Genomic DNA, 126,595 nt, shown 5'->3' with positions numbered 1-126,595 from the left:
GGCGGATAATGCATTCGACAGGGGAGTTCATGAAGGAACCGAAGTAGAGGGCGCCCCAGTTGCAGATCAGGTGGTAAGACTTACTGATTGTCTCCTTTGCACTTACGACTTTTTTGTGTTACCTACATTAGAAGTTTCATGTGAATTTGGAAATAGGCACACGAGCTGCTTAGGACTGTCAATGAGGTCGGGTTTGCATTAGGGACACCCATTGGAGCTCCCAACGAGTCAACTACTCTTAGGCATTTCGTTGAGCTACAAAAATTTACACGTGTTTTTGACCATGTGTTATGTGATCATTATTTGTAGTTCTCACACCATACTTTTCGTGAATGCAACATTTGCATTCCAGGTGCCACAAGATGGTTGCCCGTCTTGGATGTTGTGGCCCTATTGATGATGTTTTCCTTCCCCCACAACCAGCAATTAGTGGGTCGAGGTCACGAGGTCCTTCGTCTGTAGCACCTTCCCGTCCAGCAAGTGCTACCACCTCAGGAGGGTCACGCCACAAGGGACCCGCAGCGAGTGAGTACGAGGAGGAGGAGGAGGGAGACGACAACGTGGACGAGGATGATGAGGATGAGGAGGAACAAGACATGGAAGGCCCTAAGGAGATAGGACCATCTCAGCTTTTAGATGCACCATCGGGCTCTCAGGTGTCGCAGGCACGTCCTCGCAAAAAGCCTCATGATTGTTACGTTGATCCGTCTCTAGTAATTCAAGGGGAGCATCGTCATAAGCAGCCCTAGAAGTACACTCCTAGCACACATGGTCTCGACCGCTGTCGTAGGCAATAGGTGAAATGTATGTGCTATGTGTATGACTCTGTCACTATGGCTCTATACAAACTCTATGCGTATGACTCTGTCCACTATGGCTCTATGTGCTATGTGTATGACTCTGTATGAACTCTATATATGACTATGTATGAACTATGTTAAAACTCTGTATGGTTGATGTTGGTTGTGAAGGCTTTTTTTTTTTTGCTACAGGAACTATGCAATGTTTTTGGCTTGATGAACTATGTTAGTGACTATGCTGCTATTGCTAGGATTCTGTATGAAACTGCCAGGAATGTGGCTTTGCCAGGAATGCAGAGAGTATGTGGCTTTGCCAAGAATGCAGCATTTTCGCACCAAAGAAATTGGCGTGGTGCTATGCAGGTACCGCGCCAAGGAGTTCAGCGTGGGTACTTGACCCACCAGCTCCCTTGGCGCGGAAGCATGGAATTTCCTCGCTAAATTCTATGGCATGGAGAGCTCGCCCAGCCAGCCCCCCACCAAAGGGTTTGGCGTAGAAGTCTATGCCCAATCAGGAGTGTGCCATGAGGTTCCGCGCCAAGGACTTCTACCCGGGCACCCGAGTTTCCTCGGCGCGGTAGCATGGAAGGACTACGTCAAACCCTTTGGCACGGGTACTGCACAGTCCAACGCTAACGATATAGAGAGTTTGGTGGGGGGGCTGGCTGGCGCGCACTCCACGCCAAAGAAATTGGCACAGAACTTCCATGCTTCTACGCTAAGGGAGCTGATGGGTTAGGTACCCACGCTGAACTCCTTGGCGTGGAACCTCCATGGCACCGCGGCAAATTCTTTGGCATGGAATTGCTACATTTCTGGAGAAGGACTTACAAAATTACAAACGGTCAACTTTATCCTCAATAGTTGGCGCAGGTACACCTTCTGATTCTAAATAAGAAGTTTCCACTCTCCTATTATACAAATGTTGCGTAATTTTTGCTCTCATCATGATGCTTTCAAATTTCTCAAATAATCATACCAAATATATAAATAAAACAATCCATATGGTTCACATAGTACAATCATTGACAATTACACATTAAGCTCACAAATAGTTCACAACATAGTACGCCAAACAAATAAAAGGCCCAACACAACCACATACCCATCCAACTGACCCATAATGCTAATCATCCGGCCCATCATAGATCAACTCCTCCTCCTCCTCCTCCTCATCATCATCATCGTTCGGGAGAAGCACATGCAAATTAGCAATAAGTGTCTTCATTGTCTCCATTTGTACCGCCTTAGCCACTGTCTCTTGACCCTCCATAGCTCTCCTTGGACGACGTGATTGTATCACCCTATTCCCCTTTAATTTATCCTCTTCCTCCTCTATCCATTCACCATCAGGACCGTACAACAAATTCTGAAAGTTACAAGTAGCACCATGGTGCTGCATTCAAATTCATAATACTAGGTGCATGACATCTAATTCTACCTCATTCAAATTATAAATAAGCAATCATACCCGGTTTTTACCTTTGTCATCCCTTCACAACGGAAGTACGGAGATCCCCTAGAAGGTTCACAAAATACGCTTCGCTTCCCATAGTTGCACAACGGAAGATCCACTATACGTCCTTTGCCCACTTCTCACTTCTCTTTATCCGTCAATTTTGGTAGATTTAGTAGAGCAGGAACCCAACGAACAAACTTGTCGTATGACTTTGGATACTGAATAAACCATTTAACCCTCATAATCCTACGATCATACATCTCAGGCCTATTAATCTATTGGAAGAAGTAGCACATCTCTTACTCCTGCAAATTATTAAAACATCATGTCAGCAAAAGTAATATCATATACTCACTCACACGATAATCTTTGCACAGGTAGTACGAGCGGCCAACAGTATTTTCATATAGCGATTGAAGGACCATGAAGGCTTACCACAGTCACAAGTCGGGACGGGGAGAGCGGGAGGAACGGGGGCATCCTTGCAACTAACATCGGGATACTTCTTGCCGATGTGTGCTCACTTTTGCTTATGCTACAAATGGTTCATCATACCATACAACTGCATAAACATCAATCCATTCCGAATTTGACATGCACCAACCATTTTACATTCAACACTACCAAATCCTACGTACTAAACTTAGTTATCATCTTCTAAAAAATCATTGCACACAACTTCAACACACAAATTCACTGTCCACTGCTTCAACGAGCAAATTCATTTGCACAAATTCATCAATTTGTTCTATGCCAACACTGTAACCCATCACAACATCATACTACAGGGCACCTAATATGCAAACAAATTTTGTTCCAGAACAAATGTTTAATCATATGCAACCTACATTGCATTTCTAACTATTCTAAACCATAAATCATCAACTAGAACAGGTAATTTCGCACCACAAATTACATCTAGGTTTTCCACTCAAACACACCTGAATATAGCAAAAGCAAAAGAGAAAATAAGACGCGATGGACAAATTTACCTAGACAAGATGATTCCGATGACAAATCACGATCAAAACCAAACTAAAAAACGGATTTCAGAGGAGTGATGAAGAGAGAGAGGGGAAGTCGTCGCCTGTTCGCTCTCTATGCGAATAGATAAGAAGAGAGAAGGAGAAGAGAATTTAAACTGGCCCCATACGGAGCTTAGCGTAGGGGTCCACGTCAGAGCTCCTGACACAGGACACGAAACATACTCATCATAGTCCTTGGCGTGAAATATGTGTCACGTTGGATCCCTGTCTACAACGCGGATCTGAGTCAGTATCGCTCCTCGCAGCGAGTCATACTGGCAGTAACATTCGCGACAACCATGATAGCACAAACATAGTTAACATCCGCGCTATAGCCTATGCCGTGGAGAAATAGTTTTCGAAATAGGGAAAAATAGGGAAAAACACGGTAATGGATGTGTACCGGACAGGATAGTGGCAAAAAGGGTAGGCTCAGCCTGGACTCAGATTCAAGCTGGGTCACATACCGCGGCTGTAGTCAGCAGTAAGATGAATTCCTGCTATTCCAAACACTGGGTTGCTGATGCTTTTGCTCCTCTGTTGCAATTGCATTAGGAAACAATTTCAGGGGAGAAGGACCGGTGGGTGGATCGGCCTTGGTCAATGTATAGACTGCTCCACTTTTGACACTAATCGGCATGCGGCGACCCATCATCTCGTCACTCCATTGATCCCATTATCGACAGTGCCTCTTTCCTTCATCCCTTTTGGAACGACAGTGCCTTCCAGTCAGTTGCTAGTTGCGACGCCATTGCATGCCCTGCTCGCGGCGCGCCCAGATCTTTGCTCATCCTACCACATGCACATTAATTTGAAATGAGCACTGTTCTTGGAGAGTAAAAGAAAACTAGCAATCAGCAGGCTTTCTAGGGTGATGGATCTCCAAAATTCACAGCAGCCGCATCCTCGCCGCAGGATTGATAGGGCTGTATGTACTTGACACAGGGGATTGTCGAGCTTGCTTACTCGGGATGGAGAGGAGGGTTGGAGTTGAACCAGTCGGCATCGAGGAGGAGGGGCGATGGTCGAGGTCGGCGAGAGGACTTCAACGGGTAATTGCTTGAATTGAAAATTTTATCTTTTTTTATTATTGCACAAGTAGTTATTTAAGTTGAATTTTTTTTAGAGTTAGATAATAGCATTATCTACGTCACATAATTTTTTAAATTTTTTATGACTATTTCGATAGTGTTTTGAATTTTAAGAGTATATTTTTTATTTTTAAATCTTTCATCAGTCAGAAGGACGAGAGGAGTCTAAATTTATAATTTTTCAAATCAGATGCATATATTTGTAATTTCTTATTAAAAATAAAAAATCCTCAGTGAGTCCTACGATGTAGGGCCCGGTACGCTTTGACAGCTCGGCCCATGTAAAGGCACAGTGTGCTTCGACTGCCAGTTCGGGCCTAGTGTGCTTCGTCTGCCTGTTCGGGCCTAGTTTGCTTCGAAAGACTGGCTCATTTGGAGGCCCAGTCTACAAGAAAATACTGTCCCAATTCTGTATTTCTCCATTTCCACTGGTATAGCCAAAAAAAAAATAAGGTGGTGCCAAATTTCTCAGAGCATGATCAAACTGTGGCCGAAATCCTATTTCAGCTTGGCACATGAGAACATCAAACCAAACAGACCCAATTTGGCAAACATGACAACGAAGGCTAGGGCGAATAGTTATGGAAATAATTTGAGTACATTTGTACTAACAATATTATAATTTCACTAGACCTTACAATAACAACAGAATTTTGGAATGCTTTAGAAAATAGCATGAGAAAGTCAAAACAACATCAATTTGTAATTCAAATAACATTATTTATATGCAACTGACCAGAATGTTTTTGTATATACATGTCAATTTTTAAACCTTACATTTTATTTTATTAGACAAAAAATGGTCGATCTTACTCACCAATTATCCTTTTAAACAAAAAAATGTTTGTGACTATTTACCAACTCGCTTCAGAAAATAGAACAAATGTTTTTACCATACAACAGTCGTGGACAAAATTGTATTCCTCTTCCTGGGTGTACAGTTTCACATGATCACATGGTAGATTCACAAGTCGTAACGCATGTCCAACGTATTAAATTTAGAAGCAAGAGCTGGCCTAGCTAGCTAAGCTCTCGCCTCAAGTATCTACAGCCTGAAGTAACACCATATACTCTAATGTCTTGTGCTCAATTTGCTTACTATCTCATCCTTTGCCAGCCGTATCAAAAACACAATTGCAAGTGATAAAGAAACTATCAGCATGAAAAATACACTATTCCATCCTCTAGTGGAAATGTACCCTGTAAGCAAGGGGCCCAGTGCTGCACCAACAGAACCAGTGCCGTCGATTATCGCAGAAACTGTAGCCAATGCTCGTGAGTTTCCCTTGATTGCGTCTTGGGTGCCAAGATCAGTTGCTACAGCTGTGGTGATGAGGGAGTACGGACCATTCACAAAGTAGCCAGAGAGGAACATGAGACCAATGTTGTGGTGCATGGATATGCTTCCATATGTCCGGTACACAATGAGCGCAGGGATTGAGAGCAAGAGGAACAGAACTGATGTTACTGCACGGGCGCCTATGGCATCCGAGAGAAAACCAGCCGAGATCCCTCCTAAAACTCCTCCAATGTCGAATACAACTGATAGAATTCCTGAAGCCTTGTGTGACAAGAACTGGCCTGCTACGGCTGCAACATTGAACATAGATTGTTATAGGATAAAGCAAGTACTCCCTGATGTTTCATCTACAATTAAAAATGATACTCTGCACATGGAAATTTTACAGAAATAATGCTTCCAAGAGTAAAATCGGTTAATGAGCTAGAAAATTACTTGTGTCCAATCCCACCATCTCTAGCAGGAAAATAGGTAGGTCAATGACACATGCACATTGGTAGTATTCATTTCTCATTTGAATCAACAATTAAGACGGTCCAACATAAGCAGTTTTAGGCTTTTAGCATATTGTCATAGCTTACGAGGAAGCTAATACTGGTGCACATTATCGATTGCGAGAAATGTGAAGCGCGCTTCCTAAGGAATAGTTGAAGGTGCGTGCATCTGTTCCAATTATCATACAGTATAAAACAAGGTTTCATAAATCTAATTTTTTCTTATTGTTTGGTAATGTCATACTGCTATCTACTCATTCAACTATTCAACTGATATAAAACATATTGTACTCAAAAGCAACCAACTATCTGGCCCAAAAGCACAAGACTGGAACTGCTGACATGAAGTTCTACAGAGTTACAAGTTAACAACGCAACTAGAGCTCACATCTCACAGCATAACAAAACGAAAAACAGTAGAAGTTCACAGTAGCCTTGGGTTGACATACTATCAGATTTCACGCATTGTGAAAATTATCAGCAAGTAACAAGATTGATACTCTACTGTTGTTAATGCAGGATCAAGTAACAGAATGTATAAGCACGCTGCACACACCGTTGTTTCGGATATAGAACGGCAACCAGTAGAGGAAGGTATAAGCAACCAGCTTGGAGAAGAAGAGGCAGAACGCATATGGCGCAACTCCAGGCAGTCTCCACGCCTCCAAGAACCCTATGGCTCTTGGCAATTGCGATCCCAACTCCAACTCATCCTCATCTCGTTCCAATTCCACCTCTTTCTTCTCCTCCCCAAGCAGCTCCACCTCCTCCCCACCATCTCCATTCATCTCAACCTCCATCGCCTCCAGCTCCAGCCCGGCATCGCTGGGGTGTGCGACCAGGAACACCAGCACCACGACCCCGAGCGCGGCGATGACGAACGCGGGCACCAAGAACGACCACCCCCACCCGAACTCGAGCACGGCGGCGGCGAGGACCGAGCCGGCGATGTTGCCAACGGAGGTGTGAGAGTTCCACACCCCCATGATGGTGCCGCGGCGCGAGGCGTGGCCGAACCAGTTCCCCACGACGGCGACGACGCAGGGCCACCCGGCGGACTGGACGACGCCGCTGACGACCTGGGACGCGAGGAAGAAGGAGAGGGCGTGGACGTCGAGGAAGTATGCCGCGCCGAGCGCCGCCGACGCGGCGCCCGAGGCGAGCATGGCGGCGCCGAGGAGGCGGCGGAGGTCGGCGCGGTCGGCGAGGTGGCCCGCGGCGAACATGGCGAGCGCGTAGGCGGAGAGGAAGGCGACGTCGAGCTCCCCGAGTCGGTGCGGGCCCCGGGGCCCCGAGAATGGGGCCCAGTCCGCGGAAAGCACGGCCTTGACGATGCTTGGCGGCTTGCGGGAGGCGTGGAACGCCGCGTAAGACGCGAAGGTGAGCGCCAGCACCGTGTACTGGTGCCGCCGGAGGCCCCGCGCGCCCGCGGCAGAGCGAGGGTCCGCGTGGGGCGGCGCGGCCGCCGCGGCGTCCATGGAAGGGGACGGATGCTAGTGAGGAGGAGAGAGGTTCGGGGGTTGAGAGCCGGGAGGCGAAGGGGAGGAGCGGGGAGATCTGGCAGGCAGGGAGACGACGACTGGGACAGGGAGGAGCGACAAGAGGGGGATTGACTTCCTTTTTCACTTCTTTGAAACCTGAATTTTCCTCCTTTTTAAAAAATCAAGTTGAAAAATTAGGTACAAATTAGTGAACCTAAGAGTATTTATTGACCCTCTTTACTTCAACTAATAATATTATTCTTCTCAAATTAAGCAATTTTTTGAAAAACTAATGTTATTGTTTGAACAAAATAGTATCGCTGGATATTCTTAGGTTAATTATTTGCAACCCTCCAAAAACTTTTCTAGTCACCTTTAGGGGGAAATCTTCGATATAAACTAGCAAATGCGTGCAACTATGCAAATAATGAATACCATCCATACTCCGATGGATAGGGTTGATTCTAAGAATTTTCCCTAATTACTCCCTCCTTTTCATAATACTTGGCAACTTTGACTTTTTAGTTAAAGCTTTGACTAGAAATAAGTTTTTAAAATATTAAGTTAAGTAAAGTGAAAATAGTATTGTTAGATTTTCATCAAAGGTACTCTAAAAACGTTATATACTTGTAAGTGTATGCATATGTATTGGTTTAAAATTAATGGTCAAAGTTGGAACTTGAAAGTCAAAAGTGTTGTATTTTGAAAGGGAGGTAGCATTTTTTTTTGAGAGAGAGTAATGACGGTAAAAATACTTTTTTGAAAAATTATCGCTTTACAATTTGCGATTACTTTTACCTGTTGTACAAGATGGAATACCGACGAACAGGAGGCATGTTTGTTCAGGCTTCAGCGCTCCCATCCACTGAATTTTGCAGGAAAACAGGTGGCTTTGTTTATGTCAACCAAATAGACAAACGCAGTAACCAACAAAGAATAGTCTCACAAAAAGACTTTGTTTGAAGGGAAAGCAGCTTATATTGCTCATTGAGTTTGATTTACGCAAGTTCATGACGCGCTGCATATTTAAGAAGAAAAAAATTACGTAACTTCTACAGCTTCATTCCAAATGGAGAACCGTGTAAACATTGTATTAATCAAAACCGCTACATAGCTGGTTCCTACTAGTAACTTTGTAAGGGCAATGCCCGGCTTTTGTAACGCAGGAAAAAAAAGAGAATGAAGTCGTGAACCAGGATCAGTCAGAACCGGAAGAGATCAACACACCTCTCACTCATTTACATAGCAACTTCTCATTTACAGAACCAGGCCATAGTGCGTGCGTTTGACAAACCAAACGAATTGGTAACTTTGCACGCAGACGGTGTTCGTCAAGACAAAAATGCTCAAGAGCAGAAATGGGAGGAGCTGGTGGACTTGGATAAACCTGTGGGCTGTGGGCATCCCACTGTGTCATCCACCATCTTCCATATGCTGGGAAATGATCATGTATCAAGTTTGCCGGAAACATCTGGCAAACAAAATTGGAGAGCCTGATACCAGAATGTAATAAGGTCAATCAGCTGCATAAGATTCCCAGTTGGGTATGTTGATTGTTGCTTCATTGACCATCTTCACAAGTGTCACCTGTGGGCAACACAAAACCCATCACATGGGTTAACGACTGTTCCAAGAGTAAAAAGGATATAGCAAAAACAAGGACTGTGGGCGGAAGTAAGAATCATCGCCATGTCTTTTGTTAGCTCAAGGACTGGACAAAATTGATTAAGCAAGGCATTTCTAATGCAGTTATCACAAACCGCGAGAGACTGAAAGCTATTTTGGATGATAAATAAAGGAGAAATGTCCTCTTGACCATAACGAATGCCTTATGTCATTCTGTGATGAAACTGACGAAATGCATAATGCATATAACATTGTATTGACTTGTCTACTAGTGACTTTCAGCGCATCAATGATGCTTCCCATTGCAACACCAATGTCTATAGCAATCCACACGTTTTCCCTTTAGTTTTCTATGTAGTGTGTATTCCCTAACATATCCAAGACTTTTCATTGCAGAACTAGATAGCAAAGCAAACATGGCTTACCATCCCCCAAAAAATGAAACAGTACAAAAACATCAAAATAATGTCCACTAGAAAAACAAAGGTCCTCAAACTGCAGAATTAAGATTAGATACATGCACATCATTCAAAAAAAAGATTAGGTATCTTCAAGCAAAGCCAGACCATACCACACTTTCAGGTACACCATTTGGAGGTAACGGCAAATTTCTAGGAGGAGGTTTATGCTCATAGGATCTCTTGTCAAACCTCCACTCTCCAATTTTGCCGTAAGTCAGTTTACCCTAGTGCAAAGAATAATATGGTTAAAGCACAATGTCGTAAGGTGAATCTTCTGAAGTTCCACATCAAAAGACGAATCAAATACCTTCACATCATAATCACACCCATAGGTATAATGTATGATAAATGCATCACCAACTTCCAAGTCCCACGGTGGCTGACATAACAGGATTAAATTATCAGCTAAGAACAGAACTGCACAAGATCCCTAATATGCACGTTTATATGCTAATTAACCAAACTTCAAACCTGTATCATAAAATCCTTGCGTAAGATGTTGCCTACTCCATGGAGAGCAGATGCTACAGCATAGGCATACCTATTTTCCAGAAATAAATATACCAGATAGTTACATACGCACTTCCTTGCTCATTAACTAGCATGAAAATCCAGAAAAGCAGAAGTAAATTTGGAATAAAAAATTATTAAAAGACAAATTGGGAAAATACGAATTGATTGGTAGGATTTTACATTTCAAGAACCCAGCCAAATGCTTTATCAGCTTCAGGATCTTTCTTCATTGCTATTGATATATTCATCCATGTCGGTGCAATCCTTGCAAGAGATTCCTAGCATATCGGGGAAGCATAATAGAATTAATTCCTTAGTTCTGAGTAGATGCTCCGAATATACTCCAGAGGGAATGAAATTACCTTCTCAATGATGACGGGAGAATTTCCTATAGGATCGATTTTAGTGATTAGCCCCTCATATTCAGGGAAGAATTTACGCAATACATTTTCATACTTTTTAGGATCAATATAGAAGAAAGGGAAAGCTGCCGCGCGACCATCTCTTGACAAGTTTGGGATAGGCTTAACAATAATATGATCTGGCTCTGCCATCAAAATATATCTGCACAAGGTATGAAATTAACTAACATATTTGAATCTGGAAGCTGATTGCTGCTTCTCCCATGAACTTACTGCAAACTTACTCTTCCTGTATGTCTGCCCTCTGGAGCCACTGAACAAATGCCCAGGGCCTATTGAGAACAATGTATCCCTGCCATGTCAGGATAAACTCTGTTAGGAGAAAAATTCAACCAGCATCTAGCGAACACTTTACCTCATAAAATCAAATAAGCCATTATACACACACAAAAAAATCTGCTATTAGTAACAAGGTTTAGTCACGAACATTTTGAGCTCCCTAATTATTAACTCATCCGTAATACTATTGTAAAAAAAGCAAAACTGAACAATGGGTAATACTATTGTAAAAAGCAAAACTGAACAACGGATATGATAGATAAACAGTGACTGTTGCAGTCACCACAGGGCGCTATGATGAGACGCCACAGAGTTGTTAGCAGCTGTTATCCTACACCAATGGTTTTTAACTTGCTTCAGACGCAATATGATGAAAAAGCTGGTATCAGCAGGGTCCAATCCAGTTTACCCGGCTGACACAGCAAACCTTTTCACCATATGAGATCCCAGCTGCCAGTCTGTTTTCTCCACCAACTTGGCCCTCACCACTTCCTCATTTCCCTGATCCCACATGCTTGTACAAGGCAAATTAGAACAGCTGTTATTTGTCCAGAAGTTCTTTTCCAGTGGAACAGAATCGAATTAGAACCTTGGGTTTATACATGCTACTTGCTAGTGATATGGAGCTCAACTTGTCCAGCCTGACATGCCATAGAAAACAAACCAATTGGTAGATACTCATACTTCAAGAACTACTGGGAGACTCATGTTTTTCTGCTACCCAGATACCAACTGAAATTAAAGTAATACTGAAATGTTTTACAACTGCATTAGATATGGGGGTAGCATGCTTGGAATGAAGCATTAACCAATTCACACAACTCCACCTTGACTCCTTGAGAACCACAGACATTTCTCGATTTTACTAAACGTTCACACGCAGCCTACATTTCTCCAGAATTCCAACTAAACAGCAACAAACCAGAGAACCAACGAAGAAAGCATCGCACAACTTGAAGAAATTTTCGAGTTAGCTAGCACAGCAACGGAACGCCATACCTGATCCCCTTCGGGGAGTGGGTCGGCTACGAAGGTGGGGATCTCGTCGACGAACTCGTCGGGCTTCCCGGAGTGCAGTATCCTGGTGAACCCGCCCATCTCGGCGCCGCTGCGCGCCCGCCGCGCCTCCTTGAACCAGTGGTACATGATGCGGCACTGCCACGTATTGTACACGGACCCAGACGCGGTCACCGCGGTGTGGAACGCCCTCCGCCCGCCGCTGGACCCTGCGGCGAGGCGGCGGGAGGAGGCGGTGGCGGTAGGGAAGGAGGAGGAGTCGGGGAGGGGCAGGAAGGAGCGGGAGGAGAGGAGCGCGTTGTAGGTGAGGAACGCCGCGGAGAGCGCGATGAGGACCAGCGGCGGCGCGCTGCGGCCGCACGGCGCGGCCATGGCGTGGCGGCCCGCGCGGGGAGTAGGTAGGAACGGGTGCTGTTGCGAGCTCGGGAGTCTGGAGTGGGATGGAGGAGGGAGGAGGGAGGAAGTCGAGACGTGCCGCGTGTGTGTCAGTGAGGAAATTAAGTTTTTGCCACTCATTTCGTGTCACTCTTCCAATATCACCTACTTCAGTGACTTTACATATTTATCATTAGAGAGAGAAAAAATTTTACTGGTATGTCACTGTTATCTCTTTTCCCTGTTACTGGACACTCCAACATGGCAAGACAAGAGAAATGATGAAGCTGTTCCTTCCCTTCTATTTCAGTTTAGCTGGTTCTGTTCGAGTCGTGTGCTGCTCTAGCCGGTGCCGTTGCCCCTGCCCCCCGCGCTGCCACCGCCTTTGCCCCTGCCTACTCCTCTCGCATTGTCATCATCGGAGTCGTCTGACATTGCTGCTGCCACCGCTGGTGCCTTCGCCTCTGGAGGTAGTAGTGTCCTCCTCCCCCGTGACGACGACGGAGACGACGAGGTGACGAGGATGGAATTGGACGCAGGCGACCGTATCCACCCCTTGTCCACCTCCACGATGTCGAGCTCCACATCCATCTTGCTCTGCCTAGGCGCGTCGTCCACGACTGCGACATCATCCATCTCCTGCACTACCGAGAGCAGCAACACGGTGGACGCCTCGGCAACCTCGCCGTACTAGAGCCATACCACCATCACCACAGGGCGCGGGTTGGGGTCATCCTCGGCATCCTCCACCGCCTCCTCGGTGGCCTTCTTCTTGGCCCGCTCCATCTTGAGCTTCACCCGCGCCCTGGCCACCTCGATCTCGACCACTTGCAGCGCACGCTTGAGCTCCGCGATTTGGTCCTCAACGTCGAGGGCCTCCCGCGACTGGCGGAACCGCACGTAAGCAAGGCAACCGGCGGGGGATGCCCCCATGAAGGCCTCCCAGCCGTCGTCCCCATGGCGGTGCGGGAAGTCCTTCATCGAGCATGCTAGGTCCCGCACGCCCATGGGGTCGAGCCAGTTGTCGATTACGTGCTTGGCGGTGTCAGCGCGCTGGCAGACGTTGATGAACCGCAGCACTGTAGTGGTCGAAGAAGGGGACGAGGTTGGCCAGGAATGCCTTCTCATCGAGGAGCGAGTCATGGACCAGTGCCACCATGAGGAGGCAGTTCTGCTCGACGCCGAAGATCCATGTGGCCTCCTCGATGGACAACGGCATGAACCTGTCCCAAGTGACTGCGGAGATGAGGGACGCGTACTCATGCCACTGGCCCATGCGGTCCTAGAGGACCTCGATCCGCTGGCTGAGGTCGAGGTTGCGGTAGTTGGCCGGCAACGGTGATAGCGGTGGGTGGAAGGGCTGGTAGAGGTGGCTTGGCGGCGCCATTGGGGGCGGGGTGAAGAGGAGCTTCTGGTCACGAGGTGTGCGGTGGCGCGGCGCGGTGGAGGACGCGTTGGGGTGCGGATGCAGGTGGGAGAGGGAGAGCATGGAGGACCTAGGGCCTAAGGTATCAAAGGTGGATGGAGAGGAGCGCGTCATGGCGAGCAGGGAGGTCGGAGAAGTGGTCGGCGATGTACTTGGCGATGGCACGGTGGCTGGACCCAACATGCTCTCGCAGCTTCGTCAACGCCTCCCACTCACAAGCATGGGCAAAGAGAAGTCATTTTTCATGCCTTGCACGTCGGATCGCCCAGGTGGCAACAAAAATAGACCAAAATAGCACACGAGTAAGAGTTTTTCTCTCTCCAATGACAAATATGTAAAGACAATGAAGTAGATGATATTTGAAGAGTGGCCAACGAAGAGAGTGGCAAAAAATTAATTTCCCTGTGTCAGTGCGTCTCGTGGGTCGAGCATGTGCGGCAGCGATTAAGGTGTGTTTGGTTGGATGAATTAACCAACCTGAGTATGTTTTGTTGTTTGGTTTGTTGAATCGTATCATTTCATTTAAGATGAGATGGTTCATATTTTTCAAATATATTGAGAAGATGATGTATTGAGCTATGCGGTAAAATCGGTCGAACAACCCTGTACATGTTCTATCAACTCTGCTAATCACTCATGATTAGTGATGATCAATGACTATCAGTGGTTATTAAGGATGTTTAATTAAAAACTAGTTACAAGTAGATGTTATTCACCCTAAATAATTATTATTGTAGGTATTCAGTGATGATTATTAAAAACTTAAGTTATGATTAACTAGAATTAGGAATGATTAGTACTAATTAGCATAGTTAGTTGATAATAATAAATATAAAAAATATTATGTTTATAAAATAATTAAGTTATACATTTATATAATACATGGTCTTTAAGCAACTAAATGTGTTATCGTATCATCCAATACATACAACCAAACACATTCTTGTACTATTTCATATATCTAACCAAACAATATACTTATATCACCTCATCCAGGATCATCCCGTCTATCTAGGATCATTCCATTCCATTCAATTCGTTCAAACAACCAAACACACCCCAAATTTCGTTGATTTTCGTGAATTTAAGAATTTCGGGAGGGAACAAAATATTTAGTCCTAGAATTTTCTTTCACTAATGTGTAGGCTTATAAAGCAGAGGAAAAAAATAACCAAAATTTGGATAAAATTTCATAAATTTCAATGTTTTCATCGTTGAATGAAAAAAATGTAAAATGAAATTGAAATCCCTAGTATTTGGGTTGTGTGACAACAAGCCTGGCTTGTTCGTTGCAGGACTTTGCCACGCCCCCTTAGGCGCCTAACATTTTCTTTGCCTAGTGTCCGATCCAATGCCATAGTCCTGGCTCGTCAAACTTTCTTTGCCATGTACCTCCTGGGATTGGCTTGTGCAATACAAAATAGCGTAGGAAGTATTAGAATTATTCGGGTCGATTCATATAATAATTTTTAATAAATTTTAAAGACTTATATTGTGGAGAGGTGGTTCGTGTTAAGACTCACTGTATATTAGCACTATATTGTTAATGGAGGGAGAGGTGTGGGGTTTTTCCTATATATATATATAGAAGGACTCCCACCTTATTGGTTACACGTATAACATAGACTGCTAATTAAGAGTTGTCCTAAAATTTAAAACGCTCTCATTACGTGAGTCTATATAAGAGTTAGAGTTTTACCTCTTTCTCTCTTAGTTGTGTTGCCGTTGTAGTCTATGCCATCCCAGTATCAGCGTGCACCCACGAACGGGAGAGCGGGTTTTCGAAACCATTGCTCTTGAGATCTTGCACCGAAAGAGGACGAATAAGATTTTTGAGAAGCGCCCTACGCGACTGCTCAAATTCTTCACCATGGCTCATCTTCCTAGTCGCTTGGGCACTATCCGCTGTCATCGTCAACAAATTTGGCGCGTCATCAACAGGATCAATCGTGTCATCAAGACAATGCAACCAGTATCTTCAGCAACCTCCACAACGCATAACCAATACGTAAAAACCATATTACTCGTACTTTATTTCCTGTAATCCTAATTTTGAGTATTAGATCTAGTCATATGTTATGCTTTCGTACACATACCTAGATTATGCTATGATGATATAATCATATCAGTTTACTCATGAATTATTTATGGATTAAATTAAACCTAAATGTGCCTTATTTTCTAACATTCTAAAAACTTTATTGTAGGCACTTAGATTTATCAATGGTTGGTTTTGTCGATGCATTGAGGCCAGACAAGTTTTCTGGTGTGCACTTTAAAAGATGACAAGTCAAGGTCAATCTGTGGCTGACGGCTATGAATATCTACTGAGTGGCTAATGGCAAGCCGGAAGGAATCCTTACTGCTGAGTAGTAAAATGTGTTCACGGATGCCAACACACTATTTATAGGATGCATTCTTAGCATTCTCAGTGACCATCTTTGTGATGTGTGCATGCACATACAAAGCCCGAAGGAGCTGTGGGATACACTTGTCGGAGGATGAACTCCCCAAGCGGGGATCTTGGGGGACCCCCTTTGAGATTCGGCCGGGAGGATGATTCTGAATCTACCTCCTACGTAAATTAAATGCGAGTATATGAGATGTAGGCGGGGCGGATGATCGACTGCTAGTGGGAGTAAATGCTTGAGGGATTTTAGACAGGTTCGGGCCGCACGGAGTGTAATACCCTACTCCTGTGTTTATGCTATTAATGCTCTGAGAATGTCTCTCTGTGGATCTCTTGTGTTACAAGTTTTTCTGTCTAAGTCTAAAGCTTCGGTCTTGGTGAACCCCTGCTCAGCTTCTCAGACTCGTGCTTGAGCTTCGGTGATCTTCTAAGATTTGTTAGCTTTGGTTCGATTATTGGGCCTGTCGGACCTGTTCTTCTCCGGGGTGCACCTCCCGTTTTATACTGTTGGGGAGGCTTGGCGTGCCCAGAAAGTAGGGCACGAGTTCCCATGAGCCATAAATGGAGAGCAACCATTATGGGGCTACAGCTTGATGTTACAGGGGTGGAAAATCCGTACTCGACCGGTATTGTCGCCCATTACGCCTACTTTTAGCCGGTGCAGTGGGGGGGCCCATCGGGCAGCCGCCAAACAACCCTGCGTGCCAGCTCAGTCAGAGCTGGTCTGACACAGCAGGGGGGCAGGCAATATGCCTCGAGCCCAGTGATGACATCTCCCAGCCGTTTCCTTCATGGGCCCCGCAGGGTGACGTGCGATGGGACACGTCGCATTAAATGACCCCACACACCTGCCAGATGGTGGTAGGGGCTGGCGTACTCAGTACGACAGGTGTGGGGGGAGTGGTTGGAAGTGACAGGCCACACTCCCTCTTAAATGCAGCATCAGGCCTTCCACCGATTGACACCTCGCCGTTGAGCTCTTGTGGGGTCCAGCGGCAAGAGGCTTCTTAGATCCTCGGGGAACTGTGGGTGCTCGGGGACAACTGTTCATGGCCCCGAGCGCACTCTCCCAGATATGTATCTGCTCGGATCCTCGGGGAACTGCGGGTGCTCGGGGACCACTGTTCATGGCCCCGAGCGCCCTCTTCCGGAACTTGTACTTCTTGGGTCCTCGGGGAACTACGGGTACTCGGGGACCACTGTTCATGGCCCCGAGCACCCCCTCCCGGAACTGGGTCTTCTCAGGGCTCGGGGAGATAGTCCCCGAGGGATGGCGCCACGTGGTATTCTGCTGTCCTGGCCTCGGGACTCGGGGACCCCTGGTTCCCATGTCACCAACAACACTGAATGCTAAATTTGGTACATCAGATGCAGAAAATGAACTATATATCATGGAGTAGTATCATGACTATAAGATGGTTGAAAATTGCTCTGTAGTCGAGTAGGCTCATGAGGTGAAGCGCCATGTGTTACCCCCGATGCTTAAAACCTTTATTTAACCAGTCCCTGAATCAATCGCTGATAAATAAGAGTCTTACAACAGATGTTACCACGGACATACAACATGAGGGGTGGTGAACATTCTCCACCAGCCTAATAAAACATACAACACTAGATAGCAGTGTAGGAACAACAAGGTCCACGACATCAGAGTGCACAACAGGGACAGCATAAAGATCACGTCACTCCACAGGCAACTTGGGTGCAGACGCAGCCGAGACCTATTCGTCAGCCTCACCGTCTGCTTCAGTGAAGTCCGGATCATCCTCTGGAAGCATAAACAAGGGTGAGTACAAAAGTACTCAGCAAGTCCCAACCTACGGCAGGGGTGGAAAATACATGCATATGATATCGTCAAGGAATAAGCTGTAAAGTTAACTTTGTGGAAATGCTAAGTATACACATGCAAGGGATCATTTTCATAAGGCAAGTTTGTGAAAACAACATATCATCATTAGTAAATGAATGGGGTTTCAGCCATGGTGGAAGGTCACCAGGGCCCAAATTTTAGGGTTGTCGGACACCCCGTCCACGACAACTCACGGCACATTACCGGTCCTATTTCAAAAAAGGGCACACCATGCCCACTCATTTTCCAATGAAACGCACACAACCCATGCTAGTTGCTATGACTGAACCATAGTTTATCTATGACCGTAGACACAGCTATTCAAATAGTTTAACCTCTGCAGAGTACCCACAAGTTGAGTTTGGAAACATACCACCGCCATGGCAGTGCGACTCAACAAAGCCATTACCCATCACAACATCATCTCACTAGCCGCCTACGGGAGCTGATCAGGGGTTCCTGACCTTTAACTAGGCCTCCAACTGGGTTGCCAAGCCTGCACCGTTTGCACCTGCTCCGTCGTTTTCCGTTGCACACCTGCCTCGGGACGACAGTAGGCTAGCTGGAAGGTTTAGGCTAAGTCCTGCCCATACAGGTTCATGTGGTTGTACTATGAAGACTAGGTAGGATGTCACATCAACTCGGTCCTTATGCGAACTAGGGCAAACATCTCCACATGGAGCATGCCACACAGGCAGCACTGCTCACGAAGCCTGCCACACAGGCAGCACTTCAACTCCCAAGGCGTCCCCAAAGGAACCCTGATTTGCCCCAGCTCTTACCGGTTCTCATTTGTTATCATCATCCGACAAGTTATCCCATCCTACAATTCATGCAACCCAATCACCAAGTTTTACACGGTTTACAAAACTATACTTGTTTAAGCATGAAATAACAGTAGTGATTACCATCCTAAGCATACTAGTAACAAGGTAATCGTCTTAGCATAATTATCATAGCCAAGACGAAAATCCTAAGGATACCAAGATTGTATCCAGGGTATTCACAAGCAGGTCGGCTAATCTGTAATAGACATAACTAACTTCAACAGTTTAAATTATGCCTTTAAGTAATATATCATGCAATTGAATTTGTGGGAAACGGCGGCTACGGGAGGTGGTGATAAAACTGGGTTCAACATGATCAAAGGGAAACGAATTGATACTTGCCTCCGCTGAAGTTCTCGATAGGGTCCTGCTTGAAGCCTTGCGTTCTCGGCTCCTCCTCCTCGTCCTTGAACGCTTTGGGCTCTAACGCGCATCACACAAACAACACAAATAAATACAAAAAATATAAATAAATTTGAAATAAATATGAAACTGGTATGAATAGATAGAGTTTGAATTTAGATGAAGATTGGTGGAAGAATCGTTAAAATCGGAGTTGAAACAGAGGAGAAACGGGCTTCAGAATTTGATCAGGAGTTTATTCAAGAAAAAGGAAAATGGGGAATATTCCCTAGAATATTCTCCAAAATTTGTTATTCTGGAAAATTCGGAAGAGTTATTGTGCATCACTATTCATTGGGCTTGTTTTGTGCGAATGGGTCAACTCGGTTGGCAGGCTGACTCGGGCTGGCCTTGCGGGCCACTGGGCTGGGGCAGTCCAGAGCGGCCCAGGGGAAATGTTGCCCAGGTCGAGTGGCGCCGCCGCTCGGGCGTCAGCTCATGGCGGCGAACACACCGAAGCCTTGCCGGAACAGGGCTCCCGGCCTACGTTTGCGCTGGTGAAGGCACGGGGAGAGAAAGGAGACGATGGGGAATCCATTTTTCGTGGTGTGCGGGTGAGGGAAGGGATGGAGAAGGCTGGTGGCATGCTGCCATGGGAGCGTGTCGGTGAGCTCGTGGAGAGGCGAGGTGAATGCCGGGGAAGGGAAGATGGGTGCATGGGAGGGTGGAGGAGGTGGCTAGGAGGCTCTGGGTGTACTGATGGCGGTAGAGGCGGGCCAAAGAGGGAGATCGATGGGGAGGAGCTCGATGGGGGGAGAGAGAGCCGTGAGAGAAAGAGGTGAGGGAGGGGATGGTCGGGGCTTGCCTTGCGAGCTCGGTGGGCGGCGGTGAGTAGCAAGGAAGCGCAAGGAGGCTTTTTATAGGTGAGCGGCGAGCTATGGTGACCGGCAGCGGGTCCACAGCGACGGGGCACGTGAGGTATGGCGCAAAGCTCGATCAAATAAAGTTAATGCCGGTGGTGTAGCAATTGGTGACTTTGCGCGGTGTGCAACGAGGGAGAGTTAAGCCCGGCAGTCGAGGCGGACGGCAGTTTTCTTTGCACGTGAGCTCGACCGACGAAGTTTTTTGGTGTGCGGCGCTGTGCGAAGAGGTGGTGTGGCAGAGGAGTGACGACCGGTGGTGTGAACCGGTGACTATGGTGGCGGTACGGGGTGGCGTTGGAACGGTTGGTGGGTAGCGGTTGGGAGGATGGCGGAGTCTGGCGGTGGGTTCGATGGCCGGTGACTTGTGCACGCACAGCCGCAAGAGGAAGAAGAAGAAGGAGGCGGGGGCTGGGCCAAGGAAGGTGAGTTGGGCCACCAGAGGAAGAACGAGAGAGGGAGGGAAAAGAGGTGGGTCAAGCCGAGAAGAGGAAAATAGAAAGAGGGGCAAGGCTAGGCCAAGGGAGATTGAGCCCAAAGTGAAGGGAGGGAAAAGAAAAAGGGTTTTGTAATTTATTTGGAAATGATTTGATTTTTTTGAACTGATTTTGAAATAAATTTGAATTCGAATTTTGGCTAAAAACTGGGATGTTACATGAGGTTCAGTGCGTCATGAAGGAACTCGAACTCCTCAAGATCAATGTACCCGATAAGTTTGTGGCTGGATGTATCGTTGCCAAGTTACCTCCGTCGTGGAGAAACTTTGCTACTGTTCTAAAGCATAAAAGATAAGAGATTACTGTTGAGAGTTTGATCGCATCTCTTGATGTTAAGGAGAAAGCTCAAGGTAAGAATATGAGTCTAAAAGGAGGCGAGGGACATACTAGCGCCAATATAGTGCAAAAGCTCTTCCACAACAAGAACAAAGGGAAAGATAATAAGCCAAACAAAACTACCACCTTCAAGAAAAAGAATATGAATACAACAAAATTGTCTTGCTTTGTGTGCGGTGAGATTGGAGATTTCACCAAGGATTGTCCAGACCGCAAGGGAAGAAAGGCTCTACAAAAGCAAAACTCAAATACTGCTAATGTGGTGACCATTAGCAAAGCTGGAAATGGAGCTACAGGGTATAAAAATTTACTTTCAGTGTTTTCAGTATTTCAGTCTACTAATTTAGTAGATTGATATGTTCATGTGTGTGCTGATATCTTAATGTTGTCTTCTTATCAGGTTGTCTATTATTCTTCCATCCTAATAGTGAATGGGTCACATACTTCTGTTTGTAGTGTTGGTATGGTAGATTTGAAGTTTACTTCAGGAAAGATCGTGCAGCTGAGGAACGTGCAGCATGTGCCTACAATTAATAAGAATCTAGTTAGCGGCTCCCTTCTTTGTAGAGATATGTTTAAGGTAGTGTTAGGGTCCAATAAAGTAGTGGTATCAAAGCATGGACAATTTATTGGTAAAGTCTATAAGTGCGGAGGCTTGTTCTGTTTTTTCCTTTTTGATTTCAGCAATAAATCTGTGAACCATATTTATGGCAATATTAATGATGATGCTAGTATTTGCTATTCGCGGTTATGTCATTTGCATTTTGGTTCTATGACTCGACTTTCCAGCATGAGTTTAATTCCAATTTTTTTCATGGTCAAAGGTTCTAAATGCCATACTTGTGTGCAATCAAAATAACCTTGTAAGCCCCACAAGGCAGTTGAGGAGAGAAATTTGATACCTCTAGAACTCATTCGTTTAAATCTGTGTGAAATGAATGGTGTGTTGACGAAGGGTGGAAAATGATATTTCATGACATTGATTGATGATGCGACTAGATATTGCTATGTTTATTTGTTGAAAATAAAAGATGAGGCTCTAGATCACTTTAAAATCTATAAGTCGGAAGTTGAGAATCAACTAGAGAGAAGATCAAAAGAATTAGGTCGGGTCATAGTGGAGAGTATTTGTCTAGTGATTTCGACTTATTCTATGAGAAACATGAGATTATTCATGAGAGGAAACCTCCCTATTCATCTCAATCAAACGGGATTACCGAAAGGAAGAACCGTACATCCCGATGCTTCCCACTAGATCATGCTACATCACCCATGTCCTCATGTAGAACTTCAAATCCCCATCAGGATCACCAAATGGTTTGTCTGTATCAGCAGCAACACAGCGGGAACGTGAACCCAAATGCCAACACTGCCACCAAATTGGATCTTAGATCCCTTCAACAACGGTACATTTCTGTTGCCCCGACCACCACCATCGTGTGTGCCTCGCCATGTTCTACAACTGTAGGTGAATCCTTTTTCTTAGAACCTTGTGTAACATACCATTCCTTGGTCCATGTCTTTTCAGCCACGCCGCCGTCGGATGGCATCGATGTTCCCAGCACTCTGGCCCTCCAAACATCGCGCCCCTTTGCTACCGAGTGCCCCTTGTGTTCTTACACAACAACACGAAGTGGATAGCCCAAAGGAGCAATGACGTCACCGTCATTTATGTCATCGTGCCTGCTGCCTCACGCTTGGGTGCGTCAAGCGCCCGCACCGGGGATTCTGTCCGTGTTGTCTTCTATCCTGAGGCTATATTGATGCACCAACAACGATACGGTGTGTTCCATCAAGCCATCTACATGTCCACAGGAGATCTTAGCAGGATCTACAGCGATGCCATCAGAAACGCGATCCCAACTTTCAATGTCGTTGCACAATCTCACCAAAGTTCCAACTGATCGATCTCTTGCTTAGGTGAAGTTCTATCCAAACCTCTACCCTAGCATTGTGTTCCTGATATATATGAAGCTCTGTGTTCAAGTACTTCCATTGAATTCATAGACTATCTCTAGGTCACCACCCAAACCTAGCAGTGTTTGTCGATGTTTTGCCGCTACCTCAGAACATCCCTGCCTTTACCAATAATACCACGGAGCTTTCCTTCTCACGTTCTATGTCGTGCTTCCCTTGTTTCACTGAAACACCATTGAAGGCTAGCGTCAATGTCAGTGGCCACGTTCCCAATCGCCGCCTTCGACGAAACCCAATCCCCTCCACCGTGCATGCGCCTCCACGCATTGTAGCCAAGGCGAGCACCTCCTTGAGTCCACAAAAACATGGTCGCTTGTTCTGAGCCGACTGTCGTTGCCACCGAACCACATCACGCCGCCAACACTGAGAGCCCACCGCTGGTCATCGCCCCATTCTGCTCTCTCTATCCTCTCTGTTGGTATGCACAATTTCATAAAACCCCCTCTCTTTCTCTCTTTTGTTTCTATCTTTATTTCCTAGCCCCTGTCTTCTATAGTCAATTCTGTTCCAGCCCTTATAATTCAAATAGAGTTCATCATTTCAAATCTTGTTCAGTGAATTTCGTCTAAATTCCAAGCCACTTTGTAAATTCATCTAAATTCGGCAATTTTCTAACGAATCATCCTTGTTCATATTCGATAATTAATTGGTCACATGGTAATATATAATTCTAGATATTATTTTAATAATTGGATGCATATCAAATGGCTTCGATGTGTAGAGCTCACATACCGTTGCACATAGGATATGAATTCAATATTAAAATAATATTTATAAAATTATATAAGATCTTATATGTCAATATTCTCGGACATCTTTGTACGTCGTTCTTTGAGAAAACCCTAATTTATGTTGTCTTCATGTTAAATCCAGTCAACCTAGTTCTTTCTTCAATGAAAGCCCAACCCTTGGTTCTTTCCTCTTTTGATTTGCAAATTATGTTTATTTTTTATTTATTTGGTTTTTCTTTTAATTGCATGTCTTCATGATTAGAGTATGACGTGTCTGAAAGAATCGATGATCTGCAAAGTCAAGACTTCGGGATATTCTAAGACCTAGTTTACGAAGATCATGAGCAACATCTAGACAAGTGTCTTTGTACATCTTATTCCTATTTTAGGGTTTATATGTTAGTTGTTTATTATTCATTGCATGTTTGTCTAAATTGAAAGTCTATTATTAGGGTTTACTAGATTTTGTATGATTATCATTGTCGTCGTTGATGAGTCATAGGAAATGAAGGGTAGATATGCTAGTCGTTGTCATAGTTGGGGTAGATGTTATACAACATGAATCGGGTGTGGTAATTTTGTAGCAACATGGTATAGGAATCCTAACATGATGGATGTTTAATGATGGTGCGGGTATGCATGTGTTCGTGGAATGCATAGTTGGTTTGTAGTTGTTCATGTGTGAGATCCTAAGGACCAGTTTTTGAAGCCTGTAACCAAGCTAAACTGCAACCATCCACGGGGCCTATATGGGTATGGCCTAGCTAATTAATTAGCCATCCTTCCAATTCTATGAGCAACATTGGTCGGTTCAGTGGCACAATAGGGGGCTTTTGCAGTGATGGAATCACTCTTAGCGGTGAAACCTCAGTGGGTGCTTGCGGGTCAGTGGGAGCTTTGTAAAGGCCTTGTAGTGATCTCCTGGTATCACACTATAGGAAATGTGCAAGTGCTTGATCAGCACGACAGTATGGAGACTGTCACCTGGTAATACGGATGATGAAATCATGACACATGGGGAAAGATGGGCAAACTCTTCAGAGTATCAAACTGATTGATCAGTCGTGCTCATGGTCAAGAGCGGCTTGGACTTCTTCTTAATTAGTTGGGATCAGGGTTTTGGTATGGTTGGTCGGGTAGCTAGGTAATGGGATTACCTGATGAGTTTTGGTAGCCAGATATGGAATATCTGGTGAGTTTGGTAATCAGATGGAATCCGATGAGTTTTTCCTCTTGTTTAAGTTGTGTCTTCATACGTAGTAATTAGAATGTCTGTTGTTGGAGTTATAGGTTAAGGTTGCTTAGTGCAGTAAACCAGTGTCTAACCATTTCTTGACTTAAGCACTATGTCATGTTTTTCCACACTTGCTATTTCTAATAATAAATGTTGCTCAGTTGAAGAACACTTCAAGGAGATCAAGAAAGCCGAAGACCGTTGATTAGAGACAAAGCGTCCTAGGTCACGTTGCCCCTAGTCGACTGTCTGTGGTATGCCTAGAAGATCCATAGGAGTACTCTTGTGTTCTTCGTTGCTATCTTGTAAACTCTGGTATTTATTTCAATAAAGTTGTTTATGTTTGATATAGAACTATATATCACTGATATGTCACCGTATGTATGATGAAACTGATCCTGACATATATGTAGAATGCACCTAGTTATTCTTTTGAAAAATCGGGCGTGACAACCGCTCATTGACAAAATTGGCGTCAGGATCCCATAGTGGCAAGGGAACTTATTCTCTTTGGCCAGCAGAGAAACACTCGTCAAATCTGTGTTGTCCTCCCAACCGACTTATCATTTAACAGTCCCCCTACAAAAATGGATTCTCAAGCAGATAGACAGGATTCGAAGAAGCTTCCTCTAAAGAAGGGAAGACCCGGACAAAGACACGGGGGGTGGGGGGAGGGCATTGCCTCGTCAATTGGTCAATCATAACAAAGAAAAAGGAATTAGGCGGCCTTGGTAACCTGGAGAGACAACATTTTGTGAGAGCACTTAGACTTCGATGGTTGTGGTTCCAGTGGCAGGATGTAGATCGTGGAATGGATTCCCAGTGCCTTGTGCTGAAACGGACATTGACATTTTTAACGTCTAGACAATGATCACAATTGGCAATGGTGAGAAGACCTCATTCTGGCATTCGAGTTGGCTCAACAACCATGCACCTAAGAACATTGTGCCAATCATCTATGCTATATCCTCGAGGAAAAACTTCACGATCAAACATGGGCTACCAAAACACAGATGGCTTGGCTGCATTAAACAAATCTAAATCGAGCATGAGCTACTTCAAATCTCACATGTATGGAGCTTAGTGGGCAGCCAACAACTCCAACTAAATACACAAGATCATATATCATGGCGTTGGACCAGTAGCGGCATCTACACAGCAAAAAGTGCATACAAGATCCAATTTGCCGACCAGATACATAAGTATAAGATACAATTTGTTTGGAAGGCAAGAGTTGAACCAAAGTGCAAGACATTTTCCCAGGTGCTCCTGCAAAATAAGATTCTAACCGCGAACAACCTCGCAAAAAGAGGATGATCTAAACATCAAACATGCCGCCTATGTGATCAAGAGGAGGAAACACCCACACACTTATGCAAAGATTGCGTGTTTACACGATAGATTTGGGCTTAGTTGACTCAGTGGTTGCATCTACCCACCTTGCCACAACTATCTTCCTACCACACCACAAAGGGCTGGTGGACCGCGGTGTCACGCCGAATTGACAAAGAACTCCGAAGATCGTTCGATGGTTTTGTGATTGCTTTTTGGTGGAACATATGGAAAGAAAGAAACAGAAGAACTTTCCAAAACGTCAAATGTGATGCTGTGCAGGTCGCAGAGCGGATCAAGGAGCAAATTGAAGAATTCCAAAGCGCACTACTTGGTTGAAATGTTGTCATATCCGGTGGTAGAAAGGTCTGATGTTTCCCTAGCTTTTGGATTCTGCCCCGTAGTGGTCACGGGCGCGCGATGTTGTCCCCCTTCTACAAACTATAGGTATCTTTGTTTTTTCCTCGCTTTTATTACTACTCTAATAAAATCGGCAAATCTTGTGCCGTCTTTTTTAAAAAAAAAATCAATTTTTGTCACCATCTGCAACAATCTATTGCGAGAGTAACTCTTAATTTATATATCTGATTGACTTGATTCTTATTGAGTTAGTTCTGTAACTTTATCCAATTTCTAATTTTAAAATTTGACGGTAATGGGACTTACGAATCTTTCTGTATATTATTTTAAGTGACGTAATACAGCTGGTCTAAAACGAAATATGATATTATTTTGGATTTTTTTATTAGATTGATTTAAAATTAAATTTGGCTTCCGCAATTCATTCTCCCTCTGAATGTATATTTTCTGAGTAATCGATCCTACAAATATATTCGTTCTCTCTCCGGTACGAATCTCTGACAAGAAGAATCTCTTCTAGCTTGCAGAAGATGATGCGGATTGAACTGCCTACGGGCACGGGCACGGCACCCCAAACGGAAGGCGCAACAGCTGAAAGTTAACTGATCTACCGCTGCAGTGGAGGCGGCGGCGGCGGCGGCGGCGGCGGCGGTGACGTCGAAGGCAAAGGTTTCATTCCCGTCACCTTGCCCGTGGTCGGAGAAGGTGGCGGGCTCAGCAGCCGCTGCCCCAAATATCTCATCGCGACGCCTGATCTCTGGACACTGTCTCCCTTCTCCTACGTCGCCGGAGCGACGCTGACTATCTTCGCGCCACGGTCATCTCCTGCAAGAACCACCGCATCTTAGTAACAGTGACATCGCAGGAATCCTCGAAACAACAACAGCATCACCATACGTCGAAGCAGCGAAGGCACAGATCACATACCGATGGCACGCGAGGAGCAGTCTGGGATGGCGCATGAGCTCAGGACAGGGATGGCCACGAGCGCTGAAGCGGCCGCCGCCATCGTCTCGCGATCGATTGGCACGGAGACTTGGCCTTTCTGAATGCCGGGATGTGCAGTGCAAAGCGTAAGCACTCGATGCCATCTTGTATGTGCATACACGCGGCGAGATTAAGGACGTGTTTAGTTCTTGGCCTAGCTATGCCAAGCCAAATATTGGTAATGCCAAAGAAATTTGGCTATTGTGTGGTTGAGAGCCAATATTTGGCAGGTCTAGAGAAATATTTGGCCCCAGCCAGCTACAGCAATCAGAGAGGGGCCTCGGCCGCCCGAGAATTGGCTTGGCCTCCTGTATGCACCTGGGTGACGTGTCAACATGCTAGTGGTGCACTTAAACGCTCCAGCATTTTTGATTCACAATCTTCAATAAAAAATATCTTCTAAACCGTTTAACCTATTCATAATTCGTTTTGATGTTAAAATAAATTAATGACATATGGGCCTCACATATCATGCTAATAGTTTTGGCAAGATTTGATCTGGCTGAAATCCAAATGCTACTTTTTGTCTTTATATTTTGGCATTGGCTTGATTTGGTATGGCCTCCAATCAAACGTCAGTTTTTTCCCATGTTTTTGTCTTCGTGTGTTTAGAGTCTACAAACAAGCACACGTAAGACCATCCTTAACTATATATTTTTTATTTCTTTTTTTTATTCTACTATATGTTCTGATTCCTTTTATTTTTTTTTATCTTTAACAACTTCTACTCAAAATAATTCGTGAAGGGAGAGAAGAGGACCCGTCATAGAAGTAATAATCTTGAGAATCACTTCGTGATGAAGAAATTATTTAAACGTTGAAGGAAATAAAAATACTTTCACAAAAGAATTTTCTCAATCGTGAAATGAATCCATTGGCATGCCCTAAGAACTGAGAAGATGGTCTGAAGCTTCGGAGAGCACACGTACGGCACAGGAAGTAAAGCCAGAAACACTGCAACACCGTGGGGTTCTGTGTGTGCCGGGTTAATTTGATCGAGGCCGACATGTTGCCGCGAAACTGGTTGGCATAGGGTATCTGATCGAGCAAAACTAAACCTTGGGCTCGAACGTGGGACTCAATGCGATGCAAGAATCTAGACACGATAGCCACGCATATATACTCTTCTAATTCATGTTGCTTTAGCCACTTTTAATGCTTTATTTTTTGTAATGTTTAAGAGAATAGAGAATAAAAATTGATATTAAAAACAAGTTTCTAATAAATACATATGTCTTACTAGTTTTTTAAGTTCTCTTAAAATAATTTATTATCTTACAATACTAAACAGTTAGTTTTCTTCTATAAAAACAAGCTATTTCTCTTTCATCTTTAAATTACTTGTTACATCATCTTTTTACCTAAGTAGAGTCGTAGACACCCAATTAATATAAAAAAAACTAGCATTGAGAATGGCATTAGACATGATCTCACATACAAAAGAGGTTAATTAAGGTGCTTTATCATAGTTATTTTCTATTGCGTCCATATTAAATAGCTTGGAATGCTACTTTAGTCGATTAATGGTTACAATCCAGGTTGTTAGAGTCCTACTCCTAAAGCTAAGAGATGTAGGTTTGATCCTTGATACTCATGGGTGTTTTTCGTTTTCTACTCCAGCATGGTTGCCGCCAAAATTTGGAAGGACGTGCACGCCAACTAAAGATGTTCAAATGGGCCGTGTTTACTGGGTCGGCCCGAGGCACGGAACTGTAGGTACGGCCCGGCCTGAGCCGAGATGGGCCGGGCCAGCACGGAACGAGGACACGGGCCATGCCTGGGCCGAGCGCGCGGCACGGTGGGCCGGCATGGCACGGCCCGGCCGAGTCGGGCCGGCACGGGCACGGCCCGGCCCACGACCGGCACGGGCACGACCCGACACAGCACGGCCCGGCTCAGGCACGAGTGGCCCAGGAGGCACGGCCGGGCCAGGCCGGCACGACACGGCCCGAGAACGCGGCGGCCCATCCCGGCACGGCACGGCACGGCCCACCGCGGGGGGCACGGCCCGGCCGGCACGTGGGGGCACGCTGGCCCGTTTAACTCGTTAACCCGATAATTTTAAATTTTATAGCCGTTTTGTGACCGTTTGAGCTCCAAAAAATTCAAAAAAAATTGCAAAAATCACCATTTTTCACCTATAAATAGAGGAGCACCTTGCCCTTCCATTCCACACCAGCAACACCATTTTCTCTCTTGTTTCCTCCTCTCATTCTTGTCTCAAATTTCCTGAGAATTAACGATAATTTGGCAAAATTAGTTTGAATTGTTGCAAAAAAAATCCGAGCAATTCCAAAATCGTCATCCTGCTGACTTGCTATCTTGAAGTTAAAGAAATCTTGGTGATTTTTTTGCATCGTTGTTGAGTCTTATTTTATTATTAGTTTTATTACTTGATTATTTCTAACTCTGAATATTTGCAATTTTTGTAGTGTCATTCGACATTGATCATGGATACCGGTGATCATGATACATCCATAGATCATGATTTTTTTCTCCAAGGACTCATAGGGGACTACGGCCCCTTTGATACCAGTGCTGCAGGTGATGATGGACCCGACGGTGAACCTCCGGTTGGTTCACATCCAGATCCAGGTGATGCAGCAGCAGTTCCATCGTCAGGCTCTACAAGTGCGCACACATTAGCAAGCAGCGGGTCTAAAAGATCAAGAGCCGGTACTTCCGAAGTTTGGCAAGACTTTGAAAGGATCTACAAAGAGGAAGATGGGGTAAGTGTCAGGTATGCTAGGTGTTATATTTGTAAAAATGAATTATCTGCAAAGCCCCCGGGTGGAACGGAGCACTTGAAGAGGCACGCCATAAGTTGCAAGCGAAAGAGTGGAGCAGCCATGAAGCAGACAGTGTTGCAGTACAACCCCGATGGCTCTGTTCATCATTGGGAGTACGACTCTGTCAATGCTCGAAAAGAGCTATGTCGCTTCATTGCAAGAGCGGATCTACCACTCAATATCGGTGAGTCTGCTGCATTTGAAGATTACATTAAGCAAGCTCATAATCCTAGGTTCACGCATGTTTCTAGACAGACAACTAGTAGGGATATGGTAAAATACTACAATGCGTGTCGTAGCAAGCTTAAAGAAATATTGCAAACATGTACATTTTCAGTTGCTTTGACCTCGGACATATGCGCAGGTAGCGCTAGAGAGGATTATCTTAGTGTGGTTGCTCATTTTGTTAATAATGATTGGGAATTAGAAAAGAGAATAATAGGTTTTCGTTTGATTGACAACGCGCATACCGGTGAAAATATTGCTGAAAAAATATCTCAAGTAGTTGCAGACTTTGGCCTCACGAATAAAATATTTTCTATCACTTTAGATAATGCCGGTGCAAATTCTAGAGCAATGGATATTCTTACTCCATTGTTTAGTACTTATGCTGAATCTTTCTTGTTACATCAACGTTGTGCTTGTCATATTATCAATCTTATAGTAAAATCCGGTTTGAAGAGGTTGTCGCGATACTTAGAAGATTTTCGTACTGCAATATCTTTTGTGAACTCCTCTAACCAACGAATTGCAGCATATAAACAGTATTGTGTTGCAATGGGTGTGCGTCCACGTAAGTTTGCTCTGGACATGCCGGTGAGATGGAACTCTACTTTCTTGATGCTTAAAAATATTATACCATATAAGAGCACATTTGGTGTGTTTATTCATACACATTACCATCAGCATGGGGGTCAAACTTTACTCACGGAAGCGCATTAGTATGTTGCTGAAAGGATACTGGAGTTTCTTGAATTTTTTTATGATTTAACTGTGAGTTTATCAAGAGTTTATTATCCAACATCTTGTTTAGTAGTGCATAATATTGTTGAAATTGCTACTCATTTAAACAACTATGAAAATGACAATCTTCTAAGAGATTGTGTAGTTCCTATGAAATCTAAATTCTTAAAGTATTGGAAAGAAATTCCTTTGTTATACGCATTTGCCTTTATTTTAGATCCTAGAGCTAAAATTGCAGCTTTCTGTAGAGTTCTCACAATTCTAGGTGATGCTCTTGGCCATGATTATTCTAATTATTATACTAATGTTCGTTCTAAGTTATTCGAAGTTTATAGTAAATATGAAATAAAGTATGGCGGAGTTCACCTGCAACAACCTCCACTAGCACCCACAACAAGTAAGAAGACGACAACGTGGGGGAAAATATTTGGTGCAGGTTCTTCATCAAGAAGTTCAGACTCTTCGTCACGATCGTCTACGGGCACCGGAATTCCAACATCCGGAGGGGAGCTAACTAACTTCATCGACAGTGACGTTATCAGCCACGAACAAGAAAACTTCAACATACTACAATGGTGGCATGAGCACAAGACGAATTATCCAGTGCTTTCACTGTTAGCGCGAGATTTGTTAACGGTTCCTGTATCTACAGTTTTTTCTGAGGCTACCTTCAGTCTTACAGGAAGGATAATCGAAGAGAGAATAACAAATCTGTCAAGTGAGATGGTTGAAATACTCACCATAGTAAAGGATTGGGAACAAGCTGAAACACGAATGCAACACACTGCAAAAAATACTGAGCTTGAAGAATCATTCCAAAATTTGTATCTAGATGCTGATGAGAACGTGTAATTTCAAATTTTCTGAGCTAGGTTGTACTCTTTTTTCCTTTTCTAGAAAGGTTTTTAATGAGGCAACCTATCAATAAAGCTCATTTTTAGAATTAATCATGTGCCCCTATTATTTCTAAGTTTTTTTTTTGTTTTTTTTATGTTTTTTGTTTATTTTTTTAAAATACCCCCCGCGGCCCCACCCCCACCTACCTCTCCTCTCATCGTGGCCTATAAATATCATCTACTCCATCTCAAACTCCATGTATTCTCATTGCCCACCCTACCCACCCATCTCTCTTTTCCTATTTGCTAGCCAAGTAGCCAGTAGTCACTTTACATCAAGAAACCAATTCCATATTTTAATTCATAGATCAAGACGCCGAGAACTCGCATGCATGGTCATGGGTGTGGCAACATTTTGAAAAGGTCTTCAGAGAAATTAACGGGGAACAGGTAAGATTTGCTAAGTGTAATATATGCAGCATAGAAATAGGTGCCAGATCTCCAAATGGAACGGGACACTTGAGGAAGCATATTAAAAATTGCAAGTAAAATTCTGGGGTTTCTAATGAAATCATGTAATTTTCGGAGCATAATCATAGGTTGTACTCTTTTTTCCTTCTAGTAGAAAGGTTTTTAACGAGACAACCAATCAATAAAGATGTTATGTATTTATTTTCTATATTTTTTATTGTTTTTTTTTGGATTTTTTAGCTATTATTTTTTATTTTTTCCTATTTTTTTATTGCTGACGGGCCCAACGTGCCTCCATCGTATCGGCCGGGCCCGTCGTGCCTTCCCGTGCCGACCTGGCCCGTCGTGCCTCCACCGTGCCGAACGGACCCATCGTGCCGGCCGGGCCCATCGTGCCGACCGTGCCGTGGGCCGGCCCGGCACGGTATGGTGACAGTTGAGCCGTGCCGTGCGCCGACGGCTCGGCACGCGGGCCGACACGGCACGGCCCGTAACAGTAAATAGGCCAATCGGGTCGTACCGATTTTAGACCGTACCGAGTTAGGCCCGTACCGGACCGATCCGATTGGCCCATTTGAACATCTTTAATGCCAACTGTGAGTTCCAGTTTAATCTACACTGGTTGCCGCATGTAGCTCGTGCCAACTGTGAGTAGTTTAATCGACACGTTGCTGGCATGCAACCCGCACCAGACGATCAATTTTTTGCCGCTAAACAATTCGCTAGCTACTCTGCCGCGCGAGTATATATACGCAAGTACACCGTGATCTCTCATCTTCATGATGATCCATGTTGTTGAAGGAGACTTGCTAGTGCTAGGGCCGCAGATATACGTTACATGCGTATATGAAGAGGCAGGTTTGGAGCGCTAGTTACTCTAGCAATCAATATGCATGCATCACCAGGCGACATACACTAAGTGACAACATTGGAATACATGATGGCATTAACTACAACCAGGGTAAAGGAGTCCAAAGCCTCAACTAATTGCTCAAATGACGAATTTGCATCCACTTTCTAATTCACTCCGATGACAGCAATTAGAAGACTGAACGGAGTACCTCCATTCATACATATATCTTAACATTATTTTTTATAATTATTTCTTAGTGTACTTTATTAAATATATAATTATATGGAAATATTTTTTATGACCGATATCATTTGCATGTATCGGATCCTATCGATTTTACATGTAATAAATGTCAAAGTTTTCGAAGTCTGTATGTATTTAAAATAACATTTGTTTGAGAACGGAGTTAATATATCGGTTCTTTTTCGTGCCTTAACTTGGTTTCGGACGAGCCTTAACGGAGTTCCTCATCAAATTGGATACTGGGTGCGCGCGCCGGCCAGCCGCTTATGGCGTCCCGTATGCGTCGGCGCCGACGGCGGGCCGGAGCTCCTAGGTGGCGGTGGTGGCGTCGACGGGGGATCGGCAGAAGGGGCAGCGTGAGGTGCCCTCGAGCCAGGGCAGCGCGCAGGCCCAGTGGAAGCGGTGCCCGCAGGGGAGGTGCGCCAGGACGTCGCCCGCGCGGAACTCGTCCAGGCACACCGCGCACTCCGCCTGCTCCGCGGCCTCCCACCGCGGCCGGCTCCACCGCATCAGCCGCCTCATCACCCCCTTCTTCGAGTACACCTCCCGTTGCACCCCCAGCGTCGCCGCCGATGTCGAGCTCCCGCCGCAGCCGTCACCGCCATCACCGGCGCTCCTGTGGGCTCTGCTCAGATTTATGCTCCCCGTGCTGTGATGCCTGCAAGATCAGATCCTTTTTAAGCACTAGTAATTTGTTCTCGCGTGCATCAGGCTGACACGGAAACACGTCGTTGGATTCATCAGCGTGTTTAACTACGGCCGGAGTACCTCTTGATGACGGTCTCCTTCTTGCTCCTGAGCTTCTGGTCCAGCCGCTCCTTGGCCTCCCGGACATTGCTGTCCAGCGTCCACCCATGAATCATCTCCATGATGCTGCTCCGCTGCTGCAAAATCCCAAGAAACCAATCAACCACTCCACTTTACCTCGATCAACACAAACAACAAGAATGAAACAATCGATTAATCATACTACCTTGCTGAAATTGCCTGCGTCACCAAGGCCAGCTGGGTGCCCGCCGTGGCCGGCCCCGTACAGGCAGAACGAGGACCGCCTCGTGCCTCCGGCGGCCTCCCCCGCCGCGCCCTGCCGGAGCCGGCGCCGCCGCGCGCACTCCACGCCGGGGAGCATCCCGGCCATGATGACCATTCACAGGCTCACAGCCTCTCGCGGCTCCTCGGCCACAAGTACGTCGCAGCAGCGGCAACAGCTATGTAACTAACACGTACGTGGACGCGGCGAGCCCACACCGCACCTAACCGCGGGTGCGTTTACGCGCGGAGGATGATCTAGCCGCGGGAGGGAAGAAATCTACGTGGGCGCCGGCCATTTGAGGCAAGCGCTCATCCGCCATCTCCTCCTCCGCTTGCGTCTTCTGGTACGGGAGATTGGGAGCAACAGGGACAGTGGTGGTGGCTTTGTTTGCAAGGCTCCTCGAGCTTTAGTAACTGTCTCCTGTCCTGATGGGGGCGCGCGGCCGGCCCAACTACCTGTCCTGTCACGACACGAGACGCTGCCGGCGATCGAATTATGGGGATGCGGCGGGCCCGCGGGATGGCGACGAAATCCACTGGTGAGGTGAGAGCGAGGAGAATTATTGGGGTCAGGTCAGGTCAGGTCAGTGTCAGGTTACTCTGATGCGACCACCGGTATAATCTGCCTTCCTGTCTGGCTATCTCGCAGTGAAACTGTCACCGGCGCTTCTGGAAAAATCTTGCACTGAAGTTCTAGGTACTAGTGCACTTGAAAAGTGCTGCATGGATTCCACAGAAATTGTGTAAAACAGAATGAAATAGCTCTATGCATATAGCTATTGGTCCTTGGTTGGTCCTTGAAATGTCAGGAATCTTCAGTGAAAATAAGCACGGAAGAAGAGTGTGGTGCTCAGTCGATCAGTGCAGCAAGCAACTCGAACTGATTGATCAGCGAGACCCAATCATGCAATCCAAGACGATGCGCCAGCCTGACAGGACAAAGTAGCCGGGAGGGAGGGGCGTCCGTTCCATCGGCCCTGGCAGCTGAGACGGGAACTGGGAGGGACTATGCTGTTTCGTCGAAGCTTCCGGGTAGCAGCCACCGGGCATGCCATGACACCCGCCATTATGCGCGGCTCGCATCGGCTGCCCCACTCGCCTCGCCTTGCCTTACGTCGTCGTTGTTGCTATCGGCGCTGCCTGTCCGAGCCTCTGCTCCCTCGCAGCGTTCTTGGCAGCGTTCCAGACGTGCCTGATTGATGCAATGATGGTGCAGAGCCAGGCACGACATTAGGGCGTGATTTGCCATCGTCTGAGCGTCCACATCTGGCTCTAGCAGGAGCGGTATCGCTCTGTACAGCGATACGGCCGGAGGTACACAGTTATACCGAAGAAGCAAATTTGCTGCATATCTCTCCATCCCTCAATATTATTCACAGAGTTCGAAAAAAGTAGGGTAAAATAGTAAATATGGTAGTCGCTGAAGATAAAAAAAAATAGATGATATAATAGTATTAAAGGATACTATAATAATATTATAGATGATAAATTTTTAAAGTATCTACTGAAAATAAGCTTAATAGTACGAGATATTTGTACGTGTTAACTACGTTCATTGCTTAGATAGTTACCACCAAGTTGTTGGTTGCACTTGTGCTGTGCCCATCTCGATTCTTCAGGCATTTCTTTTCGAGGGAAAAAAATGAAAAAGAATTATTCTTCAGCGGCCTCAGGTGATGGCAATAGGCGTTGAGAATTCATTCCTCAGAAAAAGAAAATAGAATTCAGCAGAAGGTGATATATACTGATGTCGGTGCCATGTGAAGGTGGCCGCCATTCACAGCCAGCCTCGCACCATGCACCTCGCTGGTCTTGCTGCTCTCGTGCTCCAATTAAATTGTACCGATCTCCTGATTTTTTTATTCAGATAGTGACCATATTATATCTCGATACTTTCTAAGAATCGCACCGTGATTCTTATACATACTGTTTTCGTTTACTCGTCACCAACTTTTTACTATAACAATTTTGACCTTACATTTTTTTAAAAAAAATTACGAATACTTAAAAGTATCTAATACTAATAAAGTACATTTCACGATAAATCTAATGATACGAAAATTTTAGTTATTTATAAATCTTTTGTAAAAAAAATGTAAGATCAAAATTACGAAGGTAGTAATAATGTTTTTCGCCCCCCGGATACAATCATACAGTCATGGGTGCAGACTGCCAGCCTCTGCGATCGATGGAAAGTGGGAGCGGATCTTCAGGATCTGGATGTTTCCAGACAATGCTTTGATATTGAAATCAAACATTTCGTACGAGCAAACAGCAACCAGACTGTGCTCATACTTGAGATTCCGAAGTAGTATCTGAAGTCTGAACTTGTGATGCAGTGAAGCTGGAGCCGACCAAGCAAATCCCTTGATAACATCTTCAGAAGTTGCCGCGAGCAGCTCAAGGATCAGCGTAAAAGCATTTGCAGTCCATTTGGATTGAATAGCTGAACACTTTGTGATGTGTCTGTCGCTGCTTCGGTTAAGTTTGAGATCACACGAAGTGGCATCCAAATATGTGCAGTGTCGGATCGAATATCTGAACTGTTGCACCGAAGATAGAAGAGTATGCATTTGGAATCGGACAAGGTTCTCCAATCCCTGGAGAGAGGCAGAGAGCTACATGGACCGTTATTAGGCCCGTCTATGGCTGTCATGTCAGTCCAGAATCATTTACTCTCACATTACGTGTGAGGACCTCTCTGTGGCAGCGAGGCCCGTTTCGAGTTCCGGCAAATTCAGCCCACAACATAGGCTGCGAATTCTAGCCCAAGAAATGTTCGTCGCGTGCGCCGGCCAGTGGAGATATGGCTTTTTAGAGGCCGGAGCCGGAGTCCTCCTGCCGTGGCAGGCGCGCACAAACCAACCCGCAAGGCTGAGACCACGGCCACGGCCACCTCCCTCCCATCTGCCAGACTGCTACCACCTCACGACCATGGGCTTCCCCGTCGCGCACGCCCGCGCCGTGGCCCGCGGCAGAGGCCTCGCTGTGTTTGTTGGCTTAACGCGACGCAAGCTTGTGGCTTCCGTGCGATTTTTTATTATTTTTCAATATTTACAAAAAATACATGCCAATTTTAAAATATTACACGTCTAAATTATCATTGTGTGTTAAAATAACGAAATAAGGTGTTGAACGACGTATTAAAAAAATGTCACTCTTTCAACAAAAGACAACTTTAAAAAACACTGTGTTAAATAATGTTTTGAATTTTAAGAGTAATGTAACATAATATTTTTAATTTTCTTATTTTTTAAAGTTATTGTCTATTGGATAGATGATATTTTGTTGTCGCTAGATACTATATAATATTTTAAATAGGCACGTACCTTTCTAAATATTGAAAAATGAAAATAAAAAAAAATTCGCTTCCGTGCTGTTATGCGGGTGGCACCAAGAGCCGTACGCCTTTACCCCGTGCTGGGGCCCAGCCAGCAGCAGGCTCTCCACGTGTGCAGCCACGCCAACACCGTGGGCCCCCAGCCCTCCCGCCGCCGTCCGTCCGTTCGTGCTCTGCTTTGGTCGGCAGTCAGCGTCCAAGCCGAAAAGCCGCGCTCTGGGCACGGTTTCTGGGTGTAGCCGAAGTCGGAGTGACGACTGACCAAGTGACGAGACTATCTGCTGCTGAGATAAGGCGAAAGAGGACGGAGGAAAACGAAAGCGAGTTTGGCCGTACGTAATCTCAGTTCTCGAGAGCGCGACTGATTTGACGGTGGCCGATATGGAAGCAAATTTTATAACTGTAGCTACGGTGTCGCACGTATAAAAGGGTCTCGTGGGATTTTTTTATCAGATCATATAAAATTTATTTATGATTGATGTTGATCTGTTTAGCGCGTGGAGGGATTCAGTGATGTCATAATGTTATTGGTGATGTGTCAACGATAAGGTGACGTTACGTCAGGTGATTCGGTTCCGTTCAGCGTGGTGAGGCATATCCCAAGAATTATGCGGGGACACGGAAGAGCCGTTCATTTATAGCCTTCCGTTTCGTGTGCTGCAAGTGCAAGTACCTCGGTTTCCTTGTTTAGAACATGCTCGTTGACAGGCACATAGATTTGTCACTCGTACAGTAACTCCGATGATGTGGTGCACCTATCACACATCCAAACGTCTCGATTTCACGATGGACACCAATCTCTTGTTCTCTGCTCACCCCTGCACAAGTCCTCCCAAGCACTAAATCGTATCGGAAAGATGGATACATCATCGGCGACTGGTCGTCACTGCTTGCACACGATGGAGCCGGTCGCCGCCACGCCCACCATCCAACCTGACTGGAAAACCGTACGAGATGATGGTCGTTATCGCGCGCAACAAGCAAGCTACACGTAGTGGGGCTGGAACCGGGACATGCCACCTGCCCGGTGCTACGCCCTCATGCACACATCGTCGCCCCCCGCGCACCACACGTCGACGCCTCCGAGCTTGCCTTTGTGCCAAAGCACACTTTTCCTCGATTGGATTTACTGAACGAGATGTAATTTTTCGTGAGACCCGCGTGCTAGTGGTAGTGATGCAACAGATGCCTTGTCGCGTCATCCTGTTGGTGCCTGTTGCGTGTGCGGCGCACCCACTGCCTAGCTGCACGTTCATAGGTGAGGATGGTGTTAGTCCCCATCGGTTGGATTGGGTGTGCTTGACCACAGTGTGTGTGTGGGGCGGGGGGGGGGGGGGAGGGAGAAAGCGCTCATCGACAGAGACAGAGACTAGTCGGCTAATGTGAGGTTTAGGATTTGTTTAGAAGCTGCACTGCTGGTTCCCTTCATAGTGTTCCTGACAAAAGCTGCTCGCGAAGTTGCGATGTTCTGATCGACCGCCCCCACCCCCTCGCCCAATGCGTTTTGTGAGGCAACCTCTTAAATTTTATATGCTTGAAATTTAGGAGGTCTATTCAGACTATGAAGAATATCGTCGGGTTAAGAAAGGGATTGATTTAGGGCTCTTTAGTAGCTGAACTTAGAAGAGACAGGAGCGTTGTCGGAGATGGGTGGGGAGGATGGGAGACGAGGTTGAGCACGTGAACTCGATCGAGGAAAGCGGGAGCACAAGCGTGATGGGAGCCGTTAGGAGGTTGAAGACGGTTGTGAGCAGTTAGATGCTCATTCAACGGTTTACAACTATTGTCTTAAAAAAAATAAAAATAGACAGTTGATAAATAGCATTGCCCTTTGTGAGGTGTAGTTGAAGATCAAGCATGCTCTTGGCTAAATGCCAAATTTTAGCGATCTAAGACTCCAGGTTATGCTCTCTAAAAGCCAAATCCAGCGATACATTTTCGCTAACAAACTAAGTATCCCTTGCGAGGCAACCTGCAATATTTGACATCCGAATAATTTATTCTCCAAACCACCCGCATACCAAATCAGTTTGCTCCGCGATGGTCCACAAGTGTTGATCATGCCCACAGTTCTGTCCGCAGAAGAATCGCTACCAAGAAGGTCGCAATCCATAATTCTGACCACTATCTCTATCAAGAATTACGAAATCTTTGGTCTAGATTCCAAAGAGATTTAGCTACCAAACACACAGGAAAAAGGCCCACAGTCCATTCGGATCACTACAAAACAAGCAAGAAACATCATCCATTTTTTTCTCTCCTTTTTATCGGCTTATCTACTAAACATATTGTCATACGAAATTAACCCTTCATTCAAAGATATATAACCTCTTAGCGTAAAACTTGATGATAGCATAAAACATAGATACGGTGTCTGGACTTCTACTTTCTAAATGTCTGTTTGCCCACCCCACACGTGACCAAACCACGACGACGGCTCACCCTACCACCGCTACAAAAGCGCTGCTATTGATCAACAGGTTATTAGAGCTTCGGCTTCAAAAATTCAGCATCCACGACCCTTAACCACATTGCTAATCACATGGGGCTCCGGAGATTAGTTAATTAGACAACACAGTGCTGTCACGGTATCAGGCGCTAGGTACGGGCGTCGCAGGTTAGCAACGTTAGCCTAACCGATCGATACATTTTTCGGGCCCAAATCTCCGGGACTTAGCCGCCGACTACCCAGCCGTCCGGCCGTACGATACGGCGATGGCCGCGGCTGCCTAATCGACCCGCGCGTATAAGGCCGCGCCGTGTCCCGTCGTGAAGCGATAGCCCCACGCACGGCGAGAGCGCAGCGGGTCCGTCAGGCACGAACCCGTTGGAGTGGTGGCGCGAGAACTTATCCCGCGCCGCACCACCGCCCGTTTCCCACCGCCGATTCCGCGATTCGGTACGGGTGCCGCCGCAGTGGGGGAGAGAGAGAGAGGCAGAGAGAGAGAGAGAGAGAGAGAGAGGGGGGGGGGGGGGTGAGAGAGAGTGGCAAGGCAAGTGGGAAAAACGCGAGAGTCGCGTCGCGTCGCGCCTCCCCTTCCGCCGTCTTTCGTTCGATTCTGTTTCGCTTCGCCTCGGTGAGGTGGTGCGCGAGCGCGCGCGGAGGAGGGAGGGAGGGAGAGGGAGCCCTAGGGTGAAGAGGAGAGGAGGCGGTGGTGATGATGGCGAGCCGGGGAGGCGGGGTGGTGGCGGACCCGAGCAGCCCGAGCGCGGCGCGATGGTGGGGCGAGGAGGACGCGGGGGCGGGGAAGGTGAAGCTGATGTGCAGCTTCGGGGGCCGGATCACGCCGAGGCCCGGGGACGGGGCGCTGCGGTACGTGGGCGGCCAGACGCGGCTCATCTCCATCCCGCGCGCCGCCTCCTTCGGGGAGCTCCTGCGGAAGGTGGAGGCGGCGGACGAGGCCGCCGCTGTCTCCGGCGGGGTGCTCGTCAAGTACCAGCTCCCCGGGGAGGACCTCGACTCGCTCATCTCCGTGTCGAGCCCCGAGGACTACGACAACATGATGGAGGAGTACGAGAAGCTGGCCGCAGCCACACCCGACGGTTCCACTAAGCTCCGGGTGTTCCTGTTCCCGGCGTCCGGGAGCGAGTCCTCGGCGACCGGCTCCGGCTCACACCTCACCGCCGCCGTGAACGAGTCCGGGCAGCGGTACATCGACGCCATCAACTGCGTCTCCGCGGAGGCCGTCGTCGCGGCCATGCGGCGTAAGGACAGCGTCGCCAGCGCCGGGTCATCGGCGCATAACCCCGAGGCCTCCGAGTACAGCGGCCTTGCGGAAGGTATGTCGCCGCCGGCCGTGCCGCTGCCTGCTTCCGTTGCAACTGAATTTTCCTATTCAGGTGGAGCCCATTACCATAGTGCTTTCCCGGAGTCGGTGGGGTTCACTGCCGTCACGATGTCGGCTCCGGCGGTGGGCCTCCCGGCGCAAAATCCAATCTTGGTTAGGGCAGAGCCACCAACGCGGCAGCCTCACCAAGTTGCTGCTTCTTATGCGGCATTGCATCAGCCGCCTCAAGTTGCTTCTTATACGCCGCCGCCGCAGCCTCAAGTTGCCACTTACGTGCCGCACCAGCAGCCTCAGGTTGCTTCTTATGTGCAGCAGATGCCTCAGTCGTATATAGAGCCGAAGCAAGTTCAATACATCAACGCTCAACAATTTAGTGTGCATGGTGTGCCGCAATCTGCCAATTTTGTGCCTATGCAAGTGAGCCAGTTTGTGCCCAGCATTCCAGTTACGAGTTCTATGGCGACAGCTGCTGCTCAAGTCGGTACGTTGAGGCCTTTTTCTGCAGGTGCAGAACCTGTTCTGGAGAATATGCATTTCACAAGGCCAGTGCAAGCTCCGGTCGATCAGAACTACCGGGTGCTGCAGACGCCACTGTCACAGCTTCCTCCTTTGCCTTCTGTGCATTTGCAGACAAGTGATGCACGGAGATACAGTGTTCAGCCAGTGGTGACAACCACAATAAGCACGCCAGTGGTGATGAGTTCAGGGACAATTCCTGTGGTGGTTAGCTCGGCCACTGTTCCATCAATGAGGTATGATGATTGCACAATGTGCCAGAAAGCATTGCCACACGCCCATTCGGATAACATGATCCAGGAGCAGGGAAATCCTCGTGCAGTGAGCAACCCTGAGGCCGCTCCAATATTTTACAGCCTGCATCAAGATAGTGCATCCAACAAATCTAGTCCAGGGGCAAGCTCAGGAACTCCTGCTAATTATGTGGCAGAACCAAGAGCTGAGAACACAGCAGGGAAGGTGCAATTTGAGCCAACACCTCCTGCCAGAAGACCTGTAGTCCAGGCAACTTCATCGCCAGATACAGGTGTGCTGGTTCAACCCACCATGGTTGCTTTACCAGTTTCTGGTGCACCTGCTCCAAATGGAGTATTTGTGGGTCATCCTCCACAGTCCCGGGCTGAAGACCCTGTCAGGTACCAGCAGCAACCGTACTCTTATAGCATGCAACAATCACAAGTTCCAGTGAATTGCCCACTAGGGATTGATGCCAGAGCATATAAGAATCCAAATCATCCAGTAGTGGAGCCGCTTAGAGAATATGCTCGTGATCTTCATCATGATTATGCTAGAGCTATCGATGCCCGAATGCAAGCAGTTCATTTGGGTCCTATTGCCCCTCCAGAATCTAGTGTGCAAGGAAAGCCTGATAGTCCTCATGGTGCCATTGATGCTGTGAAAGTTGAGAAGCCACCTGTGAATGTTGATGGTAATTCTATCTACAAATCTCAAGCTGGAGGGTATCATATGGGGATTACAAATGCCTTTACTGCTCCTGCTTTGATCCAAGAGGACAACCTTGCGAGGCATAATGAACAACCACCACCTGCTTTTGATGTTGGCGCACAAAATGTTCATCCTAACATAAGCCAGCATCCACTCAATGTGCCTGTCCCGAATAACCTCAGAGTGCCCATTGAACCACCTGTTTCTAATGAAAGATTTCCTGTGAGACCACCTTATTCTGGTGCTCAGGTTCCTACTGGGCCGCCTCCACAGCATCCTAGGGAAATGCTGAAACACATGGTTTCTGCTCCCCCTAATGGCAGTCGTAAAATCCCATTGCAGGGTACTGCTGGTATTGATCGTGTTGAAGCTGCACGTGAACCAGCTTACACAGATTCACTTTTCTCAAACCAGGATCCTTGGAAAGCAGTGGGAAATGCTTCTTTAGTGCCTCCAAGACCGAACAAGTTAGCTAAGGAGCCTGCTGTTTCTGGAGATCAATACGTGGATGGCCATTTGCCTGATATCAACACAAATGCTGCCATACTCTTAGAAGAAGGCAATCTTTCACACGTTCGGGACCCAAGTTTTAAGGATATCCACACAGTTAAATTGAACAAAGGTTGGTATACTGTCATCTATACTATTTGGGCAGTAGTACAATGATATCATTTCAAAACCATAATGGACTAAGTAATGGTTGCTCTGCCCCCTTTTTCTCTTTCTTTTTTCTTCTGAAAGGATTTGGAGAAGAAAATGTTAAGCGACAATTACAAGTTGTTGCTGAAGGGGTGGCAGCGTCAGTTCTTCAGTCACCCTCTCCTGAAAAACCTGCTGCATTCTCTGGGGATCACGTAGATTCACAAGGAGAAGTAGTTGATGCAAAAGTTCAGGTAGGAGATGTTTCAATCTTTGCTGGTCTAACTCATTGTTCTTTGATTGGCTGTAACCTTTTGCTGTACTTTTGGGTTCAGGATGAGGGGAACAATCAGTTAGACAAAACAAGCCAAGGAGTTCAAGTTTTAGATGACATCGATAACCTTCAGGTTGTTGTCAAATTATTTTTTATTTTTATGTGCATCTTTTATTTGCAGTTTCAAATGCATCATCCTTATTTTCCACTTTATGAATTGCAGATAATAAAGAACAGTGATCTTGAAGAATTGCGTGAACTTGGTTCTGGGACCTTTGGTACTGTTTACCATGGAAAATGGAGAGGATCTGATGTCGCTATAAAGAGAATCAATGACCGATGCTTTGTTGGGAAGGCATCTGAGCAAGAACGCATGGTATGCACTTAACTTACTACTCTTTTTTTTTCTAACTTGAATACATCTTGTTTTATCTGTGTGTGCAGAGAACTGATTTCTGGAATGAAGCAGGCAAGCTAGCATCTTTGCACCATCCAAATGTTGTAGCCTTTTATGGTGTTGTTCTAGATGGACCTGGTGGATCTGTCGCAACGGTAACCGAGTACATGGCTAATGGTTCACTCCAACAAGCATTGCAAAGACACGAAAAGTATACCACTCTTTTCAATGCCAAAACATGATGCTTTTCATATGGTGACAGTTCTAATTCCAGTTTATTCTATCAGCAGGATATTCGATCGGCGTAGGCATCTACTAATTGCAATGGATGTTGCATTTGGAATGGAATATTTGCATGGGAAAAATATTGTGCATTTTGACTTGAAGAGTGACAATCTGCTCGTCAACCTAAGAGATCCTCAACGCCCTATATGCAAGGTGCTTGTCTCAATACCCCCCCCCCCCCCTCTTCTTTGAATATTGTGGACGTACAGAAAATTAAATCAAGAAACACTTATAGCTTATGTTATGCGAGTGATTGTGATATTAGGTAGCAAAGCTATGTGTTTGTACCTTGTGCATATACTTGAGAAGTGGAAGCTTAGTTTTTTGACTGGGCTTTTTCTCCTTAATGGACGAAGCGTTAGTATTTAGGGATGGGTAATGATGCTTCTCTGATACTTGTCTATTGTGAAAAATGCATATAGACTTTGTATTTGTCTTTTAGGCAGTAAGTGGCTAAGTAAGGCCGAATCTGTTTTCACCTTTATAAATCAGAGCACACCTACACATGGATGTATGTTTATGTAAAGCATAATCATGTTTTTTTTTTTTTTTTGATAAAGAGATGAGGGTACATGTGATTGTATCTTTGAAGGGTCACATCAAAGACATCTTGACTTGCCATACCAAGGATGCAATTCTTTAGTGGACCATTGGTTCCACCTCTAGCAGAACAGAACATTAGGCATCTCTGATATTCATGATTGCATTCTATTTTTTTACCCAAGAACTTGCAACATTCAGGTCTGCTTTTTTACATGAAGGCCTTCAATTTCGTAGTAAATGTCTTGCCTTTGTAGGTTGGTGATTTGGGCTTATCCAAGGTTAAATGCCAGACGCTGATCTCCGGTGGAGTGCGAGGAACACTTCCTTGGATGGCCCCTGAGCTGTTGAATGGCAGCAGCAGCCTTGTTTCTGAGAAGGTTTGTTCCGTTGCATCCTTCAACCCAATATGCACCCTTTCTTCGAGCTCCCTCTGGACGAATACGTTATCATTTCCCTAATCACCTTCATATGCTTTGAGTGTAGGTCGATGTTTTCTCATTTGGAATTGTGATGTGGGAACTACTTACTGGTGAGGAGCCTTATGCCGAGTTGCACTATGGCACCATTATAGGTATGCCCACAACTTGCACTGTTCTTATAGCCCACTGGTCGAATCCAATTCCATTCTTGTTCCTGAACTTTTTTTTTTTTTTTTTTTTTTGCCAATCTCACTCAGGTGGGATCGTGAACAACACGCTGCGACCCCCCGTGCCTGAATCCTGCGATCCCCAGTGGAGGTCGTTGATGGAGCAGTGCTGGTCGTCCGAACCGTCAGAACGGCCGAGCTTCACGGAGATCGGCAATAGCCTGCGTGCCATGGCAGCGTCTCCTACCAAGGCGCAACAACAGAAATAGATGCCGTGGCTCTCGTCCTTGCGTTCAGTGGCCTGTCTTCTCTGCAACCTGGGAGGTATCATGGCTGGTTGGCTTTTGTACATGAATAAGGTAAGGATAAGAGAACATGACATGCTTATAGAGTCGGTGGATGCTTGATGCTTCTTTTCGTGCTTCCCACATAGGCCATGGCAATGTAAGAGTGGACCGTGAACATGTACATAAGGTGTTATAGCAGCAGCTGGTGAATCTCATGTACTCGTGCCATCATTGCACCCTCGTGCTCATGGTTTATATCGATTCTGGCCGTTTTGACATGCCCCGTGCCGTGAAAAGAAGTGCTGTAGGAGCCTTCTCACTTGGAAAAAGAAGTGAAGTTTCAGTCCCTGTTTGGAGTGGAGGAATTCGACAGAAGTCATGCAGAATGATTCTCTGCAGAAGTTCGTGAATTTTCTGCGATGTTCTTGTATACCAAATAAGGACCCGATGTGAGGATTCTCTGCAGAAGTTTGTGAATTTTCTGCGATGTTCTTGTATACCAAATAAGGATTTGATGTGAGTGTTATAAAAGAGGTGAATTAGGATACTTAGAAATTTAAATCAGATTAATTTAAAAACTTCACAAGATAAATCTATCTTATTTTTTATCCAAATACGTTATAAGTCTATCTGATATGTCTACTCTATCGCTAAGAGAATTGTAATCTACTTAGCAAAGTAAATTATAAGTATACGAATACGGAAACGTAATAAGATAGAGAGATAAACTTGGCATAAGAGATTTTTATCTCGTAATATCGATGACATTAATATCACATCTAGTTCACGTTGTAACTCCACAAAGGATATATTCTTAGTCGTTAAGCTTCTTTCGGTTACGGTTCTTGAGCTACCAAGTCATCAAGATAAGGTCTCAAGCATGATAAGTCACCAAGGTAAGGTTTCACTACTAATCTCTCTTCCGGTCACTTGCTGTCGTGATAACTTTGGAGCTTGAGCCACTAAGACAGGGTCTCTGCGTCCCCGTACACATATCTTACCGTCGCTCCACATCAAGTCAGAGGGTCAACCAGCTTGAGCCACCAAGACTCAAAATGCCGGTGAGTCACACGGACTCTAAGGTGTCGACGTATCACTCGATACAAACTAGGATCACTCCTTGATCCCTTCTTTAAGCTGCAACACTTAGCTAAAATTCACTTTAGACCTATAAGCACTAAACACTCTCTAATCTTGTGTTTAATAGCTTTAGATGATTACTTTAAGTACTTTAGTGACTTGGATGTCTTCTTAAGTGTATATGAGCTTCCTCTAGACTCAGCAGCATGTCACCTTCAAATGACTGACTGGAGAGGTATTTAAAGTCTCAAATTCGTCAACTAGCCATTTTCCCAATGACTCAGAAAAACTGTTAACACCGGATGATCCGGTGTCCCTTTAAATCCATCATCGGACCTTCTGGTGAGTTATCTCGAGCCATCTGAGGCTTTGCAGCCTCTCTGTGTAAAATGCTCCGGTGCATTCATTCGGTATTCATTCCATTCACATTGGACCATTCGATGAGTTGAACATTCTCTTCTTTTTTCTGAAAATTCTTCGGTGCAACTATTTTTATGATCACCGGACTATCCGATGAATTGATTTTCATTTTTCAGCACTTACAGTCGCCTCTGCAAGAAATGTTCTAGTGCCGTACTCCAGTATGCACAAATCAAGCAGCGAACCTTCCGGTGGATTGATCTTTATTCTTCTGCACTTACATTCTTCTCTATAAAAAATACTCCAGTGTCACCCAGTGTAGATCACCGAACTATTCGATGAGGTCCTTAGCCTTCTCTCTTTTGTCAGAAATACTTTGATAAGTATAACACACAAAGCTCTGAGCACAATACTCCGATGAGTACAAAATACTCTGCACTGTATCTTTCAGTGGGGCAAACTTTCCTAAAATTTTTCTAATTTAATCAAACTTTGTTCCGGTTACAGTGACTTCTTGATATATTGTATCTAAGAGAGTTATTAACATATATTTTTAACAAACATGTTAGTCCCAATAACTATATTATCATTAATCACTAAAATTATCATCAATAATTTAATAGATTCATTTTTGCTACCACCGACACGTTTGTTCTCTAAAACAAAATGTGATACGGCTTTTTTCTGTTTTGGGTGGAACTGAACGTGTCAGTCAAGCGGAACAAGAAAAATAAACTATGTACCGCTCTACAACGACGTGATCTAGAGAATCAGACTCCATAGAATTTCTAACCATTCTGGTAAATACAAATTTGGTCTTAGTATAATACTCCTCTAATTATAAATACATATTGTTTTAAGTTTATAATACATATTGTTTTAAGTTTATAAAAATATTTAGTCAAATTTTTAAAACTTTGACTAACAATAATTTTCAAAATATTTAGTTTGAAAACCTTAAAATGATATGCATAGATTTATCTTGAAAATTGCTTTTCATAATATCACAAATTTAAAATGATATGTGTAAATATATTCTAATAAAAAATAATAGTTAAAGATATGAATTAAAGAACATATCTTATTCAAAACCCCACACTGATATTTCCGTTGTGGGATGGTGGCGTTCATCCCCTCCTTGCTGCTCTTCGTGTTGTTTCTGATCTGATTTCGCCATTTGCATCACACTTGCTGCTGGCACAATTGGGCACTTTAGGATCATTCAGCTGAGGATCGAGCTACGTTGGCGTGCTTTCATCAGAACTGTAAGTATGCTAATGAAGTTCTGACTTTGACGATAACAAACTTGTTCTTAGTCAACTTGTATGTTGTAAATGGAGTGTTATGTAATCTGTGAACTACAAGGATGTGATCATGCGTTTCTTGCTTAGCAATCTCCCTCCATGATGTGTGTATTGGTACTACTAGGGATAGCAATAGGGTCGAGAGGGGCGAGGCCTCGAACTCCGAGTCCCACCCTGACCACGAAAAGCAGACCGAGATAAAAATCGATCCCATCAGATCTCTAAACTTCATTGGACCCGTAGGGGGTGGTGTGTGGCTACATAGGAGCGACACGATGATCGTCTTTGGTGTCAGCGTCGTTATTGCCGAACTAGAGGCTGGACGTAGACGGGGAGTTGTGGCCGATAAGGTAGTAGGAGAAGATGATGATAGAGATCTGGGATATGAAGACAAGCAACTCCTGTCAAACGTCAGTAATCTTACGACGCTGATAAAGAGACCCTGCATCGCCGACCTTAAAACTTTAAAACCCCATAAAACCCGGTGGGTAAAAAACTATTCTCAATCCTACCTTGACATAGGTCAGAACCTTACCCGCAAGTCCCACAAGAAAAAAAACTATTTACATCCCTCTCTAAAAAAAACTTCAAGACCAAAAAAATCCGGTGGGTAAAAAACTATTCTCCGCAGATCCTCCTTCCACCGAAAAAATTGCCATCACTCTCTGAAATCAGGATGAGGGGCCAAAGGTGTGCCGGGCAGACCTAGCCCAAAATACTCCAGTGCGAGACCAGGCCGAGCGAAGTCCGGGGTTGGCGTGGCACGCCGCTCCTGCGTACGGAGAAACGCGACCTCGTCGGCTTCCGTTCCTCCCCGTCTTTGCCGCTGCAAGCCTCCCCACTCCGCCACCGCTCACTTCACCGATCATTTCCTTCCCAAAACCTCCCGAAGTGACCCCAAAACGGCGCAAAACTGCCGCGCCGGCGCGTGAGCCCGGCACGGTCACCGCACGGCTCTGAGCCCCCGCTTCGGCAAGCGAATAAAACTTCCATTTCGCTCGCTTTCCCACCCAAATCCCCCAATCCGGGCGCAAAAATGCCGCCGCTGGCGCCGGCGGACGCGACCCTGATCCTGGACCACGTCCTGGGCGACCCCTCCGTCCCCGACGCCGCGGCGCACGCGCTCCTCGCGGCGCTCCCCTTCCCCTCGCACCCGACCCCTCGCCTCCGCCGCGCCGTCCTCCTCCGCCGCCTCGCCTCCGACCCGGTCTCCGCCTCCGCGCTCGACTCCCTCCACCTCCTCGCCTCCCTCCCTTCCACCTTCCCTTCCCCCACCACCGCGGCGGCCCACCTCGCGGTCGCCGCCTTCCTCGCCGCGTCCGCGCCTGACTTCGACGCCGCCGCGCGGGCGCTCTTCGCGCGCCCCGACGGCCGAGCCCGCTGCGCGGTAGATGGAGGGTCACTCACGCTCGCCTCCGACGAGGCCGTCGCCGTGGCGGACCAGTTCGAGGCCGCCGTTGGGAACTCGTTCTCTCAGGTCGTATTGAGGGGGCTGTGGGGAGACAGGGCCGCGGCGGAGGAGCGGGTGAGGGGGCTCCTCTCCGCGGAGTGGACAGCGATTGGGCCGTCGCTGCTGGAGGAGGCGGCCGAGCGGATCGTCGGGAATGGAGCCGTCGAGACATGGCGTGCTGCGGATGAGGGCACCCGCGCCAAGTACCGCGTGCTAGGTGAGGATTTTTTTTTGCGTGGCAATGTAGGCATTTTAGGTTCCCTTTTAGGTTCATCGTTGTGTTAAATTGATTTGTAGCCTCTAAAATAGATTAACACTATGCTTTGAGATTCATCGTTGTGGTTTGATGTTGCTTTTCTTTATCCCAGAGGGGAGCAGGGAAAAGATACCTTTCTTGTGGAATTACCATAGATGCAACTGACGTTCAAACATAAGCATTGTGCTTTTTGTAGTATCTTGCAGTACATTAATCCACAATTTCATAGTATGGTTTTAATTACACTGATGTAGCAACATAGCTCAATGAGTGGAAACATTCTGTTTTGGACCTTTGGTTGATCTGTAGCCTGTTGGATTCATGTTTTGCTCGCTTTATCTATGATACAGTTCAGGGAAGTAGCATGCACGACTTGTTTCTCTTTTTAGTAATCGAAAATAGGAACAGCAAGTAAGAATGCAGATCTCATATTCATCATGGTCTAGTAATCTATCTGGCCTAAGTGTCGTCTTCCAAAACATCAAGAGTTGAATCTGGTCCCTTAACTGCCTTTGTAATTCTAGTTTGCAATGTACTAATTTTGCTCTTTTTGCTAGTTTCTTGTTTATGGTAGATCGAGCTACATGATTTAAAGAGTACTTTTGAGTGTGCTACTACAATATTTAAAATGTTTGAATACCATTCACACCATTGGTTTGAGTGTATTTTGGTTTGGCTGCAGTCATGTTTCTAGTTGATTTTGTGATTTTATGGTGTACTTTCTAGTTGATACAGCAGTTTGTGTTTCTTGTCTTTGGGCCAACTCTAGGTTGTTATGTGCATCATTCATATGCTTGGAGTGTTAGCTGCTAGATCATTTTTATTAGAGTGAATTGCACAAAACTACAAGTATTATGCACTAATTTCACACTAAACCTGATTTTAATTAGATTCACCAAAAAATGGTCTTATGTTTCTCAAAAATCCTAGAACTTTTTGTACGTGTTCCATAATCCATGTGCAACCCATTTTAATAGGATTCACCCAAAAAGTCTGTCTAGAATTTAAACTAAAATTCTCTAAAAGGCTACTTTTATAACTCCTAACAATTGTTAGAGTCTCGAATAAAATCCTAAAAATATGGTAAAATTCACTATTCTTCTTCTTATATGATGGACTAATTTATAAAATTATTTCCAGCCCTAGGTTATATGGTGAAAAAGTGAGTTCCTTCGTAAGTATATAAATTGAGCATTACAAAGGAACTCACTTTTTCATCATATAACCTAGGGCTAGAAATAATTTAAGAAATTAGTCCATCATATAAGAAGAATATTAGTGAATTTTACCATATTTTTGGGATTTTATTTGAGACCAGGAGTTATATAAGTAGCCTTTTTAGAGAATTTTAGTTTAAATTCTAGACAGGTTTTTTGTGTGAATCCTATTAAAATGAGTTGCACATGGATTATGGAACATGTACAAAAAGTTCTAGGATTTTTGAAGAAACATAAAAATATTTTTTGGGTGAATCTAATTAAAATCGGGTTTTGTGTGAAATTAGTGCACAATACTTGTAGTTTTGTGTTACAAATAGCACAATACTTGTAGTTTTATGCAATTCACTCTTTTTATTATTTTGTTGAGATTCTTTTGTGCATAAGGTCATGGCCTTCCTAGCCTATAATTGATTATGTCAAATGAAACTTACAGCTGGGGAAGAAAAAACATGGGAGATTCTGGACAAACTTGACGGACCTACCTCTCATGTAAATCCAATTTCGACGCCAGAAGTTCATAAAGTGATAGATGCGCTTAAAACAAGTTGTGCTGACCTTCACAGCGTAGTGGAGGATCCACTTCCAGCTGCAAAGGCAACTGCAGATGAGGTGTTGGCTACAAGGATGGATAAGGCAGTCAACTTAAATGCTGAAGAAGTAAGTGGTCAGCCAGCTACTTGTGGTGCTGCAGGTTCAAGTGCTCTTAATGACAAAGATAAGGGTCCGAGTAAAGGCACACCTCACAGCCTTATGGATTGGAACCCGACGGCACGGACCTTTCAGGTGAGGTTTTTATTTTCTTCACATGCCATTTTTCTTTGTCTTTTGACCATTGTCCATATCTCACTCACTTTGATTGTTAAATTGAATATGTGATTATACTAGCTAGTCTTGATTATCATTAGTATCAGATATAATTGAAATTGATCTCGGTGCCTTTATCATGCCAATGTTTTGCATAAATAAATTGTTCTCTATGTTGCTACGTTTCTACCCTGGCCTGCTTTTCCTGTGCTTTCTGCGAAATCTGGATAATAGATATTATGAATCTGGAGAACATATGCTTTCTTGGTTAAGATGCTGTGACCATGAAAAGAATGATCAAATGAAGTTACAAAATCTAGTAATTGGTGGAATTTATTTTGCTAGATGATATAAGCTACATTCAGTTATGTAGCTAGTGGAATTAGAATAATGAACCATGAATAATCTTTACTACAATCCCTATGCGCATTAGAATGGCTGTGTGCATCTCACCAAGTAAGCTTTAATGTAGTCTGGTCTAAAATAACGTGCAACTTAAATGTCTTGGGTATTAGAACCCTTTTTGGTTAGCCTGTACTAGAATAGCTTGGTAGCATAACCAGAAAAAACAAATAGATTTTGGTCATGTCGCTAAAAAGAAAACACTTGTTTGCAGTGGGAGGAGTCACCTGATCCTGAGGGTTCAGAACCACGGTTGCGTAGACTGCACTTGTCTAGCCCAAGGAGAATGCCAGTTTCTCCTTTGCAACTGGCAGAAAACAAAAATAAGCGTAGAAAGGCAAGGAAGTGGAGCATTTTAGAAGAAGAAACATTAAGAAAGGGTGTTGAACAGTACGTGATTTGTCTTGCTGTTCGAATTTGTTATATGTTATTTAACTTTATTGTTATGTACAGTGCTATTTAAATTATCTCTAGGCAATTTCTCCTATTTTCTTGTACAATGCTCATCGTTTCCTTCCATTGGCTTCATGTAGGTATGGTAGCGGCAACTGGAAGGATATTTTAACTAACAATCCCGATGTTTTTATCGGCAGAACACCGGTGGGTATTTGGATGTTATTACACTGAAGTTCCTTTGGTTACTAATCTTTCATGAAGTATCAACTGGTTGTACACTGTAGGTGGACCTGAAGGATAAGTGGAGGAACATGATGAGGTAATGGAGAAGCATGTAGGTGGACAAGTTACTGGAGCCCCTGCCCTTTTGGGGCTGAAGTAACCTTTAGGCTTTATGGCACATTCTGGTTGTTTGCTATGTTGAAGTAGCAAACCTTTGAGCACTATTGTTGGGATGCATTGTGTGTAGGCACCAACGTAGACCCAGTAGACTCCATCAGAATCTCCAGTTGCGCTGATCTAGTCCTGACCACAAATGCTTACCGTGTAGTGTTTTCACCGCAGAAAAATGTGTTGATATCTATTCTGTATCTGTGGACATGCATGCTAGTTGCCAGCACGGTTCAACGCTTGCTTGGTTGCCTGCGTCTGTTCTGTTATGCTTGAATGTTGTTGTGATGTCGAAGTACACTGTCCAATTGAGTCAATCTAAAACTAAAAAAATGAACTAGAGATTCACTTCTATCTAATTGAGTTTAAGAAAAAATAAACTATGTATTAATCTAGAAATACCATACATTCGAAATGATGGATTCTCGCCTCGCCGTTGAGAGGAAAACGGAGTAGCTGGACACATAGAAAGGCCCAATAACTGTTGCAAGCCTTCACACACCGAACCTGGCCCCTTTGTCTGGGCCTACCTGGAAAGTCCAACACGGGCCGAAAAATCCCACCGGCTGAGCGTGCGCTCGGCCCACGAAATCCTCGCTGCCACCCCAGAAAAAATCCTCGCCGCGGCAGCGCGGCAAGCGTAGGCCGCGTAGCACGCTCCTCACCCGCACCGTTCTTCTCTCCGCAGCAGCAGTAGCCGCCGCCCGCCGCTTTCTCGTCAAACTCAGAGCGCTGGACGCCATGCCGCCGCCTTGTTCTTCGCCTCCTTCCCGTCCGCTCGCCAACCTCACCCTCTACTCCAGGCGAACCGTCGCAGCCGCCACCGCGGCCGCAGCCTCCTCGCCCTCGCTGGCAGGAGGGCACGGCCGCCGCCCCCTGCGCTACGCCGTCCTCGGCGCCGGCTTCGCGGGGCTCTCCGTCGCGTGGCACCTCCTCAAGGTCCTCTCCTCTCTTCTTCCCCCTTCCTGTTCCCTCCCTTGCGATATGAAGCGTCGGCTGAACCGATGCTGGTGCCATTTCAGCATAGCCCCAAGGATTCCCGCGTGTGCGTCGACATCTACGACGACAACGGGGTCGGAGGAGGCGCGTCGGGCGTCTCGGGAGGGCTTCTCCATCCCTACTCACCTAAAGGTCTCCCTCTCCGCCGTCACATGCTTGCGAATTGTGGTTTCAGTGATTCAGACTCCATTTATGCTTAATTTAGTGTCCTGGAATTCAAATAATGGTTTTGAATCCAAGACCCAGCTTAATTTAGTGTTGTTCTGAGCATGAATTTTTCGTGAACCGCAGTGAAGCTTCTCTGGAGGGGTGCTGAGTTCTGGAAAGAGTCCATGGATCTCCTGCGTAGCGCAGAGCTAGCAAATGGATCCACTGGATCAGATACAACCAGTCAAGATGAGACCCTTATCTGGAGAAGGCAATCCTTTCTTCTTTGTTGCTACTATAGTCTGTTGCTGTTTGCTCTTTATTTGTGAGCTTGTGATTACAGGAGGTTAAACTGTGCAGGGGGATTCTGCGGGCACCGACAACCGAGAAGGCTGCTGACATATTGCTGGAGGTACTGCTGAATTAAAATTACGCAGATACGATCAGGTGCTTCTTTTATGTTTCTAGTGTTACGTTTTGACCGCTTCGACCTATCCAAGTTAGAATGCTCAGAGTTGCCTCCAGAGTTGCAGCCTTCAAGTGCTTGATTCCGATGCTGCACAGCGTCTGATTCCTGGGTTGTGTGTTCCGTTTGACTTTGCAGTTTATATGCCTCTAGCAATGAACATCAACCCAAAGAAATACTTACAGGTGTCGCACTCCTTCATGCTTTGCTTTGTCTTATTGTCAATTGTTTCTCATCTTCCGTTGAAATAGCCTGATCTGGTTTCATCCTTGGGTTTCTACAGGCACTGTTCTTTGCATGCCAAAATCTGGCAGGTGAAGCATCCATATCACCAAGTGCACAGAAAGAGTTCAATCTGTACAAGGACCATATTGATAATTTACGGCAATTAGCAGGTAAACTCTGGCACAATCTCCAGAAAGAGCAAAGGACATTACTTCAACTTGGACTTCCTCATATTGTGGCATCATCCTTTACATTTTGCCTCCCAATTGGCACTTCTATTTTTTGAGACTCAATCGAGACTAAACTGAAATAAGCACACAGTAGTATTTATATAATTTTGGGTTTCTTTTTAAGCTTTTTGACTACCTGAAGCTAAATTAAAGTTCTACTGTTGTCAATTTACATCTTGTCAGTTCAGCAAAAATATAAAAGAATTACATACACATGTAACACTTGCATGGCATGACAAAACGATTTCATCACATCAAGAAATTTTGTATGCCTAAAGCGCTGTCAAACATGTGCAGGAAATTATGATTCAGTGATCATCTGTCTTGGGGCCAATGCTAGGTCACTTCCGGAACTCGCAAATAAGCTGCCTCTTAGAACCTGTAGAGGAGTTATTGCTGAATTCGAGTTGCCATCAGATACAGTGTAAGGAGGTTCTGTACGCTAAAAGTCATTACAGCATCAGTTGGAACTGTCTGATTGATACATTTGCTTTCTGCAGTGATGAAGACGAATATGGCACTCAAAGCCCTTCAATTTTATCTGATGCATGGCTGGCATTCCAAGGTCCCCGTAGTGTTTCTATTGGGTCAACTTGGCAATGGAAGGATGAGAACTATGCTTCAACTGTATCTGATGAAGAAGCTCTTACTGCAATGGAAGAGTTGCTCCCAAAAGCTTTTGCCGTTTATCCAGTAATAAGTAAATGGGATTTCATACGCGCAAGGGCTGGGATACGAGCCATGCCTCCACTGACGACTAATGGATCATTGCCACTTTTGGGTTGTTTGAATGATATGATAGGCGAGAGGAGCAACTGTTCTTTTTGGTTAGCTGGTGGGCTTGGTGCCAGGGGTCTTCTGTATCATGGTTTGGTTGGAAAGCTGACTGCCAAAGCTGTAATTTCCTGTGACGAAAACGTAATACCTTCTGAGTTCACGTGCTGGAAGGTGAAGGCTTCACCATGAATACCATTTTGTGGCTCAAACTTCAAGCATGTTGTGCTTCATCTGGGATATTCATCTGAGTGACTGAGGGAGATCTTTGAAAAATGGTGGATGAGTTTCAGTCGAAGGAGAATTGTGCAAATCGCAGGGTTCTATCCTATCTGGTTTCCCGCTCTCCTACATGAAGGGCTACTGCATTTTGAAATCTGAAGCCATTTTGTCAATTAACGTACACACAACAGACACTAGAGTGAGCACGGGTGTTCTAAGATATCCGAGTGTGGTGTTCTAAGAAGTATTTCAGGCCTTGTATGTTTTCGAACATTAACAAACATGTGAGTACTGAAGCATTGACTTTCATCGGAACACCACACTTAGAGTGCATCAGAGGTCCGCTGGCATATTTGCCTACAGTTTTGGATTACCCTTGAATTGCGTCGTGTTTCTTTTCCTAATTTTGTCTTGTATTTTCTTACTGTTAGCTGAATCATCTCTTTTGTAAACCTCTTAAAGGTTATGAGTTTTGCATGCATAGAATATTTAGATGAATAAAGCATTTTATTATCTACTAAATGTTATATACTAACTACTAATTGATTATTGAAAATAGATATGCAAGAATGTAGAGAATAGAGTGAGAGATAAAATCAGATATTCTTATTATCTTTTATCAGATGCATGTAGAGAATAGAGTGAGAGATAAAATCAGGCGCATAATAGATTTGCACTGAGCTAGCATCTTCCAGTGCTTATCCCAGTTAAGTTTTCTGTGAGTTCACAAACCAAGAGAGTCAATCTGTTAATATCACATATACATCTAAACCCACCCACCAGAGTACGTATGCGGAGTTTCTTTGTTGATTCAAATCATTAAAATGCTATATATCTCTAGAAACACATATCTGATTTTTGATCTGTTTAAAGCATATTGTTGAAAAAAAATACGCTTAATAAAATGAGATCTATAAAGGCTATATTTTGATGAAGTTTTAGGATAGTTATGCAGTTGTAACATGGTAGACATCTAGTTTCGTTTTGTGCTATACTGTAGTTGTAATTTGGGTTGCGATTGTGATTTGGAGACAGTCGAGTTACAACATGCTGAACAATATAGTTACAATATGTTAGACACTTTAGTTACGATAATATAGTTACAACATATTAGACACTCTAGTTATGACAATGCAATTGTTGAGTGAGTACTAGTTACAACACGGTAGACATTCTAGTTACAATATGATAAACACTCTAGTTTCTCTCCCTTTTATCTCTCTCTCCCCTGCGACTGACAGGTGGGCTCGAGCTCGGGCCGAGCCGTTGCAGTCGAGTTGCAAAAATCGAGCCGAGCCGTCTTCAGAAACCGAGCCAAGCCACATACATTGAACCGAGCCGAGAGCCGAGCTGAGCCGCTGAGACGGATCGAGAGCCGTGAACCGAGCCGAGCCTCGAGCCGACCCGAACAGAATATTTTGGGAATATTCTCCTATTTTTCTTTTTTCCGAATTTCTCTCCCGGTAAAACTTTCGAAGCCCGTTTCTCCTTCGTCTTAACTCCGTTTTCAACGATTCTTCCACCGATATTCATCTAAATTCGAGATCTACCCAATTATATCAATTTCATAATTTTTGTAAATTATTTAGTTATTGTTTTAATCGTTTGATTGATCGTGTGCGCCTTTGTTATTGTTGCGATTATTAGAGGAAGGAGCATTCGAGGAAGACCCCGAGGATCTGGAGTTTGAAAAAGGAGCAGACGAGGACTTCAACGAAAGCAAGTCCTACAACCGTTGATCATATTGATCCTATGTTTTCAAATACAATCCGTAGAGCCATTGTTTTAAATAATAGGATTATGTATGATTAAGTTAATAGTTGTGATTTTAAAGAAATCCTAGATTAGTTATGACATAGCTTGTTTATACCATGCCTTGTTATTGTTACCTTTATTCCGTTGAAACCCTAGAAGGTTCCCAACATCAACTATAATGATTATTTGGTTGAATGCTTGTTTACTAGCATGCTTAGGATTGCTTTGCTCAAAAGAAAGAACTAGATTATTTACATATGTTAGTCATACTTTTCAAAAATATGAAGTGATGTGTACTTGGTGCGTGTGCGTGTAAAACTTGTGTTCTTGGAAAAACTATAGAGTAGTGTTGATGAGGGTGAGTAAGATACCCCACAAAGGTGGGAATTACCTTAGAGCAAGGTTCGCCTTTGTGGTGTTCTTGTTAGGAGACTCTTGCCTTGGTCGTATAAGGACTGGCTCGCTGTGACATCTCACCCAGTATCCACTCGTACAACCACATGGCCTGAATGGGCAGGACTTGACCTAACCCCTCCGACTTAATTCGGTACCCACCCGGAGGCCGGTAGTGGCAATGGGGACCAGGAGAAGACTTGGGTGGTGCGTAGCCTAAGATCCGGCTGGTGATATTGTTAAGGCTATGTTAAAGCCTTAGGATTGCTAAGCGGTCTTTCCCGTGGATCTTCTAAGGCCCCTGGTATCTTAGTGCCCCATAGGTGGATATTGTGACTTCGTTGTGAGGTCGTTGCGTCTCGTTATGGTAGCTCCACCAGTTGCTAAGGTGGGAGCCTGCGTATATCTTGTGAGTAAAGTGTACAACCTTGCAGAGTGTTAAACATATCCGGATAGCCGTGTCCTTGGTCAAGGACATACTATGGTTTGATCACAATGATTAGTTTTTCGACGTGAGTACCTCCTTGGTGTGTGTGAGTGGGCAACGTGCCCATATTTTCGAAAAGAAGGGTTTTAGCTTTGTGCCCTAAGCCTCCTGGATTGTGTGTCCACCGGCAAAATGCTTGTGGGAACTGGCGGGATGGAAGTATCTCCCTCAGGGCCGTCAACCCCCATAAGCTCAACTTACGTGCTCTCTCTTCGAAAATGTTTTTATTAATGGTAGTCTTTGCAAAATGAACCTTGCATCAACAAAACTAGCTTTCCACGAAATCTAAAAGACTCTACAGCCTTATCCTTGATCTACCCATAAGCATCTAATATTCTCCCTTGAGGTATGACTTGTTGAGTACCTTATGTACTCATACTTGCTAATTATGGACCCAGATGATTCAGAAGCCGACTTCGTCGAAAGAGAAGATGAAGATTAGAGAAGCTGGTTTCGTCTGCACTCAAGCTGCCTGTAGGGCATGGGTCGCTTTTGCGTCGTTTCCGTTGTGCTGTGTGGGTTTGTTAATTTATGCCTACGGGCTTTTGTTGTAATGAACTCTGTGTTGTACCTTATTATCGTACTTAATCGATGTATGTCTGTGATGTCTACTTTTGTTGGAATTTATGTGTACCAGCTACTGATCCAGAGACTAGTATGAGCTACACGTGGTAACCCTAAAGGAGGGGTTCGACATCTTGCCAATCAGGCACCTTGCTGCCGCCGTTGGCTAGCGCGATGGCCATGATGGCTGCAATCTCCATGACCCATGACAGAGGGTTCCACATGAAGCCCAGGAACTTAAGCAGCTTGCTCTCCTTCTTCTCCTCCAGCTTGTTGGGGCCGAACACCTTGAATCGGTTCTGCCCCTCAGCGTTGGAGAGCCCCTTCCGGTCACATTTCAGCGTCTGGAACACCTCCTCCACCGGGATCGTTGACTGCAAGACCCAACAAAGCCATCCATCACTACACGTCCGTAGTGATGCACAGTGAACTAGCCATGATCAATGGAGCAATGCCGCCTACGTACCAGGTCGACAGCCTCGTTGCGGACGTCTTCCATGGAGATGGACGCCATGGTTGCTTATTTCCTTTCTTTCTTTTATTGGAGGGGTGGGTGCAACGAGCTTCTAGCCAAAGGGGTGGACGCCGGCCGGCCGGTCACCGGCGGAGGTCTTCGGGACGCACGGAGGGAAGGCGGGGCACGCGACTGCCTGCCTCTCTCTCCGTGGATGGGCGAAGACGGCGTGGCCGTGGCGCGGGCATCGACGCCTTATAAGGCGTCGCGGGCACGGGTGGTGCCGCCACTGCGCGCGCGGTACGAGAGCTTTTGGCTGCCCGACCTTTTTGAGGCGCCTCTGGTTCGCGGGCTTTATCTTTGCATAAGCTGGTTCCAACTCTGTAATATATAGATATAATTTATTCTGATTATCTATCAATTTCATCTAATATTTATATATCTATTTATTCTCTTACCTACTATATAATTATCTATATTTTTAACATAAATCTCAATATAAATAAACAGTACATAACTACTAAAAATTTCCCACTCTAGTGCAGGAGCCGCTGTTGTGAGCTCAGGACGTGTTCTTGCTTTCTTCTTGCGGGTGCTTTAAGTTTCTATTTAGACTTTGGACTTTTAGGGAAAAAAAATTAATTTTGGTTTTCTTAAAAAACTATTTTGAATTTTAAATGTTGGTTTTTATAATAAATTTTTAATCTCTCAGAAAGAAAAGAAAAAAAACTATTCTCGATCAGTTTCTCAGCTTTCAGTTTATTTTCTCGTAAACTAACTTTTAACTTATCCAAAAATCCTTTTTAACAATTCTGTTTATTTAAGCTTCAAACTTTTTAGAAGCAGAGACCAAAGTAAATCCAAACAAACAGGCCTAAAACTCCATTCGAGTGGGGAATTCGGCGTGCAGTCTTGCAGCGAGGCCATTGGAGTGCTTCGATGGGATGTATTGCTCTGCGAACTGCTAGCGCTTGATTGCAACATAGAAATTCATAGAAATTTCATAAGTAATAATTCAGTTCTATGACGATACCTACATTCCAAAATGGGGTGTTATGAGATTTAGACCCTAGGGCCGAAAAAGAAAACAGGAAACAACCACATTGGAGTCTAACGCTCAGCGCAGAAACACGAAAATCATTTCGGAACAAAAGGAACACCGCGTAAGGCAGAAACACATAAAATCAATTCGAAACATAAAGACTACCGCATAAGAAACGCGCAAAATTGATTCAGCAGCGCATATCTGGAGATCCATAACGAAGGAATCCAAAATAGCGCATGTAGCTCTAGGAAATACCAGGAATTCTTGATGTATTGCAACAAGAGCGTCCTGCAGCCAAACTAAACAAAAATCTCCTCACCATGAAGCAGTAAGATGTACTCCTACATTCCATACCAATAAACAACATGGTTATCATTTACATGCTTGGGCAGCTTTTGATGCCGTTCAAATTGTGTAATGATCACCGGGATGCTGGAACAGCAACAATGCAAGACAGTAACAGAAAACTGCAATGCACGAATTAGCACCACCCCTGGTACCCAGTTCACAGCATCTCTTTCTCTCGAAAACAAAAGTTCATAGCAGGATGATCCATATTCAATTCGCTAAGGTAATATAAATGCATCAATATCTTAACCTAAATTGTAGCAGTACATAAGAGCCAGTGGCAATCGATAAATGCAAAACACATTTCTAGCCATTAAAATTTCGATTTAAGATGCTTATGCTTTCTTTTACGACACGATGTTCATGCCTAAGACCTCCAATAGAAGCCTTCAGAATTTTGCATGTAAGTCAACAAATCACTCAGGAACTCAACTTCGACAAACTTCTGATCTACCCAGCATTGCTATACAATAGCCAACAACATAAATCAAGGCAGACCTAGATGGAAGCTAATCACCATAACATCATGTCCATAGATTGATGACACAGTGATGCTTGCTCTGAGTAAGACATCAGAGCTTCTAGTAATCTAATTGATAGAATCAAAAGCATCCGTGGATCATCTTATACTAAACCGGTATGGAAACAGGTACAGTAACACACAACTAGCAATCGATGTTCTAGTGTTCTAATAGGACTAACACAGGGAGGTGCCATCACCATGGTTTACACTAGATACGGCAAAAAAAAAAAGTTATAGAACTCTAATTGGTGAAAATACTAATGTGCATCAAGGAATTTGGCATGACTACAGCTGCAAAATCAATTCGAAACAGAAGCCTATACAGGAATATAGCAATCCAATGTCCTAAGTAATCGCCATTAAAGTACACTTGATCATAAATCCTAACGAATTGTTAATACCAGAGCAACATGCCAGGATTGGAATAAGCAAACCACCCAAACAAATAAAATAGAGTACCAAAATGAACTGCTAGTGGTAAACTGATTAGGCCGCTGCATGCCAAGTAAGCTTCAGTAGAATAAAAAATGGTGGTTCTTTAACGATCAGCAAATATGGTATTCTCAGTACGCTACAAGAACAACTGATAATCCCTTCAACACAAGCAAAATCTTAACAACAGCTCCCTAGCTCGTGGAGACTTGGAAGCATCGCGAGCCTCGCAAACCCTAGCCTCCCCAAGCATCGGTGCTCCAGGGCACCTCTTCCCCAACTCAGAACCCGAGCTTGGTGCGGCGCCAGTGCCTGCGCTTCGCGTTGTACCTGACGCACAAACAAGAACCACGGTCAGAGATCGAAACAAGAAATTCACCCAAAGATGCGCACGAGCGACGAGGCGACAGGGATCATCAGAGCTGAGAGATCGACGAACCTGATGGTGTTGTCCGTGCGCATGCGGATCCAGTAGGGGATAGGGCGGTTCTGGCGCATCTTCTTGGCCAGCTTCTTCTTGATCCGGAAGGTCTTGTGCGACGGCTGGCAGGATGCAACGCGACGAGCCAAGCATAGAGTCAGAGAAACACTAGGTACATCCCATGAATTCGGGAGCGTGGCCTTACAGATCGGAGATACGTACCATCGTTGTGGCGGCAGATACGGCGGCGGAGGCGACGGCGGCTCGAGGAAACGCTTGGATCGGAGGAACCGAGAGAAAGGATGCCGCTAGGGTTTTTATGGGGGAGGGGCAGAACTATAATCGGCCCAATGGGCTCAGGAAAAGTGGGCCGAGAAAAGAGGGATAGCTGGGCTTTAGTGGGCTTGGTTAGAGCCCATATATGGTGATCTTTTTCCTCAACTGTAGTAGCATATGAGCACCGCTATTTATATTAAAGCTAATAGATAGTTAACTATATTAAGCATATGTAATTTTTATTTGTATTAAAAATTATAATTTTTATTTAGGTGTTTAATATTCTTTTTTATAAGCACCTAGCATTGTTTATACCTAAAATTTGATGGACTTATATGTACTGATTTAATCATTAACGGGACTTAGAAACATTGGAAAGAGCACGGGACAAAATACATAAACGGCCCAGCCCATAACGATAAACTTTGACCCGATATTCTCGTCCGGTCGGCTGCACAACGGTTTTCTAAAACTCGCTAAAACCGCTCCCAATACTCACACTAGCTACAAGCACCTAGCAACACCTGGATAAGTCTGGGTGAGCAGTCTCTCGACTGAAGGCTCTGCTCGCCCAGCTTTGTTGCGGAAGAAAACAAACACCAATAAGACATCAGCTCTTATATCTTACTATATGCTGACTAGGATGCATGGGACTCGACTATTTTTCTAAATTCTAATCGGCCACTCTCATCGTCTTATGATTTATTTATTTATTTCTTGTCCTGTGATTTATGGACATGACAATCATGGCCACATGGCGTTTCCAGATGCTGTCTTTCCGATGATAGGAAATTATTAGCAACTAACAAGAAAAGGTTGGCGAAAGTGCTAATCAGCACACGTGCATTATCGACTCTGTTGGGAGTTGGAACGACGGGAGCAGGACACGTCAAAGTACACATGCATGCCCTCGCATAATTTGGTCGATCGGCTTGAAAAATTTGCTGGTGTTTACTTCGCAGCGCACTGCTTATCAGGATTCCTGCTGCATGCATTGTAGATGTGTGCAGACAGTCTCTGGGGTGTTTCGCAATTCGGATTTGAAGAATCAAGTTATGCCAGTACGGTACAGGTAGTACTATCAAAAAGAATAATATCAGATCATCACGCGTCCAGATCATAAGATGCATGGTGATTTCTTGTTTCCTGGCGCCAAACATAGGCACCGTGAAACGCAGACAACAGATGCTGCTGACCAACGGTTGCCATCTGATTTATTTGACCTACTGGTTCAGTTCAGCAAATTGGTTGAAGCTGCAGACAAGGATTAATCGGACAAATTAACCGAAGGATCCATTCGACGACTCTCGTCTAATTGCAGCTACAATCTCAAAACTGAGATTAGTTCTGGGGATACTTTCGTAATGGTGAAAGCTCTGAGATGGGAAGGCAAAGATCGCTGCTATCGTCTTCTTCTGCATGTAAAATAAAATGCTTTCGGTTCTGGACTGATGTGACTTCATTGGAGCAAAAAGAATCCTTCAGCTCGCGACTTGTCGCTCGGTTGTCAGCAAACGCATGTGTTAGGTGACAAGATTAATAGTAGCTCCTCATCTATCACAAACGATTGATCACTGTAACTTGCTTCCATCCATCCTCCCATGTTTTCAATGTTCTAGCAGGTCAGATATATCATCATACTTTACTAACGTACTCCCTCCATTTTCAAATGATATTCGACCCAAAATTCTGTTTGCAAATACTCGGTGGTTCGTACACATTTGGTCAAAAGTGTCAGTTATTCGAAAACAGATCGAGCAGTAATATCTTCCAACATGTGTGCTCATGAAAAAAAAAACAAATCTAATATATGCCCTCCTCGCAAAAGAAATACTAAGATCAAAATCTAACATGTGTGTTGCCTGCTGCTGGGTACAGCAGCGTTCGTGTAGCCACAGGGCCGCAGATCGGCCGGAGATCAGTCCAAGATCTGCCCTCGGATCTCTGCTTCTGAACCCTCAATCCTGACATGCATGAGCATGACCATCTCTCTCTCATTGGGCAGGCAGTAGGGGCCTGAGCGCCGCCGTGCAGCCACGTCAGGCGCGTGGCGTGCCAGGACCAGCGATCGGCTACTGATGAGAGATCTCTCTGCGGATTCGATCAGCTCGATCGGCGTCGTATCCCAATTCCCACGACATGACGAGCTCATGGTAATTTGGACTTAGCTAGCACTAGCAGCTGGTGCTTTCGGCCATGGCGGATCGGACTGTCAGTTCAACAGGCAGAAGGACCTCTGCTTGCACAGAAATGGTTGGGGTAGCAGAGACACTCAGATCCTCTGCGGTAAACAGAGAGGGCTGCTTGCACAGAAATGGTCGGGTAGCAGAGAGGGCTACTGTATAAATAGTAAAAACAAAGGCTGTACAGTAAATCAATGTACTAAACAGTGGTACACTGTTGTAGTAATAGTGTTCGGTTAACTATGCGTGGAATTAATACTTTTTCATTGCTACTGTAGCAGTTGATCCATTCTATCAAACTTAAAACTAACTGTTTCCAACCCCTCCTAATGCATTTTACTATATGTATAATAGCTCTATACGTTACTGTACAGGATATGGATCCAATAATAGAGCCAGAGCAGAATTCTTTGTCGTAATGCATTGTCACATTACATATAACTTAACTCATATCAGTGACGATACAGTACTACAACAGATCTATGTCTAGCACTCTGAAAGAGTCCTATAAGCCCCTAATATCTTCTTTTATTATGCACTCTCTTTTTCTCACAAAATAAACTTTATTCATGGAGAAACGTACTAGATGCACATTTTTTTTTTGGTTGGTACCCTGTGTTTCCATGTTCTGGCTAGACAGATAACCGTCCTACTAGGCTACTAGCTAGTACTGCAGATGCAGCATGTACCCAATTCTTGAAAGCAAACACAGTGCGGTAAAAAAAAGGGATAATAAGCAATAAATAATATCTTACTACCCAGTATTAACCATTATGGAAGCATTTCAACAAAAGATTGATCATACAGCTATTTTCGACAATAAATTAATAAAATATATTATCTCTATAATTCTACTGTCATCTTATCCGAGTCTCACCCCTAATACCATATACATAAATATTATAACATCTATCATAAATACTATCATCTTATCGTAGGAGCCACACCTAATATCCACTTGGGCAAGATATATTGCCCCTTGCTCTGAGAGATTCAAGCATGTAGATAGATATGCACATTGTTTAGTATGCTAACCAATTGGAAGTTGGCACTGTGATGCATGGATATAAAAATCAGCATGAACATCCTGTCATATTGTCAACAGCTCTACAGTCTACTGAAGGAACCGGCCGGCGGCCGCGGCGAAACCCAAGCTCGTGTCGCCCGCTGCGTCGCCTCTCTCTGCTCCCTTTTCTCTGTTATGCTGTTGAAGTTTTTTTTTTTTTTTTTTGTTGAGAATCCTGTCTGAGTCAGATCCGATCAGGCCACCAGCATTCATGCATGAAAAAGGAACAAAACTTCCCTTGTCCAAAGTAGTGTCACTAACCCATGCATTGCATTGCATTCGTGCCCTCAAAGTTTGAACTTGGAGGACAATTTTTCATACATGCTGAGGTAACTATATGTCTGGAAGTATACTAAAGGTCCATTTGTTTCACTTTACAATTACTAGCATGTGATTTATATCTATATGTTGAAACAAACACTCCAGATAACAACCTAGCTTATAACAATTTAACTTTTAGATTATAACAATTCAGTAATTTGGGTTCACCAGTTTCTACAGATTATATAATCTAGTTTCTTACTATCCAAAATCTATAAATTTCTTTTCACAATCTATAGCTGAAATAAATATACCCTAACACTAGCTAGCATCTAAGGTAAAGATGCGACGAGCAAAGACCGTGTGATGGATAAGGTGCATACATGTAAAAAGATTAACCGATAGAAGATATGGTATCACACATGACTAAGGGTGGCAACGGGGCAAGGCAAGTCGGGCATCGTGGGTTTCAGATCAGACAGAGACAGGTTCAGATGCAAAATTCGCTCCGTGAAACCATCGGTCGAGGCCCTAACCCAAATCAGGTTCAAAGATGAAACAATATTTGCCCCCATGGGTCACCTACGACCCGCTCCTGGCCCACTGTCTGCTCGCTTGCCACTCCTGGCCTACTGTCCGCTCGCCTCTTCTCGCCTCCTCTCGCATCTCACCACCCAGCGCCGCTCCGCTCCGCCTTCGCCTCCCGACGCTGACATTGTGCCTCCCAACGCCGCAATCGTGCCTCCGCTCCACCTCCCAGTGCCATTGCGCCGCGCCTGATGCTGCGTTTCTGCTCCGCCTCACGGGCCCATGGCTCTGCTCCGCCTCCCGGCGCCAAGCCTCCCCTCCGCCTCCCAGCCCGATCCCACACACTCACTCTGCCTCTTGGCGCCGCACCTCTTTTGCTCCGCCGACCAAGGCCGCCACCTAAGCCCGTGCGCTCGCTTGCCGACGGAGGCCGCTGCCTGAGCATGCGATGCCGTCGGGTCTCAGCCCCCCCACAGCCGGGGTTGGATGTGCTTTTCCACCTGATATCAAAATTGGGGTCGGGTTTCAAATGGAATGTGTTCTCTCTCCACTTGATATTGCATATCTGATCAGCAACATACCTGCTTTCAGATATCGTATATAACATGCATGTCTGATCAGCAGCATGCACTTGAATATTGCATGGTTTTTGTCCTTTGGGGAGCGTTCAGGCTTCGATCTGCGCCTCCCAAGGCGCAGGTCCTGCTCTTCCCAATGCGACAGGATGGCATGGATGGATGCACTCGACGATGCAGCAGCACAATGAGGTGTGATTTCAGCATCACGTCTAGACAGGCATTGCGAGTTCGCAACTGGTTGGCTATATATGTTGGTGCGGAATTTAGTAATCTCGTGAATTCGTTCTAAATAACTATTATTTTTTTCAGTCACACACGATTTATTTAATTTTGATCGGCAACTTTGAGAACCGTCGCTCGAACAATTTACAAACAAATCGATAAATAACCAACACCTAAATTGCAGGGACTCGAAGTAGCAGCGAAGAACTACTCTAATGTGCAGGAAAATAAAGAAAAATGAAAAGTAGATGCAATAGTTGTGATTGACTGAGTTGTTGTTGTAATCTGCATCCACCCTCAACTATTTATAAGGGGGTGTGGTCTTGGCCATAGGAAATCAAAGTAGGACTCTATTCCAACCCTAAACATGTTTTGTTCGGTTGAAAACATGAAAAGAATCCGAACAAATCTATGAATCTAGCTCGACTCGGACTCGGACTGAGCACCGAATGATCCGATAAGAACGAACTTTTGGTCGCCGGACTATCCGGTGACTTCAACTCCGCTGAACTCCAAATGCTTTCCTAATATACACCGGATGATCAGGTATTTGAATTGCACTCACCGAAGGCTAGCGCCAGACTAATATTTGTAGAGATCAAATCTTCTGCAAGGAACTGATTTAGCCTTACCGGATGGTCCGTGTTTTAAATGTACTTACTGGATGCTAGTGCCAGACTAATATTTACAATGAGTAAGTCTTCTGCAAGAAATTGATTTTGCCTCACTGGATGGTCCGGCGCTAGCCCATATGATACACCAGACTAATTCTTGCATAGAGCAAATTCTCTTCACGAAATCATACTTCCTTCACACCGAATAGTCCGACGTCTACCGGATGCATCGTCGGACTAATTTTTCCACAGAGCAATTCTCTCTGTAAGAAATTGTCCATACTCTCACTGGATAGTTCGGCATTCAATACATGTCTTACCAGACTAATTCTTCCAGAGAGCATATTTCTTGCATGAGATCCCCATTCTACTCACTAGGTAGTCCGGTGATGACACGACCTTAAGCACCAGACTATCTGGTGTGTATAAAAAAGTCTGATCGTGCTATTTTTTCTATCAACACATGTCCTCCTGTTTTTTTTAAAGTTTGCGCATTGAAAAACATTTTTACTATCATTATTCATCTTTGGCTACTATTTACGACGATGTGAACAATATATCGGCCACATGTATGCTCTAATGGTGAGAGTAAATACATTGACCATGTATAACTATATATCTTAGGACGATGGCAAGTTACATCGGCTAGGTATACTTATCTTTCTTCTCAAGCGACTGCTACCCACTTGGATAGTATTTCTTCAAGTATTTCCCATTTATAGCTCAAGGCATCTTATCTCCTTGTAAATATTGTAATATATACGAATTTCCAGATTCCTACAACCTTAAAAGGACCATCCTAACTAGGATACCACTTTCTAAAGTTATTATCTTTAGACTTGATAGGTAAAATCATTTTCCAAACTAAATCTCCTATTTGAAACAATTTTTCTTTTACTTTCTTATTGTAGGCTCTAGCTACCCTCAATTTATCATTTTCAATTTCTCTCAAAGCTCTAAATCTTTCATCGTTGAGGTCATCTATTCTATCTAACATAGCATTATAATAATCCACTGCTGACAAATCATTTTATCATGCCACTCTCAATATACCAAGATTTACCTCAATGGGCAAAACAGCTTCTTGTCCATACACCAACTCATAAGGAGTAACTTTAGTGGCGCTTTGTTTAGATAAGCGATGAGCCAACAATGTTTCACTTAAAACCTCATGCCATCTTTTTGGATATTCTTCTATTTTTTTTTTCTTTATGAGCTTAATTAAAGTTTTATTGCTTTACTCGCACTGTCCATTGGCCTAAGTATAATATGATGATGAATTGAGAAGCTTAATTCTAAATGATTCGACAAACTCGATAGTTAAAGTTTGCGGAATGCAAAATCATAAATGATATATTCCAAAATAAATTTGATTACCTCTTTATACATCATATTCTTCAATGGAATGGCATAAGCCCACTTTGTAAAATAATCTGTAGCAACTAAAATAAAGCGGTGACCTTTGGAAGATAAATAATCAATTTGGCCGATGAAATCCAAAGACCAGTCTCGGAATGGCCATGGTTTAATGATAGGATTCAACATAGAAACAGAAGCTAATTGTATATCACCAAACTTTTAGCATGCTTTATATCCTTTGTAATATCTAGAGCAATCATCAAACATAGACGGATAATAAAACTCATCTCTCATTAACAACCACATCATTTTGTGAGCCAAATAATACGTACCACAAATACCTTCATGTACTTCACCCAGAGCAATTTTACTTTACTTTGAACCTAAATATTTTAGAAGCAACGCATCTATGGTTCGACGATATAATTCACCACACAATATCACAAATTTTAAAGCTTGTTGCCTAATCTTTCTATCTACCGATGAACTAGAATTATCTAAATATCCAATCATCGGCCTTCTCCAATCACTAGGTGTAGGCAAATCTGATTTTTTTTTTCAAAACCGAACTCTCCTCCCGCTGTTCGGCCAAATAGACACTAGCACAAGCCAACAACGGTTTTTCTAATAAAAAAACATCCCTGTATTGACTCTATAATAAGATGCTTGCTACGCTAAATCGTTGGAGAAATTGCCCTCATACTATTATGAAAATTTGCATCTTGCCAAAATATCACTGGCGTGTCTATGACATATGGGGTCAAGTCCACATGTCATTGAGACAGTTTGATGGTATTTTAGCAAAGTAAGAGAGAGAGTGGTATGATAATAATTTTTCTTAAATTATTTGCCATCATATTCTCTTCTCTAAATATATGAGTGGTAGTAAAATAATCTAAATTTGCTATAATATTTAAATATTTATCTAAATAGCTATTTAGTGACCTAAAGTATTAAAAAAATTTAGAAACCTACTGCACTACTAATAATGAATCACTAAATGCATCTATATGTTTCACATCCATGGACACTAAAATTTGCAAACCTTACAAAAGAGCTTCGTAGTCGGCTTAATTGTTAGTACAAAAGTATTCTAAATAAATATTCGATCGGCAACCTTGAGGATCACCGTCTGAATGATTTACAAGCAAATCGACAAAGAACTATCACCCAAATAGTGGGGATTCGAAGTAGCAGCGAAGAACTACTCTAAAATTACCTTAATGTGCAGGAAAGTAAAGAAAAAAAATGAAAAGTAGATGCAATAGTTACGATTGACTGAGTTGTTGTTGCAATCAGCCTCCACCCTTAACTATTTATAAGGAGGCGTAGTCTTTGCCCTAGGGAATCACATTAAGACTCTATTCCAACCCTAGACACCCTTTCTTCGGCCGAAAACGTGAAAAAAAAATCCAAACAAATCTACAAATCCAACTCGAGTCAAACTCGGAATTAACACCGGGTGGTTCGGTAAGAACAAACTTTTGGTCGCCGAACTATCCGGTGAGTTCAACTCGGCTGAACTCCAAATACTTTCCTAATATACACTAGAAGGTCCAATGTTTGAATTGCACTCACCGGAGGCTAGCGCCAGACTAATATTTGCATAGAGCAAATCTTATGCAAGGAACTAATTTAGCCTCACCAGATGGTTCGGTGTTTTAAATGTACTCATCGGATGCTAGCACTAGACTAATATTTGTAGAGAGCAAATCTTCTACAAGGAATTGATTTAGCCTTGCCGGATGGTCCGGCGCTACCCCACATGATACACCAGACTAATTCTTGCATAGAGAAAATTCTCTTCACGAAATCATACTTCATTCACACTGGATAGTCTAGCGTCTACCGGATGTGTCGCCGGACTAATTTTTCCAGAGAGCAATTCTCTCTGCAAGAAATCATCCATACTCTCACAGGACAGTTCAACATTCAATACATGCCTTATCAGACTAATTCTTCCAGAGAGCATATTTCCTGCACGAAATCCTCATTCTACTCACCAGATTGTCCGGTGATGACATGGTCTTAAGCACCGGACTATCCGGTGTGCACAAAAAGTCTGGTCGTGCCATTTTTTTCTATCAATAATATGATCCACTCTAGGATGATGCTTGAAGAAACAAATAATAAAGAAAGAAAGAAAGTCTACGAGCACAGTATCTCGAAAATTAGTTTCATTTTTTTAGACAAAGGGGAAAAAGTTCCAGGCTTTTGCATCGTGTGATGCATACAACCCTAGTTTATTATTATACTATTTCAGCTCATACATGAATGTTGAAGAAAATACAAGCGTAAAATATTATATAAATATAAAATCATCAATCACGTAGTCTAAGTACTAAACCATCACTCTCTTGGATATCGGATTATATTTTAAAAAGTAGTGGTTAAAGTTACAATTTAGCTCAACACTTTTAGCAACCCAATGGAGTACAATTTTAGATCTGGTCTTAAGAGCATATATTGATTGCCTGATCACCTACCATATGGCTGATCAATCATGGACTTCACTGTTGATAAGGCTAGTTAGGCCTAAATTACCACACTCTTCCTTCTTTGGTTATTGAATTAGGTATATAACTTCCACCAAACAATGATAAGGTCAGATGGGGCTGTACATTTGTACAATAGTCTAAGAGTTTTAGACACTGGTAGTTCTTGACTTCTTGGATACCAGCTAGCTTAGGGCAAACATTGCCAAACAAGAAGGGAAGTGGAACACTACTAAGTATAAGAGGCAGTACCTTGTCTAGATCAGAGGGAAGGCTATAAGATTTTCTGGAATTTAGTTTGAGATGTAAGTAAATCACCTAAACTCAACTGAAAACTATCCAGACATGCCCTTAATGTACTCAGTTTCCACCACAATATTTCTAATTTGATAGCTAATAGCTAAAATCGGATATACGGAGCTTAGAGATCGAAGAAGTCATCATACACGTCTTGCTATCGATGGGTACATCACCTATCACTAAAAAAAATTCCACCTTGTGAGACACATAAAGAGGAAACTCAGGGTTTAATACCTGCTAGGTAGGGGTTACAATCGTCTCCATTAATCATCAAGTTAAGGCTTGGTTCTCCGGTCTTCAATATTTATGCTCTCACCATTACCCACCCTACATACAATATCCTTCTGTCGGAGGATGAACTCCTGTCGCAGGGATCCCGAGAGACCCCTTTTCAGAGATTCGGCCGGGGGGATGATCCTGGATAAGCTTGTTTGGAAAATAAGCGGGAACGGAAACAAATGCAGCGGCAGGTGGGAGATGATCGCCCTAGTGCGAGAAAAATGGATGTACCGGGGTTTAGACAGGTTCGGGCCGTACGGAGCCGTAATACCCTACTCCTGTGTGAGTGCTATATCTATCCTTTAAGGGAATTCTTCAAGGATGTATCTGGTTACAGGGGAGAACTGTTTTCAGAGAACTTGAGGCTCTCGTGTTCTAACTCGGCTCGAGCTGTTTCAAGCGTGGGCGTTGTCGGGCTTTTCTTTGCCTTGTTCTTCGGTCTGTGCCTCTAGAGAGCTTCCTCTTTTCTTTCTTTCACCTTTTTTTTGCACACCTTTTACGTGTTCTTCATCCTTTCCTTTTATAGGCGCGCCGACCTCAACATATCCTGAATGGGAAAGAGGGGGTACGAGTGCCAAGGCGCCACGGAGAAAGGCATCATCATTCCGTCTTGGTGAAGTGACAGGGGCGGTGGAAAAATGCGGCGCGCATCCGACCACCCGCCATTGTGGAGGCCCTTCGGCGCCATTGAGGGGGCCCACCGGGCAGCCTCAGAGGTGCCCGGTGCGCCCACCCTGTCTTGTTCTTCTGCCAGGGCAGGGTGGCAGGCGGAGCGCTTCGATTCTGGCAATGATATCCCGAGGCACCCGGATGAAACGGGACGGGACTCGTGCATTTAATGGACCCACGCCCCCCTGCCAGTGCATGGCAGGGTCTGACATTGGGGCGTGGGCAGCTGAGAATGTCAGGATGTCAGGATGTCAGGCCGCGCGTGCCCATTAAATGCGGTATTGGGCCTTTGACTGGCTGACACCCCAACGATGGGACTCTTCGAGTCGTCGGACGATCTTGCGCGAACCTTTAGGGAAACGAGTCCTCGGGGGCTGCCACGTGCAGCCCCGAGCACTCTCTCCCGAGCACTTCGGCGGGACCTTCGGGGAACCGAGTCCTCGGGGGCTGCCACGTGCAGCCCCGAGCACTCTCTCCCGAGCACTTCGGTGGGACCCTCGGGGCACCGAGTCCTCGGGGGCCGCCACGTGCAGCCCCGAGCACTCTCTCCCGAGCACTTTGGCGGGACATTCGGGGAACCGAGTCCTCGGGGGCTGCCACGTGCAGCCCCGAGCACTCTCTCCCGAGCACTTCGGTGGGACCCTCGGGGCACCGAGTCCTCGGGGGCTGCCACGTGCAGCCCCGAGCACTCTCTCCCGGGCACTTGGGCTCTGCGGATCATCGGGGAACTGGGGTGCTCGGGAACCAGAGGCGGCGGCCCCGAGCACCTTCTTCCGGGACTTAGCTTCTTCTTATCTTGCAGGGTGGACCTTGCGCGATGGTGACATGTGGCGGATGACCGGCCTGGTCTCGGGACTTAGGGACCCCTGGTTCCGAATACACCGACACCTTCTTTAGTACTCTCTTCGGTAAAAAATACATGATATTTTTGACTTTTTATGGTATTCGACGTGCAACTTTGACCATTATTTTATATTAAAATATAATTATAATATCTAATAAAATATAATATTCTAAAAGTATTTTTCAAAATAAATCTATACATATGATTTTTTTTATTTTTAAACTAAATATTTTGGAAGCTATTTGCCACTTAAAGTTTAAATTTTTTTATCAGACCATGATTAAAGCACCAAGTATTTATACGCGGAGGGAGTAACTCATTTCCTCTTGCTCACATGACATACTCCGTTTAGAAATAGTAGACATATTTTTTTTAAAAAAAATCAAATGTTGTACACTTTAACTATTATTTAATCAAATTATAACAAATATCTAATATATAAAAATTATATAACTAGATTCATAATTTAAAATAATTTTATACTTATATAAGTTTTATAGCTATAAATAATATAATTTATAAAAAATTTAATTAAAATCTAACTTCCAAGATCGAGAAAAAAAATCCCGCATACTATTTCTGAACCAAGACTTTGATATCTTTTCTCCTTTGGCATGCTTTGCGGCTGGCCGGGACCCAGAGGCAGAGAGGATAAAGGATAATCAACAAAGGTGGGCCCCAGGAACCACACACCGAAGCACTGAAAGCGCCGGTGGGCCCCACTCAGAAGACTTTCAAACAGGCCGCGAACTGAAACGCCCCAGCATTTTTTCCCTCTCTATTTAAAGCCACTCATAGCTCGCACACCAAACCGCTCGGCTCCTCAGCTCTCTCGCATCACACGACACTCTCGCCGAGCAAGAGCAGAGCAAGCAAGGGCGTCGTCTCCAATGGCGCGGCCGCAGCAACGGTATCGCGGCGTGCGGCAGCGCCACTGGGGCTCCTGGGTCTCCGAGATCCGCCACCCCCTCCTGTGCGTAACTAGCCATCCGGCGCAACACCTTCCCGCTCGATTTGTGGGTTTCTTGGACCGATCGATCCTTGGCGTGCGGCTGACCATGGCGGCGTCTTGAATTCTCTGCGTGCAGGAAGACTAGGATCTGGCTGGGCACCTTCGAGACGGCCGAGGACGCGGCGCGCGCCTACGACGAGGCGGCGCGCATCATGTGCGGCCCGCGCGTGCGCACCAACTTCCCCCACGACGCCTCCGCCGGCGCCGGAGCTGACGGGCCGTCCTCGTCGTTCCTCTCCCCCGCACTCGTCGCAAAGCTTCACCGCTTCAACCTCGCGTCCGTGCAGGCCGCGCAGGCGCGCGGCAAGGTCGACGCCTCGACCACGGCCGCCTCGGCGCCTGTCGTGACGCCGCGCGCGACGATGCCTGCCGGCAATGCCGGCACGGGCAGCGCGTCGTCGCCGGCCGCGGAGTGGAGCGGGGGATTTCTCGAGGAGCAGTACGTGGATCAGATGATCGAGGAGCTGCTAGATTCCAACTTCTCCATGGAGATCTCCTACTAGTTGCACTGTAAAAGCGTCCCCTTCTGTTCTCAGTTCTCTGCCTCTGCTCTGTTTCATCTGTCTGTTTCTTCAGCTAGTGAGCTAGTAGTATTAGCCATGCCAGGAAGAACTCGAGGTTACTTTGGTCAGACGAGTTTTCGAGCAGACTGTGTATACGGTAGCATCGTCAGAGGATAACAAAGTTGGATTGGACCCTCTTTTTCTACTATTAGGCCCCGTTTAGAAGGTGAGAATTTCTATCGTTTCCTTCGGGAACCGAACTATTTACTGTGAAATTCATGCTTTCGAACGAGCCCGGAGCCCCAGATGTTGAAACTATTGAAGTGGTTTTCATCTTCATGAAGCATCTGAAACTCCTCTCTTTCGAGTGGAGAGTAAACTGAACAAGGAGGCTAAATTCTGGTTTCACCACATGCTGAGCTGATAACAAGAACAACAATACATTGACTGCAAACTTGAGAACAATGCGGTTAACCGGAAATCAGTTAGGATCGTCTCTTACATTGTTTCCGGATGATGTGGATGCTTCAGAGACGATGCCAAGACCAAGAGATGATATACTAGTAGATTCTATACCAGAGTAACTTAATTGCACACAAGCAGAACAGCTTCTGAAATCCGTAGACAGAATCTTGGCGTCAAGGACAAAAGGCACTAGATTTATGGCCTCTAGTACCCAATCCTCTACGAATCCACGAACTCTGCACTGCAATACTGCGTTGCATTTTATCTCTCACGCAGCTGAATTAACTTGCTGGCTCGCCGCGGCGCCATGGCAGGGGCGGTGCCGTAAGATCGCGGGGTAATTGTCGCGCCAGTGCGTGCAGCGCGCCATCGATGACAGTAATGGTGAAGGAGGGGACTGGCGAAGCTGCTGGTTGATGGAGTAGTATCTATGCGAGGATTCAGTTCATCATGGCATGTGCCACCACATGCGCCTCGCACAATCATGCTGCTCGGCCGGCTCTGGCCTTCAGACTTGCGATGCAAGAGACGTCAGCGCGCGCTTTTAGACGCGTTTCTCAAAAAAAACCCGCTGCCTTTTTTTTGCTTTGATGGCGATGGATGTGCTTAGGGTGTGCTTTGTTGTCCGAATTTATCCCGACCTGATCAATGGATACGTACAATCTTAAAAGAAATTTATTTACTGTTGCAGTCTGATTTATTAGGTGTAAATATATGGTTTCATTCCGACCGAAGAGATGCAGAGCCTTTCATCTATTCATGCAGTTGATTCCACTCATTTATGTTATAAAATCGTATTTATGTAAATAACAAATCATAATCTTAATTCAATGTATATGAAGGAGGAAGCAAAATTACATGATAAACCAGTTTTGCCCCTAATCTACCCTTTGTATGTCCTTTCGTTTTTTTTCCCCCCTAATTAAAACAGGGACAAAAGGAGATTGGCAATCGCACATGACGCGGTCAAAATTCATCTTAGCAACTCAACTGCGGTAAAGAAGCAGTGGCGGATCCAGAATTTAGCGATTGGGTATTCAGTATTAAAAAAAATGTTCAATCCAAAATACGAGAAGTCCATAGTAACGTAAATTTTAAAGTATAAATTGTTCATAGTAGAGAAGTTTCAACTAATTAAAAAAAATTACAAAGTATTTAAAGAAAATTACAATTTAACTTTGTGTTCCTTTATGGCTTGGAAGCGTTTAATGATGTCACTATCCTTAACTTGCACAAAAAATTCACGCTCAACTGCTGATTGCCGAACTGGACAGTCACAAAATAGATATCATAAGCTCCTGATGTTTGTTCCTATATGGGCTCTTTTCAGTTAGAGAAAAATACAACCCCCCCAAGTCACTTGGATTTTAACTTTCCCCTCCAAAAATTGTTTTGTTGCAAAAAAAAAACCCTCCAAAGGTTTGATTTTGTTGCAAAAACACGCCCAAAAATTTAAAAAAAATTAAAAAAATCACAAAAAATTCTAAAAAAAAACTAGAAACAATTATAAGACTTTTTGTGAAATTTGTTTTCAAAAATAATATCCTTTGCATCATATTACATGGAGAGTAAGTTTGAAAAAAAAAGAAAAACATGCAACTCATTTATTAATTCGAGTTAAATGCATAGTTAATTATTTACTAATCCAAAAATTATGAAACAAAATTTTTTAGTCTTCTTACATGATCCTCTATCTTGTAAAAATACATGAAATCTTGAAATAGTTATTGTGATGTGCAGGATTGAGTAAATGTGTTGCAGATAGATTAATTCATAACTAATCCATAACACCCCCAAAATTAGTGAAACCACTTTTATTAGTTTACTGAAACAATTATTTGTGTAGGAAAAATAATAGTAGACATGACAAAGTTAAAATAACATGAGTTAATAAATGAGCTGCACATTTTTTTTTTCAAACTTCCTCTCCATGAAATATGATGCAAATGATATTATTTTTGAAAAAAAAAATTCACAGAAGGTCTTAGAATTGTCTCTATTTTTGTTTAGAATTTTGTTTTGAGATTTTTTTTTATTTTTTTGAATTTTTAGGGGGGTTTTTTTGCAACAAAATCAAATTTTTGGGGATTTTTTTGCAACAAAACAACTTTTGGGAGGGAAAGTCAAAATTCAAGTGACTTTTGGGGTTTTTTTTGTGGTTTTCCCTTTCAGTTAATAGGTCGAGTGGAGGATGGATAGTAGCTTGGGCTCATGATTTGCTGAGTGGTCTGATGGATTGAAGCAGCAAAGATATATATACGTAGTATAGGTGCTATATACTCAATTGTTTTGCAAAAAAGTTGGGTATTCAATTGAATACCCATGCACCATGGTGGGTCCGCCCATGTAAAGAAGTATCGCCAATTTGACTGAATACATTAGGGTTGGCACCTTTTATGACTAGGTTAGGGATTTAACGGTGGTAAATCTACAAGGTTTTTAATTTTAAAACCTTTTTTTAATGACATTTTAAAAAGCAAGCTTTGTGTTGGAGGAATGATATTATATAGGTTCCCGATCGTTAACTTCGGTTACGATGGTCAATTTTCAAAAACCAAAACAGTGAGACTAATATAAGGTAGGGATAATTTTTTTTATGTTCTGTAGGAATTAGACTCGATAAGACGTAGCAAACTAAGGAACGAAGCTTGAAGGAAAAGTCCAAAAGCTGAAGGGGTGCGATGAAGTCTGAAAAGAACAGAGAATATAGCGAAAAACTAAGGCCGAAGGGGAGCGACAAAGCTTGAAGGACGAAGAGTGTAGCGAAGTTATAAGGCCAAAAGGGTGTAACGAGACCCGAAGGATGAAGGATCCAGCAAAAGCCCTGAAGTCGAAGGAAGTTGGCGCGAGGACCTTCGGTAACAGAGCGAATGCTAGTTTGGAGAAGGATCCTCAAGTTAGCTAGAACCCGACGATGGAGTGGCTCAAAGAAGATTGCTAGCAGTCGGTCTAGTGCAGGACCCCAAGACACGTGTCAAGATTTGATTGCTTAGGCCAATGTAGATAGATAATAACTATAATACCCCTAAGGTACCCTACAGTATTATCTAGTGTTAGGAGGAATATTCTCGTGAATAAGAAGCAAACATGTAATGACAACGAGATTGGTTAAGATATGCATATAAATACCCTAACTCACTCAATATAAAATAGAGAAAAACAGTTAACACATCAACCGTTATCGTATTGTTTACTGTGTTACATCACGGTCATAACACTTCATATAAAGTTATTACTGTTTGTGCTGCAAGAAGCTGCTGCCGTGCTAGTGAAATGTGCTGTCGTGAGTTGTGGCATGATCAGGAGGTTTAGGTTTGAAAATATCTTCTCCAAAGTTACAATTTAAGATATTATTAAAATAACATTAAAAATCCATATAAAGGGGTCTATTATGCACGAAGCTAGGGCACAAGTAGAGGTGCAAACGAATCAAAGCGCAAATGCTTGTGGCCTCCTCCCCTATAGCGCAAAAAAAAAAAAATAGACTAGTGATCGAACCGGTGGGCAACACTGTTTCAATGGTTTGTTGGTCAGACTACTGGTTCACGGTTCAACCACTGATTCAGATAAAAATAATAAATAAGTGATTTATTGTAACATAGAAAGAAAATAATGCATTCAATAAAATGAGAGCCATTTCAAGTCACCAACTCCACATAGCCGAGTGGTTGTCGAGCCGTAGAGTAGTGCATGTTGCTCTATCGCATTTTCGGTAGAGTGGCCAGTCCAACCAATACCGGTTTAGTAGTAAAACCACAGGTTCAACTAGGTTTTGACCGGTTATCACCGGTTCAAGCGCATAGCTAATCTTTTAATTGAATCGAGCCAGTCGGTTCCCCGGTTTCGGTTTTTTAATTTAGGTTCTGGTGACTCGAGTCGGTTTTTGGTTCTATGCCTCCCCTATTCGAATGGAAGCTACACACCTAGGCAGCCGCTGGAGAGTCTACACCCAGGGCACTGACTTGCCATCACAAGGTGCAACCATGCAAATCCCTGACAGCAACCCAAATTCCAACCAAAGTACCACAAGGATCCGGAGTAGCTGGCGGAATGGTGCTTCAGCCCCCATATGCCCAGTGGTGGCTTATGGGTCGTTTAGTTGCTCACATGCTCTGTTAGGCTAACTCCAACAGAGCTTTCAAATTTACAGAATTCAGTGCTACAGTATCTAGTGCTACAGTGCGCTACAGTATTATGAGAAGTATTTTGTGGGGGTACTGCAGCACTGGAAATCATCTCAGCAGTACTGTTCACAAAGGCTGACAGCGGAGCCGGAGAGAGAAAAAGAGGAGTAGAAGGTAGAAAACGGGGGTAGCTGTTGGAGATGAAAAAATAAGGATGCTATTATAGTATTTTTTAGGATGAAAATTTAAGGTAGCTTTTGAAGATGGCCTTACCAGCGGTAACACTGTAGCAATACTGTCCTGTAGCAATACTGTAGCCGTACTATAGGTCGAGGGTGACAGTGGGTCCGGAGGGAGGAAAATAGTAGTAGAAGGTAAGAAATATGGTAGCTATTGGAGATAAAAAAAATAAGAGATGGTGTAATAGTGACAGGGGATGCTGTAATAGTATTTTTGAGGATAAAAATTTAAGGTAACTGCTGAAGATGGTCTTATATATTTATATGTCAGGTTGAGTGTATACAGTAGTAACTTATTTGGTTGATTGTATATATTTAGTTTGGTTGGAAAGAGATTATATTTAGTTGTCTATATGAGTATATATTGTATTAGATTAAAATAAAAAAGCAAGTGTTAATATGATATTTATTTTACATAAATACACTCTATAATATTTAATTTATCATATTAAGTCTTAATCTATTTTGAAATATATTAATATAAATTAATATTCACTAATTATACGTTAATACCATCATTAACGGAGTCAGGCCTGCATCATGTGAGTCTGACGCCAGAGAAACATAATTGAAATCCATTTTCCAGGAGCCAGGCTCGCGCATCCCGTGAGCCAGACTACGGAGGTGGTACATGCAACCAAGCATCGAGATGCTGCATCCCATGAGCCTTGTTGAGGCATATGCACCCAACCAAATAGATCTTTAAGGTCTATTTGGTTGTCCATATGGTCCTAGCCTATCTCGTATTAATGAGGAAGGCTTATTTAAGCTAGACTATATGCATACGATATTATTTGTTTAGTTGACTGTATATGCTCAGTTTGGTTAAAAAGAAGTTATATTTAGTTAGCTATATGAGTATATATTGTATGAGATTAAAATAAAAAATAAGTATTAATATGATATTTACTTTATATAAATACACCATTTATACTAAATTTATCAATTAAACCTAATTTAAAATATACTAGTATGAGTTGATACTCACTAATTATACGCTAGTATCATTATTGGCTGAGCCAGACCGTAATAATTTGCATTCCCAGCGGGCCTGGCCCGAGCGGTCCGGCTGGCCCGAGCACTCAACCTGGCAATCAAACAGCCCGGACTTGCATCCACTCGGCCTGATCAGCGCTCGACCTGGTAACCAAACAACCCCTTAATCACAGGGTCTATTTGATGAGTAGGTATCAGGCCCGGTTATCTTTAGCTGCATTTGTGCTAGAGCACCGCAATTGTACAAACATTCAAGTTTAAATTCATCATGCTTTGTAGCAGATCAACACCTCTGGAAAGACCTATAGGGAAAGAAGACTTCACGCTCCACGAACTCCCTATGAATGTATAAATAGATGGAATGTATAGCATCAAATAGCATGTATCTATCCTTCATGTCTATTGAACTCAATCTCATCGAACAAAGATATGAAAATTGTAGCAATACATTAGAGGAAAAAGGGACCAAAAAGAACTAATGCCTAATGCCATCTTTTTTTGTTCTTATAACAATTTCTATGGAGATCCTTCAACACATTTGTAATTTGAAGTTGGAATTTAAAGTGCGATACAGAGCTACATAGGCACAGCTTATCAAAAGAACTAATGCATGTTTGCACAGCTTATCAGCAACTTCTACTTCTCAGAAACTATAAGCTGGGCCAAATAGACTGAGCTTATGCTGATTTTTGAAAAGCTAATAAACTGACTTCTGATTAAATAAATTAAAAGCTGATAAACTGACTGAGAGTAGGAATAACAATTTTACTAGTTTACCCATTTTCCCGCGGGTAAATAACTTAATAGGGTTGGTGTCGGAGGATTAACTCCAGTCGCAGGGATCTCGAGAGACCCCTTTTTAGAGATTCAGCCGGGGGATGATCCTGAATATGTTCGTCGGAGAAATAAATGGAAATGAATGCAACTGCCAGTGGTGGTGGAGTGACCTAGTGCAAGAAGAAGTAAATGCACCGGAATTTAGACAGGTTCGGGCCGCACGGGGGCGTAACACCCTACTCCTGTATGAACTCTATAAATGTCTCGAGGAAGTCCCTCAAGGATGTTGCTGGTTACAAGGAGGGTCTCCTATTCTAAAGCCTGGGGCTCCTTGTTCTTTGGTTGGGATTGGGCTCAGCCTTCTCTGATCTTTCCTTCTCTTGTTTTTTCTATCTGTTGCCTCTTCTTTCCTTTCTTTTCCTCTTCCTTTTCTGCTGTGCTGCCGGCCCCTTCAAATACCTGCCAACGGTGATACACCCTGCACGGGAGGGCGCGAACTCCAAGGTGCCACAAATGGAATGGGCATCATCATTTCCTCTGGGCGACGTGACCGGGGGTGGAAAAATGCGTCCCACGTCCGGTCACCCGTCGCCATTAATATCTGGCAACGGACACCGTGGAGCGAGCCCGCTGGGCAGCCTCAGAACAACTCAGCGTGCCTGCCCTGTCACGTTCCCCTGCCACAGCAGTGCGGCAGACGGAAAGCCTCGGCCCCTGCGGCGCCATCCTGAGACGGGCCGGATGGCACGGGACGGGACTTGTGCAATTAATAACCCCACGCTTCCCCGCCAAAACGTGGTAGGAACTGACGATGAGCGCGGTGGAAGCAGTTGGAGGTGACGCGCCACGCCTGCTCTTTAAATACGGCCTCGGGCCTTTGACTGGCTAACACCTTATCGGTGGGCCCCTCGGGGGCCTTTCTGGGTCGTCGGGGTACCGAGAGCTCGGGGGTACTGTTCACCTCCCCGAGCACTCTCTCCCGAGAACACCCTTTCTTGCCCTCGGGGACCGAGTGCTCGGGGGTACTGTTCACCTCCCCGAGCACTCTATCTCCCGAGAACGCCCTTTCTTGCCCTCGGGAGACCGAGTGCTCGGGGGTACTGTTCACCTCCCCGAGCACTCTCTCCCGGGCGCTCCTGAACGGATCCTTGGGGACCGAGTGCTCGGGGACCGCAGCCCTCAGCCCCGAGCACTCTCTCTCGGAATTTCCTTCGACGGGTCATCGGGGTTCCTGGGTGCCCAGGGGTCACCGCTAGCGACCCCAGGCTCGCTCCTCTCGGCACTTAGCTCTCCTGGTCGCCGGGGGACTAGAGTGCTCGGGGGTCGCCGTACACCTCCCGAGCACTCTCTCCCCAGGACTCAATCTCTTTCACCCCTGGGGAGAGATTTCGCGGAATGGTGCCACGTGGCGGATTGTTGGCTTGACCTCGGGATTCGGGTACCCCCGGTTCCTGAAACACCGACAGTTGGGTCTATTCCTTATTTGCTACCCGTGAATATGTTTGTAGGCATAAATCGCTATATGATTGGTATACAGGTATAGGTAAGATATATCCATACCCGTAAAACCCGTTTACCTATTAATATATATATGAAATGCAGGATCGACTTATCCTAACCCGTCAGCACTCCAACTCCACCCCTCCCCACGCCGCCACTCGCCCCTCCCCGCTTCTCTCCAACTCCCTCCATGCACCTCCCCGCTCCACCCTGCGACCCCGCCCTGAGCAGATTCGTCAAGCATCATTCCTCCCCGCCCTGGTCTATTTCCGCCCCTCATTGCTCCGCCGGCGCCGCCCGTCTGCCGCTGTTCGAGCCCACTTCGCCGGGCGCCGTCCCAAGCCGCTTCGCCGAGCGCCGCCCGTCTACTGTCGTCCAAGGGCCATCGCCGCCCAACCCCGTGCCTCCCCGCCCGTCTGTCGCTGTCCAAGGGCAGCCGCCACCCAGCCCCACCGCGAGCTGCTCTGTCAAACGCCACCACACCGCCCGTCTGCCGCCGCCGCCTAGCTCCGCCTCGAGCAGCGCCGCTGGACACCACCACGCCGGGTCCAGTCCCGCCCCTCCCCGCCGCTGGTCCATGAGCCGCTATCCAAGCGCCATCGCTGCTGCCACCCAGCCTTGCCCCTCCCCACGTCGAGCCATGCCGCCGTTGCGAGCCCCGCCCAACACCCCGCTTAGCCCCTCCACAGTCCGCCCTTAGTGGGTAAATGGGTATCCTTGTGGGCAATGGGTACCCACGAGCGACGCGTTTAGTCCCCTGTCTGTGTCCATAGCGTTCGCGGGTATACCCGCGGGCTGAGCAAAAACTAGCGGGCACATGTATGGATGAGCACTTCCCGTACCTGTCATACCCAATTGCTATCCCTAACTGACATTGGCTGTTTTGAAAAGTTATGTACTAAGAGTCTAAAAATTAAGTCTATAAACTAACATCTTTTCTTAAAAGACATAAGTAACTTTTCTCAGAAGCTATAAGTAATTTTTTAGAAAAATAGCTTTTCAATGGAAGTGTGTATATTTCAGCTGTGCCAAACAATGCCATATGCAACATACTTAACTTCTTCAAAAGCCTTAATATCGAATTGGTGCCTAAAACAAAAGTTGAGTCGTGATTTCGACTAAAAGGGTGAGTGCAGTTGATATATTTTGCTGTTTTTCGCCCAAATATAGTAACACAATTTGCTGCGGTGGGGGCCCATACTTCTTGGGCCAACTGATATATGGGCTGGCCCAGTGAGATTTTAATTTGTCTTCCTAATGCCTTTTCCTTCTTTTTTCTGAATTGAAGAAGTCAAATAGGAGGCTAACCAAATTGACCCGAACGTGTACATACACGATGTAATCCTGCTTAGATCAATGTGCTGAGCTCCTTGGTTACTAAAGAAGAAGATCAAATAGTTGCAAAAACCAATCTTGCTTATCAGCAGCTGCACAAATCAATATGTACAAGACTGCAAGTCTCCTTAACTCTAACTACTAGACAGATCAAACAAGCAGCAAAGATCCAAAATTATGGACTCACTCGTAGTACCATTCATACTTGGAGTAGATAATTCACGTGATACAGTGCATGTTTGATTTATATACTAATCTTATCACTATTTACTATAATTTTTTATCACACTCGTTTAAGATTAGTCGATCAAAATCTTCACCATACTTTGGAATGCCTAAGAGAATCTTGCCACATTTTTTTTAGCCACTGACGTGCGAAATCATAGCAGTAGGAAGATAATATTGTCACAATGATAGCTACGAACTAAACAGATATCTAAGATAGTAAAATCTAAGTAACTTTAGATGTGACAAATAATAACAAGTTTTAGCTAAGAACCAAACAGACGCTTACTATCAAGCATTGGGTTTTCCACACGTGAAGCACTGAAGCGGCGCTTGAGCGTACACATTGGCCAAGCCGGCAGGTGAAGATCAAACCTTCAACTCCCTATTTTGACCGCAGCTGTCATAAAAGCTTCGGATATTCATATCTGGGGACATCATCACATCATCACCATATTGCAATCCTCCTAAATTTCAGATGTTTAACATTTACGATCCGATTAGTCGATCGTGTAAATACAGTACACGACACACGGCGGGGTTGGTGGTGGTGGCTTCCCAACAGGGATTTGTTTGTTACCGGGTTTAGAGGGAAGTCGGCGGGTGACAGGTCGGCCTGACGGAGGAGACAGGTGCAGGACGAGGTGGTGAGGACACCATCGGTCATGGGTAGTAGAGGACCATCGGACGAGCCAGTGTCAAAATGGGGAGGCAAAGATGCGGCCCAACAGCGTTGAAGACTGATGGAGGAGGGCAGGTGGGGCCAGCGTAGCTATAACAAGGACCAACAGGGCTAGGCGGGGCGCAGCTGTAACAAAGTTGGGTAGGTCTAGGTAGGGCTGAGAAAGAGTGTAGCCATAACAGGAACGGTTTGGGATGGACCGGGTTAGAGATTGAAGACGATCTTTAGACTGTCCGATCATGATCGAACCTTGGGATGGCTCAGATCCGTCGACCGAAGACCGAAGACGAGTCTATTTTCAGGCACGTGTTAAATAGCAACACCCATACGTTTGGACTGTGTATGCATTCCTGTTTGACTTCAGATGTTGGCTGGACGACAACTTAGTGCAGGCCCAACGCCACACGGTGGCTGGGTAGTCCCAGCTTCGACGTCTGCACCGATCGTCCAGATCATCACGAGTTGTGGTTTCGCAGACTGTCAGAGCAAATAAAGCTCTCGCTCGAGCGCGCGTTGTGGCCGCCCCGGGATGACGATTTTTTTTATTTTTATATTTTTTATCAAAAGTTTAAATAAATAGATTTTTCGTAGGAGAATTTGTAAAACTAGACGCCTGCAGCTCTCTGAAGGGGCGGTTAGGGTATTTTTTCTCCTAAAAATGTATTTTTTTAATTCAAGAAATAAAAAGGAAGGGTTTTAAGGAAATTAAGAATTTAAATTTGGAGTAGCTTATGTAATAGTCGAAGAATAAAAAATTAGTAATTAGCACTCGCAGCATTTTACGTGAGTATGGGGTGAGAACAAGGACAAACATAGTATTAAACATAAGGTGAAAATATTACAATACACTGTAACCGCGATGACACGATGATGAAACAAAGGTGACATGTACGGTTCACACTAAGACCTACTTATTAGTGCGTCGATCCTAATTATAACATGCCTTAGAGAGGGAAAGTATGTCAGGTTACATTAGATACTCTCTACTGAGTGCATCTAGGATAATTTCTCTTTCGGAGGGCATCGGGACCTGCCGTCTTAGCACGGCGGACTCTCTCTCGCTTCCTTTCCCTCTCAGCCTCCCGAGCCTGAGCCACGGTACGGTCGTGCGCCGCCTTCCTCATGCGCTCTTCGTCCTCTCGCTTGAGGCGAAGTTCCTCTTGCTGTTGCTCGTACTCCCGACGTGCGTACGCTTCCCTTCTCCACCTCATGTTCATGTCGACCCACTGCTTCTGTGCGTCATTTTGCTCATTGTCGAGGCATTGAATAAAATCACAGAGCAGTGGAGGGGACTGAACAAATGGAACAAGATGAGCGGTTAATAAAAAAGGGTGCGAAATTGGAAGAGATGAGACGGATATCTGTTATTTGTTAATACCCGTAAACATAACCAATGTTAAGACAATAAACTATATTTCTAATTATCGGATAAAATTATTTCTAAATGCTATCCTAGGTTCGCAAATTATCATATACTGCTACTTCCTACGTCTACAGGTACAACCCCAATATAGTAAAAATAATATTCTACATTGCACTGCTACCGTACAATTTTCTAAATAAATTTGACAATTTTCTAAACCTTAGGTCATAAATATCTAAAACATATGTCATATATTACTACTGCACTAATTAACAACAACAAAAAGGAAAAAAAAAAGACTTACCCGAAATTAATCTTCAAATCCGCAGCTCAAATGCAGTAGGGCTTCACCAACGTCTCTTCCTCCCCTCCCCTCTCCTCTCTTCTCCTCCCTCTTCTCAACTTTTTCTTTTTTGGAATAAATAAAATTTTGGCCTATTTTTAGCCCTTTTTATAGGAGAGGCCGGGTGGGCGGGCAGCGGAGCGTGGCGGGCGGGGAGGCCCCTTACCGCCCCCTGAGAGGGCGGTAAGGACCCCTACCCGCCCCTTAAGGGGGCGGTAAGGGAGACGGCTTGGGCAGGCACGCCGTACTCACCCTCTAAGGGGGCGGTTAGGCCTGCCGCCCTCTCAGGGTACGGTTAGGTACTCTAACCGCCCTCTCAGAGGGCTGCAACCCCCTGAGAGGGCTGCAGGCACCTAGTTTTGCAAATTTTCCTGCGGGGAATCTATTTATTTAATTTTTTAATAAAAAAATATAAAAATAAAAAAAAAACTCCCGGGATGACGATGAAGCTGACCCGCGTTGGCGAGTGATCTCGACAGCCATGGCCTCACGTGGAGCAAGATCAGAGGCGGTGAAGGCCCATCCGAGCAGGCCGGGCGTGCCTAGATCTGAGTTGTGTCGAGAATTATTTTCTATATATTTTTGTTTAATTTTTTTAAAAATATATCCATTTGAAAAAAAATTACGTATAGATCTCGTCTATTGAATGTGCGAGAATTTATAGGCTCCGACGCTCGGTGCATTTAATAACTGGAGAGTGGAATATCTTGTTCGTTCAGTGGCGAGAATTTGGTCTCGCCCACTGAACGTGCGAGATCTTTATTAATAAGTAGAATATGTATATATAAATTTTTTTTTCTAATATAACTTTTGTATAGTATAATTTAAAAAATATTACACATTCATTCAGCGAAAAATGCTAGTTATGCAAATAGTTGTCTAAACAACATCACAGAATGGTTCGTTGTATCCTTAATTTTTGTTCGATGTCATTTTATCGATATTTCTTTATTTAGTTGATGTAAAAGTGTGTGAGTTAATTTTTTAGTGAAGTGACGTTGAAAAGATACGAAATCTAATTTGTTGAACAATAGTAATTGTGAAAAATAATTATCATATGACCTGGTATGGAGGTTACATATGCTGATGAACATTACTTGAGATATGAAATTTATCATCGTTGCGTGAATGAACCCTAACCATTAAAAGATGACGACAACAAATGTTGATATATATAGTACACGTAAAGACTATCATAATAGTCTGTCGCTGCTAAACCTAAAATGTGCTGATGAGCATTACTTGATATATGGGGTTTATCATCGTTGCGCGAATGAACCCTAACCATAAAAAGGTGATGACAGTAAAGTTGATTTATATAGTACACATAAAGACTATCATAATAGTGTGTTGCTGCTAAACCTAAAATACCTTAGGCAATAAAAATAGGTCGGGTTACAATAGATACTCTCTACTCTCTCTTAGCGCGACGGGCTCACTCTCGCTTTCTCTCTCTCTGCTTTGCGTGCCTCAACCGCGGCGCGCTCCTTCGCTACCTTCCTCATACGATCCTCCTCGTGACGTTTGAGTCGTAGTTCCTCCTGTTGTTGCTCGTACTCTAGGTGTTCATAAGCTTAACTCCTCCACCACATGCTCATGTCAATCCACCGCTTCTGATTCTCAGTTTGCTCTATGTTCATCCATCTCATAAAGTCACAGATAGGTAGAGTAGAGTGGAGAAATAAAATAAGAGGGGAAATTAGTAAGATAGTACATGAAATCATATAGAAAGTACCATAACAGTGATCTATGTCGCTATATCGATGGGTACTCGTACGATCCATGTTGAGTAGGGTCATACTAGTAGTTAGCACACATAAAAAATATCTGTCATAGGTGTAGGAGATGTCCTGAGACTTGCGAAGCCTATAAGGCTCTCCACAGAAACACATCGATGGTTCGACCCCTTGAGGGATAAAAATCCACTAATATTTCTTGGGTGGGCTTAGTGGTGTTGAGGAAGATATTACAGTTGAAAGAGCTGAGGAAGGAATGGTCTATCCATGGTTAAGCGTGGGGTTATTTATGGTGGCTGGAGGCCAATGCATGCACTGAGTGCATGGGCATGGCTGGGAGCTGGAGCATGGGATTCCCTGTGAAAGCTGAAAAAGTTATGTCATTAATGTTTGGCAGAGATTCTCTATGAAAGTTGTTGCTTAATGTGGTCATTTCATTCTGCAAAAGTTCAGGAAGAAGTTATTGTTGCGTCTCGTGGGAAGGGTGGTTCAACTAGTGCAGACCATTGAGTTTGTTACCGCCAATGTATCCCACGTAAGGCATTCATGTGTTATATGCAACGTGTGTCGTATTATCATCGTTGCGGTTTATGAGGATGTTGTCAATTCAGTATAAGTAGAAACAATGTATGCCGAATGTAGTGGTGGTAGTGTTCGTAATACAAATGGTTTTGATGTGAAAAGTTACAAGCTAACGATTAATTGCCTAATAGGACGGCACCCCTACCCTGGCTCCTACCTCTGGCACGCTTTCGCCTATGTGCTGACGTTGGTTTTCACCTTAATGTGGCGTATGTTTTAGAAACTATACAGTGGTACCCCTAATAGGCCGGTGCAGTCTAGCAAATATAATTTTTGGTGCTACCCCTAATAGTCCGGTACAGTCTAGGCAATAGTATTTTCAGTGCTGCCACATCTATACACTACCATTAAGACTTCTTGTATATAAACAAAACCCAATCAATTATCTACTCACATATCTCTTGACCTTAAATTGAATCGAGACAATGATGTATCCTCATCCTCCCGATGGCTCCATCGATCCAACACCTTCACACCTCTATTTACACGTCTATGGTAGAGATTACAATGGAAATCACAATGCTCTTTCTTGCTCATTTTCGCTGCCATGTCAGTTTGGAGATTACGCTGTAGTCCAAGTTTATAAGCATTTCAGTAACGCCAGCTGTCGATTCTTCCGTTGTTCACATTTCAGAGTACGAACAAAAAATACTCACTTTCTTTCCTATTATCTCAACACCATTTACTTATCTCATCTATCACTTTTTCCAGACAGATGATTTTGAGTTCCAGTACTGGATTGACTCTCTGTTGGGGGAAATGCCCTAAACCACAGGCATTACGAGGAAGTCACCGACTGGTGTCACTCTGGAGCCCTAAGGCTCTGGGCTCCCCACCGAGATTACAATCTTCGGAGGCCATAAGGGCTCATCAAGCCACTCCTTCTCCAAGTAGGGGGGGGGGGGGGAGCTAGCCTCCGGAGAAAATATTGGCAAAGAAAGGACACCCCCTGCAATCATCTAACATGAAGTGATCGGTAATTAATGCCAGCACAAGTGGAGACTACCCTGACACCCGAGACAGTGCGGCGACATGCCGCAATTGATGATCGACTCAGCATCGCACCCTTACACTTGCTTGCATCACTGTATTTGTCATAATAGATAATATCTTCTATGTAGGGGTAAAAATATTTTTGCTAGGGCTCGGGCTATGTAAGTTCAACCGGACCTAAGCGGTGCAGTATGGTGGTAACTTGTACCACTATTTCTGTAGAGGCATATTTGTACGTTTATACCCCAAATGGCACTATAAATATAGACCACTGACCACCAGACCAGAGGATGGACAAAAATTCTTTTAATGATCAATACACAAGCTTTTTATTCCTTTCCACTTCTTATCCAAGCTTGATCCATTCGTGTGAATGTGCTCTCGCCGTGCTTGTTCGTGGAAGACACTTTCTTCCTCCAACAGTGGCGACACCATGTGCCGTTTGTGGGGATCTGAATATAAAAGTACAAAGAGAGGTAGGACATCATCAAAGACCACCAAGACACTAAACTTAGCATCCATTACCATTGCCACACCCATGAACAAATATGCATGATAGCTGTGACCAAGCACACCATGTGCCCCCACCAGCTTCACAGCTAGGCGGAATGGTGACCCTCTGGCCAACGATGACCTAATAGCTTGGGTTGGCATGGCGATCCAGGCTGGCTCAGAGGCCTTCCAACAATGACGCAGTGAAGACCTCGCCGCACCACGGGAGGTTAAAGCCAAGACCACAGCCACACAAGTTGCTCTCCAATGGTTTTGGACACTCAAACCCAATGGTATTCATGCCTGGGCGTAGCTCCGAGGAATCTCTCTAGACAACACCCGAGACACCCTTACCGAACAACCATCTTCGGAGAGTCTAGCTGCTCGGCATCCTCCTCGACCCCTCCAGTAGAAGAGGATTCCAAGGGGGACTAGGACCCCAGGGCGTGCAGACCCCGCCAACGTCATCGACGAAGAAATCGCAATGTCAACCGCATGAAAGAAGATCCGAGTCCATCTCGATCAAGAAGGCATAATCAGGACTAATCGGGCTCCGAAAGCCAGTTCTCCAGAGAGCCTAGTCGGCCTCCCCAGACGGAAAAAGGCTTCGGGAAACCATGGGCTCCAGTGCACACAGCCCCCGCCAACGCCCTCAACGCTGACCACAAGCTCTGGTACCACCAAAAGTGTACAGATGTACCCTACAAGGGCCCGAACGTGGCCACAATATAGACGACTACCAGACTCTCATAACTTCCTGGGAGGAGTACCTCGGAAGGCACGAAGGACACCTAGCAGGGGAGGAAGTCGGCGACAGATGACACAATGGTCATAGGATTGTAGTGGGCCCCCGGGCAGATCTCCAGACCTCTGACCCCACTTTGTTGTCGCAAACTCTGCCACTCATGATACAATACCCCAGTGATGAGGGTTCAGCCGCCCCGACAGCCCTGACCATAATGGAGCACGATAGCCCTGTCTCTAGAGCCCGACCGCAACTAAAGGCTAAGGGGGTCGTAAACAACCTTGCCTAACCCAGCCATTAGCTTCACCTTCGGCAAACGTCGCTGGGCTCAAGATGGCCCTGTCTCCATAGACTGACCACGGCTAAGGGTCGAGGTGGTCGCAGATCGCCTCCCCTGGCCCAGCTATCAGCTTCACCTCCGGCAAGCGCTGTGGCGCTCTGGATGGCCCTACCTCTAGAGCCTGATCGCGGCTAAGGGCCGAGGAGGTCGTGGATCACCTCCCCTAGCGTCAGCTACCAGCTTCACCTCTGATAAATGTCGCGGGGCTCCGGATGACACTGCCTCCGAAGCCTGACTACGGCTAAAGGCCGAGGGGGTCGCAGACTGCCTCCCCTGGCCCAGCCATTGGCTCCACCTCCGACAAACATCACGGGGCTCTGAATGGCCCTACCTTCGGAGCCTGACTACACCTAAGGGTCGAGAGGCTCGCAGACTGCCTCCCCCGGCTTAGCCATCGGTTTCACCTTCGGCAAACATCATGGGGCTCTAGATGGCCCTGCCTCCGGAGCCTGACCATGGCTAAAGGCCGAGGGGTTCACGGACCACCTCCCCCAGTCCAGCCATCGATTTCACCTCTAGCAAACGTTACGGGGCTCCAGATGGTCGTGCCTCCGGAGCCTGACCATGGCTAAGGGCCGAGAGGGTCGTGGACCACCTCTCCTAGCCCAACCATCGGCCTCACCTCCGGCAAACACCGCGGGGCTCCGGATGGCCCTGCCTCCAAAACCTAATCGTAGCTAAGGGCCAAGAGGATCGAAGACCACCTCCCCCAACCTAGCCATCGGCTTCACCTCCAACAAACATCGCAGGGCTCTGGATGGCCCTGCCTCCGGAGCCTGACCATGGCTAAAGGCCGAGGGGTTCACGGACCACCTCCCCCAGTCCAGCCATCGATTTCACCTCTAGCAAACGTTACGGGGCTCCAGATGGCCGTGCCTCCGGAGCCTGACCATGGCTAAGGGCCGAGAGGGTCGTGGACCACCTCCCCTAGCCCAACCATCGGCCTCACCTCCGGCAAACACCGCGGGGCTCCGGATGGCCCTGCCTCCAAAACCTAATCATAGCTAAGGGCCAAGAGGATCGAAGACCACCTCCCCCAACCTAGCCATCGGCTTCACCTCCAACAAACATCGCAGGGCTCTGGATGGCCCTGCCTCCGGAGCCTAACCGCGGCTAAGGGCCAAGGGGATCGCGGACCGCCAACGTCGGCCTAACCATTGGCTTCACTAGCAATCGGCTTCAACTACCTTAACTCCTCAGTGCACCGCGGCATGGCTCCAGGTGGCCCTGCCTCCGGAGACCGTCTGGTGAGCTCCGGGTGGATCGCTTTGAGTAAAAAAACTAAAACAAATTTGGAGAGGGGTCTGAACCGACATCGGATAGAAGAAAGGGTATATCGTGTCGAAAGCGCACAAAAGATGTGTCTGGCCACATATTAGGAGAATCGCCATACACTTCAACCCGAGAAAAACACTAAGTTGTTCCAAGGATTTAGTTATATTAATAAAAACTTGCACATCCAAAGAAACCTTACAAAGAGGAGCACCGACATACAGGAAACAAATCCCGAGAGAGTAAACCAGAGGGAGAAAGAGTATGCGCTTCATCTGAGGCGTACCGTTGCGGAGGTTGATGCAGTAGCCAGCCCCCATGTTGTCGAAAGACGAGGACGAGGACGATGAGACCTCCTCCACAACCCTCTTTCCCTCCACCTTGGCTTCCTTTTCCGTCTAGGCCACTCCTTTCTTCGCTTCCGCCTTCTCCTCCTTGTTGATATCCTTCATCAGGAGATCCCAGTCAACCTCCCCTTCATTGCGGGAGATATCGATGATCTCGATGAGAGCGACTGCTTGGATTGGAGGTTGAGCCGGAGCAGCGGGAGGCGGCCCCCTTTGTAAGGATGGAAGCATGATTGTCGTCGGTTCCAACCTTGCAAGCACTAGCTCTTGCCTTCCAAGCATGCACACGAAATCGCTTGCCTCCAGAGACACCACGGTAAGAGGATCCAAGGCTAGCATCGGAGGTGAAGAACTAGTCGAGGCCATCGTCATTTTCGATGATGAGGAGGAAGAAGGCGCCATGCTCAAGCCAAAGAGAAGTGCTCTCTCACACAACAGTGAGGGATCAGCTGGGATAGCCCCAGCTTTTATAGCCAAACTGATCAGTCACACACGCCCAGGGAAGGAAATAGAGCATCCGTCAGCGTCACTTCGCGGCACTTCCCATTACTCCCCTGAGGGCCTGTGGCTACATCCTGGTCGATCCCTATACGTGTGGAAACATCCTATAATGACACCCTAGTTTTTTATGCACATGTCTCATCATATTTATGGCTCGGGCCTCCTTTCGGCGCGTACAAGGGCCGTAGGCACGAAACCCTCGGTGAACCTACACGTTACTCAGTCAGCTGCACCACTGTCACTTCACATCCTTAAATACTTGGGCCAAGAAAACGAGTATAATACCTTGTTTTCACACGTAATCTCCACTGCGACAATTCAAGTGGTGAAAGGACTCACCATCCGAGGGGTCGAAAGGCTCACTCCGGCCCCCACATGGGCTTCATCTCCAACAACAGCCACGCCTCCAGCCTCCACCTAAGCTCTAGATCCCAGGGGAAACTTAGTAATTCCCTCTGGACAACATTGTTTCTGTCGGAGCCTTGCCACTATCGCTCGCGATAACTACGGAGAAACTCCCTGATGGTGAGGGATTGTTTAGGAGACCTTGACTATGAGGCTGGGCTGGAGCTAATTCGTTCTAAACATTTGCTCACCCCTTTGAACCTCGGGGTCAATAGATGAGGGGGTACCCTTAGGGGAAATTGTAGCGAAAATGGCTCTATTTGGCCATGATTGTGATTTTTGTGGTTAATGATAAACTAGTCAATAGGACTAATATGTTTATCAAGAATATATGTTATTAAGTCTCGTGGATATAATACATGAAGAAGCTATCGTAGCTGGGACAAAGTTAGACTAAATTGGAGAAGTACTAGAAAGATTTATCTCATCGGATGGTTCGGTGCTCTAAGTGTTGAACTCACCGGAGCATATTTGACATAAGGGAGAGAGGTCCGAAGACCTCACCGGAAGGTCCGATGATCAGAGAAGATACATACCAGAGTATTTTATCCGGAGAAGGTTGCAGCCATTGAAGTTGAAGATCAAAGCACCGAATGGTCCAGTGATCAATATGTTGCATACACTAGATAATGAACAGTACAAATAGACAGAAGGAGGTCAACACACCGGAAGGTCCGGTGTATGTGTTGTACACACCGGAGGCTTAGTACCGAACTAATTGACACAGGGTGCCAAGTATTGAATAACGAAGTTCAAGGCACCGGATGGTCCGGTGATGGATGCTGTGTACACTGGAATATTATTTCTAGAGAGGGTTGCATTAGCTCGGTTGGTTAAAGTCAACTCATCGGATAGTCTATTGATGAAGTGATGTGCACCGGATGCTTTCACCGGAGCAATTTACACAGAGAAGATGCAGTTGGGTCGGATGGCTTAGGATAACTCACTGGGTAGTCTGATGATGGTGATAAAGTATACATCAGAATGTCTCGTATTCACAGAGGCTTGAGTGGGGTTCCAACGGCTAGTTTGTGAGAGTGTACTCACCGTATGATCCGATGTTAACAACTTTTTTGAGCTGTTAGATTTATAGCTAGTACGCGTGTTTGAGGCTATAAATACACCTCACTAAATCATTTGAACATGTGGCATGCTGATGAAGTCCAGAGAAGTTTATGTACACCTGAGAAGACATCCAAGTCACTAAAGTGCTTAAAGTGATCATTCAAGACGATTAAACACACCATTAGAGACTGATTAGTGCTTATAAGCCTACATAGTGTGTTGCTAGCTAATTGCTGCCTAGAGATTGGATCAAGGAGTGATCCAAAATTGTACCTCTTGGTACGCGGCACCTTAGAGTCTTAGCGACTCGCCAGCAAACTTGTTGACCCTCTGACTTGGTGCGGAGTGATGACAAGACACATACGAGGATGCGAAGACCCTTGCCTTAGTGACTCAAGCTCCGAAGTGATCATGGTGGCAAGGGATCATAAGAGAGGCTTGTGATGAGGTCTTACCTTGGTGGCTTGGTGGCTCAATAGCCGTGACAGGGTGCCGACAGGGAGCATATCCTTGGTGAAGCTCCAACGTGGACTAGGGGTGGCATTCATGCCATTGATACAACGGGAAAAAAATACTTGTGTTGAGTTTGCTCTCTTTACCTTATTTATGTTTTTGTATTTACAATCTTGCAATTTACCTTATTAGATAGGTTGCAAGCGTTTTGATTGGTAGAGTAGACATAGTAGATAAATCTAAAGTACATCTATATAGGATTTGATATAGGTTTATCTTATGTTATTTTTGGAGCCGAAATAGTTTTAAGTGTCCTAATTTACCCCTCTTATGACGTCACCGATCCCTTCAATTGATATCAGAGCTAGTGCTCACATCAAGCTCTATAATTTGTGTTAGGGCTCTACACCTTTAATAAGGTTTCGCCAATTCAAGTGGAATTTGAGCCTTAGTCTCATTGTGATCGGTTAGGTTTCACCGCCTAGTGAGTTGTAACGTTCGGGATTGGGATTGATTCTTGTAGTGCTCCACTTTTCGATGGCATAAATTTTCCACATTAGAAAATTCTAATGTCTTGTTATTTACAAGCCCAATGGTTAGATATTTGAAGTGTCACCGAGGAAGATATGAGATCTCGTATCAACAACAAGAGAGGCAATTAGATGCATTGACCAAAGGTATCATTTTATCATCTATATGTGTTGATGCATTTAATCGTGTTTATTCTCTAGCAATGCACATGATATTTAGATTAGTCTTATTGAAATACATGAAGGCACAAAGGATGTGAGCAATGAGAAATATCATGTGCTTATTACTAAGCTCAATGGCATTAAGCAACTACCCCATGAAAGTGCTAATAATATGTATTCTCGTTTGAACATTCTTGTCAATGAGATCAATAGGTTAGGTTTGATGCCAATTGAAGATAATCAAATGGTAAGAAGAATACTTCAAGCTCTTCTTCCAAAGTACAAGTTGATAGTCTCCATCATCTACGACAACAATAACATCAAGAAGATGACTCCAAGTCAAGTGCTTGGAAAGATCACCGTCCATGCGATTACAATGAACATGGGGGTGGAGGCTTCTTCCTTATCCGACACCAAAAACCTTACTCTGACAAGCAAGCAAGCTCAATGCCAACATACGAAGGCAATGATGAGGAGACAAGAGCAAGAGTCAAGCTCAACTGAAGATGATGGAAATGAATATGAAAAGAGATATGAAGAAGATGAGCAAAGCACCTCAAGCGATGAAGAGATGGATCCCGAAGTCGCCAAGCTATCTCACAAGTGGAGAAGAACTTCAAGAGGATTAATACCAAGGTTGATCATCCTATCTCCATTGAAAACTCAGTCAACACAATTGATCATATCAAGAAGGAGAAGAAGAAGACCAAGAACAAGAGGGAGAAAAGGGGAAGAGCCAAGACATTCATAAGCATAGGAAGATGGGTGAGTGACGATGAAGAGTCAAGCTCAGGTGATGAAAGATTCATCATCCTCCCCACTAAGAAAAGCTCTTCCTCAAGGACGTTATCACAAAAGTCATCATCACAAAAGTCATCTCACAAGTGCCTTATGGCTAAAGGTATGGATATCGATGTAAGAGATGATGAATCCAATGAGGATTCTCCTTCCTATGATGAATTTCTTCATTTTGATCAATGAGCAACAAAGGGTCTTTAAGAAACAATCAAAAGAGGTTAAGAAATTTAATGCACTTAATAACATTCATGCTACATTTGTTTCTAATTATGAATAATTATTGAGCAATTTTTATTTTCTAAACAAGGAATATGAAGAGCTTAAAACTAAATTTGAGTGTATTGAATCTCAAATTAAGGTCCTTTTGAAGCAATTTACCTATTTATTTAATTTCAAGCCTAAGGTAGATGCTTCTACTTCTTGCAATGATTTAATTAATATATCATGCTCACCCATTTGCAATGAGAAATGTATTAAGAATATTTTTGTAGAACCATCTAACACCCTCATTGTATAAGAGAATGATGAGCTTAAGCAATAAGTGGAGAATCTCAAGAAAGACTTGGCGAGTTCAAAGGGCGAAGGACATGTACAATCTCCTCAAGATAAACGTGCTTTTATGGTGAAGAATCTTGTGAAAGAGTCTACCGTGACATTATTCAAATGCCATCAAGAAGGCCACAAGTCCTTCCAATGCAAACAAGTGAAGAAGTAGATCAAGAAGAAGAAGAAGATGGTGAACCTTTTCAACAAGACCTCCAACCTTTACACCAAGCCCAACTACAAGATCAAGACCAAGAGCAACCACTACAAGCTTAAGAAGAAGGATAATAACAAGGTGATTGCACACATGGTTGAGAGAAAAGATTGGAGGTGGAACCAACCCATTTTGGTGCAGGAAGTCATCTGGAGATTTGGCTCACAAGATGAAGTGAATGTTCAAGCAAAGAAGTCAAGTATACAAGTTTGGGCGCATTGATGAAAATCAAGATCATCGTATACCTAAATCCCCATCCAAAGGTAAAAGAGGTAAATGTTAGCTAGACTTATGTTCATGCATTTTGTTTTTTGCTTCTACCTTATTTGCTTCGTCTAGAATTATATATGCTTATTTCAATCTATTGCAATGCCTGGTATAGATTTTCATACGGTAGGTTGCTGATGTTTATTTCTAACCCATGAGAAATCTATATGGTTTATTAGTTGTAGCTTCATTTCTTAGCACTAGATTTTACAATTGGTATCCTTTATGTGCCATGATCTAATCTATAGGATAAATCCTCATTGTTATCAATAACAAGTGCATATATATCTAACAAGTATTCAACACTTATATTCATATATTTAGAGAAGTATATTTTATAAGTTGTGATTTTGAGATTAACATGTGTTTCTAGTGACATCTTTTGTAGTCTTATGAAGTAATCAACATGTCCCCGAAAGTATATAATGCTTAAATGCTTTAATTAATATCATTGTCAAATCTTTTATTCATTTAAGCTACATCTATGCATAATATAGGTTAAACTTTCTATCTTGATATATTGTCTAGTTGTACATATGTTTCTTTCTCATTGTATGTATGCACACATATAGAGGAACTTAGACTATATTATGTGAGTTTAATAAATTATGATGTATGTGTTTTCATAGCCTATAATTGATATCATTCATCTATAGTGATATCCATACAATTGTTATCCTTTTATTATATCATGATTTGTGAATCTCTCTCCCATGTGCTATAATATTTTTCCCTTGAGTTCAATATGTGTTTATAGCCCCTTTTGGGAGATTGTTGACAAATGGAAGAATTTTAATGGCCAAAGCAAGATGCAAGTTTGCAAGATGAACAATGTAGAGGAGATTGTAGCAACTAGCAAGATGTTTAGAAATACCAAAGTCGACAAAGGGGGAGAAGAAAAGATGCTAGACGCCTAGATTGACAAAAGAGAAACTCTTGCATAGGTCGTTCAAAGGAGATAGTGACAATGGAGAAAGTGAGAGCCACAATAAAGAGGGACTAAGTGGTAAGAACATGCTTCCAAGTAATGTGATAAGCCTTTGTACTCGCTTATTATCTTTACATTTGGTATTATTTATTTTTTTTCCACTTGCTTTGATTGTGTTATCATCAATCATTAAAGGTGAAGATTGTAGCGAAAATATCCCTATTAGGTCATGATTGTGATTTTGGTGATTACTGACAACATAGTCAATGGGACTAACATGTTTGTCAATAATATATGTTAGTAGGTCTCATAGATGCAATACATGAGGAAGCCATCGCAGCCGAGACAAAGTTGGACTGAATTAGAGAAGTCCCGGAAGATTTGCCTCACCGGATGGTTCGATGCCCTGGGTGTTGAACTCACTTAAGCATATTTGACAAAGGAAAGAGAGGTCTGAAGACCTCACCGGAAGGTCCAGTGATCAGAGAAGATACACACCATATTATTTTATCCAGAGAAGGTTGCAGCCATTGAAGTTGAAGATCAAAGCACCGGATGGTTCGGTGATCAATATGTTGCACACAACGAACAATGAGCAGTGCAAATGGACAGAAGGAGGTCAACACACTGGAAGGTCCAGTGTATGTGTTGTACACACCGGACTAATTTACACAGGGTCCCAAGTGTTGAAGAACAAAGTTCAAGGCACCAGATGCTCTGATGATGGATGATGTGTACGCCGGAGTATTATTTTCAGAGAGGGTTATATTAGCTTGATTGGCTGAAGTCAACTCATTGGATAGTCCGGTGATGAAGTGATGTGCATTGGATGCCGACCGGGAGCATATTTTTGGTGGAGTTTCAACATGGACTAGGGGTGACATTCATGCCATCGATACCACAAGAAAAATCCTTGTGGCTTGCTCTCTCTACCTTATTTACTTTTCGTATTTACCTTCTTAGATAGGTTGCAAACGCTTTGATCAATAGAGTAGACACACTAGATAAACCTAGAGCACGTATAGATAGAATTTGTTATATGTTTATCTTGTGTTGTTTTTAGAGCCGAAACAGTTCTAAGTGTCATAATTCATCTCTCCCCCCTCTTAGGATGTCACCGATCCCTTCAGAAATGCCCCAGCCCATAGGTATTACCAGGAAGTTGTCGGTTAGTGCCACTCCGGAGCCCTAAGACTCCGGGCTCCCTACCGAGATTACAGCCTCTGGAGGCCGTAAGGGCTCATTAGGCTGCTCCTTCTCCAGGCAGGTGAGACAGCTAACCTACGGAGGAAATATCAACAAAGAAAGGATACTCCCTACAGTCATCTGACATGAAGTGATCGGGAGTTAATGCCAGTGCAAGTTGAGGCTATCCTAACACCTGGGACAGTGCGGTGATGTACTGCAATTGACAACCGACTCAGCATCGCATCCTTACGGTTGCTTGCACCACTGTATTTTTCATAATAGATAATATCTTCTAGGTAGGGGTAAAAGTATTTTACCAGAGCTCGAGTTGTGTAAATTTGACGGTATGAGCATACTTGTACATTTATACCCCAAATGACACTATAAATACAAACACCTGGCCACCAGACCGAAGGACACACAAAAATTCCTTTAACAATCAATGCATAAGGTGTTCCTTTCTCTTCACTTCTTCTCCAAGCTTGAGCTATTCACGTGCATGTGCTCTCATCGTGCTTCTTCATGGAAGAAATTTTCTTCCTCCAACAGTGGCACCGTCCATGGGGATCTGAATATAGATGTACAAAGAGAGGTAGGACACCACCAAAACCACCAAGACACTAGCCCTAGCAGCCGTTACCGTTGCCACACCCATGAAGAAATATACATGACAACCGCGACCAAGCACACCAGGTGCCCTCGCCAGCTTCGCAACTGGGCAGAACAGTGATCCTCCGACCAACGATGACCCAATTGCTTGGGTTGGCATAGAGGTCCAGGCTAGTGCGGTGGCCTTCCAACAATGGTGCAACAAAGACCTCGCCCCACCACGGGAGGTTACGACCAAGACTGCAGGCACACTTGCTGCTCTCCAATGGTTTTGGACACTCGAACCCAAGGGTATTCATGTCTGGGCCCAGCTTTGAGGCACCTCTTCTGACAACACCCAGGACACCTTTACCGAACCAACATCTTCGGAGAGTCTGGCTGCCCGGTATCCCCCTCGACCCCCTCCGACGGAAGAGGATTCCAAGGGGAACCAGGACTCTGGGGCGTGCAGACCCCGCCAACGCCATCGACAGAGCAATTGCGATGCCAACCACGTGAAAGAGGCTCTGAGTCCATCCCGGTCGAGAAGGCGTAATCAGGACTACTTCGGCCCCGAAAGTCGATTCACCTAATAGCCTTGTCGACCTCCCTGAACGGAAAAGGGCTCCTGGGAAACCACGAGCTCCGGTGCGCACAGCCCCCGCTGACGCTCTCGACGCCGACCACAAGCTCCGGTACCACTGAAAGTGTACATGTGTATTCTACATAGGCACGAACATGGCAACAATACAGACGACTATCGTACTCTCATAACTTTCCAAGAAGAGTACTCGGAAGGCATGCAGGATGCATGGCAGGGGAGGAAGCTGGCGATGGGCGACACAGGGGTCGTAGAATTGGAGTGGGACCCCGGGCATGTCTTCGGGCCTCCGACCCTGCTCTGCCGCCACCAACTTCGCCGTCGATGATACAATACCCCAGTGATGAGGGTTGAGCCACCCCGACAACCCTGACCAGAATAGAGCATGGCATGTCACGAACACAAGGGGGCCCCTACGTATAAATACTTCATCTAAGTGCTTAAAAATTCATATAAAAAGAATCTAATAGCTAAACTATATTTAACCATAATTCTAAAACTAGATCTACATTCTAACCTATATCTAGTGATTATCCTACCAGGTTTGTTAAAAAATTCTAGATCTAGCATCTAACCTATGTCAAAACCTAACGCTAGTTGCTATCATACCAAGTTTGTAAAAAAACATACCTCATTCCTCCTGCCAGGCTTTGCCGCAGAATTTTCCCTCTCCCCTCCACTCTTCTGCTCTCCTTTTCTCTCGGCTATGTTGGTATAAAATGAGCGGTTGACATTGGTAGAGCCGGCACGACTAGATTAAATACCTAAAAGATCTTACCGATTCAACAGGCGAGACATTTTAGGTTGTTTCACCTGGTGTCACAGCCACGGAGGTCTCGTCTGTTCAGCGGGTGAGAACAAGTTCTCGCTTACTGAACGGGCGAGATATTCCTCTCTCTCCGGTTATTTAATGCATTGAGCGTCGGGACCACAAGTTCTCTTCATTCAATGGGCAAGAACTTACTTTTACCAGTTGAACAGACAACGGTAACCGATCCATACAAAATTTTCAAACGGGCATGTATTCTTAAAAATATTATATATATATAAATAAATAAATTCCTGTGTCGAGGACGACAAGCGAGGCCGGCGGCTGCCTTGCTTGTAGTGGTGGCGAGCAGGCCGCTCGAGGACGGCCAACCAGAGGTCAAGCTACGCGACGTCGGGCGAAGCCTCGCTGTTCTGCTCACTCCACGCCGGAGAAGTGCTGGAGATGACAAACACGGGTTGCTAGCCTAGAGCGGAGATGACTGATGGTCGCCAGCTACGAGATAAGTCATCGCCGACGGTGAATTTCATGGGATTTGAGAACGGGAAGGGGAACGAGATGAGAGCGAACGGTAAAGCAATGTGAGTGCCATTTTGACCAATGAATTTTGTCATCGTACATTACGATATAAAACGTAAAATGTGGAAGAATTCTCAAACTCATATCATCTTCAAATATCCGAACCGCATATTCCAGACAATTCCCATTACCAGAATTAATGCAGTCCAACTAAACACGTTAATGGGACATCTTTACTTTTTTTTTTTTTTTGACCGGAGGAAGTAATCGCCGTGCGCACCTACTCTCCTTAAAGAAAATCCATGGATACATCATACATGTCTGAGCCTGTTTGCATTGGATTTGACTAAGCTTTTGTCTATTTTTGAGCTGAATCCCCATCAAAATGAATGTTTAGACTCTAGAGCAAGTTGAAACTACAGGTTCTTTCTTTCACAAGATTGAAAAGTCGAGTTCGGCACGTTTGACAGTTCGGTCGGAAGGCAGTGAGTTGACGACGGGTACAACTGAATAGGATGGCAATAGGGTTCCGTTGCCGGTAATTTAAGAGGGATTTCTTTATTAGAAGATGGTTATAGAAAAATTTAATCTCTATAAATTTATATAGGATGAGGACGAGAACACAATCATCATTCCGGCTTCTCACTATATCTCCGATATCACACGTATACATATTTTTTTTATATATAAGTATACAAATATTACATTACGTAGAGAAAATAATAAATTACTTTTATATTTTTTATCTAACTTACGATATTTAACTCATCTTATATTAATTACCCTCATATGTATTAATAAATTACTTATTTATATTACGAGCATATTATTAATATATAGAAATAATCAAATATGGTTTAAGTTTACATTCTCATCAAAATTCTCCGTAAAAATAGAGATAAAAAAACTTTTCTCAATAACTAAATAGAGACTCGATGGAGAAGTATTCCTAACGGGGATTGGCCTGTTGCCATCCTAAACCTGACTATGTGGCCATGTCTGTCAACGGTCGTGATTCGCCGGCCACAGAGAGGTACCTGTGAACAGTGAACACACGATCATGTGATGCCGCGGCGAAAATTGCCTAAACCTCAGTCAGACTTTGCACACTTGCGACTCGTCAGTATGACTTGTATTGAATTGCCGTCTAAATAGTGGGAATAGCACGTGTAATTCAAAATTTAGATATCGTTTAGCTCCATTCTAGCTTATAACTTCATCTCAGATCTTATATTTATAGATTAATTTAAAGTAATTTAAGTATTTATTTTTAATCTAAAATATTAACAAGATGATTTATTTAAATATTCTTCACGTACTTTCAACTCCAGCTCTATAAATTCTTATAATTAGAGATACTCTACTATAAGAATTTTTAAGCAGAGATGTGCTAAACAACCCTTTATATTTGAAAAAATGGTGAAATACGGTTGTATTTTTCAGCAGTACCCTTCAACTTCGAAATGAACACACGGGGGAAAAAATAGAGAGGAGACCGCGTCAATTTTCGCAGGCGCCCCTCTCAAGTCGCAGCTACATACTTACTTGGTGCAACAACTCCCACCCGGGCCGGGTCGCCCACAAAATCTATCACGAAGGCTCCGTTGCCGCGTGCGCGCCCATGCCGCTCTCCTGCTTCGCCGCCGGCGGCGGCAGAGGCGGCGACCCCTCACCGGGGCCACCGTCCTCCGCGTCGACGTCCGTCTACTGGACGCACCTCGGAGCCATCACGCTGACGTGGTCCCGCACCCGGTTCGGCCTCCTCCTGGCCGCGGAGCTCCGCCTCGCCAAGGACGCCGCCGTGCCCGCGCGCTTCGTGCTCCGGCCGTGGCTCCCGTGGCGGCGACGCGGAGCCAAGCGGTTCTCAGCGCCGGGCGGCCGCGTCGTCGCGTTCTCGTGGGACCTCTCGCGCGCCGGCTTCGCCTCCGCCCGCCGGCCGGAGCCCGTGTCCCGGTACAGCCTACACGTCTCGGTCGACGGCGAGCTCGCGCTGGCCGTCGGGGACCTCGCGCCCCCCGCGTCCGCGGGTCTCCTCCTGTCCCGCCGGGAGAACGCCGTCGCCGTTGCAACCGGAGACGCATACACAACCACCGTCTCCGTCGCGGGCGAGACGCACAAGGTGTCCCTCGCCGTGGAGGACTCCACCATGTGGGTCGCCGTGGATGGCGAGAAGGCCCTCCAGGTGCGCCGCCTACGGTGGAAGTTCCGCGGCAGCGAGAGGCTGGACCTCCCCCGCGGCCGCGTCCGGGTCACGTGGGACCTCCACAGCTGGCTCTTCTCCCCGGACGCGGCCGCCGTCTTCGTCCTCCGGTTCGAAACGGCCGACGCGGACGAAGCGGACGGCAAGGACGTGGAGGAAGACGCGGGCTTGCACGCACTACTAAGGCAGAGTTCTTTCAAGAATCACCACGGCGGCGGCGGCGAGAGCTGGTGCAGCAGTGACAGCGATAGGAGGGGATGGAGGCGTGGCCCGTTCAGGTCGGGCTCCGACACGTCGCCGTCGGTGTCGGTGGCGTCGACGTCCGCGGCGTCGTCGGCAGGTAGCGTGGCGATGGTGTCCGAGTGGGCGGCCGCGGAGGAGGAGGCGGCGCTGAAGGACGGTGGCGGGTTCTCCCTCGTGGTCCACCTTTGGAAGAAGAGCAAGTAACGGCAATGCATCCATGGTGTTGGTGCATTGCTCGCAGTTCATTGGATTGTATGGAACAGAATCAGTTCGTGCTTGGTATTTGGAAGCAAATGCTTTCTGGTGAGAAAGATTTTGTCAAAACGGATGAACATCCTGTGAGTACAAGTTTTGATCTCATGTTCGTGACTTGATCCAGAAAAAGGACAATGAATTTCGAGACTGCCACTTGCTCTTATTCTCTTTTCTAGGCGTTACCGGAGCAGTAAGGGGCTGTTTAGTAGAGCTTTAATTCTATAGTGAAAATAGGATAAAAGTAATTTTATGGTGAAAGTGATTTTATTTGTAAAATTGTTTGGTATGTTAGTGGTGGAAGTGATTTTTGAGAGAATATTGTGTTAAAATCGAGGAGAATCAGTCGAGAATCAAGTGTAAACTAGTTTTTTCAGCTCACACCTCACTATATAAAATAGGAAGTGATTCTCACGCGGAATCACTCCCCGACCAGCCCGTTTAGCAGCGTTGGGAACGATTCCAGTATAAAATCAGCTCCCAGAGCTCTACCAAATGAGACCTAAATCTCCGATAAACATCAATTAAGACATCAATCTGAAAAGCTAGCAATCCACACGCCATGATCAACTTCGTTTTTCTGGAGATCTGTTTATTGTCTTTAAGCTCGACGCTCTTGTACGAGTAGCAAAAATAATTTTATTAAATTATGATTATAATTTTAGAGATTAATAATAATATAATTATTGGAACTAACATATTTGTTAAAAATATATATTAATATGTCTTCCAAATGTAATACATTAATAAGTCATCGTAGCTGGGACAAGGTTTGATTAAATTGAAATATCTCAAGAAGATTTGTCTCATTAGATGTTCCGATGTAAAAGAGTTTACACTCACAGGAGCATTATGCACAGAGGCTCATAGTCCCATCGGATAGTCCGATAAATAGGACAGGAGACCATCGGAGTGTTTCTGATAAAGGAGGAGAAGACTGACAACTTCACCGGATAGTTCGATAATCTGTACTGGGTAACATCGGAGCATTTCCTACAGATAAGGCTGTAGCTATTGAAGATTGAATAGCAACTCATTTATGGTCTGGTGATTAACTTGTGCGCACCGGAGAATCATATCGGAGTATTTCTACTAGAGAGACTACAGCTATTGAAGCAGATGGATGACCTCACCGGATAGTCTAGTGATCTGTATAGGGTAACACCAGAGTATTTCCTATAGAGAAGAATACAAGTGTAGAAAACTAAAGATCAACCCACCGGATGGTCTAGTGTTTGGTTTGTGCACATCGGATTATAGCACCAGAGCATTTCTTGCAGAGACAAGTGTAAGTGTTGAAGAATAAAGAGCAACCCACCAGAAAGTTCGGTGTTCTGATGATGAATGCATCAGAGTATTTTACACAGAGAGGCTGCAAAAGTTCAGATGCCTCAAGATAACTCATCGGAAGATCCGGTGATAGATTTGAAAGTACACCAAAGTGTTTGGTATTTACAAAGACATTGAGTGGAGTTCTAACGGCAAGTTTCTTCTGATGTAATCACCGGATGATCCAGTACTTGTACTATTGTTATCACCGGGTCATTCAGCGTTTACAGTTTTTTCTGAGTCATTGGGGCAACGATTAATTGACAGGTTTGAGGCTATAAATACTCCTTCACTCAGTCATTTGAATGTGTAGCATAGTGTTGAAATCTAGATGAAGCTCATACACACTTGAGAAGACATCCAAGACAATTAAGCACAAGATTATTGTGTGATTAGTGCTTATAGACCTAGAGAGAGTGTTGCTGATGATGATTGCTTAGAGAGTAGATCAATTAGTGATCTTAGTTTGTACCGAGAGGTACGCTGATACCTTGGAGTGTTGGTACTCGCCGACATCTTGTGTCTTGGTGGCTCAAACTTATTAACCTTTTGACTTGGTGTGGAGCGACAACAAGATACGTGTACGGAGATACGGAGGCTCTTGCCTTAGTGGCTCAAGCTCCGAAGTGATCATGACGGCAAGTGATCGGAATAGAGGCTGGTGGTGAGACTGTACCTTGGTGGCTTGGTGACTCATTCGACTTGAGGCTTTTCCTTAATGGCTTGGTGGCTCAAGAGTCATGATTAGGTGCCGACTGAGAGTATACCGTTAGTGGAGCTTCAATGGTATTCATATCATCGATATCATTGAATAAAAATCTCTTATGCTGAGTTTGTCTTTTTAACTTATTTACGCTTTCGCATTTACTTTCTTGCAATTTAACTTGCTAAGTAGGTTGCAATCCTCTTAAACGGTAGAATAGACACATTAGATAAATCTATATCATATTTAGATAGAAACTGAGATAGGATTATCTTATGAAGTTTTTAGAACTAATTACATTTTAAATGTCCTAATTTACTCATTTTTAGGACATCGCCGTTCCTCATAGATGCACGGAGATCCTTCCTGAAATACAACTCCATACAATTTTGTGTACATATGATCTATCTTGATCGTCTTGTATACATATGGTCTATCTTTATTGTCTTGTACCTCTTATGAATACTTATTAATCGGTTGTATCCTCTATTTTTTAATCTAATCTTTCGATATAAATCTTAATATAAATAAATTATTTCCGTAAAACGTATTCCTATGTCTAGTGGAATTTTCATGTTCGATGACTCATGGATGATGTGTCGGACAGCGAGGTGACGGTATGCACTCTATTTTCTACTCCCAAATGGGCTAGTAGTACATCTGAAATCGGACTACTAGTAATTAATTTTCGCAGTAAGATGTTGGTGGTAAAAATCATAATGTAGTCGAAGTACTACTTTATATGGTCTATTGGACTGTACTTTTGTTATAGGTGTCGACGTAAAAGATTACACCAAAATTTTGACTGCACACACTCTATAGCGACACATGTCCTTTTTGTAAGAAGGGTAGCATCGAAGTGATTTCAAAACTACTCCCATCCGGTCCTCTCGGCCTCTTGGGCAAAGCAAAGCCCATTTGGATTTCCCACGTCATGATCTGCTGAGAGCGACCCTGATGTGCACACCGGGTCACCCTTGACTTCCTGCCGTCTGACCACGCAGAGTGAACGCACGCACGACGTGCCACCTCTCCTGATTTCATCTAGCGTGTGCCGAATACTCGTTGCTGGCGAGTACGGCGTCGGCGTCATTGACCGGTGACCACTCGGAAAGTGGAGAAGCCGATGTTGTCGGTAAAAATATAAAAATACATAATATATGTTGATATATCTATTAAGATAATAGATTGACATATTTGTAAATTTAGTATTTGTATTCGGCACTCGAAATTCAAAAACTTGAATTCGGAATCTCAAACACCGAATAAAGACTGACCCCACTGCATTCAGAACTTGAGGTGCCGAATACAGGACTGTTCACCGTATTCGGCATCTCAGATGCCGAAAATGTTAAATAGTATCCAATACAACCTCTGTCGTGCACCGGCAGTAGAAGCTAAGAAGTAAAAAAAAAAGTACAAGTTTTTTATGTAACTCAAAAATAGTTCAAAAATTCTGAACATTTTCATGAGCAAACTAGAGATCACTAGCAACTCATTTTAATTAGTTTCATCAAAAGCCTGAGCTAATATTTAATTAAAATTCTCTAAATAACTAAACTTTTATAAATTCTAGAAATATTTAATGTCTCAAATAAATTCTCAAAATCTATAAAAATTCACTAATATTCTTCTCATATGACGTACTAATTTATAAAAATGTTTCCAACTCTATGTTATTTGGTGAAAAAATGAGTTCTTTTATAATACTCCATTTATATGCATTTTTATCATTTAATGTGATATTCTCTTTTTAATTTAATTTGAATTAAAATTATTCAACATGAAATGATAAAAATGGTTTGTCTTCACATGTTTGTTTTTTAGCGCAAGGCCATCATTTGAGAGGCAAAGATGTAAAAATAGACAACATATATCGGTGTATTTACCAAAATAAATAATATACCGGTGTATTTACAAATTTAGCACTCCTATTCGGTACCTCAAGTTCCGAAAAAACCTTGGAATAGACAGAGTTACAAAAGATGCTCCCTACTCAGTGCACCTGGAGTTCGCCCTTCCTCAGAGAATAGGGGTCCAAAGACTTAGCATGACGGGCTATCTCCCGCTTCCTTTCCCTCTCATACTCGCAAGCTTCAGCCGTGACGCGTTCCTTCGCTGCCTTCCTCATGCACTCCTCCTCCTAACGTTTAAGCCGTAGTTCCTCCTGCTGTTGCTCGTACTCGACGTTTGTACGTTGTCCTCCTCCACCGCATGATCATTTGGAACCACTGCTTCTGGTCGTCACTTTGCTCTACATCCAACCATTCTATGAAGTCACAGAGAGGAGAAGGAGACTAGACACATGGAAAGTGCAAATGAGAGATTAGTAAAACAATGCATAAAATTATATGGAAAGTGCCACATGAGTGATGTATGTCGCTATACCGGTGGGTACTCGTACGGTCCATATCGATGCTTGTCCTACTGGTTGTTGGCACATATGAAAAAGCGTACCATAGGTATAGGAGATGTCCTGTGACTCGCAAATCCTACAAGGGTCGCTACTGAAGCACATCGGCGGTTCGATCCCTTGGGGGATGAAAATATCACAATGTTTCTTGGGTGGGCTTGGTGGAACTGAGAAAAATATTGCAGTTGAGAGAGCTGAGGAAGGACTGGTTTATCCACAGATGAGGGTAGGGTTATTTATGGTGGCTGGGGGCTGGTGCATGGACTGAGTGCATGAGCTTGGCTGGGGACTGGAGCATATGATTCCCTGTGAAAGCTGGAAAAGTTGTGGCACTGATGCTTTACAGAGATTCCCTGCGAAAGTTGTTGCCTAGTGTGGTCATTTCATTCTGCAAAAGTTCAGCAGGAGTTATTGTTGCCTCTGCATGGAGGCATGTATTCCTATGAAAGCTGAGTCGTGTAGTCAATTTATGTCTATTGCATGACTCGCGATAGAGGTGTTATCATTTCATAGTTAAAACTACGTCGTGTGGTCACTTCTTGTCTAAAGATTGACTCACGACAGAGGTGTTGTTATTTCATGGTTAAAGCTGAGTTGTGTTGTCACTTCGTGTCTAAAAGGTGTCTCATGATAGAGGTGTTGTCATTTAATGCTTAAAGTTCTATCGTGTGATCACTTCATGTCTGAAGCCTGATTCAAGACAGAGATGCTATGCTGGTGTCCTCTTATCACTAATGTTCTTCTTGAAGGTTGAGAATTTATTGTAGTTGCCTATGACTGCATGACTTTAGAGGTCCGTTTGCTTAGAGAATAGCTTTTAGTGGGTGTGAAAGTAACATATATCCCTTTAATCTTAATCCAAAGTCAAATGCTACTTTAAGCATTCATCCTAAAGCAAGTAATCATTGTGTGTTGAATGGTTCATATAATCACATAGTTCATGTTAGAGCTGCAATTAATGTTAGTCCTCGAGGTGTTGGTGATACAACCCCAGTCTATGTCAGTCCTCAAGGTGCTTGTGCTACAACATTAGTCATAAGAGAACACTAGCACAAGCATTGGTGTGTCTAAAGCTTACGTCAGAACAGAGGTGTTATCATTTCATAGTTAAAGCCAAAGCGTGTGGTCACTTCTTGTCCAAAGATTGACTCACGACAGAGGTGTTTTCATTTCATGCTTAAAGCTGTGGGTTTCTGCTTCCGTTTCAAGCAGACGAGTCATGTGGTCACTTCGTGTGTACAGTGTGATTCATGATAGAGATTCTATGCTGTCAACAGAGGTGCTGTCATTTCATGCTTAAAGCTGCATCGTGTGATCACTTAATATCTAAAGCACCATGTTCATGTTTGGAGCATTTGACAGTGATGCCTTTTTACTCAATGATAAATGATATTTACAGAAAGTTGAGTATACATCTGATTGCATCTAATTTGCAAAATAATGTAAAGAAAGAACATGTGGTACCATAGCATGGCTAGGTTTACTTGGAGAGTAAATTTGTGTGGTCGATTTGTCTATGTGTATATGAATTTGCTATAGGACTTCAATGGTATAACCATAGATTCCTCCGAATGTTTTGACTATTATGCTCAGTCACATGAGTGGTAGATTTGGTATGTAGAAGTATCAGAGTGGTCACTAACATTAAGGTCAACCAATTCGTGGAGCAGATATGTCTCTTAATTGTCAGAATTGTGACTAACATCAAACCCAAGGCACGCTCGATGGAATCCGATGTGAATGGTTAAAGCTGAGTCATATGATCAGTTCGTGTATGAAGTATTAGTCAGGACAGATATGTTGTCATTTTATGGTTAAAGGTGAGTCATGTGGTCACTTCCTAGCTAAAGTGTGAGTCATGACATAGATATAGTGCTGGCAGCAGGGTGTTGCCATTTCATGCTTCAAGCTGTGTCGTGTGGTCACTTCATGTCTAAAGCCTAACTCACGACAGAGATGTTGTGCTGGTAGCAGGGTGTGGTTGCAGTAGTTTGTGTTTGCATTTGATGCTTTGAACGGTGTTACAGCAGAGAGAGAAAGATACGTGGTATAGAAGAAAGGATAAGGTCACGGGTCTCAGCAGCAATAATTGATTCGTACATGTCCATTTGCATAGAGGAGAAATGATATATACGGAGTGGTGAATTTTCATGAGCATTTACATAGTTCCTAGAGATGTCGAATAGGAAATGATATATACAGAGTGGTGAATTTTCATAAGCATTTACATAGGTCCTAGTGCATAGTGCATAGATGTCGAATACCTAGATCATCTAAACATGACACAGGAAAGTACCTACGAAAAATAGTGAAAGAATGCTCATTGTCCTGGTCAATGCTATTAGGCTAAGATGGTTTTCGTCTCTGAGGTGGTGATAGGTAGTTGTAAGGACGGGTACAAGCAAATCCACCATCATCTTCAGGGTCATCAGTGTCCCCTGAAGTTGTAGGCGTCGGAGGGAGGTGTCGTTGTGGCATGAAATCATCATTGTCATCATCATCTTGAGCGATCACCGTACGAGCACGTCCTATTTAGATGTTGGTCTTATGTTATCACGATGAGGTGCGTGGACGTCCTCTTGTATTGTTCCTTGCACCCTCTTCTATCTTGCTGCTTGAACGTCGATGCATTGGTGGCATGAAATCATCATCTGTATCTCCTCATCATTTTCTGCATGAATAGTGGAGGGCGGCTCTGTACCCCTTAGGTTCGTTGATCTTCGTCGTCTTCTATGCGAACTAGGCATCACAACACCGCCAAAGAGCATATACATCGCCAAGAAATTTGGGAATTTCTCGATTGATCCTCTTCATGCATCACCTGCTGGCCTGATCCTTCCACAGGTGGCACTATGTTATGTACACCCTTATATCAAAGTTCTCCTCCAATGCCTTACGTGAGTACAAAGCCCATACGTTGTTCCTTCTCATCTCGAACAACGTATGGATAACAACCGAGCTGTTTGGAACAACTCGTGGCCGCACACCCTCCAACACAACAGTATGAAATTGCTAGTTTACACGTAAAACGCTCATAACATATGATTTCAGGTCATCTAGATCATTAGGTACCTCAATCGAACTCTCTATATGCTGGCAGTTCTGAATTATTATGAGCATCCTGTGCAAAACAGCGGGACGCTCTCTATAATAAATATGGAAAGTCATACCGTATCTACTAAACAAAAGTGCATATAATAAAAATTACTACTCAGATGTTTGCACGATACATATGCTAAATATTTAAGTAATTAACAATGCTAATTAAATCATCATTATTGAATAAAAATGAAATAATTAATATTCAATATTGAATTAAAATATTATTTAAACTAACATGAAAGTTATATTGAGCAAATATTTAATCTCAGTATAAATTAGCACTACACTATTAACCTATTCGTAGATTTCTTTCTGCTGAGTGAGCTGAGGGGAGTAATCGAGTCCACGGTGAGTATAAGACACTAAAAAAAATTTCTCTATTTTAGTTCATAGCTGCTTCTTTTATTTAACTAAGACTAGGAGTTTATGTGTGTATCACTATTTTAATGGATTGCATTAAAATAATAATAAAATCGATGCACACCACTATTAATTAAAGATATCAATTTGATAATTTATCGGTATATTGTAATTTGAATCGAATCTTTATGTCCAACTCAAATTTTTTAACTAATCAAATTCGTGCTAATTATTATTGTATAATCTACTAAACTAAGCAAATAATCACGCTAATTACTATTATATAAATACACGCTAATTACTATTACAGTAACTAAGCAAATAATCGTATTCATATAATCAAACTAAGCAAATAACTGAACAAATGTAATTAAATAGATTAAACACTTCACTTACTCTACTTACTATTATTGTTGCAAGTACTAATTAAAAATATAATTTAGTACTTATTGTATATCGCGCTGCTACTCCTTCTTGCCTCGGGCTGATTCTCTTCTCCTCGCACTACTGCTACTCCACACCTCACGTTGCTTCTCCTCTCCTCCTCCATTACTCGCGCTTCTGCTCTCCTCTCGCGCTACGACTCGTGCATACGCTGATGCTACTCCTCACAAGCGCGCTCTCATTTTATAGCCAAAAATAACAGCACGAGGATCACTAATTACTGGGGACAGCAGAGACACGAAGTGACGGCGATATGACTCGACGTGACCATGCGCCGAAAGCAGAGATAGGACGTGACCGCGCATGAGGTGCCGATTACGACACTGTGCACCATATTCGGCAGTTGAAGTGCTGAATACGGCACTGTTGCTTATATTCGGCACCCTGTTCCAAGGTTTTTTCGAAATTTAAGTACTAAATACGAGTGCTAGATTTGTAAATACATTAATATATTATCTCTTTTAGCAAATACGATGACGTATGTTATCTTTTTTTTTTCATTTTGCCGGAGGTTGCCAGCACGGTACATTAGTCGGGCCCCGTATCTGCTCCTCACGCCGGTCGCTGGGAGAACGAGCGCGGGGCGGGTACGTGGAGTTGGGACGGGCTCAGGGTCTCGTTTCTCACGGCCTTTTATGCCCGCATGGTGCAACAGACGAAGGTGGTTGCAACGTGTGGAGTTTGTGGTTGAGGCTGTGGCTGGAGTCGGGCTGCTCTCCCGATGGGTGTGAGGGGCCGGCAGTCAATCGCAGCATCACCTATGCATGAATCCCTCGGACGTGGAGTTTTATTTAAACTATATTTTCTTTTTATTAATTTAATAAACTTAGACATCTGTTTGATAAAATTAGACTACTATCGCCCGTTTATTGGATGATCAGGGAAAACCGCCCATTCGCTCACCCAATGGAAGGGCGCTAATGTAGGGTCCACTACTAACAGCAGTTAGGTGACTTGTCGCTCGGTGAATGAGCGATTTTTAGGTTATCTCATCCTGCAATACATCTTAAAAAAGTCATAACTTTTTTATATAAACTCAGATGGAGATGGATTTTATATGAAAATTGTATATCTCAAAGATATCTACAACTTTGCAATTGCTCATTTTTCATTTGATGCCATTTGAATGCCAATAAAGTGATAGAACTTTTGGATCCGAACATTATAGCAACTTTTTTTTGGTTTAAAATTAGCTTCAAGTGAGAAATTAATCAATTACAAAACTGTTGGTCTCATGGGGGCTATAGTTTTATATAAAAATCATCTCCATCCAAATTCGTATAAAAATGTTATGATTTTTTTAAAGAAGTGCAGAGCATAGAGTAACCCTGAAATCACCTATTCATTGAGCGATATATACCTAAATTGCTGCAAATTGTGGATACTAACTTGTCGCCCTCCCACCGGACGAGTTTCATATGTCGCCCGAGTTTTGTCATTTTTTTTAAATGGTCGTCTAATTTTGTTAAATTAATAAAAAATAAAATGTATTTTCAATAAAAAAAAATCCTCGGACGTGCCAGCGACACTTAGCCGAAACTTCACTCCATTTACGTGCAAGCGTTTTATTGACAGCCGGGGGATGCTGCCCGTCAAATATTTACAAGGAACATGCCGCCACACCACACACAAGCTGAAGCAGCGCTCTCTTGCTTGCTGAATGACATGTGCATCGATTACCAACATCTGCTTGTCAGGAGATGTTACCTCGTAGTAGTACCCAAGAAATCGTAACGACTCTTGGGGAAACTTCGCTTTCAGGGCTGGTCCATGTTTCAACCAGTTTTTGGCTCCTGCTAGCCTTGTTCTCGTGGCGAGACATTTACACGTCAGCGACAGGTCTAAGCTAAACCATGCTGTCCCTGTGCCATCAACACTAACGTGAAACCAAACCACTTTGCTCGTGCATGGTATAACAATCCTGAACTGAACTTAGCTGAAGTACCTATATATCTATACTCTTATAAAATATACAAATTATAATAAATCTGATCAATCTTTATCTTTCACTCAGGTTGATCAAATGATTACCGTGTAAATTTAGGCTCCACTCAATTCATCATTCTAAAAATATATTTAATCTTCCATTATTTTCCTTTCATATCTAAATATTTAATATTTACCTTCCATATATTCCAAAACTATATTTAATATCTTATTATTTGTCTTTTATATATAAATGTCTAATATTTGATTATATCTGTGTGAAACAGTGTCCAGTATTGCTGCGGCGTTCTTTCGGAGTAGTAGAGAACACGTCTAGGGATGAAAACGGTCGGAAACGATCAAAAGAAGCCTCCATCATTTCTACTTTTACATTTTTTTTTCTTAGAAGCGAAATCGAAAATGATAGTCCCCGAAATAAATACGGTGTCGATATTACGGGAACATCGATAACGATATTGTCGGAACAGAAATAAGCCGGTATCGATCGGGAATCGAAATTATAGAATGATAAAGACCAACTTAGCACTAGTCGCAACCACGTCCATGCACTATGTATAGGATCAAGTCAATTGATCGACAATTACACACAAACACAATATGAAGATAATATGAAATGATTAACTTAAGTAATAATACCATACATGATCGACTTATCACAGGCCAAACAAGCACACAAGTTCTGAAGTACACAATCTGACATCAGAACATGCTAGCATCCAACGAGATAGACATATTACATATAGTTTTTAGTTTAAACTTGATATAGACATATAATAGTTCAGACTTAATATAGATTTGTATGGGTTAGAGTGCTTATGGATATAGGACTTTAGATATAGGGGTGAAAAAAGGTAATTACTAGGCTAAAATACGATAACTACCGGCCAAATAAAAAAAATCTGAAAACGATCAGAAAAGCCTAAAACTATTTCCACTTTCATTTTTGGGCATACTACCATTTTCATTTATATTTCTTTGATATATTAGTTCCGACTGCTACAGTCAAAACTCTTCAAAAACAAGCCAAAAAACTGATATATATAGTTTCCGTTTTCATCTCTAAACACGTCCGCTGCGATGTGCGGGCCAACGAGTCATTATTGGCCGCGGGGATTAGTTGGGGTGCACTGCCGCAGACGCGCGCAGCCCCACTGATGTGCCGGAAAGGTCACCCTAGCCTACTCCGTGGGGGCGGCGGCACGTTCCACGGCTCCACCCAACGTCGTTGCCAATCATTCCGGTGGCCGGCAAGGGGACAGGAGCGAAAAGGCACTGCCCGGTGTCCAGGCAGAGCCCATGCTCCATACCAAACGCGCATCTGTGATTGGCCTGGTTCATCCTACTGTGGCCAGCGTAGCCGCTTCTCGCCGAGAGAGATCGCAGCATCGCGTCCCAGAGCCTAGAGTCCAAACTGCCATGCTGATTCTCTCGAGCACTGCCCGTCACTGTGCTGCACGACGACTTTTACCGCGAGCATCAGCGGAGCCTTTGGCGGGCACTTGTTATTCCGAGCATTACCACGAGCGTCAGCGGAGACAATGTTGGACCGGACATCACCGACGCCCGTCAACATCTATATGCAGCCTTACCGGTCCACGGCCAGCACAACTGATTAACACGTCCGCACAAGTGCGCCACCTTTTTCAAGCCCCTCGTAGAATGTGGATTTTCTCCTCATCCTTACTTCAAACGGCTCAACGGTACGTTTCCTCGTCAGGTGAATCAGATCTTGCATATGCCTCGGTCATATTTCCGATGAATAAAAACTTATCTCCGCATACATAAAATCTTGTTATTTTTTATGGTAACGGACCTTCCCAGTGGAGGAAAATAATAGGTGGGTCCCCTGTTTTTTGCCCACGTCAGCAATGGCCTGAGTAGATATTATCAAAAGCCAACTCCGGTTCGCACATTTGGCAGGACTTGCGCGGCTAGTCCTCTGATCACGGAAGGAAACCTTACGACTAGCTCTTACTGATCGTGGGGCAGATATTCACATAACCAATCTAATCTCATTTAATACTATCCACTCAAGTGTTTTCCTTTTCTAGACACTTCTTTTCGGTGAGCGAAGTTATGACCGAAGCAGTGGTGCAGTGGCCTAGTGGTCGCCCGATGAAGGTCCACATCGTCATCAGCCCAGACGGTCGGCTCAAGTCAATTTGCCTAAATGACGCTGATCCATTTAATACGATCCAGATAGGGTCCGACCTGGACCCTAAATAGGAACTTGCTCTTATCACTTTCCTCTGAGCGAATGTGAACGACTTTTTATGGAGTCCGTTTAATATGCCCGGAGTCCCTAAGGACGTAACCAAGTACAAGCTGTTTGTACGAACGGACACACGACCAGTAAACCAGAAGGGGCGTCGGTTCTCCACCAATCGAAAGGAAGCACTTCGAGAGGAGGTCGATAAGCTCCTGAAAGCAGGCTTCATCTGTGAGGTACAGTATCCAAAATGGCTGGCTAACCCAGTCATGATCTAGAAATGCAAGGGTAAGTGGAGGATGTGCGTCGACTTCACCGACCTAAACAAGGCATGCTCGAAGGATCTCTTCCCTCTGCCCTGGATCGACCAGCTTATTGACTCAACGGTTGACAGCGATCAGCCGAGCTTCTTAGATGCTCGCTCAGGGTACCATCATATTAGTATGTGTAGGATAGATAAGGAGAAGACTACTTTTGCAATACCCTTTGAGGTCTTTTGTTATGTAAAAAAGTCTTTTGGTCTAAAAAATTACGGTGCAACTTACCAACATTGTATTCAACTCGTTCTCCGACCACAGCTTGATAGGAATGTCAAGGCGTGCATTGATGATGTGGTCGTGAAAAGTAAAACCATGACGACTTGGTCGGGGACCTCCGAAAAACGTTCAACAACCTTCGGAAGTACCGTATGAAACTAAACCTAGAAAAGTGCACGTTTGGAGTCCTATCAGGGAAGTTGCTCGGGTTTCTCATATCCGGTCGAGGAATAGAGGCAAACCTTGATAATATTAGAGTCATTGACCACATAAAAACCCCAACCAAGTTAAAGGAAGTCCAAAGGCTAATATGATGTGTGACGGCTTTGAGCATGTTCATCTCAAAGCTGGGAGAGAAGGGACTGCCGCTCTTCAAGCTTATGAAGAAAAGCGACCACTTCTCGTGGATGACAGAAGTAGAGACGGCCTACCAAGAACTCAAAAGGTACCTCTCTTTCCCTCCTATACTGACTGCTCTCGACTAGACGAGGAAATCTTACTCTATGTTGCAGCTACCCCACATGTCATGAGCGTGGTCCTAGTTATCGAACGAGAAGGATTTCAGGGACTAATATACTATGTCAGTGAGGTCCTACATGACACGAAAGCTCGATACCCACATGCTCAAAAGCTGTTATACACCATATTGATGGCCTCTCACGAGCTTAGACACTACTTCCAGACCCACAAAATCAAGGTGATCTCCTCGCTTTCCATTAGAGAAATACTTCACAATAGGGATACAGTAGGAAGAACTGCAAAGTAGGTAGTAGAGCTCGAAGAGTTCGATATTCAATTCGTTCCTTGAACGGTTATCAAGTCCTAGACGCTGACCAACTTTGTGGCCGAGTGGTTGTCCTTTGAGTCCAAACAGGAACAACGACCAGAGACAAATGAGCACTAGATCATGCACTTTGACAGATCGTTCACGTTGAAGAGAGCAGGGGCTGGAGTGCTCTTGACCTCACCAACCAGTGACATCCTCAGGTACGTAATTCAATTATATTTTTCAACCGCTAACAATATTGCATAATATGAGTAGCTTCTTGTTCGGAATGCGAGTAGCCTCCACACTTGAGATAAAACGCCTGTTAGCGATAGGGGACTCGCTACTGGTCTAAAACCAAGTGCAAAAAGAATTTCAGTGCTCTAAGCCGACAATAGCGGCATACCTCGTGGAAGCGAGAAGACTAGAGCGACGCTTTATCGGTTTTGAGGTCTGGTATATCCCTCGCAAGGATAACTTCTTAGCCGATGAGCTGACCCGTTTAGCTTCTTCACGCGAAACTGTCCAGATTGGAGTCTTTGAAGAAAGACTCACATGACCATCCACCGCTACCCCACAGGTTGCATGTGAAAGGGATGCTCCGGTTGAAAACGAAGCACTATAGTCAACACCTTTGGAGGCCATGCCTCCTTCAGTGCCATCGACCTCGAGTGCCCATCAAGTGGTTGTCTTGCTTGATTCGGGTACAACCTGGATAGATCAGATCTTGGACGAACTTCAGAATTGAGCAGTCCCTGTAGATGATGCATCAACAGAAAGGGTCACATGATGAGCCTGCAGATACTTCCTAGTAGAGGAATGCCTTTACCGTAGAGGGAGCAACGACCTTTTACTGAAATGCATTGCTCAGGAGGAGGGGAGCACAATGCTCTCTGATATTCATGGAGGCATATGTGGCAGCTATGCTTCGTACCACACTCTGGTCGGAAAAGTATTCCGGTAAGGATTCTATTATCTCACGACCCTCTAAGATGCTCGTGAGCTGGTGAAACAGTGCGAATTATGTCAGTACCATGGTCGACATACCAACCTACCAGCCCAAGCACTACAAACTATACAACTCTCTTGGCCTTTCATTGTCTAGGGGCTCGATATCGTGAGACCATTCCCTAAAGCTCTAGGAGGTTTTGAATTCCTGTTCGTGGCAATCGAAAAATTCACTAAGTAGATCAAGGCCGAGCCTGTCAGGAAGATCACTGCCATAGCTGCGATCAAGTTCATACGAGGGTTGATAGTGTAGTTTAGCAGTCCAAATAGCATAATTATGGATAATAAAACTCAATTCATCAGTAGTTCTTTTTGGGACTACTGTGAAGTGATCGGGACCAAAATTTACTATGCGTCAGTGGCATACCCCCAAAGCAACGAACAGGTCAAAAGGGCAAAAGGGATGATACAGCAGGGGATCAAAACACGTCTCTTTGATCGACTTAAGAGCTATTTAAGACACTGGATGGACGAACTACCTACAGTACTTTGGTCGTTGAGAACGACTCCCAGCAGGGCCACATCCGAAACCCCTTTCTTCTTGGTCTTTAGCACGGAGGCAATGCTTCCCTCTGAAATCACCCTTCGGTCTCCTTAAGTGACCAACTACTCAGATGACGACTAGGTGGCGCGACGAGAGAATGACATAAACCTAATCGAAGAGTTTGGCGATCATGCTCTAATTCGAGCAGCCTGATATCAGTAATGCCTCAGACGCTACCACGACCACAGGGAGCGGGAACAGACACTGGTAGTAGGCGATCTTGTCCTTGGGCAGGTCTAGAATAAGGCATGTCGAAATAAGCTTTTCCCCAAGTGGGAGAGACCCTACAAGGTGGTTGATGTCACCCGACCTGGTGCGGATAAGTTAGCCATGGAGGATAGCCGTGAATTACATAACTCTTGGAACATAGCCTAGCTGCGCAAGTTCTATGTCTAGGGCTGCTCAAAGACGGGCCAGTTTTTCTATTTTGCAAGATCTTCCGGACGAGCGTGGAACATGGCTTGTAAGTTTTTCCAATTCAAAAGAACCAGACTCTCTAATCTGTAGGATTTCCCGAAAAGGAACAATCTCCCACTGACTTGTAAGTTTTTTCGTTTCTAATGCTTGACCGCTTGGTCTTGTAGATTTTTTGTCGATCAAGCAGTCGGGGGCTTTGTAGTAGTTTAGATTGTGTAGTCCTTTTTTCCTGTTTTCCCGTGCTACTAGTTACTTTGCCTGTTCGCTCTTGTGGAGTGTCCCAAACCATTTTAGTGGGGGATTCAAGTTGCTACTCGCACATTTTCAAGGATATAGGTGGTTGTGGAGTAACAATCGCGATGCCGCAAGCCTTAACCCGGGTCGAGCGTTGGTCGTGATCGAAGGGCTTGTTGCGCCAAGGGCTATCCTATGCGCCACTGACCTAACTAGCAAGCTGAATGGAATGTTTTGGTACCCCCTAAATGTAACGTGCATCAGAACCTGCTTGCCACAGGGACACAGAAAAAGTTTACATAAAAGTGAATACTATCTTTACAAATTAACAGCTCGGATAATGCTCGAGGTTGTTTCTAATGGTTTTTACTCAGTATCCCTAGGATCCGAAGATGCTCTTCTTTGGGTCAAACCGGACGGACCAAAGCAAAGACTGACCGCAAAATAAAATGACCCTGTAAGGTCATGAAGCTCCTCCGCGGTCTTCCGGACGCCGACGAAGCCTTCGGAGATCGCCGGAATCAAGCGACACTAAGCAACATAGGGGTCGAGTGGGCACCGGAGTTGATTTCTTGGAAGAGACCCATGACCTCGTCAATCAACGGATGCAGGACGTCGACCTCAGGGAGACCCTGCAGCAACGCGGATCATAAAACCCTCATTTAGGAGAAAGCTTGGAGGTAAAAATTCCGAGAAAATGCTAACGTACCAGTCTTATTCGAGCCCTCTCTGACAAGGGGAGATCACATAGCGGAGGAGCATCACGCGGAGGGCCATCCTTCCTTGTGGTAGCCGCCATTAGGAATTTAACCCGTGAATTGATGGCATCATCAGGGAGATCTGGGTAAGAGGGGGATACTTAAGATGCTACAAGGCTAAAATAAAAAATACTCAGGATGCGGCTACGATATTACTTGCAGAGCTCTCTCGGGTGACGTCATCGCTCCTGGTGTACTTGTATGCGGGATGTGCTGTCCTCCGCAAGGGGCACAACCGACATTTGATGTAGTCGCGGAAAACATCCAACCCTAACAGGCCGGCATCCGCAAGTCGTTTAACCCGTGGCGTGAGAACCAGCAACTCTGAAGTTACCATGGGAGCACCCTAGTGCTCGATGGTCTGCACTGGTCGGCTCTGAATGCGAATGTTGTCCAAGGAATCTTCTATCGCAAGATAGAACCATTCATATCTCTAGCCTAACCACGACGACTTAAGGCTCATCTCAAGGTAGGAGCCCACGACGCCATCGTGGAGGCAAAATCCGCAGCTCCCGGTGGCTGGCTCGGTCTGTAACCTGGCCATGTAGAAGAATCTGAAGAGGTCGAGGCACGGCTCGACCCCAATGAAATTTTCGCACATATGAGCAAAGACGCTCAACATGATGATGGAATTGGGGTTGAGATGGAAGTGACAGATATCATAGAGGGAAATGACGATGGTGAAGAACTCAAAAAAGGAAGGAACGAGGCCGGCCAAGAAGAATGAGACGAACCTCACGATTCCCCCCTTGTAGGGAGCAAGGACGTCCTCCCCAGGGCGGTACCCCGAAGATAGACGATGAGGGAGCTGATGGTTGTCACACATCTGTTTCAACCTCGCCACACAACACTTGGACTTGGGAAGTCTGGCTCTTTGCCTGTGCGCGGCGACATTAGGATACGACTGAGAGGGCAGCATAAGCACGAATGGCAACAGAAACAAGGGGCTCTGGGTGCGAAGGCGTGGATGCTAGGAGAGATTGGAGAAAGGTCGTGGGGAACCTTTGGCTTTCCAATTTGTAAGGCCGACGCGATATCCTAATTATCGCTGAGTCCACCCGTTTCGATATTCGAAGGGTCACGTATGTGGAACCAAAATTCTCTCAAGTCTAATGATAGTTAATGTTTCTTTCTCCCACGATTCTCTCTCATTTACATCTTTCTTTCTCTCTCTCTAGACATTTAACCTCATCTAAGGAAGCGGTTTCTTGAGCCAACCACATGAGGAGGCGGCGTCGACGGCCACCTCATGGACAGAAACTTATGTTCACCTAAGGCCCAAATGGTACGACCAGATCACGACCACGTGGCAAAACCATTCAGTCTACCGCATCCCCAGGGGAGCTTAGGGGCTATTGTCGATATAAAGAATGGCCTGCTAGTAGTAGATATTACCAAAAGCTAACTCCGGCGCGCACGTCTAGTAGGGCTTGCGCGACCAGTCCCCTGATCGCGAAAGGAAACCCCACGATTAGTCATTGCTAGTCATGGGGCGGGTATTCACCTAACCAATCTAATCTCATTTAATGCTACCCACTTAAGTATTTTCCTTCCCCAATCACCTCCTTTCAATGAGCGAAGTGGTGGCCGGCGAAGTGGTGCAGTGGCCCGTCCCATAACAATTAATACTATGGGATGACCCTGCAGGCGGGGGCGATAGTCTCGCAAGTGGACGTGGCGACATGCGGCTGATGATACAGAACACGCAAGACGACCCGATAGACCGGGATGTCCACTCTCCGTAACAATGACCTCGTAGTAGGGGTTTTCAGTAGAAATGTGACTGCTATAGTTCTGGCATGTACTGTTTGTATATACACATCTTCCCTTACTATATGAAGGAGAAATGATCAGACTTGTAAGGAGAGACTCTTTCTGTATCTAGTTGATCCTTATCATAAGAATATATATATGACATAACGCTGTTATCCCACAGGAGACTTAAACCTGAATAACCCCTTTACATACTCCTACTCGTAGTAAACGTTGATGACGCTCCCATCAACTCGGACACATTGTCAGTTGAGAGGTGATTTTTATGGTCACATGTCCATAATAGTAAAAACAATAAGATTTTATGGTTGCAAGTATAGTTTTTTATTTGATCGAGACATATGCAAAATCTCATATGACTGAAATCTAGAAATTCTATTCGTAAAATGGGACAAAAATGAAGGATTTCACCCTTAGAGATTTAACGCAGAGACAAGAGGAAGAAAACATTGCCCACCCTTTACATTGCATAGAGATATTTTAGCATGAACGAGCATATGCGCTGGCTTGAAACTTTGATAATGTAACTTGTATGTTTGTGTTAGTAGTTAAGTCCGAAGAAAACGTAGGTATATG

General features: G+C 44.5%; 9 protein-coding genes and 1 pseudogene across 14 annotated transcripts; 5 read left to right on the top strand and 5 right to left on the bottom strand.

Moving 5' to 3' along the window:
- Nucleotides 1-5,241: 5,241 nt before the first annotated feature.
- On the bottom strand, nt 5,242-7,878 carry LOC133930755 (putative glycerol-3-phosphate transporter 5). The gene is made up of 2 exons (XM_062377482.1): nt 6,726-7,878; nt 5,242-5,965 (listed from the first exon to the last, which is right to left on the bottom strand). Exons 1-2 carry the CDS (start codon nt 7,645-7,647, stop codon nt 5,448-5,450), a joined length of 1,440 nt encoding a protein of 479 aa, XP_062233466.1. The 5' UTR covers nt 7,648-7,878; the 3' UTR covers nt 5,242-5,447.
- Nucleotides 7,879-8,691: 813 nt separating this feature from the next.
- On the bottom strand, nt 8,692-12,445 carry LOC133930756 (hydroxyproline O-arabinosyltransferase 1-like). The gene is made up of 8 exons (XM_062377483.1): nt 11,951-12,445; nt 10,897-10,964; nt 10,613-10,814; nt 10,431-10,528; nt 10,209-10,278; nt 10,045-10,116; nt 9,848-9,961; nt 8,692-9,237 (listed from the first exon to the last, which is right to left on the bottom strand). Exons 1-8 carry the CDS (start codon nt 12,338-12,340, stop codon nt 9,166-9,168), a joined length of 1,086 nt encoding a protein of 361 aa, XP_062233467.1. The 5' UTR covers nt 12,341-12,445; the 3' UTR covers nt 8,692-9,165.
- A 240-nt stretch (nt 12,446-12,685) lies between these two features.
- LOC133930248 (rubisco accumulation factor 1, chloroplastic-like) lies at nt 12,686-13,832 on the bottom strand (annotated as a pseudogene).
- A 19,657-nt stretch (nt 13,833-33,489) lies between these two features.
- LOC133930754 (RING-H2 finger protein ATL63-like) lies at nt 33,490-35,026 on the bottom strand. Its single transcript, XM_062377481.1, has 3 exons — nt 34,700-35,026; nt 34,495-34,610; nt 33,490-34,384 (listed from the first exon to the last, which is right to left on the bottom strand). Exons 1-3 carry the CDS (start codon nt 34,871-34,873, stop codon nt 34,036-34,038), a joined length of 639 nt encoding a protein of 212 aa, XP_062233465.1. The 5' UTR covers nt 34,874-35,026; the 3' UTR covers nt 33,490-34,035.
- A 6,077-nt stretch (nt 35,027-41,103) lies between these two features.
- LOC133930751 (uncharacterized) lies at nt 41,104-46,636 on the top strand. 5 transcript variants are annotated; one of them, XR_009911798.1, is made up of 10 exons: nt 41,105-43,969; nt 44,089-44,240; nt 44,322-44,393; nt 44,484-44,636; nt 44,705-44,868; nt 44,945-45,095; nt 45,740-45,862; nt 45,969-46,056; nt 46,162-46,430; nt 46,505-46,636. XR_009911798.1 is itself a non-coding variant. In XM_062377477.1 (10 exons), exons 1-10 carry the CDS (start codon nt 41,257-41,259, stop codon nt 46,338-46,340), a joined length of 3,735 nt encoding a protein of 1,244 aa, XP_062233461.1. In that variant the 5' UTR covers nt 41,105-41,256; the 3' UTR covers nt 46,341-46,636. The 5 variants fall into 5 exon arrangements, 4 of the variants coding, with proteins under 4 accessions (XP_062233462.1, XP_062233461.1, XP_062233459.1 ...); XM_062377477.1 differs by having other exon boundaries at nt 41,105-41,878; nt 41,939-43,969; nt 46,162-46,636; XM_062377475.1 differs by having other exon boundaries at nt 44,948-45,095; nt 46,162-46,636.
- Nucleotides 46,637-49,788: 3,152 nt separating this feature from the next.
- On the top strand, nt 49,789-54,289 carry LOC133930753 (uncharacterized). Of its 2 annotated transcripts, XM_062377480.1 has the most exons (5): nt 49,789-50,769; nt 52,462-52,811; nt 53,449-53,624; nt 53,768-53,834; nt 53,915-54,289. In XM_062377480.1, exons 1-5 carry the CDS (start codon nt 50,139-50,141, stop codon nt 53,951-53,953), a joined length of 1,263 nt encoding a protein of 420 aa, XP_062233464.1. In that variant the 5' UTR covers nt 49,789-50,138; the 3' UTR covers nt 53,954-54,289. The 2 variants fall into 2 exon arrangements, 1 of the variants encoding a protein (XP_062233464.1); XR_009911799.1 differs by lacking the exon at nt 53,449-53,624.
- Nucleotides 54,290-54,643: 354 nt separating this feature from the next.
- LOC133930752 (uncharacterized) lies at nt 54,644-57,596 on the top strand. Its single transcript, XM_062377479.1, has 8 exons — nt 54,644-54,959; nt 55,043-55,151; nt 55,311-55,437; nt 55,527-55,578; nt 55,671-55,817; nt 55,916-56,027; nt 56,385-56,511; nt 56,588-57,596. Exons 1-8 carry the CDS (start codon nt 54,762-54,764, stop codon nt 57,051-57,053), a joined length of 1,338 nt encoding a protein of 445 aa, XP_062233463.1. The 5' UTR covers nt 54,644-54,761; the 3' UTR covers nt 57,054-57,596.
- Nucleotides 57,597-63,168: 5,572 nt separating this feature from the next.
- On the bottom strand, nt 63,169-63,852 carry LOC133931261 (large ribosomal subunit protein eL39). The gene is made up of 3 exons (XM_062378110.1): nt 63,728-63,852; nt 63,524-63,627; nt 63,169-63,414 (listed from the first exon to the last, which is right to left on the bottom strand). The coding sequence occupies exons 1-3, from the start codon at nt 63,728-63,730 to the stop codon at nt 63,366-63,368; spliced, it is 156 nt and encodes a 51-aa protein (XP_062234094.1). The 5' UTR covers nt 63,731-63,852; the 3' UTR covers nt 63,169-63,365.
- Nucleotides 63,853-76,009: 12,157 nt separating this feature from the next.
- Nucleotides 76,010-76,905, top strand: LOC133883605 (ethylene-responsive transcription factor ERF003-like). Its single transcript, XM_062322981.1, has 2 exons — nt 76,010-76,152; nt 76,268-76,905. The coding sequence occupies exons 1-2, from the start codon at nt 76,070-76,072 to the stop codon at nt 76,692-76,694; spliced, it is 510 nt and encodes a 169-aa protein (XP_062178965.1). The 5' UTR covers nt 76,010-76,069; the 3' UTR covers nt 76,695-76,905.
- A 29,447-nt stretch (nt 76,906-106,352) lies between these two features.
- On the top strand, nt 106,353-107,832 carry LOC133931258 (uncharacterized). The gene has a single exon (XM_062378107.1). The coding sequence runs from the start codon at nt 106,403-106,405 to the stop codon at nt 107,426-107,428; it is 1,026 nt and encodes a 341-aa protein (XP_062234091.1). The 5' UTR covers nt 106,353-106,402; the 3' UTR covers nt 107,429-107,832.
- Nucleotides 107,833-126,595: the final 18,763 nt, after the last annotated feature.

This window comes from Phragmites australis, chromosome 10, assembly GCF_958298935.1.
Source record: "Phragmites australis chromosome 10, lpPhrAust1.1, whole genome shotgun sequence".
Classification (NCBI taxonomy): Eukaryota; Viridiplantae; Streptophyta; class Magnoliopsida; order Poales; family Poaceae; genus Phragmites; species Phragmites australis.
Note: the sequence above shows the minus strand (reverse complement) of the source record. Positions and strands in the feature narration are given on the sequence as shown.

Excerpts from the sequence above, each read along its gene's own strand:
- LOC133930751 (XM_062377474.1), top strand. The coding sequence starts at position 41,257 with ATGATGGCGAGCCGGGGAGGCGGGGTGGTGGCGGACCCGAGCAGCCCG. Across the intron at positions 44,394-44,483 it reads ATGACATCGATAACCTTCAG|ATAATAAAGAACAGTGATCT; the intron begins GTTGTTGTCAAA and ends TATGAATTGCAG. Across the intron at positions 45,863-45,968 it reads GCAGCCTTGTTTCTGAGAAG|GTCGATGTTTTCTCATTTGG; the intron begins GTTTGTTCCGTT and ends CTTTGAGTGTAG.
- LOC133930755 (XM_062377482.1), bottom strand. The coding sequence starts at position 7,647 with ATGGACGCCGCGGCGGCCGCGCCGCCCCACGCGGACCCTCGCTCTGCC. Across the intron at positions 5,966-6,725 it reads GTTCTATATCCGAAACAACG|CCGTAGCAGGCCAGTTCTTG; the intron begins GTGTGTGCAGCG and ends TCAATGTTGCAG.
- LOC133930754 (XM_062377481.1), bottom strand. The coding sequence starts at position 34,873 with ATGGTCATCATGGCCGGGATGCTCCCCGGCGTGGAGTGCGCGCGGCGG. Across the intron at positions 34,611-34,699 it reads ACGCAGGCAATTTCAGCAAG|CAGCGGAGCAGCATCATGGA; the intron begins GTAGTATGATTA and ends GGGATTTTGCAG. Across the intron at positions 34,385-34,494 it reads AAGGAGACCGTCATCAAGAG|GCATCACAGCACGGGGAGCA; the intron begins GTACTCCGGCCG and ends CTGATCTTGCAG.
- LOC133931258 (XM_062378107.1), top strand. The coding sequence starts at position 106,403 with ATGCCGCTCTCCTGCTTCGCCGCCGGCGGCGGCAGAGGCGGCGACCCC.
- LOC133930753 (XM_062377480.1), top strand. The coding sequence starts at position 50,139 with ATGCCGCCGCTGGCGCCGGCGGACGCGACCCTGATCCTGGACCACGTC. Across the intron at positions 52,812-53,448 it reads CGACGGCACGGACCTTTCAG|TGGGAGGAGTCACCTGATCC; the intron begins GTGAGGTTTTTA and ends ACTTGTTTGCAG. Across the intron at positions 53,835-53,914 it reads TTTTTATCGGCAGAACACCG|GTGGACCTGAAGGATAAGTG; the intron begins GTGGGTATTTGG and ends TGTACACTGTAG.
- LOC133930752 (XM_062377479.1), top strand. The coding sequence starts at position 54,762 with ATGCCGCCGCCTTGTTCTTCGCCTCCTTCCCGTCCGCTCGCCAACCTC. Across the intron at positions 55,152-55,310 it reads CCATCCCTACTCACCTAAAG|TGAAGCTTCTCTGGAGGGGT; the intron begins GTCTCCCTCTCC and ends CGTGAACCGCAG. Across the intron at positions 55,818-55,915 it reads ACCCAAAGAAATACTTACAG|GCACTGTTCTTTGCATGCCA; the intron begins GTGTCGCACTCC and ends GGGTTTCTACAG.
- LOC133930756 (XM_062377483.1), bottom strand. The coding sequence starts at position 12,340 with ATGGCCGCGCCGTGCGGCCGCAGCGCGCCGCCGCTGGTCCTCATCGCG. Across the intron at positions 10,529-10,612 it reads CTCCCGTCATCATTGAGAAG|GAATCTCTTGCAAGGATTGC; the intron begins GTAATTTCATTC and ends CCGATATGCTAG. Across the intron at positions 10,279-10,430 it reads TTTGGCTGGGTTCTTGAAAT|GTATGCCTATGCTGTAGCAT; the intron begins GTAAAATCCTAC and ends TCTGGAAAATAG.
- LOC133883605 (XM_062322981.1), top strand. The coding sequence starts at position 76,070 with ATGGCGCGGCCGCAGCAACGGTATCGCGGCGTGCGGCAGCGCCACTGG. Across the intron at positions 76,153-76,267 it reads GAGATCCGCCACCCCCTCCT|GAAGACTAGGATCTGGCTGG; the intron begins GTGCGTAACTAG and ends CTCTGCGTGCAG.
- LOC133931261 (XM_062378110.1), bottom strand. Across the intron at positions 63,415-63,523 it reads CGCACGGACAACACCATCAG|GTACAACGCGAAGCGCAGGC; the intron begins GTTCGTCGATCT and ends TTTGTGCGTCAG.